General features: G+C 45.2%; 7 protein-coding genes, 1 long non-coding RNA gene, 1 other non-coding gene and 2 pseudogenes across 14 annotated transcripts in view; 3 read left to right on the top strand and 8 right to left on the bottom strand.

The window, feature by feature from the left end:
* Positions 1 to 378, bottom strand: part of LOC117850610 (sterol carrier protein 2) — a 3043-nt gene extending 2665 nt beyond the window's left edge. For all 5 annotated transcript variants that reach the window (XR_004639319.2, XR_004639321.2, XR_004639320.2 and 2 more), the window contains exon 1: positions 117 to 378. Coding sequence is in view for 1 of the 5 variants with exons in the window: in XM_034732470.2 (XP_034588361.1) it covers positions 117 to 242 (126 nt within the window). In the remaining 4 variants the exon portion in view is untranslated. The remainder of the gene's footprint in view (positions 1 to 116) is intronic.
* A 3898-nt stretch (positions 379 to 4276) lies between these two features.
* On the top strand, positions 4277 to 7513 carry LOC117850066 (uncharacterized protein At5g01610). Its single transcript, XM_034731846.2, has 3 exons — positions 4277 to 4579; positions 6051 to 6105; positions 7036 to 7513. The coding sequence occupies exons 1-3, from the start codon at positions 4493 to 4495 to the stop codon at positions 7404 to 7406; spliced, it is 513 nt and encodes a 170-aa protein (XP_034587737.1). The 5' UTR covers positions 4277 to 4492; the 3' UTR covers positions 7407 to 7513.
* Positions 7514 to 8773: 1260 nt separating this feature from the next.
* Positions 8774 to 9657, bottom strand: LOC117850065 (uncharacterized). Its single transcript, XM_034731845.2, has one exon. The coding sequence runs from the start codon at positions 9562 to 9564 to the stop codon at positions 8977 to 8979; it is 588 nt and encodes a 195-aa protein (XP_034587736.1). The 5' UTR covers positions 9565 to 9657; the 3' UTR covers positions 8774 to 8976.
* A 6944-nt stretch (positions 9658 to 16601) lies between these two features.
* On the bottom strand, positions 16602 to 17777 carry LOC117850819 (probable carboxylesterase 18). Its single transcript, XM_034732696.2, has one exon. The coding sequence runs from the start codon at positions 17739 to 17741 to the stop codon at positions 16704 to 16706; it is 1038 nt and encodes a 345-aa protein (XP_034588587.1). The 5' UTR covers positions 17742 to 17777; the 3' UTR covers positions 16602 to 16703.
* Positions 17778 to 18353: 576 nt separating this feature from the next.
* On the bottom strand, positions 18354 to 21824 carry LOC117850820 (uncharacterized). 2 transcript variants are annotated; one of them, XR_004639368.2, is made up of 5 exons: positions 21520 to 21824; positions 20192 to 21428; positions 19842 to 20003; positions 19541 to 19742; positions 18354 to 18567 (listed from the first exon to the last, which is right to left on the bottom strand). It is a non-coding gene; the product is annotated as an uncharacterized lncRNA (long non-coding RNA). The 2 variants fall into 2 exon arrangements; XR_004639367.2 differs by having other exon boundaries at positions 20192 to 21109; positions 21520 to 21820.
* Positions 21825 to 61640: 39816 nt separating this feature from the next.
* Positions 61641 to 68891, top strand: LOC140222203 (uncharacterized; annotated as a pseudogene).
* Positions 68892 to 69811: 920 nt separating this feature from the next.
* LOC117849609 (cytosolic endo-beta-N-acetylglucosaminidase 1) lies at positions 69812 to 75341 on the bottom strand. Its single transcript, XM_034731221.2, has 11 exons — positions 74551 to 75341; positions 74308 to 74445; positions 73991 to 74100; positions 73783 to 73894; positions 73605 to 73712; positions 73227 to 73339; positions 73075 to 73156; positions 72451 to 72531; positions 71833 to 71882; positions 71220 to 71355; positions 69812 to 70929 (listed from the first exon to the last, which is right to left on the bottom strand). Exons 1-11 carry the CDS (start codon positions 75019 to 75021, stop codon positions 70189 to 70191), a joined length of 2142 nt encoding a protein of 713 aa, XP_034587112.1. The 5' UTR covers positions 75022 to 75341; the 3' UTR covers positions 69812 to 70188.
* Positions 75342 to 85104: 9763 nt separating this feature from the next.
* On the bottom strand, positions 85105 to 86330 carry LOC117850489 (uncharacterized). The gene is made up of 2 exons (XM_034732314.2): positions 85944 to 86330; positions 85105 to 85856 (listed from the first exon to the last, which is right to left on the bottom strand). Exons 1-2 carry the CDS (start codon positions 86328 to 86330, stop codon positions 85404 to 85406), a joined length of 840 nt encoding a protein of 279 aa, XP_034588205.2. The 3' UTR covers positions 85105 to 85403.
* A 7250-nt stretch (positions 86331 to 93580) lies between these two features.
* TRNAK-CUU (transfer RNA lysine (anticodon CUU)) lies at positions 93581 to 93653 on the bottom strand. The gene has a single exon. It is a non-coding gene; the product is annotated as a tRNA-Lys (tRNA).
* Positions 93654 to 101792: 8139 nt separating this feature from the next.
* On the top strand, positions 101793 to 102885 carry LOC117849168 (uncharacterized; annotated as a pseudogene).
* Positions 102886 to 107779: 4894 nt separating this feature from the next.
* LOC117847686 (uncharacterized) lies at positions 107780 to 109152 on the bottom strand. The gene has a single exon (XM_034728934.2). The coding sequence runs from the start codon at positions 109010 to 109012 to the stop codon at positions 108089 to 108091; it is 924 nt and encodes a 307-aa protein (XP_034584825.1). The 5' UTR covers positions 109013 to 109152; the 3' UTR covers positions 107780 to 108088.
* Between the last annotated feature and the right edge of the window lie 35027 nt (positions 109153 to 144179).

Raw genomic sequence — 144179 nt, 5'->3', positions numbered from 1 at the left:
GGAATCAGGAAGCCCGTCGACCTAGCTGGGCTTTCACGTAATCTTGGCAAGTAAAAGAGGAGAGATTCACGGGAGATTTGAGATGGGGAGGGGGAGGGGGAGGAGGGTTGGCTGACCTTGGGAGCGATGTTGAGCTGGTAGACAAGGCCGACCTTCTTGATGAGCTCCTTGCCGGCGTCGGTGGCCATGTGGAGGCGCCTCTGCTCCAGGAGCTGCGCGGACTTGAGGCTGCTGCTGTCCATCTCAGCGGGCGTCGCCGGAAGGGGCGCCGGCCGCCGGGCGAAGGACCAGGACGGGCTGGCGGCGGCGGGCGGGCGTTAGAGCGGACGGGCGTGCGGCGGCGGCGGGCTGGCGTCCAAGCGGCTGGGCGGGGGTGCGGCGGCGGCGGGCGGGCGGGCGTGCGAGCGACGGCGGCGGGCGGGCGTGCGCGCGGCTGGTCGGGCGAGCGGGCGGCCTGGCGGGCGGCGGCGGTTTGAAGCGGCAGGAGGAGGTTGACGGGAGGAGGAGAGTGGATCTGAAAAAAAAAGAAAAATGGAGGGGAGGACCCGATGGCGTAAAAAAAAAATCTTAGTTTCTCCTTTTTTAGAGTAGAGATTTTGGTTGTTAGCATATGATCTCTTACACGTGTTTACTATGTACTGAAGCTTCTGTGATCTAGCCTAGCCTATTTATACAAAGTGGCACGACTAAACTTTAGCACAGGATTGTTTGGATAGATGCTAAATTTTAGCACCTTAGAGAAAAAATGTCAACTTTACCCACATTTACTGCTCTTAAGTACCCATGCAGTGCCTCCCCTTTTGCTGGTTTTTGGCACCACTTGTGCCCTGGTTGCTGGCGCGAAGCAGATGTCATAGCATGATTTGCTAGTCTTTTTTTTCCTCTCGTTTGGCCAGCTCTATTTGAAACAAGTGAATGAGAAATACATCGTCAATGGCATTGCAACTCAACCATTACAAATCACCTTGTCTATTATACAAAGCATTAGCTATTTCATCACGAAAATCATTTATATTTTTGTCTTCGTCCCATGCTTGAGTATTTCACACATGTCCTTCAGAGGTTGATGCTTCGGCCATAGGAATAAAATTTTCATCACGATCGCACATATGAAAGGCCCTTATCGGCAATATCATTCTCTCTAATGAAATTGTGAAGTGCCATACATGTTACTATTATTTTGCTTTGCTTGTGCATTGGAAAACTTGGAATACCCAATAAAATCCTCCATTTCATCTTCAAAACTCCAAACAACCTCTCAATATCATTTCTAAGGGACGAATGTGCGTAATTAAATATCTCTTTCATACCTTTTGGAAGTGGGCCACTACGGAACTCAGGAAGATGGTATTTCGTACCCTTGTATGGTGCAAGTACCCCGGACAGTTAGGATACCCTGAGTCTACTAGATAAAACTTGCCTACAAATGAAGGGAATATTGTGAGGTAAATGAAGTTGACAACATATTGGTACATGCTTACATAATTTTGTAGCTAAAGTAATTTACCTGGAGGAGGGTGTGGATACTTGTGACCATATTTTTTTATGGCATCATTCAACACTCGCATATCGTGTACTGATCCAGGCCATCCACTAACTACAAAAGTGAACCTCATGTCGAAGTCACGAATAGCCAGCACATTTTGTGTAGGATATCCAAATCTGCCCGTATGCTGGACCAACTTATCATTTGAGACCACAACTGGTACATGAGTCCCATCTAAAGCTCCTATACAATTGTTGAAGTATGGAGCATACCGCCACCACAAAGTTGCAAATGTGTCACCGGGGCCACGGGAATGCTCTCTGGCTTCATGTCGAAGTAGAACATGCCGATGCCGCACAGGAATTGGAGCAAGACAATCAATGTCTCAGCCTCTAGGAAGCGTCGCCTGAGTCGCCGTGGAGCCTGGGCTACCTAATTTGGTCAACGGCACTAAGAAGATAGCACCGGCGATGAGCAAATAAGATGGGAAAAAGTGAGTTGGAGAGATACAAATAAGATGGGAAAAGTGAGTGGGAGAGAGAGGGCATGGTAGAAAGGGCGAGAGGTGAACTCTGTGACGTGCTTCTACCTGCGCTAGCCAAACATAATTTTACTCAAACGTTTTTTAGGCCAACATAATCCAAACATGTTCTTTTTTGTAAAACTCCCGGTAACTGACTAACCGTCCTAAAACTGGTTTTCCTAAAAATCCGATAAAAACTCGTTTTTACTAAAATGGGTTTATATTTTATAGATCCAAACAACCACATAAGGTTTTTCATGATTCCGTTGAAGAAGTAGTTTGTGATGGATATTTCCCAGTAAAGAGTGTTGATCTTCCACAGCGCATCTTCCCATTAAGATTTGGTTCACTGATAGGAGTGGCTGAGGACTTCGGCTGAGGGGAGAGTTGGAGACGTGCATTATGTATTGGCGCTTTTCGTGTAAATGGAAAATGGGATGAATACAAAACGGATCCCGTAAAAATATGGACGCCGTATCTTTTTATCCTATTTTCCATTTTTATGAAAACATAAATTTTTTCATCTAAATCTCCACTCATTCCATTTTTATGAAAACATAAATTTTTTCATCTAAATCTCCACTCATGCCGTTATATTCTTCCTCTTTCTATCTTAGTGCCTCATGCCTCACCTCTATTTTCACTACCACAAAATTGAGAAACCCAATCCGAGCCCTATGTGCAAGATCCCATCTAGTCCATCTTATTAGCCTCACTCGTGAAAGTGAGGGATGCAATGGCCTTTGTTGTTGCTCATACATAATGATAACATCCACGTCTAACACTTGTGATTTAGGATTGATGAGAGGATGATCATCGCGTACATGGAGGAAAAATAACTATTGTGGTTATTGCTTAGTTTACGGTTTTAGAAATTTCATACAATGCTATCCATTTTTTAAATAAAATTATTATGGTTGTGGGGTTGATTTTTAATATTTTTAGGTAAAATGTCACTGTCACGAAGTTCCGTTATAGTAATCGTAGGAATGAAGCGACTTTTTTTGTTTTTTAACCCTTTTTGCGAAAGATTCTCACAAATAGGCCCCTGGCGGAACTAATTCCAAAAATGGACCCTTAGCTTGGCGCCATCCACGCTGGCGCCAAGCTACAACGTCTCGGCGCCAGCCATCCTGGCGCCAAGGTCTTTGCACAGCTGCTGACGCGGATGCCGACGTGGCGGGGGCTTGGCGCCAGCCATGATGGCGCCAAGCCTTGGCGTCATGGATCTTGGCGCCAAGCTTGGCGCCATAGATCTTGGCGCCGAGCTATCTACGCCGTACCTCCTCGCGTTTCGAACTAAAGAAGTATAATTATTCCGAGGAGTGTGCAACAAACTAAGCTGTGGTTCAACTGGTTAGGGTTCAACACTGGGGTTTGAACTTAGGTCTCCAAGCTAAGGAACCCACCTCCTAACCAGTTGAACCACAGCTTAGTTTGTTGCACACTCCTCGGAATAATTATACTTCTTTAGTTCGAAACGCGAAGAGGTACGGCGTAGATAGCTCGGCGCCAAGATCTACGGCGCCAAGCTTGGCGCCAAGATCCATGGCGCCAAGGCTTGGCGCCATCATGGCTGGCGCCAAGCCCCCGCCACGTCGGCATCCGCGTCAGCAGCTGCGCAAAGACCTTGGCGCCAGGATGGCTGGCGCCGAGACGTTGTAGCTTGACGCCAGCGTGGATGGCGCCAAGCTAAGGGTCTATTTTTGGAATTGGTTCCGCTAGGGACCTATTTGTGAGAATCTTTCAGAAAAGGGCTAAAAAATAAAAAAGTCGGTAGGAATGAAACCGATAAGTCTAATTTTTTTGAACCACCGATAAGTCTACTTAACATCGTGAAGTTGTCGATAAAAACTGAGGCAGTGATACATCGGTTATCGGTATTACCATCTGTATGAGTTTTTCTTTTTTTAGAAAATCCTTGGCTATTTCTTTTACGTAAAAAAACACCGCGGCTAGGTCTTATCGAAATGAGCCATTCAGCGGATGCGACGTCACTTTCGCCCCGCCGATGGAAAGCCGTTCGCACAGGAAAAAAAAACTTTTTGGCACGCCGTCAGCAGTCAGCTTCGCGAGGAAAAGAGGGGGGAAGCAATCACCACCCCCCAATAGAAGCTGGACCCGGTCCACGCACCACCCATGCGCTCGTGAGCCCCATCACGTGGTCCCTCCGGTCCGCCTGGCCCTCGCGATCCGCCGCGGTGCGTACGCCGAGCGCACGCACGGGAGGGCGGGAGAGACGAGGGGGGAGCGTGCGTGCGTGACCCCGCCGCAAACGAGAGAGTCCACGCTCCGAAGAAGCAACAGCAGATATCCCCGACGACGGCGAGCACACCAAACTAACCGCATCCTCGTCAGTGTCAGTTCCTTCCATCCCGTTCTCCAATCTCCTCCCCGATTCGATTCCAGTGACGCGTCCGCTCGAACCGGATCGAGTCGGGGGGTTTGGATTTGGGGGCGAAGGGTAGGGAGGAGGAGAGGGCATGGACCAGGTGCTCAACAAGGTGGGGAGCTACTGGTTCAGCAAGAGGGCCAGCAAGGAGATCGACTCCATCGGCAGCGACATCAGCGTGAGTCATCTTGCCTGCCCGCCTCCCTTCCCCCCGCGGTGCGCGCCTCTTAGCACTAGCGGCTCGGTTTCTCTTCGCCTGCATTGCGTAGTTCCGACCTCGAGGAACGGGGATTCTGGATCTGGGGCGGTGGTAGTTGGCGATTTCTCGTTCTTCGCTCAATAACCCGCGGTGCGACGGGTGCGGATGGTAGACTTTGGGTTATTGTTAGAAGGGGAACTGCGGAACGAAGTTAATTTTGGAATGTCGTTGCCTCGTTGGGTTTAGCTCTGAGTACACCTGGGTCAGTCCCGATCAGATTCATTCTTCCTTTTTTAAGAGCGCGAATTTCGGCATTGATCATGGCATGGGTTATTTAGTTTCGGTCGATGCAGGTCGATTTGCTTGCCGTTTTCAGGGAAAACAAATTTGGGTGCACTGCGTTAAATCTCTTCACATGTAAAATAATGGTTGGTCCTCCAATCCTGGCATGTTCTACCCACTGGAGCTGTTCCTAATAAAGCCATTGTGGCCCCATTGTTGCAATGAGGTAATTTCCTAGGCATGGTAGGAGCTGGCTGGCCACTGGTGTCTTTGATGGAAAATTTTCATCATTGGCTGGGCCATTTGCTGAATTACGCCATGATGCAATGTGGTCGCTGCATCATATCTGCAGCACCAAAATCATCTTATTTTCTCTGTTTTTTTTATTGTTTTGAAATTGTTGTGGTGAGGAGCTCCATTAGTGAGTGGAGAAGCCAGAGTAATGAGATTCAGGTCATTGTGATGATAAATACAAATGGGAGGAAGATTGCTCTTTCTCTGGCTGTTTAGGAACTTGAGTTGGTCATCATGTGTCAGAGTGATGGCTGCAGATTCGTTCTACAGATTCCTTAGCAAAGCTTCGATTCTCTAGCTATCTGATTTGCTTGTATAGTTTTATGTTGTACTCCCTCCGTTCCAAATTGTAGGTCGTTTTGACATTTCTAGATACATAATTTTTGCTATGTATTTAGACATAGAGTATATCTTAATGCATAGCAAAAGCTATGAACCTAGAGAAGCCAAAACGACCTACAATTTGGAACGGAGGGAGTATTTTACACCTGGCTTGCGAGTTGTCCATAGTCTGAGTTGCTTATGATTTCTCTCCTGTCGGTTAAGCATAATTTGTAACATGGCTCATGTGAATCTGCCTGTAGCACGCATTACTTTGATGACTGAAGAATTGTGGAAGAGATCGCCTATTACGAAAATTCTTATTTGATCATATCTATTTGACATGTCATGGCTTCACGTGCTGCACAACCATTCATACTTTTTAGTACTGTAAATTTTTTTGGCTTAATGTAGTTTGATATTATGCATCTTATATTAATATAAGTATACTATGTAAATAATTTTTGTTATCTGTGTTCCAAATTCTGATTGTTTGATAGTTCTATTATCTAGTCCTGAGTTCTCACATTGAAATGTTTACCATAAAACCCAGTCTATCTCAAGCAGCATTGGAGGGTCAGCCAAATGGATGGTGAACAAAATCAAAGGTATTCCATATTCTTGTGTTCATTCTTTATGTTCTAACAGCAAAAGTGATTTTTAGCAGTTAGTAAATAGATGTACCACTGATTTGGTATATTGTATAGTGTGCTATTGTTACATGTCAACATTATGTTAGAGTTCAGTTTCAGTGTTTTTGCAGTATATGATTCTGATCAAGTTTATCAATGAATGGAGGTCGATCTTGTTTTATTATAGAATGAAGGAGCAAAATTTACACTTTCCTTCTCAATAAATAGACATAGCTTCTCAGATCTGTGTTGTTTCATGAAAAATTCAGAAAAAAAAGACAAAGTGATAGTTTACTTTGAAAGTTAAGACCATCATTCCCTTATTACAAAAAAGAGATTCATAAACTGCAAAGGAGGAATCTGATCTTTGAATATCTGATAATTCTGGAAGCCATGTGTAGCAATAGTCACTTATAATAGTATAAGGCAGTAAGGAACAATAAAGAAAACCTAAATAAATTCTGAGACTAATGTACCACGTCTCAGAGTGAAGAAATGATAAGCACTTTCTTAATTCCTGGAGGTGTTGATCTGGGAGGTGGTAGCTTTTGTTAAATGTGGGCTTGTTCTACGGCAAAAAAGTACACTTATATTCTTGTACACGTTTTTAGGTGGTATTTAGCTATGATAACCTGAATGGAGCTTAGTTGCATCGATTAAGAAACAATGAAGCAGTATCATGATAACATATTATTCTCAAACTATGTGATGAATGCATATTGGCAACCATTATCTGCATTTTTTTTCTTGCTTGAGTGGTCATTGCACCTATTCAATTTATGGCGAATCTTTTGTTTGCTCAAGTGCCATTAGCGCAAATGTTTAATGCGAAGTCACTCATGCATCCGAGGCCTTGAGGTGAAATTTTATCATATCTACTGATCTGAGTGAAAAATGTTGTCTCAGGGAAGATGCAGAAAGCACTGCCCGACCTCCTCAAGGAATATGACATGCCAGCAGGCCTCTTCCCACGTGATGCAACTAACTATGAGTTCAATGAGGAGACAAAGAAGCTGACAGTGTACATCCCGTCAGCTTGCGATGTCGGGTACAAGGATTCATCAGTCCTGCGGTTCTTCACCTGTGTGACTGGCTACCTCGAGAAGGGTAAGTTTTCCGACATTGAGGGCTTGAAGACCAAAGTGCTCGTCTGGACCAAGGTGACCGCCATCAAGACCGAGGGCCCAAAGGTCCATTTCACCGCCGGCGTGAAGAAGACACGGAGCCGCGACGCCTATGAGGTTGTCAGGGATGGTATCACCATAGATAAATTCTAGAGGATGCTTGCATGAGAAATGTAATGTAATTAAATTTATTCAGAAAATGATTCTCCCCCTATGTTGGTACACCAAAAATCTAAAATTTGATGTGGTACTGCCTGTTCTGTCATTGTCTACAGATGGATGTCTCGTGTCATGATGTTTCTGATAAAAAAATGTGGAGCATAAGTTCACACCGCTGATTCGTCATTGTGAGTGGTGTTGTAACATTGCATTGAGCTGCACTCTTTGTTCTGTCAATGATCCCGTTTTCTTTCTTCGCTTGAAGGAACAAAAAATGCAACAAACTGTGCTCTCGTTTGCCTATTCATGCATCTCACAACCCTGCATTTTGGGCAACTCTCTGACTCCTAGCTAGCTACCGTTGTTGCGGCTAAATTCTTAAATCAAGCAATTCATCAGTACTAAAAAAATATTTTATTTGGCAATTGATACTTTGGGTCAGACACATCAACTGAGCTATAATGATAATTTTTGGGGACAAGAATAACAAAATTACAGAGTGATCACATTCAGGTGCCGTTTGGTTCAGCGAGCGTTATCCGATCACAGAGCAAGCCGATTGCGTTACTTTGTGTTTGTTTAGATCGAACTGTAAACGGATGCCGTGTAATCAGATCCCGAGCAAGTCAAAAGCGTTAACGCTCTGCCTTGAGGACTTGAGGTGAAACGGATCCCGCTCGCATCGCCGTTTCCATTTGCCAACCCCATCGCGATTTTCTTCTCGTCGCTTCCATCGAGCCGCGGCAGCACACCCATGAACTCGCTGGGAGCTTTCCTCCCACTTCCGGCACGCCGTACAGGAGGACCGCGACAGCCGCGCGCGGGACCTGATTCTTCACCACCGAGGCCGGCACGGCGGAGCCCTCCCGGGGACGGCGAGCTCGTGCTCCTCATCGGCGGCAGCGAGGGCACGCGAGAGCTGGGGCGGCGGTTTGACCCTGATGCCGCGCCGCGCGCTGCTCAGCCGGCGCGAGCAGGTACGCTGGGCTGCATTCCCTCCCTCCGGCCGCCGCCGCTGCCGCGGACGCATAGGCGCAGCTTGTTGTTTATTTCTGCGATCACCGCGAGGAGCACGAGGTCACAGTGGTGTCCGGTGGAGGAGTGGGGCCGTCCAGGGACGGCGAGGTGACGGTGAGCGGCGGCGGCTAGAAGCTGGAGGAAGTGAATCGTTATCGTTACATCAGGCGACCAAACAAAGTCTGAGAACGCTTACTCTGTAACAGGTAGTGGGGGGTAATGAATATCGTTACCGTTACCATGCCATTAGCCGAACCAAACGCCACCTCAGTTCTATCACAAAGCATGAACTGAAAAATACCTTAATCCCGTATGTTAAACTGAACTAATGTTGCTCTAAAGGAGATAAAAAAACATGGAAAGGATTAAAGGACCGATGAGAAATTATCCTCCAATCGCTTTCATGCTTTGTATTGTGATCTTATTGCTGAATTGCCTTCGATGCCATTACATGAAGATGAAGAGAAGCAACTGAATTCGAGGCCAATCGCACTAACCCTAAGCAACACCGGTTAAAAAGACGCATCTTGGAGCTCCAGCAGAGGCTCTACTGCAGCAGCGTCGTCGTCGGCTGCGAGACAGGGGCCAACGGCAGCTTGTCGGCGCGGCGCCGCACGTTGTCCCTGAGCCGGCGGAGCGCCCTGGCGAACTCCCGCAGCTCCTCCGCCCCGAGCGCCTCCACATCCGCCTCCCACCAGAACCGTCCCGCGGCGGCCCGGAGCACCTTCTTCCCGATGTAGCTCATCCGCGCCGCCTCCTCGGCCACGCGCGCCGTGGCCGCCTCCTTCCGCCGTGCCGTCGCCTCCACCACCTCGCGGTCGCCGCCGCCGATGGCATCGCCGGTGAAGCCGATGCCGAGGCTGTCCTCGTCCTTGTCGCCGGCGGGGAGCGGGGCGCAAAGGCGGAGGACGTGGTCTACGGAGGGGCTACCGAACGCAAACGGCTTGCCGGCCTGGGAGAAGACGATAGCGGCCACGCGCGCGCCGCAGAGGAGGGAGAGCTCCGAGGCCTTCTTGAGGAGCCCCGACTTGCGCTTGGAGAAGGTCACCATGCGGCGGGCGGGGTCCTCAATGTAGGCGATCTCGATGCGCCTCCGCCCCTGGCTCGTCCTCCCGGTCCCGCGCGGCGCCACCATCGCCGCCGCGCTTTGCTTTCTTGGTTAGTACGATGTAGGATTGCCGTTGGGCGAGGGAGGCGTGTATTTGTAGATGGAAAGATCCCAACAATGGAGGCTCGGGGTGGGGAGGAAGGAGCGTGGTAACTTCTTGAGGCGGTGCGGTGGAACCCGAACGCCGGGCGAACAGGCAACGATTTCAATCTGACGCGCCACTGCTGGGACCTTTCGTCCACTGTACCAAATGACCCCGTACTAATGATCACATTTTAGTACCAAGTTTAATGGATAGTACCTCAGAAGTCCCCCATGATCCTCTTTAGTACCGGTTAGAGGTTTCATCCGGTACTAATAGGTGACCTTTAGTACTAGGTGGAGCTCCCACCCAGTACTAAAGAGCTCCTATCCGCCACCTTATCCATCCCCCCGCTACCCGGCCGCTTCTTATCCATCCGCCTCCCCCTTCCCCTCTCTCTCTCAGCACCCCCTCCTCTCCTCCTCTGCATCCCCTCCCCTCCCCCTTCCGCTCGCCCCTCACCGGCAGTGAGGAGCAGCGGCGGGGCGAGGTGAGGCGGCGGTGGCGGTAGGATGGGAGCGATGGCGGGAGGGCGGGGGCCGCCAGGGGCTGGGGGTGGGGGCTGTAGGATGGAGGGAGCGGCGGCGGGGGCCGGGGTGCGAGGGCCGGCGGCGGGATTTCAATTTTTCTATTTTTTAATACCCTTTTAGTATTGGTTATTTCAACCGGTACTAAAGACCCCTAATATCGAACTAGTAATACTGGTTACGCAACCGGTATTAAAGGGCCCAATCGATACTGATAAGACTTTCCCCAGTAGTGCGCCGTCACGAAGCCCCGAAGGAAGGAGCTATGGTTGGAATTGGATGCCGGAAGGGAGTTAAGGCTTCATCTTCTTGCTTGCCAATGAAAAAGGAAACAAATCCACGGTACTATCACCTTTCCGAAAATAAGCAAGAACAAATCAGTGCAGAAGTAGCCGTTGTGCTCTCCTGCTGCATCATGACTTATGATGCCTTAGGGTGCGTTTGGTTCCAAGGATGAAGTGGGACGGGACGGGACGATCCCACTTCGTCCCGCGTTTGGTTGGAGGACAGGTGGGACGGGGACATCCCTAGAAGAGAATATTCTCTCTATATGCGGGATACCCCCGTCCCTCCAAAACGAGCGGACGGGGGCGTCCCACTTCGTCTTCGTCAACGCTGTTTCTTCGCGGGCGCGGTCGGAGCTCCCGCGGAGAGGGCGGGCGCGGCAAGATGCGGCCGCGGCCAGAGCTCCCGCGGATGGGGCCGCGGTCGGAGATCCGGTGGGCGAAGGCGGGTGCGGCCGGAGCTCCCGCGGCCAGAGCTCCCGCGGCCGGAGCTCCCACGGGCGGAGGCGGGCGCGGCTGGGGCTCCCGCAGGCGGAGGCGGGCGCGGCCGGGGCGGACGCGGGTGTGGCCGGGGCGGATGCCGGCGGAGGCGGACGCGGCCGAGGCAGACGCGGGCGAAGGCGGGCGCGGCCGGGGCGGATATGGCCGGAGGCGGGCGCGCCTGGGAGGATCAGGAGGTGGCGGGGTGGAGCAGGGGTGGCGTGGGCGTGCCAGGGGCGGCGGCGGGGTGGATCGGGGGGCGGCGGGGTGGATCAGGGGGCGAACGCAGGTGTGACCCAGGGGCAGCGGAGGCGAGCAGGGGCGACGCCGCGGGTGGAGCAGGGAGGCCAGCGTGGCGCAGGGAGGAGGAAGAAAACGTCGTTAGTATGACGAGTGGGGCCCACAAACGGTGTCTAACGGAAGGAGAAAACGATGCTCATCCCATCTGTTGCAATCTCTCCAACCAAATAAAAAATTAGAACGAACCCATCCTATTCAACCAAACATGAAATGGGATCATCCCATCCCAAAAAACTGGGATAGGACCATCCCGTCCTACATTATCTCCCATCCAAACGCACCCTTACAGAAGCAGAGCGCCTGAAGGGACTTAGGATCCATTGTATGATTCTAAATGGTTGATTTTTTTTTAATTTTAACCCTTTTTTAATATAATTTTAAAAATAACCCCTCCCAACAAATATTTCCATCCGATGACTTTTGGTCTTACCAATCCGCATAGCGCGACAAGATCACGTTGTCGCGTCACATGCATTGGCGCAACAAGGCATTTGGCTACTAAATATGAACTGGCTATTTTTCCAACACTTGCGAGCTACCCTAAGAGGAATAGAGGGATAATACTTTGAAATTATAGATTTCAAAATATGTAGCACTTAGCCTTGGGGTGTTAATAAAATGAAATCTTTACACCTTATACAATATGCATGCTGAGTTTCGTGACATTTGGAGCTTAAATACTATTTTATTAAGATGACCCAAAATAACAGTAGCCCTCACATGGATATAGGGATAATACATAGCCTACTTTGAAACTATAGATTTCGAAATATATAACTCTTAGCCTTATGTATGTTCCTAAAATGGATTATTTACACCTTACGCAATGCGCACACAAAGTTTTGTAACATTAGAAGTTCAAATACTATTTTATTTAGATGATTCAAAGTAGGTAAATTGAAATTGGTGTCCTTTGTCAAACTAGGCACGATGGCGCGACAAAATTACGTTGTCGCGCCACATGCATTGGCGTGACAGGGACATTCCACATCATCGGCTCCTGCCAGCGTGGTGGCCTTGTCGCGCCAATGCATATAGGGCGACAACGTGATCCTGTCACGCCACACGGATTGGCGCGACCAAAAGGATCACTGGATGGAAATATTTATCAGGAGGGATTATTTTTAAAATTATATTGAAAAAGGGTTAAAATTAAAAAAATTCTAAATAGTTTGATTTTTGGATGGCAACCATATTTGCCACAAAATTGAAGATATCATGATGGTAGCTTTTCTCCAATCAATTTCATTTCACAAGTTGTTGGACTAAAACAAGGGAGGAGGAAAGGAACTAAAACAAGGGAGGAGGAAAGGAAAAGGTGCACGTGAAAGTATACGATCTTTCTAATCTGATGCTCATATTCATTCCAGGCTTCCATTGCAAGCTAAAACGCTTGGAGTATAGAGGTTAACACCTTATACATAGAGCATGACAGCCATGGTCAAGCTTAAATATTTAAGAGAAACAACCCCTTAAACAAAACACGAAAACCTAGAACACCAATATGTTGATGCCAAAGGATTGGCTTATGATACTTGGTATTTATGAGAAGCCCTCACATGACAACTTAGGTTGTCGTGCACTTGAAGCACCTGCTGTTGGTCTCGCACCTGAACAGCTTGCTCCCAGTGCTGCAGAAATTTACAAATTCAAAATTGCATCAGCTTCGTTGAAGGTATCGATTTGTCCCCACATGAGCTGTGCCGTTACGTAAGGGTGGGGCAGGGGTTTGGGGGTTTTCTCGACCTGCGTGAGAAAATCTTCTTCTTAAAAAAATACCCGAGATCTGTGTTACCTCTGCAGATCGAGTTTTTTTTATAATGAAAAGGAAAAGATACCGTCAGTTAAGTGTGATATTTGTGAGAAATCTAACCACGTTACAGAGAGATGTTGGAAAAATAAGAATTGACATAAGTGCAAGAGGAAATGCCATAGAAAAAGATGTTGCAAAATGAATTATGAGAACAAAGCTAATTTCAGAAGAAAAGGATATTAACTCGGAAGAATATATTTACTTTTGTCAAACTGTTCAGAATGAAAAAGGTAATAATATTTGGGTGATTGGTAGCGGTTGCTTGCACAAACCATATGGCATGTGACCTAAAAATATTTTGAAGTTTGGATTCATCATATCAAGTTAAGATACACATGGAAATTGGTATTATAGCTTACTATCTATCTATACTACATCTATACTATAATCTATACTATAAGATCCAAAACAATTGAAAATATTTCCCACCTGCATATCACCTCCCGTACCTTATTGTTTTGACTGTGTTGCTGCTGAATCAGAGAACGAGATGCACTGGCAGAGCTACTCATTGGCCAAGGTGGGCCACGGCCCCCCTGCCCAACGACAGTTTGGGAAGAGCCAAGCATACCAGCCTTCTCGTTGTCCATTGACTCATAAACATGCAACAACAATTTCAGCCATTTAGCAGTTCATCTAGAAAGAAACAGAGGTCCTGCGTGATCTGATCATGCCCTTCCAGCAAGCAAAGCAAGACCTTGGCCCACTCAATCGCTCGGTGATAACGAGTCCTTTACTTCCGCACCTCCCAAGCGCTCCCCAACCACTGCAACTGCAAGCTGCCTGCTTGTTGCTCTTTGTCGATAAGTAAGGTTGTTCATTTGCTTCTTTATGTCTTTCTCTTGTTTCTAAACCACGAGAGCTTTGCTGGCACTAAGACTAAGCGGACTGTAGCAATCGGCCCTTTCTTACATTGATTCCTAGCTCCACCACTGATGAGATGCATCTATCACAACCGGCTCATATTGAGCTAGTTGCGATGTGTAGGGAGCAAGCCCCACATCTTTCTGCTCTCCATCCCATCTCTAGTTATTTCTTGCAATGAAGACCACACGATCGGAGCGATTGGAGATAAGGGCGGGTGTCGGTCAGTGTGGTTTTTTTTACCACAGTGGATGGCTAGCGTGTGCTGGCAGCGTGACGGCATGCTGCGATAGTTCGATGCGTGTGCTGGAGTAGGGCGAGCTAGGTGTAGTGGAGTTTTGTGACGTCGAGTGTAAGGCGGCTGAGCAGTTGGGGGGGGGGGTGCCCTGACGCTGGTTCATGGTGAAAAGGATGACGACAGGAAGGAATTACCTTGGTGGAGACATATAATTACTGCAGTGGCACGTCGTGGCAAGGGGAGGGGCGAGCTGGGGAAGGGGTATGTGGGGTCGTGAGGTAAGCTGATGTGGGCTGTAGCGTAGGAGAGGACGGGGAAGGAAAATGAGTAGGTTATATTGGGCTGAAAGAAAGAAAATGGAAGAGAGAAGGGTTGGCGGGTTGGGCTTGATGGGAGGATTGGGCTGTGTTTGTTTAGAGGTTAGGGTAGGTTTTATGTTTATTTTGCAAGAGTTTTGACTTTTAAGGGACTTAAGTTTGAATAGAGAGAGGTGCTTTGAGAAACCTAGGGTTCAATAGAGTGGGAGCAAACAATGCAACACACAAACTTATGTTTATGCAGGTTTGAAAGTAAGAAATATTTTTGGATCATTATAGTTAATAAAATAAACAAATAATTGAGTTTGTAGTAAAAATTAAAAGGCTAAATTTTTAGTGACTTTAAAATACTTTAAAAAGTGGGATGTTACAGTCTGGTGCTGGGTGTTTATGTTGATGATACGGTGATCACTGTGGCTGTAGCAGCTCTGGTATTCAGAAGTTCAAGAAGGAGATGACGACTGAGTTGTTCAAGATGAGCGTGATCTGGTTTTGCTGCACTATTATCTTGGTATTGAAGTAAAGCAGCAGACTGATGGCATATCTCTCAGTCAGAGCAACTATGCTGCGAAAACTTTAGAGAAGGCAGGGATGGCGATTGCAGTACATGCGAGATACCCATGGAACCTCGGCCACAAACTCAGTAAGGAGAGCACCTGTCCACCTGTTGTGGATGGAACAACTTACAGAAGTTTGGTTGGTACCCTCAGGTACTTAATCAATACACGGCCTGATCTCTCTTTTTCAATAGGGTATTGAGTAGGTTCATGGAAGAGCCACATGATGAAGATCATCTTGCAGCAGTGAAAGATATTCCAAGGTACATTGATGGGACATGTGGCTGGGGTCTGTTCTTTGCTAGGAAGAAGAATGAGCAGCCAAAATTGATGGGTTTCAAGTGATAGTGATCTGGCTGGAGAAGTTGATAGCCGAAAGTGGTGGCTTCTTCCTGGGTAATAGTCCGGTGAGCTGGTAGTCGGCAAAACATAAGTGGTGGCTTTGTCTAGCTGTGAAACTGAGTATATAGCTGCTGCAACTATTGCCTCTTATGCTGTTTTTGGATGGCACTGATGCTTACTGAGGTCTTGGATTCAAAGGTACCAGGCACGTGCTAAGGGTGGACAACAAGTCAGCCATCTCCTTGATTAAAAATCTTGTGCATCACGACCAATGCAAACACACTGATACACGCTTTCATGATTTCATCTAATCTGGGAGTATGCCAATAATGCAACAATGCCCAAATTTAACTGAAGCTCATGGGAACATATGAGCGGTTAGGAGACATTCCCACAAAATATTTGTGCGGAGTCAAGTTTCAGGAGCTTTGTAAGAAGATTGGTCTACTTCAGGTAGAGTAGAGTTTACAAGATTTAGGAATAATGTTGAATAATTATTCTTGTGCTCGAGTTAGTTGTTTGCTCAACCAATTGTCGATGTAGGGCGCATGGCCAGGGATAGCTAATCGTGGTTGGGCTCTGACGTACTCATGCTCCTAATGTTTGGGATGGAAGGCATCATGAAGGGAGAGTGGCGCACGCATCTTGGCCCAGGGAGGCCGGAGTTTCAGTTTGTAATCCGTTGCTTAATCAAAGAATGAGTCCAGAACACGCTACTAGTTGCAGCACAAAAAACAAGACCGCGACCCTCTGTTTCTTCACTGCGTTTGTTTTCTTGAGCTCGCCGGCAAGGCGGCGACATGGACAAACGTCGTTACTCCAGCGAACTCTGAAATGCAGGCGAGGTAGTTGAAGCTCCGAGAGTTGGGATGATGGCGAGCTCCGATGATGTTTCTCGGTGGTTGGGATGCAACTCCAGATGTGCAACGGAGGTCCATCTGGTATTCGATCTAGACTTCTAGTGGCTGGTGAGGCGCAGGAACCAGGAGCAACCCATAACCCCTCTAAGCTCGGCAACAAGTTAAAGGAACCCATGGCCAGAAAGCAGAAGCATCGTCGGATATGATTTTGCCATGGACTGAATAAGCTCCCAAATTCAGTAGAAACGTGTTTATCAATCGATCAGCCTATACTATGACACGATGATTTTATTAATTTTTAATTTAAGCAACGGATATCTTTATTCGACGAGGAAGCTGGTAGTATTATACATAGCGTGATGTCTTTATTCGACGAGTGCACAGTGCACGGAAGCTCTGGTAGCTAGTATTATATATAGTGCGTGACATTGCATAGATTTGACGCGGATTATATTCCACGTAATCTCCAATTCTCCATGCATGCTCGAAACGGCCAGATCATCTAAACAGGACGCTTGCATCTATGTTCGTTCACGAAGAGCTTCATGTCATCCATGAACTTGCCGGAATCGGCGAGCTCCGGGAACGCGTAGAAGCCATGGAAGGCGTCCGGGTACTCGACCACCCTCACCATCTTCCCCTTCCGGCGCAGCGTGTCCACGTACCTCGCGTGCCAGTCCTTGAGCAGGTCGAACCCGCCGACTGCCACCATCGCCGGAGGGAACGTCCCGGCCAGCTCAACACCCTCGCCGCAGACGCGCGCCGCCGGGTGGTCCCGGGTGGCGCCCTCGGGCAAGAACTCCCTCCAGTAGTGATCCGCCCGCGCCATCGACAATGTGCGGCAGGCTTTGTCGAACGCCAACTCGGCTACCGTCCGCTCCTCCCCGCCGAAGAACGGCTGTATCAGGATCGCGCCGGCCAGGCGGAGGCGCAGGGGAGGAGACGCCGCCGCCGACATGGACGCCCAACGCTGGGCCACGTGGTGAACCATGTTGCCGCCGGAGCTGTCGCCGGCGAGGAAGCAGCTGGAGAGGTCAACGGGGACCGGTACCAGGTCGGCTGGCAGGTCGGTGCCGTCGAGGTAGCGAAGCGCGGCGACTCCGTCGTCGTAGGCCGCCGGGAAACGATGCTGTGGGGCGAGGCGGTAGTTCACGGACACGACGACGGCCCCGACCTCGCGGCAGAGCCGGCGGCAGAACGAGTCGTAGGTGCGGGACGCCGCCGACAGGAGCGTGAAGCCGCCGCCGTGGAAGAACACGACGACGGGGTACGGGATGTCGGCGGCGGCGACGGCCGAGGGGGAGAAGGAGAACACGCGCGCCCAGATGCCAAGGGAGGCGTCGATGCCGACGTCGGCGGATCGGACGAACTCCGAGGGGTCCGGACGGGGCGTGGCGCGCTTCTTCCGGTCGCCGAGGGAGAAGAGGGAGCGCCGGATGCTGCCGTCCACGCGGTGAACGAGTGCAAAAGCGGTCGTCTGGATGCGCACCGTCCACGGCAGGGACGGCGGCTTCCGGCGGGCGCTGTCTGAGCCGGCCATTTCTTTCTTTATTTGCTTGAAAGTGTGGTGACACTCCAGTCCCTTGCGGTATATATACTGCGTTGCGGTAGTACCTTCTAATCCTTGTGTGCTTACACTCTACGTCGTCCCTGTGCTCGAACAATTTCTTTCCACGTCTCTGTGCTCAACCTGTGCGTGATGAATCATTGCGTGTTTGATGAGAAGATGATCCGTCAAGGTCCGGAGGCTGCGGGGTATCGGTCTGCTCGTGCCGTTGGATCCAAGATCTGTGGATAGAATTAAAGAGAGAGAGCAGAGAGAGTCCATCCGACTGACACTCAAGTCAGAAACAACGCGGCATCATCTGTCCTGGGCTCCTGGCGCAGCGCAGCCAACTCACTGGTTCGCGCGGCGCGCGGACGGATGCCGCCCGGCATGTGAATTGTGATGCAGATGGAGGACGTGGTAATCCAGCTGAATGTTCTCACGTACATTAGCATTTTTTTAGTACATGAACAAGCTGGTTCTGTATTGTTCCTCTTTTGCATGAAACATAAGTCTATCACTTTCTGCACTTACCAAAACATATATCACATTTTGGTTATTTGATTTGCATTACTGAATGATATACTAGAATATTTGAAAGTGCTATAACGAAAACCAGATACTTGTTAAAGCATGTCCTGAATACAAGTCATACTACCCAGTCATAACTCATAACATTCTATTCTACTACATAAACAACTTTAATTAGACAAGACACAAACATCATGGTAGCAAGCTACCCCGTTTTTATCAAACGGTTAAGGAGATAGTAGATCACTCAGTAGCCCAGCAGGTCCTCTTACAGGAAGATTTAAGGTACCTATGTAAAACAAAAGGGCACATATAATCAATTTGAAATAAGAGTGAGAGTAGTCCTCACGAAATGGCAAAATGTTAAGCGAGCTCAAAATATGGATAACTGCTATAGCCATTAATGAAAAAATAACTTCACTTGAACCCAACATGTAACTTGATATACATATTGTTAACTAAGACAATATTACTAAACAAAATGAGCCATGCTTTGCTTATTTTATTTTAATTGGCAGGATCTGAGGCAGTGCAAGGAGCAGTGGAGTTTACAGTCCGACATCTATTAACATGGTGTTCTAAGGGGGGATGTATGAATGTTTAGGATATGTTTTCTATGCGGTATCTGAGTTCAAAATCAGAACATGCAACTTACATAAGGGAAAACCTAGCTTCTTTGAATAACCAAATCTTCAAATGCATGATTCCGTGAACAAAATATGGATCAATGCTAAATCAATCAAAATGAGCTGGATATAGAATGGCAGCTGCCAATATAGATGTTAGCATTCACTTAGAGGGGAACAAAAATCAGTACAGTTCCACTAAAAATGGTAGCAGAGTAATAAGATACTGCTGCAGAAGATGCAAAAAGTAAAGAGGAAGTAACGTAGCCAACACAATAGTGAGTAATCTGTTTGTGTAAATTAGATAATCATTGCTCACTTTACAACTGCAGCAACTAACAGCACCAAACGCATAATGTTAACACCTAAACAACTCAATGCTTCTAAAAAAGTATCATGTGATGCGTCAGATTCTTCATACTTGTAGTTTAGTTGAAACTTGTGGATAGTGCTTTCTAGTATGGCTCGTTTATATTTCTATACAACACACAAACCAGCAAGTGCACACATGCAAATTTCTAACAATTACATCTCTCTAACTGCCTAGGCATTTTCTTCACATGGTTTAATAATTTCTACATATTTTGGCAAATTGCAGACATAGATGGAATATGTGTGTGTTCTTAGTTAACTCACATCAAGGTCCAGAAACCATATCAGTCTGTTGAATATTAACATGCTCGAGTGGTATGCCATAAGTACTCAATATTTCCAAAGTTTCCTGAACCCGCCCATCAACTTCTTCACATTTGAGGTCAACTATCTTAAGATGACTGCATATAAATGAGTGTTCTGATCGTTTGTAACTACTTTCAGTTCCCACTCGATCTTTTGGCACCTAAAGGGGAGAAAATTGTTTACAAAGATCAGTCAAGTGCCAACAATGGATGGTGCTAACACTATATAGCTACTCAAATATATAAAAGAAATACAATACCTTAGGAAGCTGGAGAACCAGCTTCTCCATAATTGGTGAGTGTTGGAGGAAGCAAGTTAACACATTACGGTCAGCAGCAACACCAGGACACCATGCACTAAGGAACAAAGTCTTTAACTTGCAAAATGTAGGGCACAACTTTAAATCCCTGTTGACAATAAACTGGGCAGAGTGCAAAAGATCAAGATCATATATGAGATTTAATAAATATTAGCAGTAAATGTTAAGTGAACCATGCAGAAGATCATCTTTTATTTGTTTGATTGCATGGAAGGAAGAACAAAACACATTGCAGCTTGCATTAAGCGAATGGTAATCATCACAAACTGAACCAGTACAAGCAAACGTACCACTGTTGAATCAACGGAGAGCTCCAACTCTGTAACTTGAGATAAACCTTTCAAAAGCAAGCACTCACCACGCCGATCATTAGCACCATGGTCAAAATCATAGCATCACAAACATGTATGATCACCACAATCCCCATAGGTACTCTTAGAACATTTGTTCTCACAGTCTTTAACTCTGACAATCACCAAAACTAACAATGGCATGTTTTCGAGCAGCGGAGTCCTATGGGTACACTCACTTAAGACCAGCGAAATAAGACCTGGCATATAAATCCTAGCACGAAAGGAACGTGTCACAAAGTAACAGCTTGTAATGCTGAGATGTTTCAAGAATGGGGATGGCACATTCCCATTAATATCACATTCTTTCATCTTGAGGTTGACCAGCGTAGGACAGCCTGAGAAATCGAGAGTGCTCCTTTTCAAAGTCACCTTTGAAGATCCAATATTTTGAGGTGCTGGGAGATGATAGGCACATTTGGTAGCTCCAGAGGCAGGTCCCAATTTTCAACATAGATGCCAAGGCTGGTGTGCAATGAGATTACACGAGCTTGGCACAGCAAAGCGATCTGGAACCCCGTATTCACATCCACATCATAGGTGGGCAAGAATGGCTTGAAACTGAAGTCACACTCATTGAGATTGAATGAGTCCAGGCGGGTACCAGGGTGTTGTAATAGGAGCAGATTGTCAACGTACTAAATAAACCATCTGGGATTGTCACAATCCTTGACACCAGTGACGCACAGGGCAGGGGCAGATTTCCAGAGGTCAAGCCAGCACCGGGCGAGCAGCGACGTAAACCACCTCATGCATGGGAAGGAAGGACATCACATGGTGGAGGAGTTCGTCAGGGAGGGCGCTGATGCGGTCGGCCCCACTTGCCATGGACACCTTCTTGGCCTCCCATAGCACTGCCTGGATGGAGATTAACAGTTGAGTTAAGCTGACTTAGAAAAGGTTAAACTCAAGGTTCACATAGCAGAAATACTGTTCATGTTTCATGTTTGACAGATCTCTATTAGTTTGGAGAAATTGTAACACAATAAAGCGAAACCACAATTTGAGTCATGTTCTTCATTGCTTCAAAGCATTTCGTGGCGTCACTATCTTTAACTTGTACAGAAAAGTCATACTTAACTACTCAAGAAATGTAAATCATTCAAGCATTGCTTCCCTGTGCTATTTCTTAGCCTATCCATATTCCATTCCCTCGATGCCTCCAAGCCGATTTATTCTGTACTTTATTTGCAAAAGTGTACGATAGACAATTCATCCAGTGAGAAAACTGCTGCTCGGAGATGATCGGATGGAATAGCGATATTTACCTGTGGCCTGCTGCCTGCAGGCTGCTGCGGAACTGGCGAGCCACGTGCTTGCAGTCGCCGCCGCCTTGCCCGATGCTGCGCCAACGCCTACCTTGCTCGGGACAACCAGAGGCCGGAAGACCGGAGCCCGCGGGCCGCCTCTCCCTTCCGGCGAGCCGCAGCTGCGCCTGAGGTCAAGAGGCAACGCCCACGACCCTCTCGGTCTCGGGCGCGCGGTTGCTTTCCTCGCGACGGCAGTGTGGAGGCGTGGTCGGCAGCGACGAACGGCGGCGCCGCTTGGGATGTTGGTTGGGAGATACGACCGTTAGGGTTGAGCGGGTTGGATTGGGCTAGATTCATGGGCCAGGTTACTGCGCTGAGAGAGCTACATACAATAACAATTTGGCCCACCAACAAAGCGACGGCGCGGTTTCCCCCAGCTGGATGGAATCAACCGTACATCAGAAATAGCTCTACTGGTTCACCTGAACAATAACGTAAGTCGTCAACTGAATTATCACTTGACCTGTTCAACTACCACTAGAGAAATCTTAACGGTTATGCAACCGGTACTAGCAAATCCGGTACTAGAGGGGTCCTTTAACACCAGTTGTAATAACTGGTACTATATGGTATTAAAAAATTAAAAAAAACAAATCCCCTGCTGGCCCCGCCCTCCCTCCGCCCGCCGGCAGCCCCCTCCACCTCCTCCTCCTCCCCCTCCTCCGCCCACCACCGGCCCCGCTGGCCCCAGCCTCCCTATGCCCGCTGCCGGCCCCCTCTACCTCCTCCGCCTCGTCTGCTCGCCGCCGGCCCCTTCCACCTCCTCCGCCTTCACCCTGCCTCCGCCTCCTCCACCGCCGCTAGCCCCATCCACCTCCACCTCCTCTGCCTCTGCCAGCCCCTCCCCCGCCTCCTCCGCCCCCTCCGCCCTTGTCGTCGGCCTCCGCGCCCGCTCCGGCCGCCCACCCGCCGTCGCTCCGCCGGCCGCTCCCTGCCGCCCTGATGGCCGCCGCCACCTCACCTCGCCCCACCACTGCTCCTCACCGCCGGTGAGGGCCGCACGGAGGGGGGAGGGGAGGGGAAGCAAAGGGCGGCGCTGCGTCGCGTTGCTGCGAGAGAGGAGATAAAGTGTGGGGAGGAGAGGGGAGGGGAGCAGATGGGAGAGAGAGAGATAGAGAATGGGCGGACGGGAGCAGTAGGATAAGAATTATTGCTGAGAGAGAGGGAGAAAGGGGGGAGGGGCCGACGGTTGGAGCTTTAGTACCGGGTGGTAGCACCATTCGGTATTAAAGGTAACCCTTTAGTACCGGGTGGAGCCCCCACCCGGTACTAAAGAGCCTTCGGGGATCTCAAATTTGGACCCGGAACTAATGCTAACATTAGTACTGGTCCAAATGTGACCGGTACTGAGGTCGTGGACGAGAGGTTATTTTTCTAGTAGTGTACATTTGGCACTAACTTTTGAATGAGAAATAGTTGGCTAATGCAAGACAGACCACAATTGAAATTTTCTTTTAGCATATATAGTAGTAGGCAACAGTGGAGTAACGGTGGAAAGAGTTCACTGTATGCAAAAGTTTTTGCTTGTCAAATATCAGAATGGAATGACATGTTGTAATGGCAGGTGAAAATGCGGAAAATGCAACACAGCATACATACTGCATTACTTCTCCACTATTCAGAGTTTCAGGGACTTGCACGATGTCTTCATCAGTTCATCCTGATATGCACTAATTAATGCTTTGCAATATGAAGCGGTGGAAGTGTGGATGATGTAGAGCATGATATATGACACAAACAATTAAATCACACAGTTCGTGGATGATATAGAGCATGGTATAGGAAATCGGTTCACCTGGCGTCAAAAGAATATATGTATTAAGCCTACTGCATGCCATTGAGAAGGAATAAAACGTTACAGGTTCGTGGATGTCAGAGTCCGTTTGCCAGTTCGCACGATCAGTTGTAGATGTAATCTTCAGCGATCTAAAAGAAAAGATGTAATCTTCAGCAGGGATTATGTTCACCTAGGCACCTTGATAAACAACAATGAAGACATCGCAAATTAGCTTTACATGATACTTCCCTCCATCCTAAAAATAATCTCAAATTTATCCAGAAATAATATAAGGGCACTTACAATGCCTGTCGGTGGGTCGTCTTTTGGTTCCACGGTGGCCAAAAAAAGATGACAAAAAAAGATGACGTGGACATCAGTTAATGAAGGGAGAAGAGAGCGCCGTCGCCTCGCGAAGGGACGACGGGAGCTCGTGCTCCAAAGCCTTATTGCCCGCTCCAGCAGCGTTGCACGCCCACACGACGGCGGAGCTCGATCCCGTACGGCGCCAGAGACTTGGCGCGGGGCATGGGAACATGGTGGCCAAATTCCTTCCCTCCGCACCAATTTCCCCCGTAAAACTACTTCCCCTTCGGCTCCCCAATCCGTTCCCAACCCTCGAAGAAATCGAAGATGAGTCGAGGTCAGGTAGATGCGGCGGCGACCCGTGATTTACTAGAGGCGGAGGCGGCGCAGGAGCGGAAGGCCGCCACGGTGTGGGAGTGGAAGGGGGCGGCGTCGGCAAAGCATCAGAAGGGGGTGGTGTCGGCACCAGTGCAGAAGGAGAATGGCGTGGCGGCGGCACTACGGAAGGGGAAAGGGGGTGGTGGCGACTGTCGTGGTGGAGCAGCAAGGCACGACAGCAGCAGAAGGTATTGACTCCTTTCAATCCCCATCGTCCTTCAGCGACCCCAACCTCACCGGCACCCCAACGTCCACCGGCTGTTTTCCATCGGCTGCAGCTTTCTGGAACCAAGGAATTGGTGGTAGTCCGATTGCTCATCCATGGATGCGTCCTCAAGCTTTGGATCAATCAACATGGTAATAAATCAATCTCAATTTTTATGAGCCTGCTCTCAATTTTTATGAGTTTGCTCTGAATCAGTGATTGCAGTCAAATTAGGTCTAAATAGTTTGCTCTGAATCAGTGATTGCAGTCAAATTAGATCTAAAATTGTTATGGAGCTTTCTATAGAAAAGTAGTGATCTAAAATTCTATGGAAAATAGGTAGGATGTGATTTGATAACTGCTTGTGATTTTTCCTGAGCAGTAGCATACATCTTGGTTCCGTAGTTCTTTTAGGAGTACCAAGGATGCATAGTCCTGTTAACATGGCATCACTCTCCTGCTTTAGGTGTTTAGGTTATCTTAGCTATTGTCTTGGACATGAGTTAGAGCACTGTAATTCACATACATTGTTCATGTCCTTCATGCTTTACTTTGACAGGTTCCTTTGCTTTACCTTGATAGGTTCAGTAGTTAGAAAATGTCAGTAGTGTAACTTGAGATCCTGGTACTGGGATAAGGCTGCTTGTTTAGTTCCACATTTTCTTTGGTGGATCTTGAAAGCACCGAATGTAGAAATATTTCAACTTGGAACATGCTTGTGGATAACTGCTTGTGATGAGGAAGTACTGAAAGCACTGAATGTAGAAATATTTCAACTTGGAACATGCTTTTACTGAATATTCTTTGAGCTGATGCTTTTACTGAATGCTTCAACTTGGGACAAGCTTCAACTCTATTGACATACATGATGTACAAATGTTAATGTGTCAAAATGACGTGTTCAGTAATTTAATCCTTTATCCAATTGTACTGTTTTCTGCAGGGATAATGATTCAACACTACCTGGTGGCATCACAAACTTTATCAAGAATCATCCTCAGATGTCTCAAAATTGTCACTTAGTTGGGGGACCTTCTCATTTTGTCCCATTCAAACCGCCACGACCTTTGGACACTTCGCCATCATAAGAAGAAACAACAACCCCTTATTCATCACTAATTAATGATAAGTGTATTAATGTCGACAGTGGGGATGATGTTGTTAGGACCGAGAAGCGAATCCTGTGGACATAAGAAGAAGATGTTAGGCTGGTGAGTTGCTTAATTCAGGTACTTTGTTTTTCAGTTACATTGTAATTCAATTACAACAATATAATATCATTGTAATTCAATTACAACAATATAATACTTTCTATACTATTATAGATGAGCTCTTGGTTGCTTAATTTGATGGACTCATCCCAAGGAGCTGATAGGAAGAATGAGCAGTATTGAGTTGATGTTATTGATACGTACAACCAAACTACTCCCGGCAATAGGAAAAGAAATCTTAAGCAAGCTAAGGACAGGTGGCACAAAATTAATAGATGGACAGACCTTTTCCACAATGCTTAGTTGAAGGCTCAAAGAGTTTTCACTAGTGGATACAATGATCAAATGTGGATTGATAAGGCACATCACTTTTATATGGTAGACAATGAACTTGGGCCTTTTGTTTTAATGGATATGTGGTATGCTATAAAAAACGAGGCAAAGTGGGTAACATACAACGATGGGCTAAATGCACGTAAAAGAAAGGGTTCAGATAAGGAAGTGGCAGGTAAAGATTTAGATGTTGTAGATGCTGAGGAGAATGTAAATTGCCCTAGGCCAATTGGGCAAAAACAAGCTAAATAGGCTGCCAAGGAAAATAAGATCAAGTCCAAGCTTTGTGACAATGATATTGAGAAGCTCCATACACTGGGAAGAATCCAATCTGAAGATCATGCAAACCGGCTTAAGGTATTGGAAGTACAGCAAAAGTTATCATCTGATAAGCTTGAATCAGCAAAGCTTGCTTATCTTACAGCAAAGGAGCAAAAGGAGGCAGCAAAAGACCAAAAGGAGGCAAAAAGGTATGAAGCTGAAGCTATGATGTTTGAGACCAATAACCGTCTTCTCTCGCAAGATGTGGGACTAATGTCAGAAGAAGAAAAGGCTGACCATGCAGCAACAATGAAATCTTTGAAGAAGAAATTATTTGCTGAATTTAAATAAAGTATGCTTTAATATTACTTAAACAAACTACTTAATTTCTGAAACATGGCATGTTAAATTCAGAGAACCTTATTTTGAAGCAGTTGCATCACGAGATCTTCGTATATGGCATGCATTTTTTGGTACTGTTGGCGCTTATAATAATATCAATGTGCTGAATAAGTCACCGCTATTCATTGAGGCGATAAAAGGAGAAGCCCCTAGAGTACAATATATTGTAAATGGAACGCAATATGACACAGGATACTATCTTGCTAATGGGATATATCTAGAGTGGGCTGCCTGTAGGGATATGAGGTAGGCTACACTAGCACAAATCAAAATTTCTACCGCGTATAACCAGGAAGAACTGCCGTATAAGGATCACGGGATTACCACTCGACGCACTACTGGTGCGGAAGATGTAGATATGCGTCGATGCAGTGAAGACGATCACGTAGTCGTACGTAGTCGATCAACGTAGTCGTACGTAGTCGATCACGTCATGTCCAGCAGCTCCTCCACGTGCAGCAAGATCGCCTCCGGTGCCGCGGCTCGTCGTCGGCTCGTCGTGGCTCGTCGGCGGCTCGTCGATGGCTCGTCCAAGTGCTGCAGGCGCAACACCTCCAAGGTATCCACACGTGCAGGGAGGAAGCGTCGCAAGCCGGACTGCTAGATCCGCGAGTTGCAACAGGCGAGGGCGTGGGAGGCGCGGCAGGTGTGTTTCGCCAAAAGGTGTGAACCCTAGGGCGCCCCCACCCCTCTATTTATAGAGGTTCCTGATGGGCCTCTGGATCCGAGGCCCATTAGTACTTCTAAACCTAATCCAACTCGGATCAGATCCGAATTGGGCTTCCAGCCCCTTAAGTGTGTGACCCTATGGGTTCGGATACGTATAGACATGGCCCGAGTACTCCTACTCGGCCCAATAGTCGGTAGCAGCCTCTAGCAAGACGTGCCAACTCCTATACGCACACGAAGATCATATCAGACGAACCATCACAACATAATATACATGCTATTCCCTTTGCCTCACGATATTTGGTCTAGCTTCAAGCCGACCGCTCTTTCTCGATCCTGTGATTCGGAATCTCTTTGTAGGTTAACTCTTAACCGTACGTAGCATGGCCATGCATTTTCGGATCCGATCACTCGAGGGGCCCAGAGATATCACTCTCAATCAGAGAGGGGCAAATCCCATCTTGATTGACCATGTCTCATAGCATGCTTCTTGACAAACCCGAAAGCTACCTTTATAACTACCCTGTTACGGCGTAGCGTTTGATAGCCCCTAAGTAGATCGATCCACATCTAGAATACATGCGACAATCTCAGGTCTAAGGACAAAGCGTATATGTTGTTTAAAGAGAGAACTACTTCTCGTGTTGGGTCAGTCCTAGCACATGTCTCCACATGTGTCCACATTATTAGTTCAACATCTCCATGTCCATGACTTGTGAAACATAGTCATCAACTAATACATGTGCTAGTCTAATATTCATGTGTGTCCTCACATGAACTCCGACTAGGGACAACTTTAGAACAACCATACAAGTAAAGAGTTTCACATACAATGCACATAATTGCAAATCAATTCAAGTAGCCTTCAATGGGTATTCAATGAACACAACATACAAATCATGGATACAAATGGAATATGATCATCTCTATGATTGCCTCTAGGGCATACCTCCAACAGTCTCCCACTTGCACTAAAGTCAATCTAGAAGGTACCTAATACCCATAGCTCTTACATGCGCATCATGCTTAGCCTGCGGGAGTGGTTTTGTCAACGGATCAGAAATGTTCAGATCCGTGTGTATTTTGCATATCTTGATCTCACCCCGGTTAACGAAGTCTCAAATGAGATGAAATCGCCGCATTACGTGTTTGTTCTTCTGGTGGTTCCTTGGCTCCTTTGCTTGCGCAATTGCCCCATTGTTATCACAGTAGAGATTCAATGGGCTGGACGCATTCGGGAACACACCAAGCTCAATGAGGAAATTCCTTATCCAAACGCCTTCCTTCGCGGCTTCCGAAGCCGCGATGTACTCGGCTTCTGTCGTAGAATCGGCCACCGTCTCCTGCTTGGAACTCTTCCAACTAACAGCACCACCATTCAGCGTGAACACAAATCCTGATTGTGAATTTGAATCATCTCTGTCGGTTTGGAAACTAGCATCGGTGTAACCTGTTACAACGAGCTCCTCCTCACCTCCATAGACGAGGAACATATCTTTAGTCCTTCTCAAGTACTTAAGAATGTTTTTCACCGCTGTCCAGTGACTCTCACCTGGATCAGATTGGTGTCTGCTTGTCATACTTAGCGCATATGAAACATCTGGGCGAGTACTTATCATTGCATACATGATAGATCCAATAGCCGAGGCATATGGCACTCTACTCATGCGATCCCGCTCATCAGCAGTCGAAGGACACTGAGTCTTGCTGAGATGCATGCCATGTGACATAGGCAAGAACCCTTTTCTTTGCCTCTTCCATGCTGAACCGCTTCAACACTTTATCAATGTAAGTATCTTGGCTTAAACCTATAAGCCTTCTCGATCTATCTCTATAGATCTTAATGCCCAGAATATATGCCGCTTCCCCTAAGTCCTTCATCGAAAAACTATTTTTCAGTGAAGTCTTTACGGACTCAAGCATAGGAATGTTATTTCCAATCAGTAATATGTCATCCACATATAAGATTAGAAATACTACAGAGCTCCCACTAACCTTCTTGTAAACACAAGACTCTTCTTCGTTCTTGGTGAAGTCAAACCCTTTGACCACTTCATCAAAACGAATGTTCCAACTCCTAGATGCTTGCTTCAATCCATAAATGGATCTCTGAAGCTTGCATACCTTTCCAGCATTTTTCGGATCGACAAAACCCTCGGGCTATATCATATACACGTCCTCAGTTAGGTTTCCATTCAGGAAAGCTGTCTTGACATCCATCTGCCATATCTCATAATCGAAATATGCAGCTATAGCTAGAATAATCCGAATGGACTTAAGCATCACTACGGGTGAGAAGGTCTCGTCGTAGTCAACTCCTTGAACTTGTCGAAAACCTTTTGCGACAAGTCGTGCTTTATAGATGTGAACATTTCCATCCATGTCCTTTTTCTTCTTATAGATCCACTTGCACTCTATGGCTTTAACACCATCAGGCGGGTCAACCAAGTTCCAAACTTGATTGTCTCCCATGGACTCTATTTCGGATTGCATGGCATTCTGCCATTTTTCGGAGTCTGGGTCCATCATTGCTTCTGCATATGTCGCAGGCTCATCATTGTCCAACAATAATATTTCCCGCATTTCGCGGAGCCTTGCCGACCTTCGTGGTTGTGGCGGTGCTTCTCTTGCCATGGGTATCTCAACTTGTTCTGCTACGTTAGCATCACTCATTGATTCTTGCCCGATCGGCTCATCTTGAACTTCTTCAAGATGCACTGTCTTTCCACTCTTTTCTCCTTTGAGAAACTCTTTCTCTAGGAAAACCCCGTTCCGAGCGACAAACACTTTGCCTTCTGATCGGTTGTAGAAATAATATCCCAAAGTTTTCCTTTGGATATCCCACGAAAATGCACTTATCCGACTTGGGTGTGATCTTGTCCGACTGAAGTCGCTTGACAAACACTTCACATCCCCAAATCTTTAGAAAAGACAAACTAGGAACCTTTCCAGTCCATATCTCATATGGTGTCTTAACTACGGATTTAGATGGTACCCTATTAAGTGTCATAGCTGCTGTTTCTAGAGCGTATCCCCAAAATGACAACGGTAGGTCCGACTAGCTCATCATTGATCGAACCATGTCTAACAAAGTTCGATTACGTCGCTCGGACACACCGTTTCTCTGAGGTGTTCCAGGCGGCGTAAGTTGTGGAACAATTCCGCAACTCTTTAGATGATTGCTAAACTCGTGGCTCAAATACTCGCCTCCACGATCAGATCGTAAGGCCTTAATTTTCTTGCCACGCTGATTTTCAACTTCATTCTGAAATTCCTTGAACTTTTCAAAGGTTTCAGACTTGTGCCTCATCAAGTAGACATAGCCATATCTACTAAAATCATCAGTGAAAGTTATGAAGTATTGGAATCTTCCTCTAGCCGTCGTGCTCATTGGTCCGCATACATCACTATGTACGAGTTCCAACAAGTCTACTGCTCTCTCAGAAAATCCTGTGAAAGGCGTCTTGGTCATCTTGCCTAGCAAGCAAGCCTCACATGTCTCGTATGATTCAAAATCAAACGAAGTTAGAAGTCCATCAGAATGGAGCTTCTTCATGCGCTTTTCACTTATATGACCCAAACGACAATGCCACAAGTAGGTAGGACTCAAATCATTAGGCAGAGGCCTTTTAGCACTTACATTACAGACAGGTGAACCATCAAAATTTAAAATAAATAATCCATTCACAATGGGTGCAAAAGCCATAAACATATTATTCTTAGAGATCACACAACCATTGTTTTCACTCGCAAATGAATAACCATCCTTCATCAAGCATGAAGGAGATAAAATGTTTCGACTTAAACTAGGAACAAAATAACAATTATTCAACTCCATAATAAATCCTGACGGGAGGTGGAGTTGCATCGTTCCGACGGTCAAAGCAGCAACTCTTGCATTATTGCCCACGCGGAAATCAACTTCTCCTCTTTCCACGCTTCTACTTCTTATCATTCCCTGCATCGAATTGCAAATATGAGCAACCGATCCGGTATCAAATACCCAAGAATTAATAATTGTATCAGCGAGAAATATGTTGTCTATAACATTAACAACAAGCGTACCTGAGGTAGAAGTACTCTTACTTCCGCCATTCTTCAAGGAAGCTAGGTACTGCTTGCAGTTTCTCTTCCAGTGACCAAGTTCATGACAGTAAAAGCACTCTTTGTCTGGAGCAGGTCCAGGTCCAGCTTTAACCTTGGGCGGTGGGTTTGGCTTGGACGTTCCAGCCTTGCCCTTCTTCTTCCAAGAATTGCCTTTCTTCTTAAAGCTGGGCTTGTTCTGTATCGCCATCACATGACTGGTACTAGCACTTTTCTTGATGTCAGCCTCTGCTGTCTTGAGCATACCACACAGTTCATTCAAACCCTTCTCCGTCCCATGCATATGGTAGTTCGAGATGAAGTTCCCATAGCTAGGCGGAAGAGATGAAAGAATGAAATCAGTGGCCAACTCTTGGCCCAGTGGGAAGCCTAGCTTCTCCAACCGTTGAGTGTAACCAACCATCTTGATTACGTGTGGTCCTACTGCTGCGCCTTCTGCTAGCTTGCTCTCAACAAAGGCTTTAGACACATTGAACCTTTCAGTCCTGGCCTGTGTTTGGAACATGTCTCTAAGCGCCACGATCATATCGTGCGCCTCATGGTTTGTTTCGAACTGCATCTGCAGCTCGGGTTCCATGCAAGCAAGCATAAGGCAGCTTACTTCGAGGTTAGCATCACATGCTTTCTTGTAAGCATTCTTAGCAGCAGAGGGTGCATCATCAGCAGGTTGTTCTGGTAGTGGGTTGTCTAGAACATCTTCCTTTTTCTAAGCCCTGAGAACAATTCTCAGGTTACGGATCCAATCCGAGTAGTTTGTTCCATTCAACTTGTCCTTCTCAAGGACCGAACGTAAAGCAAACGATGTGGTGGTGTTGCTAGGTGCCATTTAATCTACAATAAAAGTAATGCAAAATACACTAAGACAAACGTATCCATGATAGAGCAAATTACATTAAACTATTTTAACAGAATCTACTCCCACTAAAATCAATATCCCTCTATTGAAACTTAGTGATTCAGGATCCACAACTAACAAGTCCACTAGTGAGCTTTAGCATCACCGCTAGCAAACGAGGTAGATCGGTAAGCAACTTTTGCTAATCATATCACATATGACTCCTGTTGTTGGGTGACATCTCGATGTCTCGGCGCCCAACCTTTATGCCCCAAGGTCCTTAACCATTAAGATAACCTTGTTAAGCAAACCAACCCTTATGCGTGTAAGTGTCCGACACAAACCCGTCTAGTCAAGGAAAACTAGTGGCACCCTAATTTCATAGACCCACCACTAATTGTACAAGACATGGGACGGTGCAAGTTTTAGTTGGGAGGGCATACTAACTTAAACTTTGTGAGGGGTCGTTCTACTTCTAACATCACAGCATGCAGAAAGTAAAACATAAACAGAATAGCATTCACACAGCTTGTGACACAGTATGGCCCGTTTTCATATGGTGATCTCCATCTCCATAGAACCTGTTCACCATGGTGATCTCCATCTCCATGTTCCATGTGCGCCATCCTCCTGGTGATGAGTCCTCCAAGAACTAGAGCATGCTATTACGCCTAATAGCTAGTAAAGAATCTAGTAATGAAGATTACATAGTTGCTTGGATCATCACAGATTGGTACGCAGACCATTAAATACAATAAAGTGACAACACATATGGCTCCTGCCGTGTTGCCATACGCGCGACACGCAGGTCATGAATGAGTTACACACATGCATCACATACACAAGGGGGCCATACTGATCACAAGATACATACATACATCCTGCAAAACAGAGTTAGGCGTCCTAACGTTCCAAACTTCGGAGGCCCGAAACTCCATCTTCCAAGCCGAATTTGGGAAATCTAATTTCGCCGAAAATGGCGAAGTGGTTGAATTTCATGTGTAACTTTTTCTGTAGATCAATTTTCATATAAAATTCGCCCCATTCCGAGATCGTACCGAAAAGTTACGGCTGATTTACCGAAGCATACGCATACGGCAAAAATCCCGACCCCGGCAATAGATCCCATCTACTATTGCACATCTAATGCGCCTGGCGTATGACCCTGGATTTCGATTTGACCAATCATATTGATCTTCCCTCACTGCAACTGGATTTACGTGTATCACTTAACTCCGATGGCGGAAACCGACCGGTAGGAGTATGTCGTTACACTACCATTGCAGCAAGGGCACGAAAACAGGACATAGATCAAACGGAAAACTCGCATATCTCCATATGCACACATCCCGAATCCAAAACTAAGCAGCTACGGCTCTTGATACCACTGTAGGGATACGAGGTAGGCTACACTAGCGCAAATCAAAATTTCTACCGCGTATAACCAGGAAGAACTGCCGTATAAGGATCACGGGATTACCACTCGACGCACTACTGGTGCGGAAGATGTAGATATGCGTCGATGCAGTGAAGACGATCACGTAGTTGTACGTAGTCGATCAACGTAGTCGTACGTAGTCGATCACGTCACGTCCAGCAGCTCCTCCACGTGCAGCAAGATCGCCTCCGGTGCCGCGGCTCGTCGTCGGCTCGTCGTGGCTCGTCGGCGGCTCGTCGATGGCTCGTCCAAGTGCTGCAGGCGCAACACCTCCAAGGTATCCACACGTGCAGGGAGGAAGCATCGCAAGCCGGACTGCTAGATCCGCGAGTTGCAACAGGCGAGGGCGTGGGAGGCGCGGCAGGTGTGTTTCGCCAAAAGGTGTGAACCCTAGGGCGCCCCCACCCCTCTATTTATAGAGGTTCCTGACGGGCCTCTGGATCCGAGGCCCATTAGTACTTCTAAACCTAATCCAACTCGGATCAGATCCGAATTGGGCTTCCAGCCCCTTAAGTGTGTGACCCTATGGGTTCGGATACGTATAGACATGGCCCGAGTACTCCTACTCGGCCCAATAGTCGGTAGCGGCCTCTAGCAAGACGTGCCAACTCCTATACGCACACGAAGATCATATCAGACGAACCATCACAACATAATATACATGCTATTCCCTTTGCCTCACGATATTTGATCTAGCTTCAAGCCGACCGCTCTTTCTCGATCCTGTGATTTGGAATCCCTTTGTAGGTTAACTCTTAACCGTACGTAGCATGGCCATGCATTTTCGGATCCGATCACTCGAGGGGCCCAGAGATATCACTCTCAATCAGAGAGGGGCAAATCCCATCTTGATTGACCATGTCTCATAGCATGCTTCTTGACAAACCCGAAAGCTACCTTTATAACTACCCTGTTACGGCGTAGCGTTTGATAGCCCCTAAGTAGGTCGATCCACATCTAGAATACATGCGATAATCTCAGGTCTAAGGACAAAGCGTATATGTTGTTTAAAGAGATAACTACTTCTCGTGTTGGGTCAGTCCTAGCACATGTCTCCACATGTGTCCACATTATTAGTTCAACATCTCCATGTCCATGACTTGTGAAACATAGTCCTCAACTAATACATGTGCTAGTCTAATATTCATGTGTGTCCTCACATGAACTCCGACTAGGGACAACTTTAGAATAATCATACAAGTAAAGAGTTTCACATACAATTCACATAATTGCAAATCAATTCAAGTAGCCTTCAATGGGTATTCAATGAACACAACATACAAATCATGGATACAAATGGAATATGATCATCTCTATGATTGCCTCTAGGGCATACCTCCAACACTGCCTTCGTGAAGACAATATCAAACCTCAAACGAAGAAGCACAAATTATATGCACAACATCAATAAGGGGCAAGGAAGGATGTCGAGTGCGCATTTGGTGTCTTGCAATCTCGTTTTGATATTGTTAAACGTCTGGCACGGTTATGGAAATGAGGTGATGTTGTTAACATCATGCAAGCTTGTGTTATCCTCCCTAATATGATAGTCGAAGATGAGAATGAGTTGGTCAAAATTCTATTAGATTTGAATGACAATACGAGTGCAACAATTGTGCTACCACCGGAAGTGAGGACCAGTGATGATCCTAACCCATGCTTCGTAGAGGTACTTCTGAGAAACAATGTTATCCGTGCTTGCTCTACACATAAGCAGCTCAAAAATGATTTGGTTGAGCATATTTGGCAGTGTTATAGCCGCAAGGAAAACTAGACCTACATGAGTAATCTATTGAGTCTTTATAATATAATCATATTATATATTCCAAATATCAATTATTGTAAATATATGTTATATTTATGCTTTTATGTCAAATTCATGTGTTCTATTTAAATTCACCCTACATTGTTTTATACAAGCACAAATGGCTACGCACATCAAATTTACACTTGATCACCATGATTTATGTGCCATGAATGGATTAAATACTTCGCAAATAACCTGATAGATAGATCTATGTACAAGTTGTCTATTTCACTGTCTATATGTGATATGGTACAATCTTGCAGACAACAGCCATCTAAACTGTTGAACGTGCCCCAACATATTCAAAAAACTATGATCCCCATGACGGAAGGTGTAGTCTTTGTGGACTAAGATGTGGTCCCATGATGGAAATAGTAGTCTTTGTGGACTAGATGTGGCGTGCCTTTTATGTTTTAGCCCAAAAGTTAAACAACAATCACAGAGTAGGTCTATATATTTAACAACCTATAGAAACACTCGAGCATTCACATGAGATACATTGAGTGTAATGAATAATATAATTCTAGAAAATAATTTTTTTTGCGAGTTTCAAAAAAAGAATGTAATTATCGTAGCAACACACAATCATTCTGCTAGTCATTAGCTCCCCTTATTTTCTTTTATCTCCTTGTTGACGTAGAAACGCACCGCGCTAAATACTTGCACTCAAACATGCAGTGTGCAGAGGGGCTCCTTGCAGCTCACAGACCGGTTTGATGGCTGGTTAGACCAGTTTCGCCGATGAGCCCAGCGAAGAACCAATGAATGCTCGCCCTGGAGGGACCGTTACGGCAAGCACACCTTTGGTTGTTCTAGGGTTAACAGGCCACCTAAAACATCCTTAGCCGCTGTAGAGACAAAGGAAGAACAACAAGATGAGGTTGGAAAAGCTAGGGCAAAGAGAAAAAAGGAAAAAAAAGGGCAAAAATAGTAGATTGATATGTTTTGATCGATTGGATTCCTCTCAATTGGCCGGGGCCTTTTGTTTTTATAGAAAGGGGAGGTCTTGCCCCATCAGGTGTCAAAACTTTTATAAATCTCATGTCAAAATACAACTCCTAAGTTGGACTACACATAACAAACCGGTCTGACCACCCTGTCAAACCGGTCAGACCGGTTTGTCTCCGATGCAGAACTTCCCGATGTCATAACTCTCTCATCCAAACTCCGAATCGGACGTTCTATGTATGCATTTTGATCTGCTCGATGAGAGATACACAATGGTAAAGTCCAATGTGCATTTTGAGGACTTTGGTCAAACCGGTCTGATCGGTTTAGTGACCAGTCTGCCCAGATCCTGCCAATTTTGGTCGTCAATACATGCCCCCTCTGTTTTTTTTCTAAGGTTATGTGCTAAAAAATACTCTCCTGGAACAAAATTACCTAAGGACGATGATGAACAAAACATCAGCTATATATATCTTTTTTCTAAGGGTGAAGGGTAAAACATCATATCCGCCATAATACTTGATTTGCTCAAGTTGACACTGCACTTACCTGCTTTGGCCTCCACTCCTTCATGATCCATGTTGGCTTAGCTGGATTCTCTTCGGTTGGTTGCCCCATCAACTCTCACTTGCACATTTGCTGCAATCTTCACTTTTGGCAGTGAGATAAACATGAGGAACACCACCTCGGCTGTACATGCTTAGGATCTCATTTTTGTCGCTCTCACATTGTCTAACATCTGCACATGCATTACTTTTGACCAGATTACTATTACAAGTGATCGGTCCTGATGATGCACCATAATTCAAATATAAAATAGGATATTGAATAAGATATGACTGCATGTGCAGACTACTATAATCACAAGGTGAATAATAACAAGGATAATACCAAGACCATGGTATAACTGGTCCAACAAAAGAATATTGTGCAGTAGCAAAATTACCCTTTTATTGGTGCATACCTTGTTGTCTTTCATATCTTGGCGGTGATTTTGCATCTCTAGTATTATTTGGCCGACTCATTCGCTTCTGAGCAGCGACTTTCTTCTTATACTTGGCCAAGAGTCCCTCAAAGCTTGGCCTTGCTTTATTCTTGGATTTGGAGGTATCTCCAAGCTCACTAGAGACACCGGTCAGACCAGTCTGGGAACCGATCAGACCAGTTTGCATACGACTAGACTTCTTGTTTTTATCTTGCCCCCCGAGCGTTGAAGCTTTTGATGCAACTTGAGAGATCTTCAATGGCAATTTCTTATCAGGCATCTCCTCTCCAATGATTGCATTCTTCCCTTTAGCTTTTTTTGGCTTGATCTGGCCGAATGAGCACTTTGGGATTTGTTAACTCAAGTGTGTACAAGAAAGGGATTTTAATCAATCTGCATTGCATGAATAGTCAATCATCCTTCATTGATGGCTGATTGTATTTGTCTAAGGAAAACATTGCAATCATTAGTAGCATGAGAAAACGAATTATGCCACTTGCAATAAGCATGCCGCTTTAAATCATCAACCAGAGGTATAGTATGAGAAAACTTAATCTTTCAAGCCTTTACTAGTTCATCAAATATTCTATCACATTTAGACACATCAAAAGTGAATTTTACCTCATCTTGCCGATTTTTATGGATCAGCTTGAGAGAAACACAAGTGCTAGGTGTATCTTTGGATGACCATACAAATTCAATAGCATAAACATCTTTACTCTCATCGTCCGAGGAATCGTAATTTAGCATATTCATATTAGGATGATTAGATTTGAGCCGAATATCTTTACTGGCTTTCTTGAGCTAAAGCTCTTTGCATTACTTGGTTAATATTAGCAAATTCATGACCTTCTAACCTTTCTTTAATGTGGGATCGCAATCTATTAAAAGCTAATTCAACAAGATCCCTCTTGGACATGACAAGACTATGACACCAGTTTTTAGTGTCTCAAAACCTTCTAATATAATCAGTAGCAGATTCATCATGCTTTTGCCTAAGCGATGTTAAATGACTCAATCTTAACTCATTATCTCCACTATAAAAGTGATCATGAAATTTTTACTCTAATTGCTCCCAAGTATGCATAGAATTAACAGGTAATGAAGCAAACCATGAAAAAGCAATTCCAGTCAAAGAAAAAGAAAATAAATGCACTTTTATTTCATCTATGGAACTAGCTTCTCCCAATTGAGTAAGATATTGGCTATTGTGCTCCCAAGTAGTTTTGCTATTATCCCCACTAAACTTTCACAAAATTAGGACAATGCCAACTAGAAGGATAGGAACCTGAATCAAAACTCAAGGGATATGGTTTTTTGATATGTAGGAGCTCAATGTTTCACATCTATTCCATAATCCTCCTTCATTTGTTTAGCTAATAAGTTGGCATGAAAATTATCAAGCACTTCTTGAATAGTAGTTGGCCTGAATGGTTGTGATGTAGGAGCATTCGATTGCAACACATTCTGTTGTATAAGTGGATTTGGAATATTATGTCGCAAACAACTATTAAATTGTGCATTAGGCATGGAACCATATGGAATACATGCTCCAAAAGGTGCTACAGACGGAATGCTATGAGCTACTGTAGTATATGGAGCTACAAAACCAGCAACATATCAAAAGATCAGCTAGAGCCAACCTGAACGAGAGGTATAGTAGCTATAGACTTCGGAGATGATAAATATAGAACCATGACACCTGGACCGATCTGACTGGTTAGACCATTCGGTCTGACCGTTCTGTTCTGGACAAGCTGGTGTGGAGGTATTTGTCCCACAAAATAGTTTAACGGCATTGCCATACTGAGGCTCCACTACATGTGCTGCCGATATACTACAAGATAGTGCTTGAAGTAGTACAAAATCAGAAACAGATGCAACATCATTACCCCTTCAATTTGTTTATCATTGATAAAGCTGCTAATTTCAGTGATGATAATCTTGGCCACCACCTAGGGAAACACTGGTATCACGAAGCTTACCTCATCGTCGTTGTCCACTTTATGCCGCCACCTTCTCCTCCGTGATGACTGATGACCCTATGCAAACCTTTGTCTTCTATATGGTGCTACCTTGGGTTCAGAATTTCGACAAATTTTGTCATTCACAATTTTCGTGTGTGTTTTTCTAGTGAACTAAAAACTTAGAATTCGTTGAAAAGTTTCGTTGAATCTAAATTTTGTAGGGTCATATGGATCCTGTTAACTAATATCTCACCATATCATCACCTAGCGCAATGGTCGCATATCTCTCTTGCATTACCCAAGCAGCCATCGGAAAAAAAAGGAAATGAAAACACTGCGTTTAAGCTTTCAACCAAGGCTGATTCCTTTCCATAGATGTTTTAATAGTAGTTTTAGGTATTTAAATTTCGAACAAATATCATGGACTTCGATGATTTCAACGGCGACAGAAAAACTTGCAAAACGAAGTCAAGAACCTTGGATGCAACTCTCACTATAACGGGTTAGCGCATCGGTTGCAGGGAGGGGTTCAATTACAAAACTACAAAATACAAAAATTGCACTTTAGAGACCATGTTACATACTATATTGATCTGTAAAAGGGGAAAAATATGGATCTGTTGAAGAGAAGGAGAGCGTGTTGAGAATGAATCTCTATAGGATGAAAGCACATTATTAATCTAATGAATTGATATACCGGCCTCTTGCTATATTAGGGTTGCTATTAAGCTTCGATCTAAAGTGTAAACCCATCAGCAAGCACCCTGCACTCCATGACACCTAACGGGTGACAGTCCCAACAAAAAAAGACACCACGTTGCCGCCGACGAGATGAGCTGCGACGGCACCGTTGATTGCAACGATGGCGGCAGCGAAGCGTACGATGATGAAGAAACCGTCGACTACACCTCCAGCGAGGAGTACTACATCAATGACGACTGAGACGGTGACAAAACCGATGGGGTACAGACGTCGATGACTGTGACAAGAAGAGGAAGGATCACATCGTTCTCACAGAGGACGAAGTGCGCCGCCGGCAGGAAAAGATGACGGCCAAGGTCGCCGAGCTCCTGTCGTTCCCGCTGGGCTCCGCCGCCGCCGTGCTGCGCCACTTAAAGTGGAATGAAGGGAGCGTCGAGGAGCTACTGTGCTTCAGTTTTATTTCGGTCGTTCTTTATACTCGTAGTTTGGACCATCTTTTCTTAGGGTAAATTGGTTGGGTTACACTCAAACATTGCAATTTGGCTTTATAACTTATTAGAACTTCTTTAGTAGACTATATTAGTCATGACCGTGTTTTTTATGTGTCCATTTGAGATACCAAGAGGTAGGTTGCAGTTTATTGGTACCTTTTGAATGAAGTAGCATCTTGTCATATTCATTCTTGTTTAATTTTGAATTAAGTAGTGTACAAGTTGTATGTTAAAGTGACTCATAGGGTGGTATTTACAATTTTGACATTGTCAAAAACTTATAGAAATTCTTAGTCTCGACAAGTCATGGAACTAGCAGGGATGGATATGGAGGATTCCTCTTCATAATCCACCTTCAGGCTACTAGTTGGGCCGTTTGTATTACTTGCCGTTTTCAGCATCTCTGATAGATTTAGCTTAATTGGGACCATTGTTAGTTGGGCTCAATTGGTTTTTGTTTACTCTAGAATATCGTAGTTTGTTTTTATTATTATTAGTGAGTGCCGCTACTTTTACTCTTTTTTTTATCATTATCGTTATTTTTACGGTTAGTGATTCTTGTGAGGTACAAAGCGATATATACCACAAAATTTGGTAATTCAGCTCCCTAATTGTAGTTTGGTCACATTGTCATATAGTCGCATGGTTGGTTGTAGGTTTTTGAAACAAGATCTAGAAGTCATAGTAGTTTGATGAAAATAAGGCAATAGTTGTAGGTTTTAAATTTTGTGCATTTGTTATTGACTGGCATCATTTGTAAACAGTTTTTGTAATTTTAGGGACAAATGCTTGATGGGATCGAAATATTGGTTCAAGATGATTTTATTTACACTTAGCAACCTGATCGACAATTTCTTAAGAAGAAGCTTCACCACAAAAATCTCCCACAAGAATCTTTTGGACCATCTTTAGTTAGGGCAATTTGGTTTGCTTACACCCAAAGGTTACAATAGCTTTATATTGTTATGGAACTTTTTTAGAAGACCCTAATAGTCTGCTTTTAGTTCCTTCGTCTGAATCCCTCTCCAGTCTCCAAGACTTTAGTGTGATTTTAGTTCTACATCTCGTTACTTGTCATTTTCGACACCTCCAATAGATAGCTTAGTTTGGACCATCTTAGTTTAGGTGACTTGATTTGGGTTACTCTTAAAGGTCGCAGTTTGGTTCACTGTATTAGTATAAGCACCGCTATTTTTACTCTCCTTTTGTCATTATTATTATCATTATTTTTATGGTTTCGATTCTTGTGAGGTACCAAGCTAATATAGCTAGTACAAAATTTGGTAACTCCCTAATTATAATTTGGTAACGTTGTCATATGGTCACAATGTTGTAGCTTTTTTTGCATATGTCATAATAGTTGAGGATTGTTGAAAGAAGACCTGGAAGTCATAAAAGTTTGATCAATATGAGATAATAGTTTCAGGTTTTAAAAAATTGCTCATTTATTATTGAGTGGCATCATTTGTAAACTGTTTTCATAAAGTATTAGGATAGATAAATGCATGACGGGCTTGAAACATATATTTTTTTTTGTGTGTAACTGATAGGTTTGCACTTCCAAGTCTATTTTCACTGCCGGGTTGTATTACAAACTGCCGATGAAAACCACTTATCAACACCGGTTTGTAGTCAGAACCTCCAGTCATATATAATACGCCTATCTACTCATGAACCGGCGAAAAAAACATTAACCCGTTGATGATAACACTTTATCTAGTACTGCATGTCGGTTGTGTGGGAGGGGTACAAAACTATAAACTACAAAATACGTTAACTTTCCTCTGTAAAAGGAAAAAAAAATCTGAATCTATTAAGAGAAGGAGAGCGTGAAGAATCCGCTACAGGAGGAATGTACATTTACATTATTAATCTGATGAGTTTGTTATAAGTAAAGAGTCCCCATAACTAAGAAACAGATATACCGGCTCCTTAGGGTTGTTATTAAGCTTGTAAACAATCGCTAAGCACACCCGCTACCGAGATACCAACAACGCGACACGGCATGACGCTCAATGGCGATGATGTCATCGGTCGTCACAACAAGAGACACCGAGTTACCTCCGGCTGTATTATCTTTAGTAGTCTATATTAGTAACGGTTGTGTTTTTTATGTGTCCGTTTGAGATACCAGGTGGTAGGTAGGTATAAATATATTTTGGCAATTCCAATTCCCTAGTTGCGGTTTAGTGGTATATTTTGAATGAAGTAGCTTCTTGTCATATGCATTCTTGTTTAATTTTGAATTAAGTAGTGTACTAGTTGTAGATTCAAGTGACTCATAGGGTGATATTTAAATTTTGACATTGTCGAAAACTCATGTAAATTATTAGTTTTGACAAGTCATTGAACTCTTCAAAATCCACCTTCAGGAATCAGGACTAGTGTGCTTTCAGTTCTACTCTCATTACTAGCCGTTTTCAACATATCTGTTAGGGTCAACTGGTTTTTGGTTACCCTGGAAGATTGTAATTTGCTTTTGTTATTACGCTATTTTTACTCTCTTTTTTTATCATATCATTATTTTTACGGTTGGTGGTTCTTGTGAGGTACCAAGCGATAGGTTAGGTTATAGGTTTTTGAAACCAGATCTAGAAGTCATTGATAAAATTATGAGACAATAGTTGTAGGTTTTAAATTTTGTGCATTAGTCTTTGTAGGTTTTAAATGAAACAAGATCTACCATATCTTGCATATTTTTAACTAATGATAAGTGCAAATTATCTATTGCAGTATTAAGATCATCATGGTAACAAAAGGGGATGACGATGACTTCCTTGACTTGAATCACCATGTATCCGCGATCCATCTTATAATGTGCAAGCAATTCTTGCAAGTCTTTTTCTTCACGCTCCTTTCGCCCAAACTCTTCTTTCTCTTTCGCCTTCTGATTTTCTGCAAAATATTGGCTAACATCTTCCGGAAGACTTTCAAGAGTTGGCATGATGATGTTCTTGGGGTGATATTGTTGATACCGGTTTTTGACTAGGGTCAACCGAAGAAGATAAGGTTCTGATAGCTGATGGAGGATAAAGAAAGAACCCATTAACAATTCCGTGTTGACCAAGATTAGCCGTGGGTGATCAGGATTCTAGAAGCTGCTGGTCTGGAGGAATCTAATCCGAAGCAAAATCGACTCTACCAAATAAGGGAAAGCGTGGAAATTTATCTTTAGTAGTTTTAGAATACTTGTAATAGTCATGTCATAATCGACTATGATTTTAGCTTGCTCCAGGGAATAAATATAAGCCCATGAGCTTTGTAACGAATAATCATCAATCAATCCATACAACCTTTCGGCACCATGCTGCCAAAATCCTAGGAGTAGGAGTAGAGTAGATTCGACGAGTTCCTTCCCGTGCGCACGACTGCATCGGTTTCGATCTCAAGCGAGCTTGTAAGTACTGTCACTCGGTCATCACGTGCTCTATCAGAACTTTCTAAGTTAAGTCTTATATTCTGATATTCGTGTGTGTGGCTAGTTATCAAGTTAATTTAGATTGCAAGTATAACTTTATAGGCTTTATCCAATATTCTGCTTATCTTCGATGTTGCTCACAATTATCGAGTTGTTTGGTTTAATTAAGTGCATCGTATCGATCTCTTAGTTTTACCAAGCGCTCACAGTTATCGAATGGCTTAGATCTGGTTAGGTTGTCTTCATCGGTTCCTTGACCTTATTTAAGCGTTCACTAGTTATCTGATCATATCGGCTGGTTAGATCTTGCATGGTTTTATTTACATATGCTAGGTCCAATAGATCTTTACCCCTACCTCTTGTATTGCTAGCCGTTGGATCCTTAGCGTCAGAAGACTACTGTTGAGAGCCAATACATCGGCTGGGTATCATCCATATCTCACAGAAGCATGATGATGCATTGAGCCGATAGGTATGCGTATGAGGCCTTGCTGCCACAAGCTTGTCTGTTAAGTTAGTGGGTCAAAGTTTAATGTCCTTTCATTTGTGTTATCTTGTCTAAGTTCAATACACTTATCATGATATTAATTAGATTTGTTAGCTTAATCAGCTTGTAAGTGGTAGGCAAGAGGTCCTTGTTGTTGTATTCTAATCTTTTAGATTAATATATTGATATCAATACCCTCTCATTTGTATTACCTTATCTAAGTTCAATACACTTATTAAGATAATGACTAGATTTGTTAGTTTATCTGACGTGCGCATGGTGAGCAAGGGCTCCTTTTATTGTTGTTGTTTTGTATTGTCTCTATCTTAGCCCATCGGCTCATACAGTCGATGGCACATGCCATTAATACTTTCATTTATTTAAACCACATCATTACACCGAAAATCTATCTGTCATGGTGTTTATTCCAAGAACGCCTATCCATGAATTCGAAAAGCTTCGCCACCGATCGGCTCAGGAATTTAATGTTTATCTTGTCAATTTTTAGGTCAAATTGACCGGCACGCCTTGCACCTTCGTGAGCCGATTTGGAGCCTGCACTGGAGTATCTCCCAGGTCCTCTATGTTGTTCAACACAGAAGCCTGAAGTCCAGATTTTGCGTCAACACACTCTTGCATGCCCGGTGGGACCAACAATCAACGAACTTCATTAGTGCTCGTCGTTGCCTCAACTTTGACTAGATGGCCGGCGAGCCTACTGACGACCAAGCTGATCCTAAAGGCCCCAAGGAGTTTACAGCAGCAGAGATTACCTTGGATAAGCTTGACGATGAACAAAGGAAAAAGGTTGATGATGCTAGAGACAAATTCATAGCAGCTCGTTCAGAATCGTTTAGCCTAAACTACAACAGGGCTCACAAGAAGCATCCTTTGCCAGTGCCAATGCTGCCAGGACAAGTGCCACCGCTGAAAGATAAAAATCAGGTGGAAGGGGAAGATGATATTGAGCTCCAGTTTAAGATCAACTCTATGGTCAACAATGCTCTAATCAGTCCGACTGGCGTATTGTCAAATGAGATATAGAAGACGATCCAGCAGGTTGCGGATCATTATGTTAGCAAGTATTCCTGGAAAATGTATACATCTAACACATTTTGCTACGGAGGTGGTGCACCAGGTTCATCTTCTGGACAACGGTGGGGTAGCCAACGGTCGGTCCAACTGTTGGCCAGCTGATTAATCAACAAAAGACAGGGCCGATTTCTATCCAGACTGCGAATCAACACTCAACACCACCAAGACAGCCAGATTTCACATCTGATGGAACCAGAGTGTTTGATGTTCAAGAATCTCATGCCATGGATGCACTACAAGAAATGTGTTGATCTATGATGAAAATTTTATGACACATTTATTTTCATCATAGATTTATGATGTTTCTGACTGAAAACGTCATAAAATTTTATATCGGAGCAAATTTAGTGACAAAGTTACAGAACGTCATAAAATGTGCCACTGTAGCAAAAAAAATGTCACTCATTGTTAAATGGTGGTTTTGTGATGATATACGGTTCGCGAAAACATCATAAACCAACCAGGATCCCACATGTAAGTTTAAGCTGATAAATAGGACGGTAAAATAAAAAGGAAAACGTGCTCCTCCCGTAGGTCGAACATGTTATCGATCGAATGGAAGACTTTACCGCAACCAAATCCCACATGTAAGTTTTAGGTGAGTTGCTGGCAGAAGTTTTGGTAAGTTATGTTAGTTTGAGATGAAAAAAGGAAAGGAAAATAAAAAGGAATAATGTCGATAGCAAGGATTGAACCTTTGACCTCTTGAAAGTGCTGAGACAGCACTACCACTGAGACATGAACTATGTATGTTTTTCGAAAGGACACATTTTATATATTTTGGTTTTAATAAGTGTGGTCCACAAGCCAGTTGCAGGCCCAAGCATGGGGTATATTTCTCATTTTCGTACACTACTGCAAGAGATTCGCCAACACCACGCTCCTATTGGCTATCGCAAAGACTAGAGCTCGCATTGATGCACATATCTGCAACCGCCCGTGGTGGGAATTGCGAATCCTAGCGGGCTAGCAGCGAAGGGAGGATGAGGAGGAGCTCCAGTCAGGTTAGTCCCCTATTTTGTGCTGCTACTTTCTTCTATCATCCTAGGAAAGGGGATTTTTGGATTTGGGGATCTGGGTTGAAGATACTAGATTCCAATTTTATCGTACCCTTAGATTTGCATTCTGATTGGTGTTAGAAGTTGATAGACTCTAGTATATAAAGAGATTCTCCATCCTGATTTTAAGAGTTTATGCTAGAGAATCAAAGAGAATCACTTTCAGCCACAAAATCACTTCTCTCAGAGAATCAACTCCCATAGGTGCATAGCAAAAATCATGTATCTAGAAAATTCAAAATGATCGACAATTTGAAACGGAGGGAGTAGTTTATAATTTGATAGGTTCATGTATTTTATTAGCTTCCACAAGTGCTTGGAGTCACTGATAGCTACAGATCGTCGTCGCCTAAAAACAAGTGCAAGCACAAGTTGCCTTTCTATGTGAGGTATAATTGGACATTTGACAACCCTGGGCGTCGGTATTCATGCTGCTGCAAGGTAAACGATAACTTGTTTCAATTCTAATAAACGTTGCTTCTACTTTTGATGTTAGTGTTGTAAATGGTGAATTGTATGAACGTAATTGGTGTCTGCATAATGAAGGGATGAAATGCATGTCATTTAGGTGGGTTGATCCTGAATGGGATGCTAGGACTAAAGGTAATCTGGTGAAGCTGATGAAGAGGAAGGAAAAAGCTAAAGAGGAAACAAGGTCATGGGAAGAAGCATGGAGACTTGCTAAGATGGAGGCCAATGACAAAATCTATGAGATTCACATGATGAAGCGAGGATACTTTGGGGATACAACCAATGAGCTGATGAACACGGCGAAGAGAAATAGACACGATGTAGTGATGTCTCACCTAAAAATTAGAAATAATAACATGAATCTGAAAGTTGAAAACGATGCAAAAATGTGGAAGGAAGAATGTGCAAAGGCTAACAAGGAGATTGAAGCGACTGCCGCTGAGCTGCAGAAGGTGAAGGGACACCTGGATCAAGCCACCAATATGGTGAAGAAGGTCAAGCAATCACTGCTGCAAGCCTCGTATAGAAGGTCATTCAGGGATGATGGCGAGGCATAATGTGATGTTTGGTGTTATTTCTAGGTAGATGGTTGAGAGGTGGGATCATGCTTGTATTTTGATAGCTGATGATGCTATCTGGCAAATTATGATAGCTATTAATGATGATTATTAAATTTGTAATGATGAATGGCTATGACATGCCATCTTATGAAACCTGTTGCTGCTGTGATGTTTGTTGTTATTGCTGAGGTAGATGATTGAGAGGTGGGATCGTGCTTTGATTTTGGTAGTTGATGGTACTATCTGGCAAATTATGATAAGTAAGAACAATGATTATGAACTTTGGAGTGATGAATGGCTATGACATGCCATCTGATTATGCTGCTTTGGTTTAATCAACATTCAATTTGATTCTAGCATATTTACCATTCAGAATTCAGATACGCTGCATAATTGAGTAACACTAATAATATATATTGGTACTATATATACAAATGCGTGGTTTGAAAATACAACAGGTGGCACAACTATTACAAAATGGAAGATCACTTGCTCTACTCATAGCTAGGCAACAACCATATTCCTCGTGACAAAATCTAGTTACCAGGAACCTGCGTAATGTGGATCGCAAGATCATTGTTGACTCCAACCACATTTCTTAGTCCCTGCTGGTAGAGCCAGTATTGTGACTCTTCATCATACCCATCAGTTCCTAGGAAGTAAATGTGATTTTTCTTCAGGTTAGGCAAGCCAAAAATGACATGCTCTTGTACAACAATGCACTTGCTATGTCCAAACAGGATGATCTTATTATGGAACTCTAGAGTTGTCTCCCATGGAATAGGCTACCAAATGTCACCAACGAATGATAACTGAGTAAATTACACCACCTCAACATCTCTCTCATTGATGTCCCAGCTCCAGAAGCTGTGCATCCTCTTCTCCCGAACAATAAAGAACAATTGGTCTTGACCTTGGAGTAGAGAAGAGTTGCTCATGCCAGGAACCCATGATAACCGGAGTCCAACAGCTTGAGGAGGTGCTGGAAGATGAAGCCCCAAGTAGATCCGCATGTGTTCAGGAGAACTGCACCAGAAATCTTTCGAGGGAATGACAGTCCAGTCGGATTGGCTTCCCAAATGCCAGATGCATACGGGCAATGACCCTAGCGCTGGAGTAGATTTCAGGGGCCACAAATTGGTTAACACTACAAATGACTCTGCACTAGCAGGTGTTTCTAAACCCAAAATACAAGCATTGAGAGAACCCATACGGCACTATGCTGGAAGTCGAGGAAGGATAATGTGCTCCTGATGAGACAAATGATTCAATAGGAACACGATGCTCTCATCTCTATCATCTACGGTAGCAAGGCGTCCAGATCCTCCGCAACCAATCAGCCTATGCCTTTTCCCAGCTAATGCTAGAAATGAAAGCTCAAAAAGCCGGTAATCCGCGATGAATGCGAATGTCACTACTCCAGATTCACTAATATGTTCGGATTTCAGAATGTAAGGGTCAAACAGGCATGCCTCGCCTGAACGAGCGTAGTTCCAACTCTTATAGACTACTTTGAACTTGATGAAATCTTTTGCATTACTGATCTTATTGGTGATGCTCACAAGAAGATCTGGCATAAGATTTGCCCAGGATTGACCCATGTTTGAGGAGAGATTGACTAGACAGTCAAAGAGGAAGGTAGAGGGAGAACAATGGAGGACTCGTAATAGATAGAGAAGGGGGAAGTTATGGATGAGGCAGAGATTGCAGTTCCAAGATAGAGTAATGATGAGGGAGTGGAACTAGTTGGCGAATTTTTGGTGTATTGATGTTTTGCAGAAGGGACCTTCCTGTGTATGAATACTAACAACTGCATCTGTCTATTTGTGTTCATCGGATCATCTTGTATGACTACTATTTAACAGACCGGACCTTCCTATGTTTGTATCACTTGTTTAAATGCTATGGCTTGTATATATTTGAAATAAAATTATGTGTTTAAATTCGTGGAATGAAATTATGTATTTGTATCACTAATGAACCCACACCTCTAAAGAAACCGTGATATGACAAGGGAAGTATTGGAAATAGTGCGATGATGTGGCACTCATGGAGAGATTGGAGGACCGCTTTATGATTTTACATTACTTTGCAGGGGCCAGTTGTCAATAAGGGCAGCGTCAAATTATATTATTATGCCGTTCTCTTCCCTTGTCGAGTAAGCTTCTTCTTCATTCTTGCAACCACAAAAAAACCCCAGTCTGGTAGCATGCCTCTTCCTCTCCCCATGGCGCCATCATCTCCAAGAGTGATGGCGTATGTCACATCCTCTGATGAAGAGGAGAAAGCTCCAAGGCTGACGGATCTAGAGCCGAGCAATTGTTTGAGCGATGGTGGACACATCCTCTAATGATTCGGAGTTGGTGGAACAAATCAAAATCTCCAATCAGGTGCCTCTCCAACGTCGCACCATCCGCAAGTTAGCTAGAGGAGGCCGTGGTCAGGGGTGCGGAAGCACCACCACTCGCTGGAGCACCACCATCCCATGCGTGGAGCCCGAGGAGGTAGGAAGGGACAGCCACCATCCTTGTCATTTGGTGGCAGTCGATCTCTACCATCCTCATCGAGCGGCGGCCATGGACCTCTGTCATGGTCCTCGACCAGCGGTCATGGAGCGGCGCCATCATCCGCAGGTGCCGGCAATGGAGGAACGGCCTCATCTGCGGGCGACGGCCAAGGAGGTCCACGATCTTCCACGAGCGGTGGCAATGGAGGGACGGCCTCGTCGTCGGGCAGCTGCATCAAGGCCCCGGACACACCATCGACCAAAAAGTGGCGCCTCGATTAGTGGTACTAGTAGAAGTAGTAGTAGTAGCACTAGTAGTAGTAGTAGTAGTAGTAGTAGTAGTAGTAGAAGAAGAAGAAGAAGAAGAAGAAGAAGAATTAGTGGTGGAAGAGGAAGAATTAGTAGTGGTAGTAGAAGAAGAAGAATTAGTAGTAGTAGTAGAAGAAGAATTAGTGGTAGTAGTCATAGTGGTAACAATCTATTGTCATCTTGGATCTAGATCCCTTTGCAATGCAGTTTTCTTTGGCTAGTAAGATGGGTTTAATTAAGTAGCATTATAATTGGTAACAATTTCATCCAGTCTGTTCAAAAACTAAATAACGGACTTTTCCCTTTGTTGAACCTAGTAGAACTGTTTTGAGATCAAGAAGGCTTATTTCTTGCACTTTCATCAGGTCAGCTCAAAAATAGAGCAACGGACCTTCCCCCTTTCTCACAAAAGTTTTTTTTCCCTTGTGGATGCTTTACACAACTATTGTGAGACCAAGAAGGCCTATTGCTTTCGCTATCACCCGGTCTGTTAACAATCAAGGCAATGGACTTTCCCCATTCCTCACTAAAGCTTTCAAACTTGTTAGAAGAAGATATCTTAGGCCACGTCAATGTACCAATCACAAATGCAACAATGTGTCTTAGAACATCGATAAACATGACCGTTCTTATTAGAAATGACACAAATGCAAACATATGCATAGACCCACTGTCGGTACAATGCCACACTCTAACAACTACATATTTCATATTCCGTTAAGCTTCCTTAGATATGCAACATAGTTTAAGTCTCCAATCCTAAAGCCTAGAACTTCATCAACATAAACTAGAGCATGAATTAGTGTACTCTCTATTGCTTCACATTGAGGGTCGCATGCACTTCCATAAATCTCGAACAACAGATAGGTAAACTCATATGCCCTGTAGAAAGTGAGATGAGCCTAGAGCTTGAAATCTCTGGTGTGTATTGGATTTCCATCGGTGTAACTATAATTCAACACATCCAAAGCTTGAGCCAGAATCGCATTAAAGTTCTTTGTCGCAATGGTTTGACCAAAGATATCCTAAAAGAAACCTGATGAAAGTTAAAAATTGTAACATAACTCATAAAAGAATGATTAAATATGTTCCATACCATGTCATGTAAATTGAGCTGACAAAGCCTCTCAGTTGTCATAGTCACATTGCTTTCTCCCTCCTCGAGCGCCTTTATTCGAAAATATGAGAAGTTTTGCACAAAGTACCCATGATCCTTAAGCTATTGTAGACAGGCCACCACGGTGGACTTTTCAAAAATGCTCCTAATTGGTGCTTCTTTACCCCATGCGGCAATTGATACCATTGGGATGCCCTATCCTTGTTGCATCGAGTTAGCTTGTCCTCCTCGAACATGTACTTGAAAGGAGATCTTTAATCTCATAAAATTCCTTGCACCAACAACCTCGAATTGCACTAAAGGAGAAGTACCACCTAGAGCTTCGACAACATCTTTGAGCCATCTAATAGGTTCAATATGCTACATTGTATATAAGTATATTTAGGAATTATTCATGTGTAGTACAAAAAAAACAATTACAAGAGGGAAAGAATATTACTATGTTGGGCATCAATCCTTGGCTTCGATTGCTCAATTGCTGGTAGGCAAGTCAATGACGCGATTAGGGAAGTAAATTACTAGAGGATGAGCTAACGGTGCCTCCTTGAGAATATAACGTCCACGGCCACCTCCATCATGGCCAAAAGAACATCCACTTGCCATAGTTAGCGATGTAGAGGCCTGGTGGCGGAGGCACGACTGGCGGTGCAGTAGAGGCCGAAGAGGAGGGACCCGGCGCCAGAGCACATGAGGGAAGAGGCCGTGGTCGGCACCGTACAAGCCCGGCGGCAGGAGCCCGCGGGGGAGGGGAGGTGTCACAGCGGTGGAGCCCACGGGGGAGGGGAGGGGGCGTGGCGCTGGATCTGGTCTATTCAAATGCCTAACAATGGACTTTCCCCCTTGTCCAACCTTACACAACTATTGTGAGACCAAGAAGACCTATTTCTACGGCTTTCATCAGGTCAGTTCAAAAACGTAGCAACGGACTTTCCCCCTTCCTTAGTAAAGATATCTTGGGCCATGTCAACGTACCAATCACAAATGCAACTATGTGTGTTAGAACATAGATAAACATGACTGTTTTTATTACCAGCACCACATTCATAGACCACAACATACATAGGCATAGATCCACTGATGGTACAAGCACAAAAACACACTCTAAAGGAATGAAGGATACATAGGCATACATCCACTGTCGGTACAATGACACACTCTAACGAATGAAGCATGACAAACATAGGCATACAAGTGGTGCACCGACATACTACTACCATCATAGCAACCCCGCGGCAGCCCGAAATTCAACAAAATGGCCATCTTGGCGCAGATACTCTTCTAGAGCACGATGCCTCACCCTAGTATCCCACAACCACACTGGTGAAATTGCAATGGTATGCACATAGAACAAGAGGTCATGAATGGTCCTTTGCCTATGACCCATGTGGCAAAAATGGCAAACCCACATACCATGGAGATGAACACGGTTGAACTCGGACTGCTAAAGAAAAGCCAACTCAGACCATTTTAGCTCATGTGATTCATCTAGTTTGATGATGATTGGCCGCGGAGGTGTCATTTCAACGGGCAGCAGCAGAGGTGGTGGCCTGGGCCGTGAGTGAAAAGGTCATGCCATGAGGTTCAACTGATTGAGTCGAAGGTGCCATGCGGATAGGGTGCTGCTAAGGTGTTGTTGCCAGTGGCTGAAGCAAAGGTGCCATCATGTGGACAGGGTGCTGCTGAGGTGCCGTTGCCAGCGGCAGAACCGAAGGTGCCATCAGAATCGGCTGCTACTGAGGTGCCATGGGGGCAGGCTGCTCCCACTTCTTCGACTCCTCCAAGTTCTGTGCTCCATCTCTTCCATGTTTGGCCATTCTCCACTACATACACAAAAGAGAAGAACAAAGGCACCATAAGCTTACAATACTGGCCATATCAATACCATGCATATAGTAAATGAGATAGACAAGAAAATGACATCGCGTACCTCCAATCGAACAATGCAAGATTGTGAATCGATGATTCAAGGCATTGCCTTGCAAGAACGTTGTGCACCTGCCTATTTATTGAGCACTACGGCGGGCATGTGAGCTCAGTGTGGCAGGCCAAAGTTGCAATGAAAAATGTGAGATGCTCAGAATATATTCAAGACTAAGCTTGCCATGAATCTAGGTAGGAATCTTGTGTTCTACACATTGGTTACATGTGTGCACGACGGGTGTCATGGGATAAGCCCGACGTGTGCATGTGTACATTTGCTGGATTGTCTGGCATACAACTCAAGACATTCCTGCAAAACAACTCATGCGAGATTATGAGTGATAGGTTCCCTTTTGAAGGTGAATTTAATGTAAGAAAGATATTGCCACCGTTCATTTGTGACGGTTATAAGCATCAACTACAGCTGGAGAAAGAGAATAATTGTTGGCATGCTGCACAAATCGATAAGGTTAGATAGTCCTTACATTGTCAGACGCATGGAGTAGGATGTCATGACTAGTCCAACTCATGTGTGGTGCATGGCTGAAAAGGTCTGCAAAGGGCATGGATTCACTCGAGATGATTCTCGCATTCCAACGGATCCTAAAAAATGTGAACTGGCCGATGCGACAAGGCCTAGGCGGAATATGGCAGAACAAATGCCACCAAAGGGTGGGAATCAAGACTGGTAATGGGCGTTCATGATCGCCACTGTTGAAACAACGTGCATTTGCAGTTTCGGAACAACATGCATTTGTAGTTTCAGGAATCAAGACTGTCCGCACTGTAGGGTTCACGAATGGCCGTTCGGAATGAGACACTCCCACCTATAAGAGGCAGTGTATCCATGAGTTGATCATTGTTATTTGCAGCACTCATGGCATTACACACTACCATGTTCCCTGCGTCGCAAGTCGACTTCTCAGTCTCAAGCATGGAAGCAAAAGCAGAAGGAACTTTTGGGCAGTACAAGGAATCCAGTACATTCATGATTGGTGGCCATCAATGGAGGATATGTTGCTACCCTACAATTCATGATCCGTGGTACCCACCAGCAGGACCAGAACGAATTTCTGTCATCCTCATTTTGATAAACAACACACAAAAGGTAGGTGTCTCGTTGGTATGAATACACATGCTCACATATACACTCGCATGGTCAACCCTGTGAATGCTTGCATATAGGTATGAGTCTTGTTCCGCGTGGTTTCTGGAGACGCAATTGATTATGATGATACCTTTCGAGTTCAAGATTTAAAGAAACTTGAATTCAGGTATGGGAAGCTAAAACAAGGCTTTAACTGCCTCGTGGGGCATCATGAGATTGAGCGTGTGTGGGACTATTCCGGTTGCGTAAACATATCCTGCACTGTTATGGAACTGGAGGATGACTGCATTGAAGTTCTACCTTGTGGTGGAACCACCAAAATTAACATGGCTAAAGCACACTTAAGTTTCTTAACACGCGATCATGTACTTTAAACAAGTCAACTTGGCCGTATGTCGGATTTCATCCGATAAACCACTTAACTCAGGATCGAGAAAAGCAAGACTCGCACGAAGGCAAGTGGTTACAGAGATTACAACAGTCCATCTCAATTAAACAAGTGCATCGAATTATTACAACATCAAGTTCGAAATTCATACAAGGTTTGCAGATGTTTCAAATAACATAAGTAATTAAGCGGACGTTACACATCGTCGCATGATATCATGAAGAAGCCGACCATGGCATGAATGACCAAGAGGAAGTTGGGTAGTCCAAGTGCCACTTGCAGCGAGCTCAGGGGTATCAACATCACCTGAAAAGATGTGCCACAACAAGGCTGAGCGACTACGCTCAACAAGACTTAACCGACCAGTGGTACTAATCCACCAACACCTAGACATGCAAGTTTTTTTGCTCTAGGGTTTGTTTTTGCCAACAGCGACTAGTGTAGGTCCTTACATTCAATGTCTTAGCCACAAGTTCTACTATTGTTTTACCATTCTAAGTTAGCAACAATACTAAACCAAGCATAGTATCCAAGCAATTAATACAAGTAACAATATTAGATCATCATCTTTCATTCTTACTCAGTGTAGCATAGCGATCAAGTAGTCCCAAACTGTGATAGGCAGATGAATCAATTCGAATTTCTTAACCATGCATGGCAACCTAATCCCACGACATCCACGCACCACAAGTGGTCACTTCATTTGTCAGCCGTCCCCATCAATTCCCAGACCCGTGTCGGGCCCACTTCCCTCGGTACAAGGCTCCATAGACCCGGCCTCTGCCGTTCTATAACCGCACTTGTCACCACACATGGCTGCAAGGGAACTCCGTTCTATAGATAGTGGAACGATCCGCTCACGTTTCGGTTCAATCAGGTACTAGGCTTCCCCATCCCATACTAGGTATGAGATTAGTACTTTCAAACACTTGAGCACGAACACTATCACATCTCGACCTTAGTCCAGTTTCATGTAGACAGACGGGGCAATCCATCGACCACCAAAAATAGTTCACAGAGCCCTGCCCCATCCAGCATCCTCATAGTTGTAACAAAAGGGAGCAATCAACTCCTATAACTCGCGAGTGACAGGCAATCACTCAACTTTTATCGAGTCCTATTAAGCATTGCAACTACTCGGCTTATCATACTAGTGTTCAGATCAAAGGGTACTCATGTATCTATGGTTTCAATCAATTCCTAGAAACGTAAATGTGCAACCAAGTAATCAATCATATTGCATGTATTTAAAAATAGGAATTCATGCTTTGAGGCTTGCCTTCAGACTGGGAGTTAGCGAACTGGTCCTCGGCTTGCTCCGGTATGGGCTCGACTCCGACTTGATGCGGATCAGCTATGGCTCCTTCTTTTGGCGTCGGGTGAAGTTCGTACGTTCCGTCAGCAAGGTTCAGCTCTACACGAAATGCAAATGCATCAAGTTCAAACTTCCATGCTTTCTCATACAAGTGTAAATTACATTATGACCACATTCACCTAAACAAGGTTCTAAACCTTTATCTGCATAAGGTAAGGTGTGTTGTGGTATAAAACCTAGGGTTGATTTGATGGTGATTGTGTACATATATACAACTAAACTTTATTAAACTTTAGATCGGAAAGTTATCCTATTTCTGAATGTTTTTTTGTACCTCTTCCGAAAAAAGACCATTACCTTTACTTAAGGTTTCTTTCTTCCATTTAGTTAGGTATGACATTGTTAATTTAACATTACATTAGACATAACATCATTAGGTTACTGTAAAAATTTGGGGTGCATTGGATTAGTCCAAAAATAATTAAAATTATTTCATCATCCCAAGGTGACAGGTACTTAATCATTTTTAACTCGAGTTACTCAGAGAGTTTGTTTCTGAAATTTTGATAGAGTGTTACAAAGAAGCAACATAGCCTTTGGTGAATTTTTCAGAATTTTTAATGAAGGGCATCTATAAACCATAACTTCTTATTATATATCTTCCTATAGAAAGGTAGATGGGTTCCAAGAACCTTCAGACAGGGTTTTCAAATTTTGCTTGTGAACTAGGCTTCACCACTGATTTATTCAAGGTGATTTCACATTTTTCTCACCTCTGGATGAATTATTATGCAAAAAGACAAAAAGAAACCTTAGATTTCAATTATAAAACTAAAACAGAGACTTAAACATATAAGCTAGGCTCCACATTATTTTTATTAGCTTCCATTCTTTGAAACAAACACTTCAGAGTTGGATTCATCATTTTAGCATTTTTCTACACTAAGATTTAAATAGCTTAAACAAGGATTAAAACATGTAACATTAATTCTAGTAGAGACATGTCCAAAAGTATTTTTATCAGAAACTATACTTTATACTGAGTCTAGCAAAATTAATTTGACATTTTCCTGATTTTTGTACAATTTATGGCGTATTTTCAAAGTTTGGATTATTTTCTACTGAAAACAAAAGAAAAACCGTGGTAAACTTGCAATCTAGCCCTTATGTCTATAGGTTAAATGCGCAGGGGTCCTTTATTTTAGTGCTAAGGCCCCTGGAAGAAGGAAAAAGACACAACTGTATCCTTGGCAGGGCACACGGCGGCGGTCCGGCCAAATTTCCGCGATGTGCCGGCCAATCCCGGGCAAGAAGTTGTGGGGAAGGCGCGGGAGCTCACCGGGAGTCGATTGGCGGTAGTTGGGGGTGCGGAGGAGGCTCGGTGGGGGCGGAACGGCATAAGGATGGGGAGTTTCGGGCAGCGGCAAAGTCCGGCGGCGTGCCAGCGTCGTCGGCGCTTAGGGACCCCAACAAGCAGCTTGGGAAGCTTCGCGTGGGCATGGCGAAGCTAGCGGTGGTGGCGGCGAGGAGCGGGAAGCTACAGAGGTGGGGGATCCATGGAGAGGTGACTCAACGGCGTGGGGTCGAGGCAGAGCAAGGGTGCGGCAAGCTTGCGGGCAGAGAGAAGAGCGCGGGCGGGACCGACGAGCCATATATATAGGCGAGGCGAAGCTCCAGGGCCTGTGGATGGGACCGGTGAGAGGAGCTGGGTGTGCTACTATGGCCATTAATGGAAGCGACGCCATTAGCGCAGAGGAGGGAGGGGTGGCGAGGCATGCAGGCGCGGGCGAATTGAGCATGCGTAGCAATAATGACTTTGCCGCGACGCGTCACTGGCGAGGTGGGGAGGAGCTATCGCAGCTGGGGCGGCAGTTGGTGGAGGCAGAGGTGTCGAGCAGGGCATTTGTGGGGGCACGCGCTCGGGGTAAGGCAACGGGCAGGGCGTGCCCTCGGGTGAGGCGGAGCTGCCGGGAGCAGGGGGAACCGCGGCGCTTCACTAGTGGCGGGACGCACGAGGCGTTGTCCTACCGCAGCCAGAGACTGGGTGGAGGCAACGCGGCAAGCGACGGGCAGAGCGCGACGCACGCGCGCTCTGGACGCGAGGGATCGGCGGGATCCAGCAATGGGACGGTCTTCGAGTGCGAGTTACTCCAGATTTTTGATCTGCGCGATATTAACTCTCTTTACAAAAGTTGTAGTCCTCAAATCCAAGTTCAACTTTTGTAATTGAACCGAGTTCTCATTCGCAGCAGATATGAAGATACAAAGCTTCAAAGTTTGAGGGAACGCCTGATTTCCAGACTTGGAGTAATTTCAGCAGTTGGGCTGTTTTCAAGATTTTTGGACATCGTTTTCAACATAGTCGGCCGGGTGATTCAAGCAAAACGAACCGATGTGGTGGCACTATCTTTTGTGATGGAGGCATTACTCTATGGCAGCGGAGTGGAGTCAAAGTCAGATACTTTTTCAATTAAAGACACTAAACCTACTGATTTCTCACTGTTGACCAAATACGCATGCAAAGGATCACTACTAGAGGAGGCTGATTTATGGGACACCCCTGTCAACGCCTAGCTCGTGTTACTCTCAATCACTGACATGTACTGTGTCGAACGGTTGAAGCTGCACTGTGCATCAAATATGTGGGACATGGCATTTGACAAAACTGTGACCACATTTCTACGATGGGCATTTGAGACTAACTGCACCCAATTGTAGGAGAAGTGCATGTATCTCATAGCGCTAATCTCACTAGACGGAATTCTCACAGAGGATTTTATATTCGTGTGTTAGCACCATCCCAAAGTTATCAAGAGGATCCGCATGCTTGCTTTAAAGAACTTCAAGTAGAGATTAGGAGGCCGCCGCCAGGGTCCGCTGTAGTTTTAATGTATTATTTAAGTGTATTTTATCATATAAGAAGTTGAAAAGGTACAATAATTTGTTGTGCTGAAGTACATTTGGAATGCAATTGTCGGATCATCCTGCAGACATGAATCTACAAAGGAGGATAATCTGTGAAGTGCTCATCAATGCCATGATGCCACAGACTATCCTAGACTCCCTTCTTGAACTGCTCGTCTACGTAAGGTCACTGATGCTTGGGTCTGAATCCCAAGCGGTCCAATGTGCTAGTGACCCAGGTCTCGTAGCAGTTCCCAAAGAGTTTCATCTCCCGCTACCTAGCACAAAGGTGGGATCTGAAATTTTGAATTCCCCACTCCTCCTCCGGGTCCTCTCCCATTATATTTAAATAAAAGAAGGGAGCTGTTGGCGCTAGAAATCGACCGATGGCCTTCAGCGTCGGACACACGACCCGGGAGAATCTGCTTAGCTCCTGTTCGGGTGATCGCCCTGGTGCGGTTCGCACGGCGTGCCAGTCAATTTGACCTGTTGATTGATAAGGAAAGAAACGTGTTAAATTCCAGGGGTTTCGATCGGCTAAAGTTCCGATCTGTCTCGAAAAGCGTATTAGCAAATCGGCCGATTTGCTATAAAGATGACCGGCTATGATACAGCCGATAATCACGTAGCGATTGCGAAGAAAACTACTAGAGTAAACTAGACAAAGCTACGGGTGCAACACTTGAAATAGATCTAATCGGCTATACGATAATGATAAATAAAAATAATAGTGATAAAGCCGACAGTTCAAATCTCAAGCTGGATAACTGGTGATAAAACTAAAATAATAGATAAAACCTATAGTTCTAGTTAATATCGATAACTTGTGAATAAATCTAAACGAAATGACAGCGATGCGCCCGAAGTTAAAGCTTAGATATTACTCGATAAACGGAACTTACAGAATCGGCTGGATATCGTGTCGATGCAGCCCTGTCAATCCGTACGAACTTGTGAAAGAAAAAGATGTATTGGCGAAGTCACCGACTTGAAAGTAAAGTACGATGAAAAAGTAGATTGTTTTGTATTGATTGATGTGTTATTTTACAAATCTCTAAAGATGGCTATTTATGGCCTGTTACAACTGATTTCCTAACCGACTAGGATCTATCTCTAATTTTAAACGAAAACGAATATTTGCAAGCACAACTCGTATCGGAGTTGCTTATCATTCTCTCACGGGCCAAACTTTCTCTATATGCTTTCTTTGACTCACTTTAAGCCCATATTGGCCCAATCGCTCCAGCCTTCCAATCGGCTGATCTCTACCAACTCCGTCTGCCAAAACACTGTAGCGCCAATCGGCCGATTCCCAACTGTAGCACCAATCGGCCGATTCCCAATCGTAACCTTTTAATCCGCCGCATCGGCCAATCCTTTCCTTCCTTGACGCCGATCCCATACGAGTCAAAATCTGGCGTCAACAGGAGCCAAGCCTCCCACATCCTGTCTGGTAATTCCAAAATCAGTCCCCTCTCCTCTTCCTACTGAATAACCCTAGTAGATCTACGACGGCGGCAGCAAGCGTGACCTTGGCAGTGCCGTCAAGATGGACTAGTGAGGGGCTACCTCGGCTACGAGCGGTGGGCTTCCTCAGCGACGAGCTTGAAGCTGCGAGATGGTTCAAGGCCGTCGCTCTGTCGGCTTCCCCGAGGCTGCCACCGGCGGTTGCCATGCTTGAGTACATGCAAAGAAGACCGAGGAAGCGGCGTATGCCCGGGGTGCTCCATCAAGGCGGCATTCGGCACCTCCTTTTTTTCATGTTCGTCAGGTCAGCGATCTCCTCCCCGTATTACTAAATTCAATTATTAGATTGCTTCCCTATACTCTTTGACTTTCAATATTGTAGTTGCATGCTTTGGTGAATGTGGATCTACTGTACCCTATTGTGAGAGTTGGTGACAAATTACTGCTCCACCAGTCCCCTTTATCTTTCACCTTTTCCAATAATTATGTTTGTGCTAAATAAAATTATTTATGTGGTTTGTAGAACTTAATAGATGAAATTATTAGATTTATTCCCTATGCTCTTTGACTTTCACTATTGTAGTTAGATTGGGGAATATGGATCAGTTGTACCCTATTGGTAGAGTTGGTGAAAAATTACTGCTCCAGCAGATCCCCTTTATCTTTCACCTTTTCCAATAATTATTTTTGTGGCAAGTCAAATTATTTATGTGCTTTGTATAACTTAATAGATGAAATTGCTTCAATTTGCGAATGATCTCAACTTTTGCCACATGTTCTTGTGCTTGTTTATTTGTTCGCTCTTAATTTATACCTAAATATATGCATCAACTGAAGTTTGACTGTATCCTGTTTTAGCCGGCCAGAGGGTCAACATCTGTAATTGCTCCTTTTCAGTCCAGCTGCAGGGTAACAAACTAAACACATGATGATTATTGAAGTTCCTTTTTTCCTTAGTTTAAATCAATTACAAAATCACAATCTGACTTCGGATCCACTGTTGCTAGCTGGAAGCCCTCAAATCAATGGTGCTTCCTGCAAAACAAGAACGTGATGTGGCAGCGGAGTACTCAAGAAGCTCTACCAAGTCCTTATGCGACAGTATTGATGAGGAAAAGGCTGACGCCGACAAACAGGATGGGGTTCAACTTCGACAACGGTTTGTTGCTCACCAGCACGAGTTAGCTACCTTGAAGAAGAAGATAAAAGAATCAGAATCAACTCTCAAATTGTAGTCAACCGAGATTGAGAAATTGAAGAAGGTAACACAAGATAGTGAAGCACTCCTTCATCAACTGCTAAGAGCAACTCCAAGAGTTCCCCAAAAAATTCTCCCCCAAAATGAGGTATTGGGGGCTATGCTAAAAAATTTCCTCCCCAAAAACATATCAAGCCATAGTAGAATGCTAAAAATTAGTCCCCCAATATTTCAAATCAGGCCACATCATCATATTAGGCCACCAGGCTTTTTATTTCTCGCTGTCACACGCCGCCAGACCCTTTTTATTTCTGACGATCATAGGCCACCAGACCCAGGCCATCATCACGATCGCACGCAGCCAGGCCCAAGCCATTGTCACACTCATGCCATACCTCAGGCCATCGTCACGACTCACGATCACGCCGCCAGATGCTAGGTGCGCATGGCGTTCTCTAAATGCTGGCAGCCCTGTGCAGGGTGTCTGTCCAGTCCCGGTCACGCCGCTCGGGAAAGCCCTTGCGCACTGCGCTGTGCAACGCCGGCAGCCCTGCATCTGGTGCTAGCCATCCAAGATTCGCTATGAGTCGACGAAGCTTTTTGTTGCATCTGGTGCTGGATTTGTCGTTAGATGATGACGATGATAATTTCGTCATCTTTGTTACTCATGTGGCCGTGAATGCGGAGGAGTCCGATGATGAAACAAAACATCGTGGTTCTATCATAGGTCATCGAGTACTTCGGCGAGGCAGACAGGCAGCACATCAAAGGTTGTATCAAGATTATTTTTCAGATGATCCTACATACGGACATGTTATTTCAGACAACGGTATGTAAACAATAGATTTATTTTGACCATTTTTTTTTCAAAAAATCATATTAGACATGTGTCTGGTTACTCTTGACATGCAGGTTTCGAATGAGGCGTACACTGTTTGTACGCATATGGAATACCGTAGAGCAACATGATGAATATTTCATGCAGAAAAGAAACGATGCCGGTGTACTTGGTCTTTCTAGTCTGCAAAAGATTATTGCAGCATTTCGGATGTTAACTTATGGAGTAGCAGCTGATGCTATAGATGATTATGTCCGTATTGGTAAGAGTACTGCTATTGAGAGTCTGAGAAGGTTTGTCAATGCTGTTGTTGAGGTTTTTAGAGATGAGTACTTGAGATCCCCTAATGAAGATGAGATTACTTGCCATTGGAGAGAGTAGAGGTTTTCCTGGTATGCTTGGGTCGATTGATTGTATGCATTGGAGGTAGAAAAATTGTCCTTCGGCATGGCAAGGTATGTATACCGGGCATGTGCATGAGCCTACAATTATACTTGAAGCTGTTGCGGATAAAGATCTTTGGATTTGGCATGCTTTTTTTCGGATGCCTGGTTCCCACAACGACTTCAATGTTTTGCACCGGTCTTCTTTATTCGCACGGGTAGCTGAAGGTCAAGCTCCAAAGGTGAATTATACCATTAATAACAATGAATATGCAATGGGTTATTATCTTGCTGATGGCATATATCCCTCGTGGGCCACAATTGTGAAGAGCATACCTGATTCACAAGGTAACAAGAAGAAATATTTTGCAACTGCCCAAGAAGCTTGTAGGAAGCACGTGGAACGAGCGTTTGGGGTTCTACAGTCTCATTTCACTATCGTTAGGGGGCTAGCTCAATTTTGGGATGAAGACACCCTCGGACAAATCATGAGGGCTTGTGTCATTATGCACAACATGATAGTTGAGGATGAGCGGGATGAGGAAGATAATTTAAATTATGATGGGGTGGGAGAAAAGGTGAAGATTTCTCATGATGAAACACCTGAACTTGAGGAGTTTATTAAAAATTACAAGAATATAAGGGATAAAAATATTCACAATCAACAACTTGAGGAGTTTATTAAAAAATACAAGAATATAAGGGAAAAAGATATTCACAATCAGCTTCAAGATGACCTCATCAAGCACATATGGTAACATCATCTAAACCTCTACAAATGATTACCTATAGTTTATAGTAATTGTTATTGTTAATAATTTTTGCTACTTTATAAATTTATTTCTAATTGCAAGCAGTAGTATTCATCATTTAGAAATCATGGCAGACTAAGGTAGATGTTCATCAGCATGGTATATGCTCCATTTCTAAATTGTTGTAGTGTTCAATATCAAACACGACCTTTTTCTACTTTTTTCTGAAAGATGAACAACCTGAACAGTAACCTGAATAACCAAGTGACAGTACTTGTGTTTGTGGGTTGTTTTAGAGTTTAGTACAAACAATAACTGAGGAATAAAGACAACTGATTGTAGAGCCATTCGATAGAACAGTAGCCTAAATCAACATAACACAATCTGAACGAAGCATAGCCGCAAGCAAAGGACATGTAGTATTCCTGCAGAATGCACCTGTAGTATTTCTTTTGATCATGATAGTCGGCTCATGATCTCAGCCCGCAAGGACATCTAGTATTTCTTTTGATCATCTGACATGGCAGTTAGGTCCATGGTCATAATCCTCTCTTCATCCCTTCTTTTCTGCAACTGGACCTCCTGGCTCCTCAATTCAAGAAGTAGTTTTTCATTTGCAACTGGATCCTGTTCAAGAGCAACTTGATCTTGTTCAAGAGCAAAAGCTTTGTTGAACCTCTCCTCTTTTTTAGCTCTTTCTCCACATCAGCTTCTTTCTTCTGCGCCCACATATTTTCTAAGGTTGCTGTCACACTTTTTTTCTTCTCTTGCAGCAATGCTACTTTTGCCTTCTTCTTACCAATTGACCTTGTCAATGCATTATCTTCTAGATCTTGAACCTCACCTTGTCCTATTTCACTTGGTGAACTTGCATTCAGGTCAGCAGTTGAGCTTGTCTTCTGCTTCTTGTTAGATGTTTTACTAGCAGCCAATTCATCAATTTTAGAAAGCTATTTTGGTTGTGTTCTCAGTTTATTCCAGCAATGTATGAACTGGAATGCTTTCTGATGTTTGTCTTCAGACTTGTACAAAGTACATGCCTCTGCAACCTACATGCACCAACATACAAGGGATATTCATATACGATATATGAAAATAAAATAGTCGAAACAAATCGTGGTATTACATAGTGAGTAAGTACCTTATCTTTCATTGTACTACCACTCTGACGCCTTAACTCAATCCGTGCTAGACATCCACAAAACTTGTTCACACATTTTTGTATGGTCTCCCACCGGTGCATGAGAGAATTTATGGTACGCTTTGATGTGCACGTCTTGTGTTCATGGAAGTAATCATAGATACGAGACCAATACTTACTAGCTTTTTTATCTTTGTCTATGACCGGATCCAAGCTTACATTCAGCCACGCCGAAACCAAAACCTCATCTTCGTGGTCACTAAAATTCTTTGATCTCTTATAGTTTGGCCTCGCAGAGGGGGCTGCTGGACCAACTTCAATTGCCTGTGATTGTTGGTCAGTATATGTGTAGCTATAATAATTAGAATCCCCTAGATTGGTTTCATCCATCATCATGTTGGAAAAATATCCATTTTCTGCAAGCATTTCATCAATGGTAAGTTTTTTGTCAAAGCGCAATGAACAAATAATAAGAACCACAGATCACAATTCTCTCGGTTTAAGAATAACTTTTCAGGTAATAAGAACCAAACTAATGTCTTCTTCTGTTCAGCTATACAAAATGAAAGGGACTGAACAAACTTCGAGCATCTGTGTCACATCCTTAACACCTACACATCCTTAAACAACAGGACAGCAAAGATAAAACAGAAACAAAACCATCAACAAACAGAAAGACTATGTGTCTATGGCCATCGAGTCTTTTTTTTTTGAGACCCTATGGCTATTGAGTCGATGCAGAACTCGAAGTTCCTCTTGTCTATGGAGAAGAAAGGAACAAAATTCATAAACGATTCAGCTAGGTTTGTCAGGTGAAGCTGCTGGAGCCGGCAGCATTACAACCAGAGGATCAAACAGACATTCAAAGCTTAGCTGAGAAGAAAATTTGATTTTTGTTTCAGTAAAGAATGAAGCAACTACAATAAGCTTTGCCCTTCTGATTCATGAATATTCAGCAGATCAGACGATCCTATTTCTATTTCAGTTAAAAGTAAGCAACTACAATCAGTAAGCAACTACTATAAAAGTAAGCAACTACAATAAAACCGTAAGTTGAATTAATCACATGAACCTTCCCAATTATCACATCATTCTAACATTCCCAAATGAGTAGCTTATGATTCATACCATTCCCAAATGAGTTGTCGTTAGCCGCTTGTTCGAAGGCAGCAGATGGGTCACTGGATACAGAATTGAAATCGTCACCGGCAAGGGCTGCCATCGGAGGACCACCGGGCAGGTTGAGGTTGTCGACACTACACCTCTGCAAATTTGTGCCGCTGCCGGTCCATTGAGGCATGTGGTCGCCGTTGGGCCATTGAGGGTGCTGGCCATCGACGACCACCACGCGCCATTGAAGCATCCCTCCGCCGCACCTTACTTAGCCCTACCGAACAGGAGCGGTTGGCCATGGTGCCTGCATCCGCACATGCAACAAAAGGAATTTAAATCTGCATTGCCATATATTTATTGAGCAGTAATTTGAAGTTTCCCTTCTTAAAGTTTCCCTATTAAGTATTAACAAGCTGAAATTGGCAACAGTTGTATACATCATTTAGAAATCATTTATAAGATGTTGGAAGAGTTCATATGACCACAAATATTCTTGGCAGACTAAGATAGATGTTCATCAGCATGGCAGTCCTATGGGTCGCACTAATATCAGCTACAAAATGAAAGAGACTGAACAAACTTCGAGCCCATTAACATGGCAATCGCAAATCAATGCAAGCATTTCACAGCCACCATTACAATATCAGCTCCGCAAAGAGAGTAATCAACAAGCTGATTAGTTTCTGAATCACATTGCAAAGACACATGGCAGCACCATATATTTAGCGGTGCCCAGTTATTTTCATTCTGTAGGACTAACATACATGAATAATACAGTGCTGGCCACTTGTTTTTTACTAAAACACACTCCTTGTGTTAGACATCATGCACGCAATAAAAATAAACGAGGAGCAAATAAACAGTGAATGGAATGAATCTCCATTGCTAATGAAATGTATTTATTCTACAGTAAGCGGGAGATATCGATTTTCAGCCAATAACTGCAAGTGAACAAAAGTCTCAAATTGAAGAAATTCAAGGCAAGCATTTGGGTTACTTTTTTATCAGCTCATGAATGGGTCATACGATTTGGCAAGATATAAGCAAACAATGGCCAAATTATGTGCAAATGCAGTAACTACAATGAGTAGAGCTCATACCAATCCAATCCTCGGGTTCTTGGCGAGATGTTGAAGATCTTCTGGCCGCCGCGGGCTTCCTGCTCAGCCCAGCTCGACAGGGTGCTGCCGCCCTTCACCCCTCGCCGCCTCCGGAGTGGGGAGGGCCGCCGCCAGGAGAGGAGGGGCGTGCCGCCGGGAGAGGAGGGGCGCGCTGGAGTGGGGAGGGCCGCCGCCACCGCCTGCTCATCCAGCCTGACAGGGCGCCGCCGCTGAGAGAGGAGGGCCACCGCCAGAGTGGGGATGGCCACCGCCGGGAAAAAATGGGCGCGCTGCCGGGAGAGGAGGGGCGCGCTAGAGTAGGAAAGGCCGCCGCCGCCGCCGGGAGTGGAGGGGCGTGCCGCTGGGAGAGGAGGGGCGCACCGGGAGAGGAGCGTGGCCGCCGCCGCCTGGAAGGCTGGAACACACGCTGGGAGAGGAGCGCGGCAAAAAAGAAAAAGAGCGCGAGAAGGGGGCGCGGGAACGGATTGGGGGAAGATCTCGGTCGCAAAAATATGCGGGAGGAGGGCATGTTTTTTGGCGTCGCTAATTTTTTGGGGGAGTTTTGGGTGGACCGTTAGAGTTTGTTTCTTCTCTTTTTTTCCTTAAAAAAAGTTTTAGGGGTAAGATTAGCAGTTTCTTAGAGTTGCTCGAGTTTTGTGATTTGCTCCGTTGGTGGCGAGCCGACGCCGTTGTCCCTTACGGCAGTCGTTACCTGTGCTGGGTGGATTACTGAAGGGGTGTGATTTTCTGCGACGTCAACCAGGACAGCCCTGACCTCCAGTACCTTCCCTTGCCGGTGGATCGCACCCCCTTCGGTTACCCTGATCCCTGCCGCATAGGATGGCCTCAGGCGTCCCGGGCCGTGTGCATCACCAAGAGTGGAACAATGAAGTTCGTCGACATTGCCCTCAGCGACGGCATGCTTTCTGGCGTGAGCGAGCCTGGTTCTGATTTCATCATCACCATCTCGACGCTGATGCGCCGCGGCTACGACGATGAACTGGGGTGGGAGAAGGATGCCGCTGCCAGAATTGGAGCTGCTCAACTCTGGGACATGGAGGGTTACGGCGATCAGCTTCCGTGTGTTGCGCCTCAGTTCCCTCTGCTGAGTATGGATGACCCCCAACATCATCTATTTTGTGTTGTGGGAGGGGCACACGTTTGGTGCTGGTGCAAAGGCATGGGTGGTCGCCCTTGACATGAGCAGCAGCAGGGTTGTATAGTATAAAGATATCAAAGCCACCCCTTCTGATGAGGATGCTGAAATGAGCCCCTCGCAGCATCTTCTGCAACTTGCCTTTCTTTCCTATTGCCTTTCTTTCCTACCGAGTTCTCCAGGCATCTGAGGAAAGCTTCCCCAAGGTAATTTGTAATTTGCATGATAAAAGAGGAGGATAATCACTGAAGTGGTTTATGCTTGTCAAGGCCTAAACAATGCATGTTTAAATAAAGTCATATGAAGTTTTAGAAGAGTGCTTGTTTAACAGAGTTGTCATTTGATGGCTTTAACCAATTTGTCATTTAATAACTCAGCAATCGACTGCCAGTTTCTGCAGTTGAAATCTCCAGGCGAATCCTTGGGCCTGAGCTCTCGTTGAATCAGTAGCAGAGAAAACCAATGCAAAAACATATTTATTGCCTAGTCTCCTTGAGGTTCAACCTATAGCCTGAATTGCTAGAACGTACTATAAGCTGTATCCTACTATGATCTTGCCAGCAACTAATGCCACCGCCACAATGGTAGACGGCATAACTGGGGTGTATGCCGGCTCTTTAGGATATGTGAACTGTGATATTTTGCTGCTGGCACTGTTCTACGGGCCTTCATGCTTTCAGTTGGTAGTTTCTCTAAGCTCTAAGTGAGTAGATTGCTAGTCGGTGTAAAACTTCGGAGCTTCAGCTTGCAGTTATACCTTGGAGTGGATATAATTCGTCAGGTCTTTAGTTTTTTCTGCTCACCAATGACCAAACACCCTAGTTAAAATGCAGCGCATGGAGGTAAAGTCCTCATACGATACGTGCCACTTTACTCATAAGTTCGGTTTCTTTTGGGCTTGAAATTGGTTGGATAGGATAACTGTTGAAACTTGTTTGCTGAACCCATGACTCCGTTGCAGAAATTTATTCACATATACTCATGTCATGGCATGGCACATTTGCATTACCAAAGAATCCTAACATAGCATGCTGCTACCTTTCAGCTGCAGCACAAAAACAGAGCAAACAGCGAAAACGAGCAGACATGCCCGAGGAGACTAAGCGACGAGACTCTCTGGTTCCGGTCTAGCGCATACGATTCTCAGCCTCGCCCGGTGGAAGGCGCGATAGCGGCGGCGGAAGGCCGGGTCGGAGATGAGGCGGCGCCAGAGCTTGCAAACGAACGAGGCGCGGACGAGGCACGCCGGCTCTCCGGGCTTGACGCGGAGGAGGATCACTCCGACGAGGTCGTCCACCAGCTCCGGCAGCGCCCTGCCGCCGCTGCGACCGAAGGAACCGCCACCGGCCTCGCTGACGTGGCCGGCCGTCGGCTCCGGCGGCGCCATGCCGCGCCTTGGAGACCGTTGCCGACAGAGGGGGCTGCGGAGGGGTTCAGGAGCAGGGGCGCAAGCGAACGCAATTGCTGAATTGAACCGGCATTAGCTGTGGTGTATAAATAATATAATCAATAAAGTATACACGAGGGCAAGACGCAGGTGTTTTCTTGCTACGAAGATATTCACGTGTGGTTTCCTTGAACCTCCTCTCTCAGTCTCAGACGGCCGCACACGGCTGCAGACCGGGAATCGCTGACCAAACTGAACGGAAATGGCCTGATCAACCAGTCACTTCTGAATTTTGAAACCAAGTGAAAAGCTTAGCTCTAGTCACTGGCTAGGATGCCCCACCTGCACTATGTGACCAAGCCAAAGTTTCTATTTCCTTTGCTGGTGATAGGACAGGCATAACTACAGTGCTCAATGCACGGGCATTCCCTTACAAGGATGTTTTGGTGGACCAGCAAAAGTTTCATCCTTCTCTAGAAATCTTCGGTCAGATATATCGGCGAGAAGAGAGACCCCAAGCAATTTTGCAGAACAGATGAGCAGACATGCTGAAGAAATAGGACCACAGCAGTTTGTACTGAAAGAAAAACAGAACACCGCACCAAATTAAAAGAATGTTACAGCTCGGAATGAACTGGAACTAAAAGGAACTTTGGGCATTTCTCAAGTTCTTGCCAGCTTCCATCGTGTGCACACGCTTGAATAATGAATTTAAGATCAGTGACTTCGCTGGGAACCTCTAGGCCCGAGACATAGAAGGCGTCAACACTAGCAACTCCAAGATAGCTTCTGGAAGCCTTGATGTTTGGATCTGCCGTTGACTTCTCAACGTAGATGTTGTACTGCCTGAATGATGGTTGATCAAGGGTATTCAACTTCCAGCTGAGTTTCAGACTCACACGTTTTGTTGTGTCAGAACTGTTGGACCATGAGATGTGCTCGCCTTCAGTTACCCATGATCCTGCTGGAGGGAACTCTGTGTTTGCATCAGTCTTTTGAATACTTATGTGACCAAGTGACACGTGATACGGTGATGATCCATTTGCATTTGCTTCCGAGATCATATCCTCCTCTGTTTCTGGACTCATTTCGCCAGCTATTTTCAATGTGCAAACAACGTTGATTCCAGTTAATTTGTAGCCGGAACTGGACTGAAGAGTTGCTTCGTAGAGGACCCAACCTTGGTTATCTGGAGCATGTGGCTCCACCTCATCAGCTTTAACATACGAGCCATACTTGTGATTTTGTTTCTTTGTGATGAATGATGCTATGTCCTCTGCAACAAGAATTGAAGTACTCTGCTTGTTTGAAGACAAGTTCAGGGACAATCCTAACGCAGAGCCTGCATCGGCTCTTACCTGAATCCAACACCAGAAAGAAATGCAGCATCATGAGGACAGAAAGAACAAGGGAAACAACACCATGGTAAAGGGAGCACATGTAGTGCCATTGTAAACATGTATCTCAAGCATTCAGGGACAATGGCAATATAGGTACATGGTAACAACAGGCAAGTTCATTTGATTTAAGAAGCCAACAGTTCATTGAATTATATCCCTTATAATCACTTTTATATTTCGATGGAATTAGATGTCGGCCAGAAGATGGTTAAGATAACATCAATAAATGTTAATACAATTTTTCTCACCGAATAAAATAGATGAATAGATCCATCTTCCATTCCAAGTCCTCCATTAAAAAGCTGCTCTGAGAAAATAATGTTCTGCCGGAGGCTTCCTTTGACTGTCAAGCAATTCCCTCCACTGTATGGTTCATCCTTGAAACTATGAAGCAAGCAGTAAAAATTCATTTAGAATTTAGTAAACAATACAAGAAAATAGGATTAAATGTTCAAGGAAAATAAACATTGAATGCGCTGATGAAATCGACAGGCACTCCAATTGTTTGGTAAATTGGATGATAGTGTATAGACAGTATGATTGGATGATAACAGTAAGTAGCTTGACCTGAATTTGTGGCAGCACCAAGTTTAAATAATCTATTCCAACACTTGTTTAGGCTCATATATCTCTCTTGTTCAGTAATTTGTGGTCTTAATGTGAGGTGATGTTTCATTTACACAATGAAACCTGTAGGAAGCTACCAAATGTAATTGAAAGTAGATGACTAATCCAATATCAGTAGCCAAATTAATTTAAATCAGATACCTCCCTTTTCATCCTAGAATAAGAAATGCAAATTACATGCAATAATTCAATAACCATTAAATAAAACTGCATCTAGAGTAAAAGAAATCTTACTTTATAAAGGCTTGCAGTTGAGCTTGATCTCCGGTGTACTTAAGCATAGGCTGGAAAAAGAAGGGACATCATCACAGGGAAGTTCAGGATGGCTTGATGAATGCCAGCTTACATGAATAAGAAGCAAATTTTAGAAGTAGAACAGAAAATGACATTGTCCAAATTTAGCATTACCATCAGGAAGATATCAATTTAGCATTAACCATGAACATATCAACCATACAGACAATTGCAAGCACACAAGACATGCAAAAGGTATTCTCTTTCCCTCCAGTCACAAATACTTGACGCTTTGACCAAAGCCTGGTAAAACTTTTGAAAATTTGACCATCAATAGTTTTCAAAATATTTAGTTTGGAAACATAAAGCTATATGTGTAGATTTGTCTTGAAAAGTGCTGTCATAATCTCATACTTATTAGATATTATAACTATATTCCAATAAGGAAAACTAGTGGTCAAAGTTAAAACTCGAAACCATAAAAAGTCAACAGTGTCAAGCATTTAGGACTGGACGGTTGTACTTTCTAGAACCAGAGGTATGATGTCAGGTTGAATACAAAAGGTATATGCAAGCCATGATTCAACAGAAAGAGTTGAGTTGTTGACAACATGCTACCTGAAAACTTTGGGAAGAAATATTGTTCCATGGATCACTGGAGACTTGGTGCCCTTTAATAGACACCTGATAGCCATGACCCTAAAGGATACCATAAGCTTATAAGGCATTGATATTACGACAAAGAAAGAAAAATAGAAGAGAGACATGATGTGCAGATAAGGCATACAGCTATCAACTCAGATATTGACTAGCTGTGATCAGTGTTAGGCATCAGATAGGACATTTCAAATAATTACATTTGGTCCCTGGAAACATAATTTGAAAATCCTCGCATGTTGTGAGCAGAGTCTAAATAGTCATATAACAGTAACAGTACAAAACTTGCGGATTGTCAGACTCTAAAATGCACTAATAAACTTACAGAAATGTCAAATACATGTTACCCAGTTGAGTATGGCCACCTGAGTACTACTAGTAGAATATAACAAGTCTCGAAACAGCTAGTCCTTATCAATAGTTACAATGAGCATCAGCATTCATGATTCAGGGATTTGCAAACAATGCTACACCATGTATCATTTTAAAGGTGCAGCATTATCATTACTTAAGATTCCTGGTACATAAATCTATTGATGCCCCCACTTGCAATGAAAGAATAATTCAGATAATTAGCACCAATACCTGATCAAAATATGTGTAAAACGGCAACTGTTTTGGATACCTCCGAAGAACTCCCCATGATTTTTCAACAAGGCCCCACCAACTGAACTATTTGTAGGTAAGTACTTTGCACAGTATATAAGAAGAGCAGAAGGAGGTCAACAACACATTACCGATTTTGTGCACTCTCAAAGTCTGGGGGTTGTTTAGTTTCATATACCCATCCAGGAGCAAATATGGCAGTTGAGACATCAACTTTCTTAAGTAGATCAAGGGCAACATTTGTCTAGCAAAAATGTAAAATCAGAAGTAAAGCATAAATTTGGAGGTGAGGAAGTTGAATACAATGCACTCAATAAGCATGTTTTTGAGTAAATATGACGAAATAAAGTGATCAAGTAAAAACTTTTGAGAACATATGCATGAATTTAGACAACAATTGGTTTCTGCGAGAAAATTATAAGCTGCACTCAAGTTGTCACTATTTAGTTAATGCTGCAAGTATTTCTTATTAGTAACAATGGAGAATAGAACTAGATTGTTACACATACAGTCCATTGACCACCACCGAAAGTATTTCGTCCAAAAACATCAATACCCATGTAGACATCATATTTCCTGTCTCCAGCAACTGCAGCTGAATCTTCCGGGTCTTTTTTCTGCAAATGTCGTGTCAATATCATCAGGCCATCAGTCGGCTCACAGGTGTAAAAATAACGAGAGGGTTACCTTCCAAGTATAGTTGGCAAACAACCCGTCACATAAATCAAAGAATGGCTTGTTATACTTGTTGAGCTTATTCTGCCAGTCGAGGTCACCTTTAACAGTGATTGCATCATACCTGTCGACAAAGAAAAAATCATGAAGAAAAACATCAAACAAGCCTTACAACTGGTTACAATCATGTTTATGCAACAAAAGAAGATATCAACTCCACCATATGACCAAAGATCCAGGAACGGCAGCATGCATCGTCTTGGTTAGATGATTGACGAACTCTTTCAGGTTATCGATGAACTGAACGTCAAGTTTAACCTCAATGTTTATCTGAATGAAAAAACATTATCAGCATAAGGCACATACCCCACAGTGACATAATGAAACTGAAGAGTCTTGGAATCCAGTACTCCTATTAGTCACAAAATGATCCACTTTCCTCCCTTCTCTACGTACCCCCAACTTTATCCACAGAATCATGTCCTTGGAAATGACCTTATAGAGTGTAACATCATAAGATACCATAAGAGGGATTACCAGCCAGCCATCGAAGCCCAAGGCAGCAGCCAGCTCCGTAAGCCTCTCGGCATACATCTGGGCAGAAGCCTCCGTGGCAAGCATCTCCTTGCAAACTTCCGCACCTTTATCCCACTCCGTGATGAACGTTCCCAACACCTTAGCACGCAAACGGCAAAGCAGACCTCAGAAACCAAGGCAACCGGAGAAGCAAGAAGGGGAGAACTACTGAACTAGAACTAGAGAGAGGCAACGGAAGTAAACCTTGACGCCGTGTAGGTGGGCGGCGTTGGTCCAGCAGGGCGGCGGGAGGGTGACGAGGTAGTGCGAGAAGTAGACGAAGACGTCGATGAGGTGCCAGTGCCAGAGCGCGTAGGCGTCCGGGTTGCCCCCGCCCTGCGCCGCCGCGTCGTCGCGGTAGCCGCCCTCCATGTCGTGGCACACCAGGACGCGCCGGCGTGCAGGGAGCGGATCCCCGGACCCAGGGACGGAGGCCATGTTGAAGGGGAGGTGGAAGTTGGCGGCGGCGGAGAGGTAGGCGCGCGACGCGAGCGCGGCGAGGTCCGTGATTGGGTAGGACATGGGCGGCGCCGGCGCGGAGGCGTCGAAGGGCGGCTCCCACGCGCGGCGCTCGTCGCCCGCGGTGGCGTCGGCATCTGGCGCTGCGGCGGAGGGGTACATGGCTCGGAGGCTGCGGGCGAGGCGGCGGAGGCGGCGGCGCGGGGAGAAGGGCATGCGCCGGCGTTGACAGGCCGCTGACCGGGCGAAGGCCTGTTCCGCTCCGCGACCGGTCAGTTCGGCTGTTGTGGACTGGTGTGTGTGTGTGACCGTGCCTTGATCCTCCGTGGGGGGCTGGGTAGTTGACTTTCGCTGACTGTTGGGCCGCAGTTTGGGCCTCTCAATTCTCTATGTGGAATGGCTGGCCCATAAACTCGCACCCTTTTTTTCATGCCCAACTTTTTCACCTAATTCATGCCAGTATATATTTTTGGACAGACTCCCTTTTTTGAAAAATTAATAAAAAGATGGTCCAGAGACCCAAGCAGAGACCAGATGGAAGGGAAGGGCCAAAGAAAGAAGTCTAGTAGGTAGACAACAGAGTCGATGAGGGCGAGGCGGATATATACACAGGGGAAGCAAGTCATTTGCGTTTCGAGTGAAGAAGGGAGGATCGGTGTCCCGTACCGTACGCCATTTTTGCTTGCGGCATCAGTAGCCTGCACGACACCGTCACCAGCGTGAGTGTGACTGTGTGAGTGACGGTGATGACTCTGCATTGTGTTTATAGAAGTTTTGATTTATCTGGGTCAATCTAAAACTCATCCAAATAGGCTGTACACACTCGATTCTGAGTGTTGAAGCAGAGCAAAAAATGACTCACCCAAATAAACTAATCAAGGTTCCAAATTAAAAAAAAAAAAAGCGGAGCAAAAAATGACCTAGAGAAGTAATCTAGAACTACCCATGAACTAGCCACTTTTACAAAGAGTCGCGTACGCCATACACGGTCTAGTGTCCTAGATGCCTTGTACAAATTAAAGGTTGTAAGCAATAGGGCTAGCTATCACGTGTCTTCCAAGGAAAAGAGCTAGAAATGTTTGGTCTTGAAGTAAGTAACCAATTGCAATTAATTTATAGCACAACAGCCAAGTCGGAGTTGTGTATAGTATGGGCCTGTTTGGTAGAGCTCCAGCTCTGAAAAAATAGCTCCAAATCCATAGATCCAGCTAGCTCCACCATAGAGCTGCTCCACCGTGGATCTAATATCTCAAAAAGCGTTTGGTACAGCTCCATTCTTGTCTTTATCTCACTGGCAATTTGGGCCCATTCATCAGAATAAAAAAATATCTCCTTCCTGGCGCTGTTGCACGCATGGTTGAGGTGCTGGCGGGCACGGCCTCACCGGCGGCCTCGCGCGCGCTAGCGGGCTGGCGGGCGCGGCCACGCCGGCGGCCAGGCGACCGAGTGCGGGGCAGGGCTTCGGCGGGCGGGGCAGTGCTCTGACGGGCGGAGCGGGGCGGCGGGTGGGCGCGGCCTCACCGGTGGCCGGGTGTGGGGCGGGGCTCCGGCGGGCGGGACGGCGCTCCGGCAGGCGGCATGCTGGCAGGCGCGGCCCCACCGGTGGCCAGGCGGGCGGGTGCGGGATGGGGCGCCGGCGGGCGGGACGACGCTCGAGCGGGCGGGGCGCGCAGGCCGCCGGCGAAGCGAGACCGCGCTCCGGCGGGCGGGGTGGTGCTCCGACGGGTACGGGGCGGCGGTCCAGCGGGCGGGGCGCGGCGGGGCGCGGCGGGGCTGCGGCGAGCGGGGCGCGGCCATGACAGCGCGAGAGGAAGCTGTGAAGAAATAGAACGAACCGGTCATTTTCCACTAATGAGTGGCAGTGGTGGGTAATTTCCTCCAACTCCACCAAATTTGATTTCGTGGAGCACCCCCTGAGGTGCTCCACCAAATCCATGGATCTGGGGGTAGATCCACCGTTTTCGTGGAGCAGATTCGTGGTGGAGTTGCTAGATCTAAAACCGTTTGGCTTAAAAATCTAGAGCAGAGCTGTTTTTGAGAATCTGGAGCTACGTGGAGCTCTACCAAACAGGCCCTATATATACCACACCCTCCCAATCAAGTCACTTCCTTTTGGAACCATAGCTCTTTGTAAAAACGGGCGCTGTTCTTTGTGGATCATACAATCAACAAGAATGGGATGGATTTTATTGGGCTATCCTTCCTTGTTTTGCCTGTTGCCACGGCCCATAATATAGAACTTTGGCCCACTGACCTAGAATCGATCGGCGGTGTTCAATTTGAACCGGAACCTGCTTGGATGACGATTTTTTTAACCAAAACACGAGATTACTGTAACATCGTCCCGCTTTTTAGAGCATTTAAAAATATAAACTTTTAAAATTTTCCTTTAATTATAATATAATCTCTTCCCCAAAATATTCAAAACTCTTTTTACAAATTAAACCCTGCATTAAATCAACATGAGCATGAGTGTCGCATTTGATTGTTTCTAGGAAATCCTATCTTAAATTCTCAACCTTCAACAAATCTTAGAAATAATTTCTCCCCGTTCCTCCTCTTCGAAAAATTCTTAAATAAATATTCAAACCTAATTTGAATATTAATCTCTTTCAAAACCTCTGAGAAATCTCGCCAAACCTACTCCAAACCAAACCTTATTTCAAACTCCAAATTCAAATCCAAAAGCCCTTTCAAATAAATAGGAAACCCCTCAATTCGCAAAACAGGCCGCCAACCTTGTCTCGGCCCATCTTTCCTTCCTAGCCCGGTCCACATGCCCAGCATGCTGCCCACCTACCAGCCCATATGCATGGCCTAGCGGGCCGCCTCCCTCCCATGTGCACGCACGACCCACATGCGCCAGTCCAGCTCAGCTCGCACGCCTTTCCCATTCCTCCTTTCACACGCAGCGCCGCCGCCACCGGTGGACAAGGCCCCCAGCGCCACCGCCACGGCGCCTACTGCACCGCCACGCCAGGCAACCACACTGCCACGCACGGATGCGCCTCCCTTTCCCTCCTCCTCTTATCTTCTCCTGCCCGAAGCCTACGCCACGTCCTCCAGCACTGCCGCACCCCATGGCGCTGGGCCATCCCCCTCGCTGCTGCTCCTGTCCCTCACAAAAACCACCCAGCCACAAAACCACCTCACCTGCTACCCATACTGCCATCACCGTCCATCCTTCCCAAACCGGCCGGCCAGCATCCCTCCCCTCGCCCGCCGTCGTCCCGCAAAACCACCTCGGCCTCATACCGCTGCCCCTCCTCTCCCATCCTCTCCCATCCCGTCCTGCAAAAACTACCGCCACCATCGCCCTGCCACCGCGCAAAGCACCACCACGTGGGGCCACGCCGCTCCACCCACTGCGTTAGAGCATCCCCTATTCTCTCTCTTCCCTCTCCTCTATATGCCAGGGCGTTGTACCTGGCCCCAGGCATTGCTGCACCTATGCCGGCCACCACGCGGCACGCTGCACACGCGGACGCCCTCCCCTGCTAAACTTCATCACCAAGGCAGCCCATCAATCTCCCTTTTCCTTCTCCCTCATCCACTGTTCCCAGCAGCGCATATCCACTGCCACCCGCCATTAATGGTGTGGCAGATCCCCCTCATCCTTCCTTCACTGCCAAGGCAGCCGGCCCACCCTTATCCTCCTCCTCGGTGATGTGACTGCCTCTCAAGAGCTCCCCGACGCCTATAAATAGCACCCGGAGCTCTCCCGTTAGTACACACCTCCCCTATTCCCCCAGGCTCCTTGCTCCTTCATGAGTGAGATCCTTTCCTTCTCCTCCCTGACACCATGAGTGAGCTCCTTATTCTAAAGGTGCACAAGCTGCGCGCGGCCGGAAGTGCCGGATCAGCATGCTCCGGCGAGCCTCCGCAGCGGCGCTCATGGCAAGCGCGATAGCGCCGCATGGCTCCGGCACCAGGCTGGTACGCCATCTCCCTCCATCATCCCTCCCCTTCTCTTAAACCTGACAGGCAGCCCAACCACCAATGTCGTCAGTCCCCGCCGTCCCCTCCTCCACTCACTCCCCCGTGCGCCCGGCGCACGTGGACCACACACCCACCCATGCTTCCACAACCCCCGGTCCACAGCACAGTACCCACGGACCCCGCCACCTTGTGTCAGCACCCCTAGAACTGCTACATGCACCCCGCTAGTGTACACCAATTTCTACTTAAAGCCCTTAGCCACTTCCAAAAATTCTTCAAAAATCACCAAAAGTCCCAAATAATATTGTAAGCCTACCCATGTCTTTCTTCTCTATATTTCACCTCATATGAGCCCATTTTGCTAAGATCTTAGAGCTCAACCTTATTAGGAAAGATGTCGTGCCACCTCCACCCGCCGTAAGGCTGAAGGCCTTGGGTCAAAACCGAGTGCGGCATGCGACGTCTAGCAACCCTACCCGTGCCTTTAACGGTACCTAGCCAGCTGTTCCTCAGAGCCCTATCATCGCCACTAACCCCTATCACTGCCACACATCTGCTTGATCTTGCCTGGCCCTACCTACCACCGTGTGACTATCCCCTAGCACCGAGCCAGGTCGAAGCGGTGTCCGACGAGCAAGCTCTCAAGTTCTACTCTTTAGGATCATTCAAAAAATTCCCAAGTGACCCCAACCCTTTAAGGATCTGTCCAAGCCTCTAGTCCATTCCACCACCCAGCTGTTATGCTACCCAAACAAAACTTAGATATTGACCAGGCATAGCTGTTATGCTGTTCACCCAAAACCTCGAGTCTCATCCAAACATAGCTGTTATGTTGCTCGACTGAAACCTTAAGTATCAACCCCATCTAGTCGTTATGCCACCCAACCCAAATCCTAATTATCGTCCAAACCTAGCCGTTGTGCTACCCTACCAAAACCCTATAAACCTTTGGGAAATTAACCATTAAGTTTCTAGGATTCTTCCTAGAAATTCAGCCATGTGACCCATTAGTTATTTAGAAATATGCTTCTAAATAATTAATGGATTATCCATCAATTGTCCGGGAATTCACCTTTAATTATCAAGTAATTCCCAGAATACTCATCCTTTTCCTTCTTTTCATTTCTTAGGAATTGATTGATGTATTGTTTTACTGATTGTTATTTTATACGTATTTGCTAGCTGGTAGATGACCAGGCTCTACCCGAAGCCAAGGATCCAGAAGGACTCAGAGCCAAGAACCCTGGTCACCCTAGGAGACATTAACGATTTTCGATGAAGGCAAGTCCTGACTCCTAGCGCATACTTTATCCCATTGAGTGTGAGAGTAATAACATGACCAACTTAATATGATTGCATTAATTTCTAAATTATTTCTTTAGGATACGCGCTGGCTAGATTTTTCCCTTTTTCTATTGAAATGCCACAAGCCAATTCGCCCTAGGAAAACTACTCTCCCCACCAACCCACCCTATAAGTAGATACGCTAGGCAAGTTGAGTCACGCCCCGTAAATGGGGATAAAAAATGGTTGGATCCTCTACAAGGAGGATCTAACACCCCACCATAAATATTTATGTTTTTTTATGAAAAGACTTAGGAAGGGTTTTTCCTTTGGAAATGCGCAAGTTAATAACAAGATGGTGTATTTTGGGCCTACGGGTAAAAGGACAGCACCTATGGGGGACATATTGCCCTGATACTTATCTTGGTAATGTAAGGACTGGTTCATTGGTAGTCTTTCTTGTGACACGTACTGCCATACGTGCCAAAAAGGTATAGCCTTCGAGAGTGCATGTTTATGTGAGGTCTTAATTCGAACCCCGCTAGCTGAACCTATTCATCCATCCCAAGGAGACAAGGGGGGAAATGGATATGCTAGAGCAGAACCTTTTCAGAGTCCCAGATTCGGTCAGTACGGGTTGACTGTTTAGAGGGTCGGAGACCCTGAGGGCATGAGGCCCTATTTTATATATTTGTGCACATTTCCCAGGATTGGATCCGCGAAGTGGATGGTTAGTGGCCCCTGTTTAGACCCCAGTATATCAGTGGATGGACCCAGGGAATGCTGTTTAGAGATAGACGTGGGTGGGCATGGGTCTCATAGGTCAATACTGCCTAGGTACAAGGTATGGCCTGACCGAACGTATGGATGTGTACACCTCTGCGTAGAGTTTTGATCTATCGATAGCCGAGGCTCTCGGTTATGAGCCCACTTTGTTAAAGCTCCCATGATTAGTCTTTAGGTTGGAATTAGTGTTTTGAAACTGTCAGATGAAGGTCGTGGCCCGGATTCCAGAATTAAAACCTAGGGACTGATAGGGGAGGTAGTTTCCCCCTCTAGGACCACAACTTTCAATCTTATAATATAATAGTAACTTTCTTAGAGAGTCTTTACAAAAGTCACCTTTTAAATTCACCTTGCATGTGTGAGATGCTTTAGGCATAGGTTTTGCCCCTCAACCATACTCCTTGACCACCTTCCATAATGCATATAATATACTAGTTGAGGTTGGGATTTGCTGAGTACCAACTATAAGTGTACTCAACCTTACTTTCATCATATAGGTCTCCATGTGTTGTAGACCATCTTTCTAGTGGATGGGCACCTACGCTTCAATTCGCTGCGCTAAGGTGAAAACATTTTCTTTTATTAAATTATACACATTTTATTGCTTAAAATACTGAATTGTGATGGTAACCGCCTACTGATCCAGGGACTAATACAGGTGACCAGCGGGACTCCCGAAGGGAGGTACCAGCAACTACAGCCCTGGGAGGTCATAGGCACGAAAAAGAAAGAAAAAGGAAATAAAATAGCTATACTCACCCGGTTGGATTGGGACATCAATGCGGATAACCACTCAACTCAAAAATGCCAAGTCCGACCGGTTGGATTGGGACATCAACACGGTCGCACCACTCCACTCAAACAGCGGTAGCAGAGCACACATCACTCGATGCGCAACAAGGCACCCCTCGACAGTCTCACACTCATGTAGTTGCCAAACCAGCAGGCGTGACTGCGCGTCGATAGGGAACCGAAAGAAGCAGACCGCACCGCACTGAGAAGGCCACCACCATGTGAGACCCTTCGACAGAGTGAAACCATCAGATCCGGACCTCTCGTAGGCTGCCTCGCAGTCGCCACCACGAAAACACAACACACGGGGGCTCGCCACATTCGTCGTTGGACTCCACCTCGCTCTCGTCGCCTTGAAGATACACCGTGCGCGGGGACCTCGCCACGTCCACCATAGTACTTCATGTCATAGATCTGTTTCTTTAGTTGCCGCCAGAATGTTAAGCAATGTTGCCCCGCTTCCCAACGTCTCCATCAAACAGCCAAACCGCCACTGTAGGTCGACTTCGCTTCATTGCTCAACCCGCGCACATAGCATCCGCCGCCATGCTAGCAAGCCAAAGAAGTTGCTTGTACCATCTTCCGATGATGCACCACACCAGAGTAGCCTAGCAAAGCTTCAAAGCTGAGCAACCCACCGCAGTCCGCTGCAAGCCTAGTCGTCTCATGATGTCATTGCTGCAAGCATCGTCCACTGACGCAATCCCACGCCGCACTGACAGCTGCCAAGCAATGCCAGCCGCCACGGTCCACTTCAAGCAGCCAACCTGACAAACATGCGGCAACCCCTAGCCACCACCACAACAACATCCCTCCACGTGAGCTCGACAACCCCTATCAAGCTTGACATCCTGCGCCACGCCATCTTGCCATGCCACAAGCCCGACGCGGTGGAACTGCCTCCATCGGCCACAACCTCCCATGACCATCGCCGTCACCAGTATTGCCAGAAGCTGACTTGGGTCCCTATAAACGATGCCTCCAAGAAGGGCACGACACCAATGGTACCGCCATCGCTTGTCCAGAACTGAACAGGGTTTGCACCCAGAGAACCCCGTGCAGCAGGAATAGAGCTCCAACATGACGAACCCAACGGGTAGAACGACGCCAAACGTCGTCGTAGCCATCGCTAGCAGCAAGAATGTCGGTAAGGGCTTTCGCTTGGAGCATCACTTCCCTAGCCGTTGCACGCCCTCAGCCCAGCAGTACCAAGACCACAGCCATGGAAAAACCCACCCGGGGCCGTGTCGCCGCTGTGCCTTCTCACGCGCGCGCCGCACTGCTACGCCTCCTTGCTTCGCACCGTCGTGCCTCCTCATCTGCTGCCACTGCATGCCCGCACCCCGTGCTTGCCACCCAGATGCGCCACCGACCTCAGATCTCGCTGCAGGCTCCGCCCCCACGTGCGGCATGCATGGTGTAGCTGCCGTCGAGACCTCATGCAGTCTCAGCATCGCGCCACCGTGCCCTCGCCGTCAGGTCATCTCGCCACTATGCCCTCGCCGCTGGGTCATCGTGCCACTGTGCTCTCGCCGCCGGGTCGTCACTCCTCTGTCGGGACGGTGCGCCGCCTCACCTCTGAGGCATGGCCATTCCTCGCGCTGCGCCAGGCCCCTGCTGCGCTGCCTCCGTGCACCTTGCCAAGCCCCTGCAGCGCAGCCACCTCACGCGTGCATCTGGGTCGCCGCCGCATGTAGTGTTGCCCCACATAGGGCTACTGCTCGCCCTCCACTGGACCGTCACCGCGCTGCCACCTCGCAGCCACGCGTCCCTCTTGCACAGCACCGACCGCCATTGCGCGACCTCCTCACGCCAATCTACGCCACATCGCGGTCGTTCCTGAGCCGCTGCCACATCGCGGCCGTCCCTGAGCCGCCGCTGCTGTAGTAGAGGTGAGCCGCGCCGCTCACGGCCCAAGCTTCCCCTAGCCGCATTGCTCGCCCCGGCGCGCACCATCTCCACACGGTCGGAGCCCCCTCCTCGCCCTCGCAGCTGCCGCTCGAGCAGGAGGAGGGGCCACCCACCCCAGCCGCTGTCGTAGCCGCCGCTTGGCCCAGCCGGCAGATCCTGCCTCCCCATGTGCGGAACCGGTCGCCTCCCATGTGGATTTGGCCGCCGGCCGTGCCCACCTCGCCGAAGCCCACCATGCTGGCCATCTCCGGGGAGGAAGAGCGAGAGAGAGAGGGGAAAAGGTAGGAAGAGGGTAGGATGGCCTCGCCGCTGCCCTCCTCACTGCGTGCTGGGTTTTCAGTAGGCAACTCCGGCGGCGACAGAGGCAGGGAGCAAGGCCGGCGGGGGCTGAGATGGGCGGAGGGGCCGGGGAGCCGCCCGTGTCACCCAGCTTAGGGGAACGTGCGGGTGTAGCTGGTCAAATATCTGCTCTTGGATGACGAACTTCACTGCGTGCTAAAACAATTTGTCACAGTTATATTTATTTGCAAAACTGATCTTCTTGCATGTAGAGCTCAATGTAAACTTAGTATTGGGATTAACAACTTCAAGAACATAAATGAAAAAGCAGATAATCCACTCTCCAATTAAAAAATATATATGTAATAAAGAGGAACTAATTCAGTTTGGTCACCTGGCCTGCCTGTAGTTTCGATCCAATGATTAGTGTGACGCCTGTCGGTGGTAGCTAGCTCTCACACGATCTGCATGTGTTGTTCTTATCCTGTCGAACCAGATTCCAGGTTAGGTTTGGTTTTGATCCAAAATAATGGTTAGGTTTGATTGATCCAAAACCTTCAATTCATTTACAGATCGAGTAAAAAGAAAATCTTTCCATGACGAGAATAATGGGCATTTGTATATGGTTTAGTGTTGTCGCGTGAGAGACACCGTCCCATTCGGATTTAGGAGATTCGGGGACAGTTGTTTGTCTGAGAAGGAAGCTGGACTTGCTGGTCGATCTCTCTTCCATGTTTTGACTAATTTAATCACCCCATGCGTGCATGTGATCCCTTGGTCGCATGCACATGCATGCTAACTGCTGTGCCCTACTACATACATAAGTGTAACGTAATTTGACTGTTACTCACTCCATCCCAAATTACTATTTATTCTGGCTTTTCTAAATACATCATTTTTACTATTTGTATCTAGATATAGTATATATATAGATGCATATCAAAATGTGTATGTAGAAAAGCTAAAATGAATAGTTATTTGGGCCGGAGGGAGTATTATTACTCATTTAGAATTAATACGTGTATCTATCGGTAAACTAGAGTAAACGTTATTCTCTCTCTCTCCATCTCCATTTCAGAAACTATATGATATCTAGCTATATAATATGCACTTATGTGGTAAAAAGAGAGTGGATCGGAGCGAACTGATGAGAGACTAGTAATTTGCTTGTCAATGTCTTATTTTTTTTTGTACTTGATATTCCCTCCGGTCACAAGTACTTCGACATTTTTAACGGCCGGACTCTTCTGTATCACGTATGTAACTATAACGACAAATTAAATGCATGCTCTCGTAGCTTCTATGAACTGAGAAATAGACATGCTGTCACGCGCCAACAATGCATGATGTGATGATGCATTGGTAGCATCAATGATGATCTACAGCTGATTCTCCGATTGATCACGAACACAGCACAAGAACATGAAACAAATTAGAGAGAAATCAGGATTAAAATGTCGAAGAGAGGAGGAGGAAACAAGAAGTCACAGATTAACTACCTACTAGCTAATAATTAACCTAAGCTAGCCCTACAAGAAAATTAAGCGAACCACGCACTGAAGCAACGGGCTGCGTGCACATGCAAAGTTGACTTATAAGTGTGTTGGCTACGTCCACAGGGATTCCCGCTTGAGGGGCTCCCCCATGGCGCCCACCGACGCGGCGCCGCCGTAGCCGATCAGGTGCGGCGGGATGGCTCCGGCGCCGGCGCCGGCGTTCTGCATCAGGAACGCATCCACGTCCTCGGGGGCCACCATCGACGCCTGGTGCTGCTGCATCGCCGCCATCGTCACGTGGTGGTCGCCGGCGCCGCCGGCAGCGACCAGCGACGACGGGGGTACCACGTCGACGTCATCGGGGCCGCCGCCGTCGCGGCGCTGCTGCATCTGGATGCAGAGGATCTCGGCCTGCGCGACGGCGAGCTGCATCTGCAGCTGCGACACCTGGTTCTGCAGGAAGGAGATGGCCCCCACGCAGCCGTACACCGGGTCCCGCATCCGCGCGTTCGCCTCGTACACCAGGCTGCTCACCGCGTCGCCGCGCTGCTGCACGGGGAGCTCCTGATCCATGGCACATGCATTCCATGGCGATCGTCGTCAGCCGCTAAGCATTCACACTCGCAAGGTAACAGTAATGATAATGTGTACCTGGAGCATCTTGGAGACGTTGCTGGCGCCGAAGACCTTGTGGACGATGGCGAACTTGTGGGGGTCGTCGGCGGGGAAGAAGGGCGCGAAGATGCAGTCCTTGGTGCACCGCCGCCGCAGCAGCTTGCACGACGCGCACGGCGACCCGCCGCCCATGTAGGTATATCTACTACTAGCAATGCCTATAGCCGGCGGCGACGACGATGACCGGATCAGGAAATGGAAGAAGGCTGCACTGGATATAGTGTGGCTACAACTCTTTGATGATGAGCTTTTGAGCTCGATGAGTTTAGCAGCAAGGCCGGAGCGAGTAGCAAGGAGATCGAGAGCAAAGCAATGGCGACAGGGGCGAGAGTGTGAACGAGCGATATTTATAAGCAGCGACATGGCCACACGGCAGCTGGTAAAAAACAAAGAGTAGGTAGGGAGATTAGTCGACGACGACGACGCATGTGTCCTAGTAGCAGTAGCCACTGTTCAGACAGACAGGGGTAATTACTCGCTGTATGTTGGTTAGCCTCTCAAGAGATGCCCTGCTCTTGGCCATGCATGCATGTGTGGAGGTTAAACAATAAGCAGATTGAATCTGGGAAGATTATTAGGGTAAAAAGCTAGGTTAACTTTTTCAAAAGCCAAGCTAGCTAGACGATGGCGCATGATTTGTCAGCCGTGTATGTACGTACGTACTGACCGCTGCACGACAAGGGATTAATTAAGGCGGCGACACAGGTGACATGGTTCCATTGGGCAGAGAAGCATCAAAGTCGCCGTTGTTCAGACAGACACACCACAGGAATCTCACTTGCAAGCTCGATCAAACAGCCATTTAATTCGTGTCAGATTGGTTTGCATACGGGCATGTGATGCCATGGCTGGATTGACGACTGGTGCTGCGTGGCACAAGATATCGAATACTTACGTGCATAGAGGCACGCTGCTGATGAGAGATCAAAAGGAATCGACGAAAAGTGTCTCCATTCAAGCAAGTGCACGGGTTGGTATGTAATTTTTTTTAATAAAGGAAATAATTTCCGGCCTAAGACAGCATATAGATGGTCAAACGGACGGTCCGGGCACAGTTTAGCCCGAATCGTTTAGGCCTGGCACGGTACAGCCCGGGTAATAACCGTGCCCGCCCATGGGCTGAAGTAGCGGCTCAGGCCCGGCACCAAGGGCTCTTAGCCGTGCCGGGCTGAGCCGGTGGCCCGTTGGGCCTGTGAAGGCACATTGTGCCCATGCTAGCTCGGCTCAGCTATAAAAAAATCATTCACCAAATTATATTTTCAAAGGCAAAAATTTAGAGGTATTGTACATACAAACACATATACATATTTATTCAGAGGCACTGTACATACAAACACATATGCAAAGTACAACTAAACATGCCTCCATCATGCCCTAACAAGCTGGCCGTTAATAAGGCCAGGCCGGGCTGGCCCACGGGCTGACACAGCGGCCCAGGCCCGGCACTAAGGACAGGCCGGGCTAGCACGGGCACAGCTAAAATTGTGCCGGGCCGAGCTGGTACCGGGCCAAATTTTCGGGCAGTGGGCCGGCCCACGGGCCTGGTGCCTTATGGCCATTTATAACCGCACACCGCCAAGTTCTTACATCATTCTCAGCCTAGTAGTTGAAAACAAAAAATAGGAAAACGAGTACACATAGAGCATGAAAAATTCAAAAGTAAAGTATATTATTACTTCTCCACCCATTCTTGGCGAATATATCCAAAGCGACGATCTCTAGTGCTTTGCTTGCTGAACATATGATCTCTCTTGTGTCCTCATGCTACAACAGGGATCAAAATCGCAGCCAAATATGCTCCTCGAAAAATGACCTGCATACACGAATTGAAAAGTCTTTTTTCAAACACTAAATCATTACTTGTACACAAAATAACCCACATAAGAGCTGCCACCCCCACAAAGATTAAAGTTTTATCTTTTTTTTTTTGCAATGCCTATTAACTAATTTCCAAGCATATGTCTTATTGATCTAGGTGGGGTTAACCGAGTAGCTATCTGAATAACTCTTCGAATGTCTTTAGCATGTTAGCAATTAAAAAAGAGATATTTGATTGTTTCATTACAATCACAAAAACAACACTATTAACTCCTAACCCAGTTAGTTAAATTATCTTTTGTTAAAATGACATCTTGCTGAAGGTACCAAAGGAAAATATTTATCTTTAGAGAGCTTTCATTTGAATTTATTCTTCAACAGCACACCTTGGTTTATCAAATACGGGTTGGTCTATAAATGTAAATTAAAAAATATATATGGATTAAGATTACTCGTCTTACAACGTGCACTACAAGGGAATGGACCTTTCGTCCACTCCCTTAGTACTGGTTATATTTCGATCTGACCGGATCAAAATTTAGGATCCCCAGAGGCCCTTTAGTACCGGGTGGGGGCTCCACCCGGTACTAAAGGCTTTAGTACTAGGTGGGAGGTCCACCCGGTACTAATCTCTCGTGCCCCCCCCCCCTCGCGCGCCCTGCTCGTGCCTTATCCGCTACCGCTAGCTCCTCTCTACCTTAGACACTTCTCCTCTCTACCTCCCCTCTCCTCTTCCTCTCCTTCCTCACACTTCCTCTCCTCGATCTGCCTCCCCTCCTCTCCCACCTCCGCTCGCCTCTCACCGGCGGTGAGGAGCGGCGGCGAGGCGAGGTGAGGTGGTGGTGGGGTGGAGCGGTGGGGCGCGGTGAGGTGGCGGCGGGGTGGAGGCGGATGCGGGGCTGGGTGGAGGTGGTGGCAGCGGGCGGAGGCGGGGGCGGCAGGCGGAGGCGGATGCGGGGTGGGGCCGGGCAGATGCGGGGGCGGCGGGTGGAGGTGAGGTCCGGCGGGCTTAGGCAGGGGTGGAGGGGTGAGCGGGGGGGGGGGGGTCTCGGGCCGGGGGGTGCGGGCGGGGATTTGGTTTTTTTAATTTTTTAATACATTTAGTACCGGTTATTTCAACCAGTACTAAAGGATCCCATCTAATATCGGATTGTCAGTACCGGTTGCACAATCGGTACTAGAGGGAGTTCCGACCGGTACTAATGTCCATTTCCTAGTAGTGGTGCGTGCACACTGAGAAGAGACGATCGAGCTACCCAGATGCGATCGTGGACTTGAAGCAAAGAATCAATCGAGCTGTGTGGAGTTTACTCCTCCCGTCGCGTTAATCCATGCAAAGAGGCGAGCTAGGGGTCCCGTTGTCCGTTGTATCGTCGTCGCTGGGCGTAGAAACACTGGTGCTGTGCCTCATTGCGTGCCTCAGTTTGCTGCTGTGGCAAGGATCCTCCACAATTCCCGTCTACCGAGGCCATGTTTTTCCTGATCTTCTGTGTGCCTCAAATCTACAATTCTACATGCCCATCCCCTCTCGATTACCTGAAACAGATCCATTTGGGGTTCTCCTTTGGCTGTTGAGTTTTAATAGTAGAATATATTTCAAGTTGTATGCAGAGTTGGAGTAATATAATTATTGAACTTAACTTTGTGAAAAATAGGTAAAAGTAAATAGTATACTCGACAAGAAGGAAAGTGGGTTTTAGTTATATAACGCCATGTAATTACTTTAGACAGAAGTACACTGGTTCTCAGTTTGCAAGAAAGAGCATCAACCAGTACAACTGATCTCAGAACCGCATTAATGCGTCAAATAATTTTTGCAGAGATTGCAAGTTGAAGCAACACCTGCAACTAGATTCGTTTGCTCAACTAGTTTACAGAGCCCATCATGTGCACTGCACGAGATGAAGCATCGATGCATAGAAAATCAGATCGACTTGGGACCTAACCAGAGCAAATATATGTTGTCGACACATTACCATGTAGCTGTATGTAGTATATATACACTGCACTAGCTTTGTCTCTGGCGCCATTAATTACAATTTGGAAGGGTCTAACGCACCAAGGTCAGATCTCAGTTTGTTGGATTGAGTTGATTAAGACTAAGCTTAGGGAGTAGAGCAGACACATAGACCATGTCCATCCATTTCATGTCTTGGTGAGTATACATGCTTTCTGAATTGATGGCGTTTTCTTTGTTCAGCTTAGTTAACTCCTACTCCTAGGTAATCTTTGTAACAGCAAGAGTTCCATGATTTCATCACATTCATAGCACAAGAAAGTTGCACATGCATAGTTCAAAAAGAAAGTTGGTCATGAACATATGGTTTATTAAGTTTCAGCTAGTGTGCCACTGTTTAACTCTTGCTTATAATGCCATGCATGCATTAAGGTGAAATTTTAAAAGTAACCCTTTGCATGGGAGTAGTAACAAAAATTGCTTTCCATGGTGTGCTGCTCACGTCGCCATGCATGCAATTTGACCAAGGCCTGACACGATTCCTTGGCGCCATTTCTTTACGCAAACTTCGAGCAGATAGTGAGAGGAAGAGTCCAAACACAATAATTACCGAGCTTTGCATGGACGAGAGGATCGGAGCAAGCTAAGGGTGGTGGTGGTGGTGTGTTCTTGTTCTTGTTGGAAAACGGACGGTGCCGATCGAGAACCCCTAGCTGTAGTAGCAAACCTAACCCTAGAAATCGAACAGGGCGATCGAGATATGTAGATCGAGGAAGAAGGCTCGACGTGAATGTTTGTTTGGGAGACATTCACGTGGGCACTACGTCTCCTCATCTCTTCCCCCGATTAATATTTTGCATTTTAATCCGTGGCAAAATTCCGAATAATAATATAGTCATAGGACACGTAGGTCCACCTTGAGTGGACTATATAGATGCGTGCAAGATTTGTTTAAGTTCTAGCTAGTTGTCCAACAGTAGAAATGTTATGGCGTCCGTTAGCTAGTTCTTCTTCTTCTGTTCCAAATGTGTGTTATCAATATTTACTCTCCTTTTTCCTCATCAACATTATGATTGAAGGTATATGCTCAATATTTGTTGCAAATTATATATGCTAACCAGCGCGTTTTGAATTCCATTTTACATTTTTTTTGTTCGCATGACTGCGAGAAATAATTCATAAGACATGGACAAAAGAAAATGTGAATCAAGACTAACATGCAATGCTTGCAACAAAGTTCATGAAAATTTTGTAAATTTGGTACCTGCTGCTGATAGGTTACGATCATGATTGTGGCTCTTTTGATTCTGGTTTGCATTTAGGGGTGTGATTCTTTGCAGAACTAGTACACTTAAGTTGACTGAACTGATATTATTAACTTTGACATGACCTCTCCATTGACAAAGTTAAATGTCGGACAAGAGAACTGAAGTACTATATATTCCTATATTATGAAAGCTTTTAATTTGTGTGACCCGTATTGATACACATAGTCTTGTTTTTATTTTAAAAAACATATATAGTCTTGGTTATTTAGTTTCTTGGTCATCATTTTGAATTTCCAACAGGCGGCTACAATGTAATGCTGGACATATTTTTGGTTTCATAAAAATATATAGTATTGAAAACAGGGGACCTAATACCTGTTTTAAGCACGTTAAAAGTTAAAAGATCATGTATATAATTGTGTCTAAAGCATACGCCTGAATCTGGTTACTTAACACTAAGCCTTTAGCTAGCCTTTGTAATTTTGTGTAACATTATGGAAAGCCAATGCAAGGACCTTTATTTGTGTTTCAACCATTCTGAGTATTACTCGAGTACACAATATAATGCATTTAAACCATTTATTACATTTGTGAGCTTTCATCGTCAAGTGATTTCAACCGTTGGGCCTTAAATTGCACTCGATTTAAATGGATATAAATGTAGCCGTGTTTCTCTCTCAATCAATTTTATTTTATTTTCACCCGTATAAAATTAAGTTTCTATCACTTGTTCGCAAAGATTCAGTTTAGGGGTTGATTGGCTAGGACCAGTAGTGGTACTGATCAACATATGCTGAACCCTAAAAATATTGGCAGCATATGTAGGAGTAAACTATTGTTTGGACAGAATGCAAGCTAGCGAAGCTGTCCCACATAGGGTTTCGATGAACAACTCATCCATCGAAGAAGAACAGACAGAATCAAATGGTCGGAGCCTCTTAATTGCGCCCTGACACGCCGGACCCCAAGCACTGCCATGGATTCCGTAGAAAACAAAACATGTTTTTCTATGCGTTAAGTTGCTAGGTCGCTAGATGTACACATACAGAGTCCCCAGCACGAACTCGCCTCGCTGGTTCTGCGCAATTGCAAGCGCTGCTCAGGGCACAACGAAGAGAGAGAAGTTAAAAGAGACAAAGCACACCGAATCGAATAGAACAGACATCTTTCACTCGTTGACTGCATCCTCCAATGCTGAGTTTAATGAGATGCTCAAACCTTGAGATTCCCTCTCTGACTGTACCTATAAACCGTAACGACCAGAGATTTTCAATGCCTCAAGTTTAGTGTGAACAGTATGCATTTGCAATGCATCCCCAACTTATTAATGGGTGACAAATTATATTATCTCCATCTGTTTTTAATATCCGTATTAGTATTTTGAAAGTCTCTAGAGGTATATTATGATCATCTCGTAGAATATACGATCAACTGCTACAGATTCAATGTCATATCAACAAATCTTTAAAATATGAATATATTTATATGAATTTTTATGTATACATTTTGACTAATTGTTGGTCAAAATTTATGAAGTCTGACTTTGTGAAATTTTAATACTTCTAGCAACATATAACATTTACCCCAAAATATAAGATAAGAAAAACGAGCGCATGTAGTCTAAGATTAGCAAGGGGGTACTCATGCATGGACAAATACAGGAAATAAACATTGTGAAGTTAGAAATGAAACTACCTTAAGAGATGTAGCACCAAAATTGGAATCGATTTTCCGATTTGAAGGAATATTGGGGGAATTTTTACAAAACTCCAAGAATGGAGCAGCCCACAACAACGACCACCGGGCCTAATTCGTATAAAAACTTGGCCTAGTTCCTCTAAAGGAACTTGGCCCAGCTTCATCCAGGCCATAGTCGTGCCCATTTATTACGCTGCGGGTCACTGGGCCAGCAGCACCACTCCAAATGCTCAGTGTCTTTTTTTCTCTATATATTTTACGACAAGTAAACCATGGCACATCTGGCTCATGAAAAAAAGGTTCTAGCATGCTCCGCTATCTGGCTTCGCCCTATTTTAAATACAATATATGGCATTTAGAAATTACTATACCAAAAATGGAATAGAAATGGTACAAAATATTTGTTATGGTCCTTTTTTTCTTGATAAGGTTTGTTATGGTCCTTGTTCCTCTGCTGCCAAATCACAAAGCAAGTGTGTTTGATAGGTTCAGGTACAATTTGAGGAAGATTAGATGGACTAGGATTTTAGCAGCAACTAGAGGCAGGTAGCAGGAGGGGCACATGGAGTCTGCTCTAGTGCTCTTGCCCTTTCAGGCTTCCACAGCCCCGGCTCATGACAAGCATAGCATCCAAAACATGATCAGCGTGTACCACCCCCCACCCACCCACACACACACACCCACAATGACATAAAAAACAAAAATATCAGCACATACGGGGAAGTGAGGCAAATTTAGATTTTAGCAGTGTCATACTCCAGGAGTACTTGTGGTAGTACGTAGAAATGTATCTGCAGTAAAAACTAAAGGCAAACAAATATTAAAAAAATGTATTCTGCAGTAAGAACTAAAAGCATAAAAAAAATAAACGTCGCCCACCGTGGGGCTCGAACCCACGACCACAAGGTTAAGAGCCTTGCGCTCTACCAACTGAGCTAGACGGGCTTCGGATGGTGGCAGTTTACAAAAGTTCTAAATATCTGATTTGTTTGTAGTGTTCTTGTTTGAGAAAGTGCTGTTGTTCCTATGTAGCCTTCTCTCAACCTAAAGCAAAGCATATTTATTGGAATGGTAGATCTGCGTCTATTTCAACAGTAAGAAATGTATTTCACAAGGAGTACTAATTCTCTGGGGACTTTCCTTGGAATTGTATTCTTAATTAGATGCCACAATTATTGGGGTATACTGAAGTTAAGTTCATCATGTGTTTGATTTCATAATTTGAATAAACAAAGATGTAAGCTTACAGAAGTTGCTCCTCAATTTTCCAGGCTTCTGTCTTCTTTTTTTTTGTGTAGATTGCATTGGAGGATTTTCATACAACTTTGCTGTCTAATACTCTAATGCCTTCATGTACCGATCTTGTCCGGAGTTAAAATTTCATACAGCCAGAAACCTACGATGTAGGAACCACAGAACATGTATCATTTGCATTACTTTCGCATCAACTAGCAACAAAATATAACAGGCTTCTGATCTCTTATACGGTGCAGTCATGTTGACTTCAGAGCGACTTTGGGCTGAATTTGTGCAAAATGGCCTCTTCCGTCGAGAATCGACTGGAGCAATTGGCCTGGACATGCTCCTACAGAACAGATCAGACGTGCCATCGTTGTCGTGGGGTCATATCGTCTGGGAGAGCTTTCCTGCTGTCACCAAAAATTATCCCAGGTGCCCATTCGTTTGTTGTCTTGTACCATGCACCTGACGGCACCTGCATCAAGGAGAGCCTGCACTTTTCGTGTGGTCTCTCGCTTCTGCGCGCGTGAACCATCGCGTTTTACACCAAGCTGACTGCTCCAGCTCAGGTAAAGGGCCACGTCATCAAATATTCGGTACCACCAGATCGATAGCCAACCAATATAATGGTTCAATATAAATTTTGTAATGGTAGAGTACTGCGTCAACTTCTCTATAAACATCGATCTAAAGATTTACCTTTAAATAATTTGGTGCACGATACAAAACCATGACTTTTCTCCGGTTCGGTGTACTACATTGTTAGTCTACCTTTTTTTTTTTGCGAAACACATGTTAACAACTTGGCCAAATTCCAAAATTAGACTCTCCCAATTTAGAGACTTAAGAGAAGAGAAGAAAAAGATGGAAAATTCAAGCATCTCCTAAAGAGATGCCGCAATCTTAAAAGAAAACTATCAAGATATGTAGATGCGATCAAATATATGGAGAGGTTACATGGCATTGTGTAATAGATAATGTGTCAACTTCTATATAAACATCGATATAAGATTTATCTTTAAATAATTTGGTGCACAATACAAAACCATGACTTTTCTCGGATTCAGTGTAGTACATTCTCAGTCTGGAAGTTGGTCGATTACCAAAATTAGACTCTCCTAATTTAGAGACGTAAGAGAAGAAGAAAAAGATAAGAAAATTCAACCACCTCCTAGAAAGATATGCATCAATCTTAAAAGAAATTTGTCTAAGATGTCTAGGTGGGATCCAAATATATGAATAGGTTACCATTCGTGATCGGCAAAAGGAGCACATAGCTCTTTGAGAACGTGCCATTTTGGGATTCTTAATATTTCTTTAGTCGATACAAATCAGATCGCACGAATATCGATTCTTGTTGCAATGACACTATGACTTCAGTTTGCTTAATTCTTAACAAATTATTATTTGCACTTTTTGGGCCGAGAACTATTAGATGATGAAATGTTACAAGTACCTTACTGTCGATGGGTATGTTGCCTGCCACCGAAAGAATAATGATCATAATTCATAAATATGAGTACTAACTGAGTTGAAAACTCAAATTCGGGTGAACATGTTCCACCATAAGAAATCTAGCCAGCCAAACTATGCTTATTATACCTACACAATAAGTTTTCTTCACATATTTCCTAAAAAAATAGTTATTATACTTGTAAATTATTTTTGTACTTTATGTCCATAGTGACTGGATGGCTTTATTCTAGTCCAGTAAAGTAAAGAAGATGTTACAAGTGATCCAAGATCCGGGTGGATTTGTTAACTTTGGGCGATGGTGTTTAAAGTGACAATTATCTAAGTTAAGCTAAACAAAGTGGTGGACGTGTCATTTTCTACCAGATTACCACGACGTAACCCGCTATCTAGAAAAAATCTATAAACCACCCCCAGATTCTTTAGCTTTATTAATGCTTCGTCTCGTTGACGTTTAATCCCATATTAAGACGTCGTCACGTTGACGTGGCTTGTGGGAGATGTTGGTGACTAATGTTTTTGGTAATGGTAATGTTGGTGGCTAGGCCAGACGATTATAGTTTTTTAAAGTCCTAATAAAATTATAGTTTATTTAAGTCCTAATTGATCTGAATATGCTAATTTTACAATCACACAAGCTACCAGGGGCGGATCCAGGGCCCGGGCTGCCCGGGCTGCAGCCCGGGGCGAGACCATGGAGTCCCTTTAACCTATATGCTGTTTAGCCTAACAAAATGAGGCTTAGGAGACAAAATTAGACTATTTTAGGTGTGATTCAACAGCTCAGCCCGGGGCGCAGCCCCGTTCTGGATCCGCCCCTGCAAGCTACCTCTTCTTAGCTTTTTACAGGCATGTTCATTGTGCCTTTTAAAAATCTTTAGTTGATTCAAATAAGTCAACTTTCATAACAATCTACAAGCTACAAGTCGACTTTTCACAATCTAAGCGGATACAGATTAACTGGGCCTGAGAGCAAGTGCTAGGATGATGAATGCTTGATTAGGGAGTTCAAAGCAGAGGACCCTGCAAGAGATGAGTAGAAATTTAGAAAGAGTCGTCGTCAAGATATATCATTTACTCTTTGATAAGCCCTCATCATACGGGTGTTAGCATGCTGTCTGTGTCTGAGTTTATTTTGAGAGTGGTTACTGTTTCTTCTGAAGTTTGAAGTGTAACATTTTGCATAGGTTTTTTTTCTCTGAAGTTCAGTGTTTGTTCATGCTGCTGTGACACTTCCATATTTGAAATTATTCCCATCTCCTATGTAGTTAAATTATTCTGGGCAGATAATTTCACCATGGAAACATAATTCTGGTTGTCTTTGCATAATACTTTAGCCATTCGATGTGAGAGTTCTTTCTCCGAAGTTCAGTGTTTGGTTCTTTGCTAATGCAATGCTAAAACTTTTAGCTCTGATGCATGGAAGTATATGTTTAGCAATATGTGATTATGTTTGCTTTCATAAGAGGCATCTTGTTCATGTTGGAACCTCATGATATAATAAATCTGTAAACAGGCTGCTACTTCTGGCCTACAAGTACGTGCCAACAAGTAATTTGTACCTGATGTCACTTTAAATACAAGTAATTTGTTATGGATATGGATATGTATGGCATAGAAAAAAAATGCACTTCGGGCCTCCATTCCCTGACATTCAGGCACCATTGCCTTGCACGTTATTTAGTGAAATTGCTTGAACAAATGTCTCCATTTAGTGAGATTGTGTTGACGGTTAAAATTGGCAGGTCTGGATGATAAGGTCTCTGAACCGATCTCCTCACCGGTCAGACCGGTTGAACCAAAATTTTCAAAATACAAATTGAACTTTATCATTGTGTAGCTCTCGTCGAGTAGATAAAAATGCATATGTAGAATGTCCGATTTGGAGTTCGGATGAGAGAGTTATAATCTCGGGAAGATCTGCACCCAAAAAACCGGCCAAACCGGTTTGCCAAGGCGGTCAGACCGGTTTGGTCTGTGTAGTCCGAGTTAGGAGTTGTATTTTGACATGAAATTTGCTAGGTTTCGACTTCTAATAGGGCAAGACCTCCCCACCCTATAAAGGGTCACGACCGATTAAGGGTATCCATCGATCAAAACCAATCTATCTTTTATTGTTTTACCTTTCTTCCTTGTTACATACTTTTCCAACCCGCATGTGCTGTTCTTCTCTTGTCTTCATGGCATAAGGAGGCGGCCTAGCTGTCTTGCCAAGCTTAGGGCAACCCAAGGTGCGCCTGTTCCAATGGGATTCCTCCCGAACAGGCGCTCGTTGGATCCTCACGGGCTTCCTGATGAGACCGGTCTGACTGGTTGATCTGATCGGCCCGCGCAAAGGAGCTGCAAGGAGCTCCTACATATTGGTCCGATTTTAGCAACAACAGATTGCTTGGATAAAGGTCCATGCAAAGCATGGAAAGGTACACTCCGCTTGCCTCCTCATTATGCTACTTTGAGATCTTCCAAAACCGCAAAAATCGGACACCTATTTTTTAATTTCCGCACTGCTTCTAATAAGTGCTTTTTACTCAACTGTGAGTGCATTGTGTGATACATATATCAAATAGCCAAATTGTTACTGACTACTGTTATTTATTTTTATCATGTTTTTATGTAGAATCCTTGAGGTTGATCAACCGGGATTAAAAGGGTGACCTTTAGTCCCGGTTATTCTTACCACTCGGGATGAAAAGGTTCCCCACGGGTAGCTGATTTTTTCACCCGGGATTAAAGGGTCCTCACGGGTGGCTGATTTTTGAACTGGACAAAAGATGACTTTTAGTTCCGGTTGCAAATACCAACCAGGAGTAAAGCTCCGCACACCACCTTTTGTACCGGGCCTACTTTAAACCGGGATTAAAAGGGGCGTATCGAAAGTCAGTTCTCTACTTCCTGTAGGATGAGATAATAATACCCTGATAATTGTTATAGATAATAGTATTGCTTGGTCCTCGTGGTTGGGAAGCAGTCAGAGGTTGAGGTTGTTCTAAATGAGAAGAAAATCTGTGCAACCGTAATTGTATTGCTTGACTCATAATATACTGATTGTTTATGTTTGACCTCATCCACGGGCATGTACGATCTCATTGTGTTTTAAACCTTCCTATGCATCTCTCCTTGTTGTTTTATTATTAGTTTCGACCTCTTATGGTTTCTGATATTAAAGAATTTATAAATGGTATGCTTGATTTATTATCATCATTTGCATTCTATTAATTGCTTGACCATGAAATCATGGCATTGCGCTTGTAAACTATTGCACCAAGAAAAATATATATATGGGAGGCCTGAGCTTTAATTAAATTATTTTCGAACACGTGCGTGCCGTGCACTTCACTGGTGTTAAAAAACGATATTTACAAGAGAGTTGTTTTATTGATTGGGGAGCGGAACCACGAAAGATCAAGGTGGCTGACAGTAGGACCTTCTGAGTCTGTGTGGGACCCAGTTTTCAAGCAGGTCTATTGGGCCGAGCCCATATGTGTATTAGCCCAGCCGCCAGTTTTTAATCCATCATTGGCATTAGCTGACTTTTACACTACTAGTAGTACCAGGCTCAGACTCAGAAACGAAGCTGATCGAGGGGAGGCGCCCGGCCAAGTGCTCTGGTATCAAGTCTGCTGCTTGCGGCTTCCCGAAAGCGCGTGCGAAGATGTCGGCACGCACCACACACACGTGCAGGGGAGGAAGGATACTGTAGCTAGCTAGCTAGCTTTGCCCTCAAAAGAGCAACGCAAAGATACTGTAGCTTTAAGGATACAGAGACTCTCTGGTTCGTTGCTGCGGATCGGATGCTCCGAGGAGACGGACAAAGATGTGTCCCCCCGCGTTTGTTGCTTGCCTCTACGATCACCATCGTGCGCGGCCCGGAATCGCTTGGCTAGGGGGTCTATATATCCATCGTGTAGATACTACTACTGGTGTCTTTTGTGACAGTGTTTCAAAAAGCACTACAGGCCGGCGTGACTAAGCATTTGTTGTTTCTGCAAGTGGCTTGTGGTTACATACAGTGGTGGCTATACGTTATATGTACAGAGAAAATGTGGCATGCTACGATAAATGATTTCACATTTTTCATAACCATAGTTGTTCGCCTTTCTCACATATCTAATTTGTCTTGCTTTCATATGTAAATCAGGTACTAGACCTCTTGAAACCAATGGCCTGAAGCAATTATCTTTACAATGGTGATGCTAAATTGGGCACTCGGTAAGAGAATGGAGGGGAGGTTGACATAGCATCACCTTATCTTAACCACATATGTTCAATTCAATCGAGCGTCAATGTTGTAAACGACGCAAGCCTAAAAGCGATATATACTGAAATAATTCGTTCAAGCAATTTTAAGGCCGACACTTATAGGGTTCCTTTGGAACGCAAATCCCCTTTGGGATCCTAGCGATTTCCCGGAGCCGAAAGCTCTCGTGGAGAATCAGCTACGAGCCAAATTGATCGGTTCTTTGGAAACCCTCGCGAAGGGGCTCGCCCACCCGACCCATGCATTTTCCCCGGGGCGGACCTCTCCCACCTGGAGACATTAGGCGCGTCCTCCCCGTGCCTTCGCGAGCGACGCGCTGCCTCCACCTCCCTGCGGCTCTCCGTCACCGCTCCTCGTCGCCTCTCCGTCGCCTCCCCGTCGTCGCCGTCACCTCCCCATCCTCCCCGTTGCCATCCGCTCCCTCTACCTCCGCCACCCGCTCCCGCTGCCTCCGCCGCACAGGTGAAGCTCTTCTTCTCTTTGCTCTCTCCCTCTCTTCTACACTCGTCTTCGATCTGCTCCTCGTGGATCACTCACTTTCTCCTCTAATATTTGCAGGAACCGTCTGGATCTAGGTTCGTGACTCATGCTAAGGTATAAAATCGAGTTCTTGCTATGGGATTTTGATTTGTGCTTATTTTTCGTGCTTCGTTTGGTCCTTTGCATGTTGCTTTTATGCAAAAAACTCAACAATCTTTTACTGCACTGTTCAATTGGTACTGCTTGGAGTTGAATAGACTTATCTTGGTTTACTCACTGATGTGTAGATAGTAGATATGCTTAAATTGGTTACTCCTATTTTGAACAGCTAATTCACAATGCAGATGATACTACGGTTTCTTGCTTAGTCAATAATTTTGGACTGTACTGTTCAATTGGTAGTGCTAGGTGTTGAATGGACTTAATTTGGTTTACTGATGTGTAGATATGCTTCGATGATGAGTTGTATTTGAATAACCGATTGATGATTGGGATCAATTCCAATGTTCTGATGAAAGCTAATGGATTCTTGATTGGGATTTTAGGGGTTCAAGTGGCATTTTGCTAGCTTAGTTTAATTTCTTCACCATCATTGGTGATGCATGTAGAATGGAGAAAAAATAGAGACATGATTGGTGTAGTTTAGAGCTGACTGTTCCCTTTTTTCTTTATGAAGAAGGGAGTTGCTACTGTTTTTTTAGGCATACAGCAATTGGAGCTGCTATATACTGATTTTTGAGGCATAGAGCTATTGGCGGTTAATCTTTGCCTTGCTGTTGAATTTAATAGAAGTGCATTCCTATTTTCGATCTAAATAATGTTGATTCAAATAGGTGAAAATAATGAAGTGTTCTCTATTATCAAATTTGCATTTTCTGATCATATTATGAAGTTAAAATATATTTATGTTCTCCGTCAAAAGTCATTATGGCATCATATTTGTGATACAATTCTATTGAGAGAAATGTTTTAGAATTCTTTGGGTTTGTTTAGTCTAACATGCACTTGCTTCACAAGCCTGATGCCTGAAATACAAACACAGTTTCACTTCTGTCCAATAGACAAATTATAGGGATCATTGTATGTCTATTTTTTTAGAACAGGGTCCATGGTTTCTATTAGAAACTTTTTGTTGAGTTTTAAACGTTAGCAAATTGTTCCTTGAAGACTGGCCTATAAAAAATGGTTGAGTTGTTTGGTACAAGGAAAATAAAATTAAAAAAACCTAGTTGGACTCGTCCTTATAATTAACTCACTGTACATATTAAGTCAAAACTATTCAAATCCTTATTTCCTTGGATGGGATCATTGTAAACAAAAATGCTTGATCACTTTGATCCTCATGGTTTGCAAATTATTTATGTTAGGTAATGGTAGAATACTCTGGTTCCATTTATCTGAGTTCAGTTGAGATTCCTTACTCATGTGCTGTCTGATTTTTTTTCCTTAAGGTTGCTATAATTTTTCAAATCTGCTATAATTTATCGTACCTTCTATGATAGCTGTCTGATTTTTTGATCCTATGAATTACATATGGTTGAACGCCTTATGCATTTGAGTAACTTCTTTTTTTTAGACCATATGCATTTGAGTAACATAATTTACTTACCTTACCATATACATACATATAGATAATGGAATCTTGGGAGGATGAAGTTAGGAGATTCATGCTAGAGGAGGAAGAGGATGAAGAGCTATTCCTAGCTATGGTCCCCGCTCTTCAGCAGTGTCTATATGAGGAGAAAAGGCCGGAGCACACCTCAACTCTGCCTGATGCTGAAAAGGTCATACAAATCTTGGAAGGCCACGAGAATTGGTGCAAAGTGGAGTTCAGGATGGAGCCTGAGATATTTAGAGTTATAGCAAATTATCTTAGAGTGGAGAATTCATTACGTGACACCCGTGGTGTTAGAGTTGAGGAGCAATTGGGAATGTTTATGTTCATGCTCTCTCATAATGCAAGCACCGATAGGCTAAAAAAGGAATTCCAACATAGTGGTGAGACAATTCATAGAAAAATAACAGAGTTCTTTGATATAATTACAACACTAACTCATAGATTTTTGAATCTCCCAAATGTGAACCATACACATGTGAAGATTGTATCAGACCCTTGCTTTATGCCTTTCTTCCAGAACTGTATTGGGGCTATTGATGGCACTCATGTTCCTATCACCATTGCACAAGAAAGAGCCGCTCCCTACAGAAATAGGAAAGGAACCTTGTCACAGAACGTGATGTGTGCATGCGACTTTGATTTAAATTTCACTTTCATCTCATGTGGTTGGGAAGGGTTTTCATGTGCATGTGGGGAAGTTCTACCTTGTAGATGGTGGATACGCAAATACTTCATCATTCATTGCTCCATACCGAGGAGTTAGGTATCACCTTAGTGAGTTTAGGAGACATAGAAATCAGTATGCAAATTACAAAGAATTGTCCAACCATCGGCATGCGCAGCTACGCAATCATATTGAAAGGGCCTTTGGTGTGCTAAAAAAGCGGTTTCCAATCTTGAAAGTTGGGACATTTCATCCAATAGAGAATCAAATTAAAATTCCAGCAACAGCTGTAGTATTTCATAATCTCATTAGAGGGCTAAATGGGGATGAAGGGTGGCTGGATCACCAACCAAATAATATCAACCCATCTGATTATGTTGAGTTGCCAGATGGGGTTAACAACTACCCAAATGAATTGCAATCAAATGATGGAAGCACCCTATGAGATCAAATTGCTCTTCAGATGTGGGCTGCCCGTTATAATTAGGTGAAGCATAAATATTTTCATGATAGCCTTGTTATCTTTTTTGCTTCATTGCTTATTTCTGTATTGTTTTCATGACAACCTTTATCTAATCTTATTTATTTCTTGCAGCCATGTCAACGGAAAGGGCTACATGAGCTACACGTATGAGAAAGGACTTGTGGATATTCTGAAAGAGCTTGTCAACATCCCAATGTTTAAGGGATAAAATGGGTGGACAACTGAAGGTTGGAGGAATATCACAAATAAATTCAACGATATGTTTCCAACGACACATTTCACGAAGCAGTAAGTGCAAGAAAAGAAGAAAGAGCTAAAAGAAAACTATAAGATAATAAAAGAAGCGAGGAAAAGTGGTGTTGGCTGGAACGACACTTTGGGTATGATCATTGCAGAACCAAAAAGTTGGGAAAAGTTGATTAAGGTTCTATCTCTTAAATGGAGAATCAACTTTATATAACAGCCCTTTATATAACAGCTAACCTTTATACAAACCATCTAATCATATATTTTTGTTGTACTTCAATAGGATAACCACAAAGTTGCCAAGTTCCGCAAGAAGCTATTTTCTTTATATAACAACTTAGAATTATTGTATGAAGGTAATGATTTTATCTTGCTGTTCATTGCCTCTGTTCTTGTTTTAGTGTTGTGGTGTGGATGGTGCTTTAGAGAGTCACTTCATTTTATTCTTACAAATAATATCGAGTCAAAACTGATTTTGTTTTTTCCAAATAATATCCTGTAAGATCATGTTGCTTATGTAATGCACAATTGTTTTCTAAATTTAATTATAACCTGCTGATGCTAACTTGGTGATGCTAACCTGGTGAAGTTGCTATCCTATAAGATCATGTTCCTAGTTTGAACACTCGCTATTGTAGATGCTAAGATGTTGATATTGTTACCTTGATTTTTTGTTTAATAGGAATTGTTGCTACAGGGGATTTAAATTTTACATCAATTGAGCCACCACCACAAAGAACTGAGTTGCAAGTTGAACCCGCTCCCCAAAGTAGTGAGCTGCGAGCTGAACCCACTCCCCAAACAAGTATCTCAGATCAAAGCAATCATAGCATGGCTTCTATTGATAGAAATCCACTCAGTTTTGGTCTTGGTGGTGTAGAAAGCACAGAAGTTCAATTTGCTCTAGCTAGTTGTAATTCAGAGGACCAAGATGTTACCGGTGGAAAGAAACGCAAACAAAGTCAGATGGCAGCAAAACTTGGGGATTACATTGACTTTAGAAAGGATCAGATTGAAAAAACTCTAGAAAAGTTAGAAGAGACGTGAAGAAGACTACTCAATCGAGAAATGTATTGACATTGTGGATGCCATGGAAGGGCTGTCGGATGAATAAAAAGCTGATGCAAATAAAGTTTTCCAAAGTGAAAGGAACAGAAAAATATTGGTGGGCACCAAAAACCTAAGTGTCCAGCTGATTTGGTTGAAGAAAAAGATTGCTCGGGTAGGTTCCCTTTCTTAGTATAAAACCTCATCTCCCAGCACACATTCATCCAAGTCAGTATGCATTCATTCAGGGAAACAACAAGCTAGATGAGTAACTTGGCTGTATTTGCATCCATTCCTCTCCATTACATGTCTAATATCACTGATGTTACATATTTTTTGCTGCAGCTGTCTGCCTCAAGTGCTGCCTCAAGTGCAGCTTGTACCCACTTCACATGATGAATACAACTTTTGTTTCAATTGGACTTTTCAATATTGGCTACTGTTCCTTTTTGTCAATCAATGAGGGTTGAGGAGCATGGAGAGACAGGATGTTGAATAGTAGTTCATTGGTGTATTTTACTAGCTAAATATCTTATACTAAGTTACATATTGTACTTGCTTTGTGAGTTGTGATATTGCACTCATGGCAATTTGGTGGTTGATACAAGTTATATATTGTACTTGCTTTGTGACTTGTGATGTTGCACTCATGGCTTATTTTCTATGACTTATTTTGGATTTATTCATGATTTTTTGAGATGCTAGATTAGCATATGTATTGTTCTGTATCGTCTGAAGCTTGCATAAGTCCCCCAAGGCAACAAAATGGCTCCGTTCGGACAGTGCAATGTCTTTCAATCAAAGAGGACACTAGGCTGCACTGTCCTGCCATGTGCTGCCAAATAGCAACGGGGAAGGAGGGGGCAGCGCTGTCCTGCCATGGAAGGGATTGAGAAATAAAAAAAATCCCCGAAGGGTCATCTCATCCTGGGGCTAATTATCCATGCGCTACCAAATTAAGCCATAGGCATATGCCATGAAAGTTCATGTACCTCGAAATCTCGAAATGCAAGCCTGCAAGAGTATATATGTCGTCTGCATACCCCATTATCCCCGATCCACGATTAGCTGGAGCTGAGGATCCGCTGGAGCTCGCCGCGGCGTGGGGCCGCCATGTGACGTCAGTTCAAAAGCAAGGGACACAGGAGCGGAGTGGGAGGTGGGCAGACGAATAAAAGAGAGCCGCAGCGCGGGGCCGACCGACAAAACACCCAGAACCAAAGACGTACTAGAGAGAGAGACGCCATGTTGGATTCAAGCCTTGAAGAGTACAGTACTATACTATAGCTCTCTCTCCCTCTCATTTGCTCTCCTTTCTCTCTCTCCCCCGTCGACGAGCAACTGAGCAAGCTAGCAAACATAATGAATCATCACGTGTACGGATTCTGTGGGTGTCTTTTGAGATGTCAACAGCACTGTTCATCACTGACTGGCCCTGCATGCAGTACAAGGAGAATTTACAATTTTTCAAACTGCTGCGCGTTGCTCAAGGAGCATGTACTCGTACTAGATTTCATTCTGACTGACTGTCGGCAAATATCCTCCCATCTCCCCCACCGAAAGAGAAAAAAAAAATTACTAAGATCCCTCCCATCTTCAGGTACTTTAATTGCAGTACTGTTAGAATATAATGTACTCTCTAACCTTCTAGCTAGATTGATACGTACATGGTTTTTGTCCAAACATGTTAATTCAGTTTCTGCAGTCGTTTTGTCCCTCCAAAAGCTCAAGTTAATTGAACTTAATTGTATTATTAGTAGCTTAATTAGAGGGACAGATCAACGTCTATAGGTGACTGAACCTGATGAGGGATAGTGTGTGCATGCGTGCGGTATGTGTGTGATGAGTAAGATTCATGCAGACAATCTACAAGAGAATGAGGTCAACAAAGAAAGAAAAAAATAATGATTTTTACATGTGAGATGTATTCATGATTAAGAACTTCCAAGTGCAAGTAGTAGTTCCATTTTTTTAACAGAAGCTTATAAATGTTTAAATCATCTTGGAGAGGACAATTATACATTCTTACAGAATGAACAAACTAAATAAATAAAGACTGCACACATTTGATGTGCATTACTGATCGAAACACATGCATGCATCCACATCTTAATCTGGATAGTCTCATTGAAAAAACTGTATACCCACGACTAATCCTCACACAAAAATTATTGTGGAGTAAGGACACATCGATCTATGGTGTATAGTACTAATACATGTTTCCAAAGACTAACACTAAAAATCTACCTTCAATTAATTTTTTAATCACTTATATGTATGAATTGATGCGATCTATAATTTAAATGCAACCTGTATATATGTTTTTTAAGATTCTAAATCATTTGGTGTGGGAACATCGACGTCTGAGATAATTTGAAGGATACCAATATTTTAGGGGAGTAACACCTCAAGTAACAAAATAGTTACTTAAGTCTAGAAGAGATGATCAGTGCTACAAATTTTTATTGTACCCTTTTTTGCGAAGAATAAAAACGATCAGTAAATATTTTTTTTTTCTCAATGAACCTATGCATATATACGATTCCACCACCATGACTTTAAAAAATATTTATAAATAGAAATATTTCTCATTAAAGTTACAAAAGAGACCATTTGAATGCACAATATCACATACTTTTAATTGCAAGGAGTATATCTTATGTAAACAGCCATCTAATTTAATCAGGTAGCTACATAAAATTCTCCACGAAGACAATTGCTTGTGTTCTATGTAGGAAACATTAATAGAGAATCAGCCTCGCTCTATATAATAAGAAAAATATCAAAATAAAGCCTCTGTGTATCGAAAAAAAACGCTTGACGCACCGTACCGTTGGCGAGTCATTATGACGGAAACTCCAAATACAGGTGGAAAATTGATGAAGACAACATGACATATCATCATGCTGGCAACCAGAACAAAAAAGATGACGATGAGCTCACCCGGAAACAAAAATACAACGGAACCGAAAGAAAAGGACGAGAGAGAGACGGCATTGCACTTGGAAAAGAAGTAAGATGACTAGAGAAGCAATTATATGGATTCGAGAAGCTTATGTTATGTATGCACATTTAATTCAGATATATCGTATCGATACCGACATGTGATGTGCAACTTTTGGTGTATGCTTACATCTTTTTTCTTTGCACATACACACACGGCAATGGGCAAAATTTTTAAACAAATAATTAAAGTATGTACGCTAGTAGGATGCTGATCATTCCCTGTGAAGTCAACACAAAAACTCTTAATATTTTCCTTTTGCAAGCGGGACATCACAACTAATGTTGTATAAAACTCTATAATACCGAAGGTTCAACAACTACTGTTCAAATATTATGTGTGTGTGGACCCTTTGTTCTGCGCTCCAACGATAGTGCCATCTGAGACGACTGAAATGTGAATATGAATGGGGCCTAGAAAATGGAGGGAAAACTAAGACAATATAATAATGGATAAGAGTCACCACAGGCTGCACTAACACAATCATGCTAGTTTTTAAGCAGGAACACATCAGACTAGAAGTTCAAATCAATGTGACCCCATGGCACTCAAATCAGCAAACAGTAAAAGCTTGAGCATGTATCCTGAATATATATGGAGAAAGATATCATATCTGAGATAGAGCAGAGAAATTTATCTTCCTCTCCTTCCTGCAAATTAAATTTTCTTGAAGTTAACTGATATGTTCTCTTATATATGTACTCCTCCTAGCATGATCCTACAAAGTCCCTTAGACCTCTCTTATACCAACAAACAATAACAATAATAGAAAATAAGCAACTAAAAATTTAAGATTGATGAGGAGGTGGGATTAGAATTGGGATCGATCGAGTTGATGGAATCAAAAGGGTAGATGATCTACAATTATCACGAACTTGGCGCTGATCCTTCGGCTTCCTTTCTTGTCGTCGTCGTCGTCGCTGCAGCAGCACTGGTACTACTTGCACTAGCACTGGATGAAGCACCTGTAGGAGGAGGAGGAGGAGGAGGAGCCGAGGATGCCGGCGTGGCCTGTTGTGGCTCACCGGACGGCGACGGCTCGTCGTCCTCCTCCTCGGCGGCGCCTCCCGACGTCCCCGCGCCCTCTGCGGTCACAACGGGGGGCGGCGCGACGGGAGGTGCGGCGGCCGCGCTCCCGCGCTTGCGCTTCTTCTTCTCGTAGGGGATGCCGCGCGCCTTGGCCTGCGCCTCCCGCACCTCGCGGAGGTAGATGCGCACGGCGCGGGCGGCGAAGGGGTTGGACTCGGGGCGGCCGCCGGACTCCTCGTAGGCGGCGCGGAGGCGGCCGATGAGCGCGTCGAGGCTTCCCCAGGCCTGGCGCAGCGGGCACGCGCAGGGCGCCGGCGGGTTGGGCTGGCCGAAGTAGGCGCAGCCCTCGGCGTGGACCTTGGTCTTGCCGAACTGGTCCAGGTAGCGGAGGAACTCGATGACGTGCGCGCCGCTGCAGCGCGCCAGCGTCAGCGGCGGCTTGTGGTTGCGCAGGTACTGCAGGAACGTGTTCCAGTCGCGCCGCTTCTGCGACTCGTACCGGCTCAGTCCCGCCGGGGGTGGCGCCGGCGGTTGCTGAGCCAGCGGCAGCGGCTGCGGCGGCTGGGCCTGCGCTGGCGGCGCTTCCTGCTGAGCCGCCGCCGCTGCCGGCTGTTGCCTCCGCGATCCTTCCTGCTGCGGCGCTTCCTGCTCTGACTGCCGGCTCGACGACGCGGCGGCGGAGGACGACGTCGTCGTCGACGGCCCGGCCTCCGCCGGCGCGCTCGTCCCTCCGCCGCCTGGCGCGTCGGGGCCAGGCTCCATGGCCAGCAGCTCTTTGCTCCCTGGCTCTGCCTGCCTGCTGGCTAGTGTAGGTGGGAGCGGGGGAGAGAGAAGGAGGGTAGCTAGGCAGAGAGAGAATCAAGGATGGGAGGGAGGTAGAAGAAAGGGAGAAAGAAGCGGCTGGTTGGGAGTGTGGCATCCTTTGCGGCTTTTGTCGCTGGTTGGGTTAATAGCGTCTCCACTACACGCTGTCGACTGCTTAATCGTAATCATTTCTCCTTTTTTTTCCATTTATATATGTTTTTTCTTTTATTATGGCTGTAGTATACGTGCTATTCCTATGTTTCAATTCCTTGGATTTCTAATGTCTTTGTTCGATACATATATCTATATATAATATATATACCCATATATAATATCTATATAATATATGCCTTTCTTGACAGAAATTTCTTCTCAACGTCTTTTTGTCACATTAGTGTGTACAGGATTTTGGATCCATCGCTCGTGCTGTGCAAGAGTGATTTCATTCTGCTCCATATGCATGCACTTTGCTCGTTTTTTTTCGTTGTAGCCTTTAGTTTGAACGGGATTTTGGACGCATCACCGGGGCTGTGGAAGAGTGATGTGGCAAGGCCGGGTCAGGTCACAGGTGGGACATCGTGGAATATCTTGTCAGCTTCTGAAAATAGTATACTTGCCAACAGCTGGCTGATTTGATTTATGACATCATCATTCAACAATGTTTGTAATGGTGTAGATGCAGTCGGTTTATTTCCGTCGTGAAATTCATTTTAGCGGTGACACAAAGCAAACAAATTCATTGTTTTCCGAGTGACATTGCAACAACATGTGTGCATAAATTCGTAGGTCCAAACACAATGAACTGTTCCCAAACATAAAAAAAAGACATGCAAAAATAACTGTTTCGAGTATTGGGGTCACGGCAAATGCTTACCTTCTTCCCGAGGCGCACTGCAAGGTACTCCATCCATCCTGAAATATAAGGTATCTAGAGATTTTAGAACATATTAACAGTAGTAAAAGACGCATGTACTCCTGAGTCAACACGCGGAGTTGTGTTGTCTGCTCTTTTAATGGTAGTTGCATATAACAAGAAACTTATTTTAATAATAATCCACCCTACCCGTATCTTGTCAATTCCGAAAAGAATTAAATGAGCAATCATCTAAATGTACCTATGATGTCTTTTATTTTTGGATAAATTTTGAACGCTTGGATGCCTTGTATTGCAGGACAGAGGAAGTATAACTAAATCGCCTACATGTAATTTTTTGAGGGTTTTGGGCGTTATATATATGACCCAAGGGGAAATAAATCTTTGTTAATATATTCTTGAAAAATTGATTATTCCGTGGCCTTGCTTCTCGAAAAATTACATTCCAAAAATGTCCACGTATGAGAAAAGATATATGTCACATTGCTTCTACGAGAATTCCATTTGTATCAGTATAAGCAAAGTGTGGAAGGAAGGAATCATTTTGTTGCCTAAGACAAGGGAGCTAGAAATTAATATGAACGTGGTCAATATCACTGCAATGTCCATATGTTTAGACGTTCTAATAATAGAAATGCCTAAAAAGAAGAACTATTTGTAAATATATTTGATCTCTGGCACCAAAACATATTTGTAAAAAGAAGAACTATTTGTAAATATATTACTTTAAATGAGATACAGTAAGGGGCTGAATTATTAGTATTTTGTGCTGCAATATAGGAGGTGACGTTCGTTTATTGTATAGGGTGGTTAGCTGCTAGGTGCTAGCTAATTGGGTTAAATTAGGAGACCAAGTTCGCTTTTCTTTCTGCCCAAAATGCAAAAGGGAGCAAAAGATTCGTGTGAAGAAGACCTCTGATGGAACACTCTTTTGCTAGACGACGACACGTTGCACGAGATAGACCCCTCTATCAGTACAATTCCTCCTTATTTGTCTAATTAAGCTCACTTTTTTGCAGATTCAAGAAGACACTATCAAAAAGCTTTAACAAATTACTACATTTAGAGGTTGGCCACTTCGCCAATTAACCTCTTTTCACGTTATTGCTGGCATATTGTTATAGAGAAAAACTATAATAAATAATAGTAGATATTTTCTGACTTCCGAAAAAACAACGGCAATTTCATACAACATATTTCATATCACTGACAAAAAATAATTATGATAGATATAGTATTATTTCTTGAAAAACATATTATTGAGTTATTCTATTTTTTTGGAGGGTGTTATCAAACTATTCATAACAACTCAAATGTTGCCATTGGAATAATTTCGTCATCCAAAGTTTGCCATTATTGTGTAAATGGAAGGTGGGGCCCACCTCAGTCATTGACTGTGGAAATTTCGGATTCAAGACATTTTCAATAACATGAGGATAATTTTTCCACTCATGTTTGTACACAAATTCAATTTTTCTCTATGACTGCATTTTTTTAGAAATATAATTAGTAAACATATCGTGTAGTTTACTCATGTTCACTTGTAAACAAATTTCAGTATAACCGGACAATTCCCTGAACTAATTGGATACTTCCATGATAACCACAATTGTACCATCTTTCTTTATAAAAAAACTAAGAATATTTCATTTTCAAAACTAGAGGAATCACAATATATAATAGTCTTTCTTTTGCTCTCCTGTTTGATCCTGCTAACATTATTGGTCATAGACAACAGGAAAAAAATAACTCAACTTAGATTATCCCCACTCTACAAGTATTGTACCCAAGCTATTGTAAGCTACTTGTATAGCTTTCACCACACGAAACAGATTCATATTAAAAAAATCACGAGTGGTTGAGGGCCAAAGCATAAAAAAACAAAGTCAGTTATAGTTTGGTGCATGCACTGTACGCACACTGATGGAGCAACAGATGGGACAAACCCTAATCATGATCGCACACACTAAGCATAGATTAGAATTCAAAGGACACAAGGGATTAATTGAAAATGTAGTGCTTGACAATCAGGGGCACTACTCATACTCTTTTCTTTTGCTTTGTTTTTGCTAGTAGGGCACCATACTCTCAGATCGACTATCGATCTTACTGTCATCACGAGCAATATACGTTCAAAAAGATAATGCGCGTTTAATTTGTTATTCTCTCTTGGAGGGGCCAGCATGAATGATTAATCCACCACTAATTAAAGATTTGCTTGCTTAAAGGTAGTCTAATGATAGCTACGTCGTACGGATCCATGCATCACCTGATTTATTTTTTTTGGGTGCAGTTAAACAAATAGAAAGTGCCCTCACAAGAGTAGTATTTGGAGCAGAGATGTTCAAGGCTGCGAGAGAGACCAACATGCTGTCAGTTTGTTTCTCTTTTTGGGTGCTCTTTGTATAGATCATGGTCAGTTTTGCCTACTTTTAATTTCCTCTTACATCGTAAAGCGACAAGAAACGGTAGCCTCTTTGTAAATGTTTTTTGTGGATTAATTGGTGAATAAAATTCATGCGATGAAAATAATTGTTGGTAACCTGTCATGAGTCTAACTAGTTGGTGCAAAAAAACTTAGTATATATAGACCATCAGTATGCACCCCATATATGTGATTTTTTTTGTTTCCTCACAAAGATAGGTTGCAAGGTTAAAAAGAATCCAATGCAATTCCACATCAGCAATGGGCCCTAACTCGGCCCGGCCGTCGGGCCCACTAGAGGCCTTAATTTTTCTGTTCGTTAGTAGTAACTGCTAGCAAGTTTCCATAAGGGGAAGAAAACAGATTCTAGTTTTTTATATCAAGAAAAGTTTTTTGTAGTTTGGAGGCAGCAATGGCTATATCATCGAGGCTGATCCCTACACTCTGGTAAACTTTTGGGAGAAAATGAATTATCGAACTTAAATTTTACCAATACTGGTTCAAACCAAGAAGCATAAATGGAATTTTATGCATTGGAGGCGCGCACACACATATGGCTCTCGTCTATCCTCCCATCCCCGTGTCCCTCACCAGGCCCTCTGGATTACTGATCATGGTCATCTGAAGCCGGTGATGTACGCGCAAAGGTCCCCTACCTGACGCGCCAACTGTCGTTGTCAAGATTAGCGGATCAAGACTACGACTAGTAAATTTTTTTTATGCGCGTAAGGCTTCGGATGGTGGCGTGAGAGGGCACGGGGTTAGACTGGTTCGGGCAAGGAAAGCCCTACGTCCAGTATGAGGAGTTGCTCGTGTTACTCACGCGTGGTCTGTAGTAGGGGTTACAAACGGGCGAGAGAGGGAGCTGGTCCCAAGTCTCTTGGGTGTGCACTGATGCTCGTTGGGTGAGTGTGTGGGTTCTGTTGGCTTGAGAGTCCTCCCCATCTTGGGACCCCTGGTTCTCCTTTTATAGCGCAAGGAGGGCTCAGGGTTACAGGTGAGCCGGGTGTGTTGAGAAGTAAAAGAGATAAGCTAAGTAAAGTAAAATACAAGGAGAAGGATCAAGTCCCGGGATCGCCGTCTCCTGCACCGGCCTTCGGCTCCTGTCAGCGCGGCCACCGGAGGAGGGCGGCTGTTGTTGGATCCTGTCGTTGATCCTCCGAGTGACCGTTGCCGCCGAGCATGATGATGATGTCCGGCCGCCATAACCGTGCATGTTGGGGGAGACGGCTGACCCCTGTAGCCCTACTTACCACCCGTGGAACACGGACGTCGTGTCCTTGTCGCCGGATAGGCCGAGCACGAGAACGGGCGGCGCTCCCTCCTGTGCCGGGCGGCGCATGCAATGAGTGCCCTGTGGCGAATCAGGGGGAGCCACGACCACTGTAGCCTGTGCGGTCGTGGCTACAATGTTCCGCCCGGGTACTTGTGGCGGGTCACATCGAGGGACGCGGGCGCCTTTCTGCGCGCCAGAGCCGCGACGCATTTACGGCAAGATCAGTGGGGGGCCATGAGATCCGCGCCCTCGTCTGCCTGTCTGCGCCCGAAGCAGACCCTTGTCTTGTGGGCTCGGAAGAGTCCGACCCCCTACGTCCGGGGTTGGGCGAGGCGGAGCATTGCGGTGAGGGGTTGGGTGCACCCGACCCTGGGACCGTGGGTCGAGCGAGGCGGAGTTTTGCTATCGAGGGGTCGGGAGTGTCCGACCCTGGGGCCCTTGGTCGGGCGAGATGGAGTAGGACGCTCCTTGCCCACGTCGGGTTGGCGGTAATCGTCATCACCGTAGGTGGGTCTGGGCCTTCATGATTATTGTTTTAAGGGGCATTAGGGGTCATTAATATTTGCCCCCAACACTTGGCGAAAAACTTTCATGTGATGCATCTCTCGGGTTGGATGTTTCGTTTGTCAATTTATTCTAGGAATGTTAGCCTTATAGTTTATCGCCTCAAAACAGTTTCTGCTCTTCCTTCTCGATTTTCTTCTCTCTTTGAAATAATGGAGGTCCCAATTGGATGTGGGATTATTCTCTTTGGTGTGAGGAAAAAGCTACTAAATGGTCTTTTGTTTTGTACAAATCAAAGAAAAAATCTTATGCCGAAGCAGTTCAACATCAGCCCAAGTTGGTTTTCAGGCGCATCCAGTATCCGTATGATTACAATCTCCGTTTCCAGAATCAGCCTAGAAGCTATCCTACGAGAGATGTGTTCACAAGGCTTAAAAATCCGCATGATCATTTCTCTGAGAATTTTGCTGCCCATGGCTCTTATCGATCTCGTCAGTTGCATAAACCTGCTCGTGTTCTTCACTGGCGTTTGAAGCAGGCGTGTGATCCTAGGAAATCAGATCACACTGAAGAGCCTACCGTGGCTTTGTCGGTGCGACCTGATTCAAACTTTAAATCTCAGAAGCATTCTCCAACCTAGATTCGTTGCACTCGGTGCTTTGGTTATGGTCACCAAGCCAAATCTTGTTGGGCTCACAAGCAAGGAAAGCAGGTATTCTGGATACGGAAATTTCCAGATTCCCTTCCGGATTTTCAGGCCCATCTAGAGAATATATCTCCCAGCCATACTTCCCCTGCACGCGATGCTTCATCTCCAAGGCAGACTCCACTTGCCGCCACAAGCACAGAAAACCCCCTTCCCGAAACCCCCACTGGTCCTCGGTTCCCGTGCTCTATGGCTAACTTCCCTGTTGATCCTCACCCCTTTGTTCCAGAGGTCTTTGCTCTGATGCAGTGCAAGGTGGTGTGGGAGCTGGTCTGCCCATGAAGCTTCCTTGCCGTCTTCCTTGACAAGACCAACGAAGACCTCGCCATCGCCATCACGGTGCCTCTGGTGGCCAAGGAAGACTTCATCCCCTTCACGTGTTAGCTCCGTCACTTCCTCTTGGATCGCCATGTTCGCACTCCGGAGATACAACAATGCCCCATGGGTGAGGCCTTTGTTCGCTTTGACTCACCGATGCAAAGGGAAGGATTTCTTAATGGGGAACCCTTTAGTTTTGGGGATTATCAACTTAGATTCAGCCGTCATGATGAAGGCATGAATTTCAGAGATTTGGATTTAGATTGTGTTGTTTGGCTGATGTTGCTCTGTTTCCCCCTGATGCCAAGCGGTTGATCAATCTAGTAGCCAAGAGTCTCGCTAGTTTTGCTCAACTCCTGCATGTCCACAGTTCTAGTAGTTTGTCTCGTTTGGTTATCAAGGCCCTAATTAACAAGGATAATGACGTGCTTAAGAGTGTTTCGATTGCTGTTGGATCGCCACCTCGGGTGAAAACTTAGACTATTCTGATCTTTATGCTTAGTGCCTCAAACATTGTTTTGGGTGGAGATGAGGATCCCTTACCTGAAGATGGTCGTCCAATTCATCCTTTGCCTCAACTTGCTTGTACTTGGATGGGGCCTAATGTTATGCCTGGTGGTGCTGGATCTACTACTGATGAGGTTTCAAGCAATGGAGGCTCTGGGGATCAGGCTATGGGTGAAGGTTTCTATCAGGAACCACTGGTGCATGATGAGGTGCTTGGAAATCAAGAGGATCATGAGTTTGGAGAGGTGGTCCCCTTGGTGCAATCTCCTTTGTCTAGAGCTGCTACTGATTTTGCTGCTTGAGGAGGTGTTAAGTCATCCTTCTGTGTGCCTAGGCCTTCCACTGTTATCAACCAAGTGCTCTCCTCTTTTTCACCTCCACTCCCCTTTCCCAATTCATACAATCTTTTCTCTTTATCTCAATTTATTGTGGATTTGGACATCAAAGTTCCGAGATACATCTCTGATGAACCAACTATTTGGTTTTTGGCAAAGGTAGCAGTGGGCCTAGATGAACAAGCTACTGTTGCTGGAGAGGATGTTACAGCTATGGAAGAAGATGATGCTGAAGTAAAGATCATCTCAAAGAAAGAGGCCATCACCAAGACTCCCTGCAAGCGTAGGGCTAAGAAGATGAAGACTCCCCTGGACGACAAGTTCCTGTGTAGAAGCAAGCGCTTGAACCAAGACCTTGGAGGATTCCGCACTTAGGCAGTTGAGGTGGAGGAGACAAAAGCTTTGGCGATCATTCCAGTGGAACCTATTAATGTTGACCATGCGATGTATGTTGGAAGTGCTGCCTCTCATGTCTTGCCTGCCCCATTCCTGACTGTGGAGAACGTGCAGGCGATGGCCACTGGGTTTCTCAAGATGCAGGCTGGGTCTGTGTCTGTTGCGGCTCTTTTAGATTCTTTAGATGATGAATATACAAGCCTGTCATTGGTTGATTGCTAGTTGTGTGCTTGCGTGCCACTATCTCTTTTGTGTCGATCTCTCTAGGCTTGTGAGCCACATTTATCTTTCCGTTCCGAGTCAATTGAATCTGGATAGTTGGTCAATCTGCTGCCAGCTAGTGTCTGCCGTTTGGTGTGTTTTGAGACATCTTTATGGTCATGCAATTCTCAGTTTGTACTATGGCTGCCTATGTTTTGCTAATCTTTGCTCCCATGGTGGTGTTATTTTTAGTTGGATTTATATGACCACTTCCAGTTTTGTTGCTTGGTTAAGCCAGCACTGTCTTTGTGCCGTCGGAAAGCTTTTTAATGAGTAACACAAGAGACTGTAATTTTTTTGGTTTGGAATGCGAGAGGGATCAACTCTCATGAGAAATGGGACTGCATTAGAGACAAAATATGGGAAAGTATTGCTACAATTGTGTGCCTCCAAGAAACCAAGAGAAGTGAATGTAATATTGACTACATTAGAAAATTTTGCCCAAGAAATCTCTCCAATTTTCAGGTGTCTCCATATGATGGATCCTTAGGAGGGCTAGTGATTATCTAGAATGGCTCTTTATTTGGTGGTGTTCTGATTTGTGCAAATTCTTACTCAATCATAGTTAAAATGACATCTCTGCAATCCAATAAGTCCTTTCATTTGACAAATACATATGGGTCGGCTACCTCAACTAAAAAAGCAGCTTTTATCAACTAGCTTTACAATTTTGATATATTAGGGTTTGATGACTGGATCATTGTAGGGGATTTTAATTTAATTAGATCAACAGACAACAGAAGCAGACCTGGTGGCTCACAGCCAGACATGCTAGCGTTCAATGATCTTATCCAGAACCTTGATCTAACTGACATTCCCTTCATTGGAAGGGAATTTACCTAGAGTACTATGCAAGATAATGCCCTGCTAGAGAAACTGGATTGGGTGTTCACCTCAGCAACATGGGCTCTATCTTTTCCTGACACTAAGGTATATCCTCTGTCCAGGCCAATTTCTGACCATGTCCCCTATGTCATCAAGGTGAACTCTTTCATCCCAAAAGCTACCATCTTCAGATTTGAGAATTTTTAGGCAGAATTTAGTGAGTTCATGGTAGTTGTGTATCATCATTGGAACTCCAACCCTTTCTTTGCAAATCCTGCAAAGACCATCTCAGGAAAGTTCAAATAGTTAAGGAAAGTACTGAAAGCATGGAGTCAGACACTGTCAAATTTAAATAGACTAATCAACAATAGTAATTGGGTTCTAGCGCTACTGGATGGATAGGAAGACCAAAGACCCTTGTGTACAGTTGAGAAGAATTTTAGGAAAATCACAAAGCAATACTTGTTGCATCTTCTGAAGGCTAAAAGAATATATTGGAAGCAAAGGGCTACTATCAGATGGGTTAAGTTTGGGGATGAAAACACACGTGTCTTTCAAGAAATTGTTACTTCAACCTTCATAACCAATCATGTCTCTTAGCTATTTCTAGATGATGGAACTTGTGTTACTGATCATGACGTAAAGGCAGGGATCATTTGGAATTCCTTCAAGGATAGGCTTAGCATCTCAGAATTTGTTGAAATATATTTGGACCTAACATCTTTGCTGCAAAGTATTCAACTACCAATCCTTGATGAATCTTTTAGTAAAGAAGAAATTGATAATGCAGTAAAGGATAAACCTTTTGATCTTGTCCTGGAATTGATGGATTTAATGGGTTTTTTATGAAGAAGTGCTGGAATATTATTGCTGAGGTTCTTTACCGGTTATGTCAATGCTTCTATGATGGTACAGTGGATTTAACTCCAATAAATAGCTCTTTCATAACACTGATAGCCAAGATTGACTCTCCTAGAACTGTAAATGATTTCAGACCAATTTCTCTGCTGATTATTCTTTGAAGCTCCTCACCAAGCTCATTGTCGGTGTTTAGACCCGGCAACCTACCGAGGGGGGTGCCCGAGGTAGTGTAAATGCAGACACACAATTTAGACAGGTTCAGGCCACTGAATAGCATAATACCCTATATCCAATGTGTTGGTTGGATTGAATTGCTTTGGAGGGGGTTCCTGCCTTGCCTTATATTGCCGAGTGCAGGGTTACAGGTCGGTTGTTTACAAGAATACTAGTCGGATTCAACTACAGGCCCGCTTACACCTGGAAGCTCTCTAGGATATCAAGAATTCCCTCACAGACCAACACAAGTCTTTTCTGCGCACTTTGTCCTCACTCGTGCGCACCCGGGAAGAACTTCCCGGTCGGTCACCCATCCCGAAATTGCTCTGGGCCAAGCACGCTTAACCCCGGAGTTCTTTGAGGATGAGCTTCCGGAAAAGAAGTTGCAACTTGTTGGTATGAGTATTCTATCAATCCTATTAAGCCTTGGGCCAGGATGTCACATACTCACCCCCTTAGAAGACCGACGCCCTCGTCGGTTAACCCCAAGCTAGGAACATCCCCTGTTGGCCACGTCCGTGTGTCCAGTGCCAGCGCATGTGCCATGCCGTGTGACCACTCTGGGCCCACACCAGCCATGCACACCATGCCTGCGCAACTGCGACCGCACGCGCCCGTGAAACCGCGAGAGTCGGCTCTAATACCAGCTGTTGCGGATCCACCTCGGATTAGCCTAATTAAGGCACAGTTAAGTCACCTAACACGCGACACTCGGCCTTAATCATGCTAACTCGAGATGCCGTCGGATTTCATTCGATTTAACCACTTTAACAGGACTGAGTTAGCAAACTCACACGAAGGTGAGCGGTTCCAGAGAATACAACAAGTCCACTGAGTTAAACAAATTGACCATTTAGTGCAACAACAAAATAGCATCAGAGTTTTACAAGGTTCAAGGGAAAAACAACAGAAGGTAAAATAAGCGGAAGCTAAACGTAGGGGTCGGACGTCCTTGGTGAGGCCAGCCAAGACATCAGTGATCCCTGTCCTCGCCGTCCGAGGAGAGATCCCACTCGACCGTCCAACCCGGAGGGAGTTGGGGCGGCCAAGTGCCAACAGGAGCAGACTCAGGGGCTGCAACTTCACCTGAAAAAGAAAGCCACAATAAGGCTGAGCTACTAAGCTCAACAAGACTTAACCGACCGGGAGTAAAAGTACTCCACCACTTCTAGACATGCAAGGCTCTTTGGCTGAGGGGTTTGTTTGCCAAAAGCACTAAGTAGATCCTTATTTTCAAAGTTTTAGCTCAGATTCTAAGTTCATTAACCGGTCTAAGTTGGCAACTTACTCTAAGCAAACATAGATCCAACAAAAGGGTATATAACATCATCAAGACCATGTCATCATCAGATTCTTTTCTTACTCAGTGTAGCATAGCGATCAAGCAGTCTCAAACTATGAGAGGCAGACGAATCGATTCGAGTTCTTTAACCATGCATGGTGAACCTAACCTCACGACATCCGCGCACCGCCGAGGGTCGCTTCCTGTGTCGGCCTTCCCCATCAATTCCCTAACCCGTGTCGGGCCCATTTCCTTTGGTGCAAGGTTCCACAGACCCGGCCTCTGCCGTTCTGTGACCACACTTGCCACCACGTGCGGTCGCAGGGGAACTCCGTTCCAAGGACAATGGGGCGACCGCTCACGTCTAGGTTCAATCCGGTACTAGGCTTCCTCATCCCATACTGAGTATGAGGTTAGTACTTTTAAACACTTGATCACGAACACCACCACTGTCAGGCCTTAACACATTTCATAGACAGACGGGGCGATCAGCCGACCACCAAAAGTTAACCAGAACCCTGCCCCGTCCATCGTCCTTATAGTTGTGACAGGAAGAGAACAACCAACTCCTACAACTCGCGAGTGACAGGAAATCACTCGACTTTTACCGCTTCCTATTTAAGCATAGCAACTACTCGGTTCAACAGCTAGTGTTCAGATCAAGGGACTATACCATGCATCTACAGTTGCAAACAACTCCTATACGTAAATGCACAAACATGATGAAGAAGGCATGCGCAAGTTTGGGAAACTGGGGTTCATGCTCCAGGGCTTGCCTTCAAGCGAGGAGGAAGGGAATGGGTCTTCTGCTGGGGCAGCTTCGACTTCTGGAAGCGGGAGCTCGGCTACAACTCCGTCTTCTGGCACCGGGTATAGCTCGTAGACGCCGTCGGCGAGATGCAACTCTACACAAATGCAAATGCAGGGGGTTAGCACTTAGACTGTTATTTCAACAGCAACACTTGCAAGTTAAAGCGCGGACACTGGTAGCAAAGCTACAGAAAAGGTGGGGAAGTGTACTTGAGTTGGTGGAGAGTAAGATAAAAGGGTCGGATGGGAAGAAACTTATGATCTAACCTTTAGATTAGAGGAATAGTTGTGTTGGGGGTCCTCAAACTTAACGCAAAGAAGTCCCCAAATTTACACATATACCCTCAGGTCAAGGAAAAAGATACAGCTGAGCCCTCGGGCGAGGCGGAAGAGGGTCGGCGAATCAGACAGGGTCGGGCGAGGCGGAAAAGGGGTTGGGCGGACAGACAGGGTCGGGCGAGGCGGAAAAGGGGTCGGGCGGACAGATAGGGTCGGGCGAGGCGGAAAAGGGTCGGCAGCTTACCTTCGGTTTACAGGTGAAGCTTGGGGTTGGGAAGGAGCAGACTTGGGCGGAAGGATGGAAGCACTAAGACTTGGGCAACGGCGATGCTCGGCGGTGCTCCAGCGGCGGCGGTGCTTCTTGTGGACAACAAGCAAGCTCTAGCATAGCGCGGAGGAGCAAGCGGCTGGGTGGATTGGGAAAGGCGGGTGTTGAGCGGAGAGAAGAGTTCCTCAGGAACTTAGGTGGCAGCGCTCGAGCACGAAGCAGAGGAACGGCGGTAAGGCAGTGATGGCGAAGGGGACTCCGGTGGGACTCTGGCATTCCCTTTTATAGCTGCGTGGGAAGAGAGAGAGAGAGAGAGAGAGAGAGAGAGAGAGAGAGAGAGAGAGAGAGAGAGAGAGAGAGAGCTGGGGCAGCACGAAGACCGGGAAGAAGCGGTGGAGTGCGCTGCCATGGCGGTGATTGAGCAGCGGAGCGGCGGAACAGGACTTCGGGGATGGCGAAGCAGCGGTCTGTTGGGGCGCAGATCTGGTAAGGCGGAAAAGGAGCTATCGCGGCCGGGGTCGGGGTTGGCGGAGGAGGCATCATCGCGTAGCGCATCTGGGGCGGCGCGACTGTGGAGAGGCGGCGGAAAAGCCAGGAGGCATCGGGCCTTGCAGCCGGGGGTCCGGCGAGGTGATGATTGGCGTGAGCTGCGAGGCTCTGCAGAAAGGGTTGCAGAGGGGCTTCCGCTGCGATTGGGGAAGAGGGTGCGGGAATCCATCCGGTCGCGGCCGGCGACGGGGTGGAGCGGCGGGGGTCAGAGGAGTTGAGCCACGCGGCAGAGAAGCTCTGAAGCGGGCATGCTACTCGAGTGCGTCTGCACCAGGAGATCGGGGAAAAGATTTGTGGGTCCACCGGTCAGTCTCGATTGGTCCTCTGCTCAGATTGAAGGGAGACACTGTTGGGGAGACTTCGAAGGATCCGGCGGTATGGGTTGGGGGTCGGCAGGGGTCGGAGCTGGGAACCGGCGGAGAGGAGTCGGGTTCTCAGGGGTCGGGACCGGGGCTGGAGGTTGAGCACTTAAACTCGGGGAAGCTGAGTCAGCGGGATCAGGGACTTGGATTAGATTAACTCGAAAGATTTAGGGTCGGTTGTCACACATAGTCTCCATTTCAGATACGTCTTGATGTCCAGCACTGTATTTTAAGACTGTCCAAACCTTCTAGTGGGTCCATAGATGTATGTACGGAGGAAATCATCTATTCTGTTTTACCTTTGCCATCTGCTCTTTCAACTTCCAGACTGTAGCCCTAGCACTGCTGCCGCCCAATCCTTGAGTGCTAGCGCCACTGTCCCCACCACTCAGCCCCCGAGCGCATGCGACAAAAAAAGCTCATGACAACAAGGATGGAGAGGAAAATTGCTGCTATCAAGCCTGTTGTGGAGGACAAGAAGAAGAAGGCTGACAAGAAGAAAGAGCCGCAACTGCCAGCGCCCAAGTACAGGAAGATGGACCAGACTGCACCTCCAACTCCTGCTTGTGTTTGGAAGCGATCATCTCTAAAGGATGAGGAGATCAAGACTCTGGTGGCTACCAACCTGCTCCAAGACTGAGATTTCATCAACTAGAGACCCGCCTATGGCAACCCATGGCCACTAGAGGAGTACTCGGAAGAAACGGTAATCTTTGCTCACTTTATCGAGTGTGGTCTTGCTTTGCCAACATCTGATTTCTTCCGCGGTTTGTTGGATTATTACAAGTTGGAGCTAGTGCATCTGAACCCCAACGGCGTTATGCACATCGCTATCTTTGTGCATCTCTGCGAGGCATTCTTGGGGATCCGGTCCCACTTCCAACTTTTTCGGAAATTTTTCCGAGTGAAGCAACAACCGAAGATGGAGTGCACCCAAGTAGTCGAAGGGCCGAAATTCAGATGCGGGAGAAACTCAAGAGCCTCTATCTAGATTATGAGTTGATAGATTCACATGCTTGGGTGTACTAATTTATCTGTTTGTGCAGGAAGATACATTTGTACTGCTCTACTCCTCCTCCTCCCGGGTCAGAAGACATTTGCGAAGCTACTCCTCGCGTTTGTACAATGGAGAGCGTGGAAAGTGATGATGAGGAGGAGGAAGAGGTACTTGAGGCCTCCAACAGCTCGAGTTCCAATGCTGCAGAGGATTTTGAAATCAAGGCTCGACCATCTGATAAGGCTGGGTCATCCTTTGGATCGAGGAAGCGTGCAATTGAAGATGATCTTGAAGCTGTACTTCCTCCGTCACCAAGGAAGAAGCAGTCCATCGCATTGAAGTAGGCTGTAAGGAAGTCTGTCACCGCAGAAGATGTACCTCTCGCGGTAGTAACTTATGAGGAAGGACAAGATCCTGAAGATCGAGTTCTCCTAGTAGGTAGTTCCAATACCACCATGTCTACTCCGATGGCATTGGTGGTTTGCAGGTACTTGAAGAGGTGACTGAGGTGGAGAAGGCGGCAGCTGAGGCCGCTCAATATAAGTTGCTGGTCATTGAGGAGGTAATTGAAATCGAAGATGATCCAAAACCTCCCATCAATGAGGCGGACCCTGCAGGCGCAAGAAGTACTCAAAGAATAGAGGCGATGACGAAGGCTGGCGATGATCATGCTGTGACCCTACAAACTGCACCAAAGAAGCCGTCTCTGACCATCAAGGCACTGCACTTGATAGGGGAACCTTCTCTGAAATTGAGGAGATCTACAAGGTATGTCTTGCTACTCCTTTGAGTACTAATTGTAACTTGTGATCAACTTTTTTTATATCTCTGAAAACTTGCCTTATGTAGGAAATCTTCTGATGTGGAAGTTGGAGGGCCAACCTTGAAGCTCATGACCGATGGCAGTGGCCACTCAGTCCAAGATGTGTCCTCGGCTCAAGCAAGTTAGAGGCCAGAAGGACATCCTGCACCGATAAGCTATCCAGGTGTTGTATCTCTCGTAGCAGTGTTGATGCAGGATGTTATATCATCATTGACTGATGGTGTAGTGCCAGTCCCCGAGTAACCAGTGTCCAAGGCCATAGTGGCAACTACCTCTGGCACCATGGCTACTCTCGTAGCCCCCGAGCCAGAGGTAGAAACTGAAGTAGCGGAAGTGCTGGAAGTCGTGGCTACCAATGCATCTTCTGAGATGGGTCCATCGACAAGACTTGCCATTGTTCCACTTAGTGCTGCAGATTCTGAAGTGCACAGGGACCCACTAGTAGCTAGGGAAATCAGTCTTGAAGGCATCCAGTTGATCGATGATCAACTGCTGGACGTAGATATGGAAGCCGGAGTGATGGAGATGCACCGCTGTATCGGTGCTTATGCAGAGGTAAGCTTTGTCCTGCTTCTTCCATAACTTGTAAATAGTAATTAGTACACTGGCCTAATATGAGTACCTACTCTGTGGTGTAGGATGTCATAAAACACTCTTGCTAGAAGTCGCAGATGCTTCAAGGCTATGGGGACTCAATACTCTGTGCTGAGGCTCTTGCACAGGAGCTTGCCAAGGAGAGGGAGTACTCCTCCAGACTTCTGATGAAGTATGACGGACAAGGTGCGGAATATCGGAACCACATCCAGCAGCTGGATGAGGAAAAAGACCGTCTCAAGGGGTGTAACAAGTCTTTGAACTAGCAAATGAAAGGTAATTGCTCTTCTTCCTTGGATTTCGAGTACTGATATTACTTGTAATACTGATCCTCTTGTGGATTATTTGTGCAGCACTTGAGAAGTCAAAAGATGATCTCTAGGGACAAGTCACTGACTGAAAAAACTCTTACTACCAAGTGACAGACCCACATGATAAGCTGATAGCATTATATGAGAACCTTGATCATCACCTAAAAAAAGAGAAATAGATGCGCGAAGATGGTGTGGTTGACTGGGTCAATGCCATGAAGATCATTCAGGAGCGCGAGGCTGAGATGGAAGCTGCAAGACTTGCTCTGAAGGAAATATCCGAAGCACCCAGTCGATAGCGGACATGGTGGAGTCCCTATTTGAGGGTGTAGAGCCCCACCCTCTGTCCGAAATACTCAAGGATGTGCCAGTGAAGTTCACCGACTACATTCAGAAGATGGCAAAGTCTGTCTCCAAGCAACTGTTGAGCTTCGTCAAGTCCTTCTACCCTCAAGCTGATCCAACGCATGTGGTGGAGGGTATAGCAGAAGACTATTCACACGAACTCTTCCAGCAGTACTTGCAAGAGATGGACCCCGTTGCAGAAGAAGTAGCACATCATCTAGTCCTTGAGTAGTCTTGTATCCAAAGCAAACATTAGTTATTGTACTATAAAACATGGTATGATTGCTTGGAAATGTAAATAATTCAAAGTCTTATTGCAATTGCTGCTGCTTTTGACTTGTGTTTTTTAAGTGCCTCTTACGATCTACCCTGATAATTGCTCGTACGGTAGATGTAAGTGTCTGCGCACAAGGCTTCTTTGATGAGCCTCTCCAGATACACGATGTAGAGTACCTAGGATACGACTCCTTTATGCAGAGTACAAGTACTCAAGGTATCTAGGTAGTTAGACCTCTCGGGCAAGTGGTCTCTCTGGGTTGTATTGATGTTGTGCTCCTAAAAACCCTAGAACTGCAAACGTGTTATTACAAGCCGCGACTAGATAGACTTGTCTAGTAGAAATTATCTCAAGTAGTTTAGTTAATCCCTGAAGTACTGATGGCTTCTTTTTCTGCAAGCCGCTAAGGGACAGATTTGTCCAGTGAGTTGAGTAAACTCTTTAAAATTTTTGCAGACTTGTTATTACAAGCCATATGTGGGTGATTTTACCCAAGGAGCTGAATAGCTTGCTGTAGTTGTGCAGACTTATTATTACAAGCTGCAATTTGGGTGATTTTGCCCAGGGAGCTGAATAGCTCAGCGAACTTGCTTCTGCAAGCTATAATTTGGCAGCAATAGGTAGTCGAATTATGACAAGAAATATGACTGCTTTATTTGAATTGTAATTCTACAACTAGGGCCAATGGCTGATGTACATGAATATGTAAACTAGGGATAAAATTGACAAAGTTGCTTGATGTTCCACGAGTTGTTGACGTCCTCACCAGAGAGATGTTGGAGCCTGTACGACCCAGGTCTAGTGACCTTGGAGATGATGAACGGTCCCTCCCACGGTGAGTTTAGCTTGTGCAGCTCCTTGGTGTCTTGGATATGCTTGAGGACCATATCGCCTATATTGAACGAGTGTTCTTTGATGTTGTGATCATGATAGCGGTGGATTCCTTCAAGGTACCTTGCAAACTGGACAAGTGCTGCACAACGAATTTCTTCGAGGCTATCTAAATCTAGACATCTTGTTTCTTCTGCTACACCCTCCTCGTACTGCTCGATTGTTGGAGATTTTCACATGATGTCGGTAGGGATGGATTCGTAGTCCAGAAAGTAGGGCGATTGCCCTGTAGGCTTGCATGGCTAGGCACGGAGCCCCAAGAGGACATTGGGTAGTTCTTTGAGCCACTTGCCCCCTTTTGTGTTTCCAATATCATGCAACCTTTTCTTGAGAGCCTCCAATACCATCCCATTGGCGCGCTCAACCTGGCCATTGGCCCATGGATGAGCGACAGAGACATACTAGACATTGATCCCACTATTCTCGCAGTATTCCCAGAACTCGTGATTGTTGAAATTGGAGCCCAGGTCTATGATAATACGATTGGGGAAGCTGTAGCGGTGGAGAAATTCATCGATGAAGTTGAGTACCCGGTCTGCCTTGGGATAGGTTACTAGCTTCACCTCGATCCATTTGGTAAAATTGTTGATTGCCACCAGTACTCGGTTGAACTCTCTAGGCACTATAGGTAGTGGGCCAATCATGTCGAGCCCCCAGCATGCGAAGGTGTAAGAGGGTGGTATGGTGATCAACTTGTAGGCAGGGACGTGCTGTTGTTTAGCAAAGAATTGGCATCCGTGGCAGCGGCAGACTAGTTCCTCGACGTCAATGAGAGCTATAGGCCAATAGAACCATGGTCTGAAAGCTTTACCCAAAATCGTTTGTGAGGATGCGTGGTTGCCGCAAATGCCTTTGTGAATTTCCTCCAGTATGGCCTTGCCATCTTGCCATGAGATGCACTTCATGAGTACTCCTGATGATGCGCCTCTTCTGTAAAGCTTGTCTCCAACTAGAACATAATTCTTGCTACGTCAAGAGACTTGCTCTGCTTTTGTCTTGTCTGGAGGTAACCTGTTCTCTTTGATGTAGTCGATGAAGGGTTCTCTCCAGTCTACATTGATCATCATGACCTCCTGATCTGGTGTGGTAGGACCTCGATTGGTGGTTGTTGATGGTACTAGCTCCGTTTTGGATGGCTTGTGCAGCTCATGGATGAAGACCCCTGCTGAAACTTGAGCTCGAGTAGATCCAAGCTTGGATAGGACGTTCGCAGCAACGTTGTTGTCATGAACTACATGGTGAAACTCCAGACTAGAGAATTTTTTTCTAGCTTGTGTACTTCTAGGCAATACGCATCCATATTCTCCTTGTGGCGATCCCACTCATCGTTGAATTGATTGATTACCACCAGTGAGTCACCGTAGACTAGTAATCACTTGATTCCTAGTGAGACTGTCAATCAGAACCCGTGTAGTAGCGCTTCATATTCAGCTTCGTTGTTGGATACTTCCCAGAAGATTTGCAAGACGTATTTGAGCTATTCGCCTTTGAGAGGTATTAAGAGTACTCTTGCACCGGTGCCCTCGAGCTGTTCGCCTTTGAGAGATATTAAGAGTACTGCTGCACCGGTGCCCTCGAGCTTGAGTGATCCGTCGAAATACATGACCCAATGCTCTGGACGCTCTGCTGGTGTTGGTAGTTGATTCTCCCACCACTCTACCATGAAATCGACTAGGGCCTCGGATTAGATTGCAGTCCTCCACTTGAATTCTAGGGACAATGCTCCGAGTTCTACCGCCCATTTAGATATTCTTCCTATTGCATCCTGATTGTGGAGAATATTCCCCTGGAGGAAGTCTGTGATGACAAAGATGTTGTGCTCGTGGAAGTAGTGTCGTAGCTTCCGTGAGGTGAGTAGTATTGCGTATAGTAATTTCTAGACTGGTGGGTATCTGGCCTTGGAATCTAACAACATCTCGCCGATGAAGTAAACAGGCCTCTATACTTTGTATACATGGCCTAGTTCTGGTCTTTCAACCATGATCGCCGTGCTGACGACGTTGGTAGTCGCAGCAATGTAAAACAACAAGTTTTCATTGGTGTTTGGTGCCGTGAGGACCGGTGGCTATGATAGGAAGTCCTTGAATTGTTGCAGGGCTTGATCTACCTCCTCGGACCATTGAAATTTGTCTTGCTGCTTGAGTAGTTTGAAGAAGGGTAGGCTCCATTCTCCAAGTCTTGAAATGAATTTTTTGAGGGCCGCCATGCATCCAGTTAGCTTCTGGATGACCTTGATGCAGGATGAGGCATGCATGTTGGTGATGGCAGAGATCTTCTTGGGGTTAACTTCAATTCCTCAGTGACTAATGATGAACCCGAGAAGTTTCCCGGAGGGTACGCCGAAAACGCATTTTGTCTGGTTGAGCTTCCACTGGAACTCTCGCAGACTTGTGAAAGTTTCTTCTAGATCCACAATCAGGTCATCGGGATTTCTGGTCTTTACGACCGCGTCATCCACGTACGCCTGTATGTTGCGGTGTAGCTACTTTTTGAAGCGCTCCTGGATTGCTCGTTGATAAGTAGTGCCTGCGTTCTTCAACCCAAAAGACATAGTTGTATAGCAGAAAGCTCCGTATGGGGTGATGAACACGGCCTTGATCTGGTCCTCTTCCTTGAGAGCTATCTAGTGATACCCTGAGTAGCAATCAAGAAAACAGAGTAGGGTGAATCCAACTGTGGAGTTGATGACTTGATCAATCCTAGGGAGCCCAAAGGGATCCTTTGGACAGTGCTTGTTGAGGTCTGTGTAGTCTACACACATCCTCCACTTGTTGTTGTTTTTCTTTCACACTAGGATGGGATTGACAAGCCACTTTGGATGATATACTTCTTTTATGAAGTCTGCCACAAGTAGTTTGGCCAGCTCCTTGATGGCTTCCCTTCTATCTTGGGTGAATCGTCGTAGGCGTTGCCTTTTAGGTGTAGCTTTTGGATTCACATTGAGTGAGTTCTCAATAAACTCCCTAGGCACCCCTAACATGACCGCTGATTTCCACATGAAGATGTCTCGGTTGGCCCAAAGGAAGCTGACGAGCGCGCTTTCCTATTTAGGATCCAGCCCTATGCCAATCAAGGCTATCTTGGAGCTATCACCAGTCTCAAGGTTAATGGCTTTGATGTCCACCTCACTTGCTAGCTTGACCTTGGTTTCCCCTGACTTCTTTTCTGGGATCTCGAGTTTTGACAGGAACAGCTTCTTAGATGCAGCAAAAACTTGCATCATCGAGTTTGGTACTTGGGTAGTTGCTACTAGCTCAACGGGTTCTGTGTCGCAGTCATATGACCTTTTCAAGTCTCCACGTAGGGAGAGTACTCCCTTGGGCCTTGACATCTTGAGTACTAAGTACACGTAGTGTGGGATTGCCATGAATTTGGCCAATGCTGGTCTTATGAGGATGGTGTCGTACGATGTTTCAAAGTCTACTACCTCAAACCGGATGTATTCTGTCTGGTAGTATTCTTTGGTCCCTAAGGTAACTGGCAAAACCACCTGTCCAAGGGGTACAACCGCGTTGCCTGGGACGATCCCATAGAATGGAGAGTTCATTGGGGGTGAGCATATCAGTGATGTCGAGGCCCATCTTCTTCAGTATCTTGGCGAATAGCACGTTGAGACGGCTACCGCCATTGATGAGTACTTTAGTGAGTCTGGAGCCAGCGACAACTGGGTCCAGGACGAGGGGATATCATTCTATGTCTGAGAAACTAGACCATTGGTCCTTCCCGGAGAAGGTAATTGGCACCTCGGACCATTTGAGGAATGTTGATGTCACTGGTTCAATGGATATTATCTCTCGAAGGACGAGTTTGTAGGACTGCTTAGTAGCAGTACCCGGTGTTCCACCGAAGATGACGTTGATGGTGTTGGATGAGTTTTGAAACTTGCCATTGTCACCATCATCTTCGTCTTCCTTAGCCTTGCCCTTGTCTTTGGTGCTAGATGGTTCTGGCAAGTCTTTCATGACTCTGCGTAGACTAAAATAATCTATCGCAGAGTGCTTGTAGTATGGGTGCCATGAGCACTGTCTTTTTAGGAGCTCGTTGAACGACGGCCTATCTTGGTTCCTGCCGCCACCTTTCTTTGAAGACTGTGACATTGCCATGACAGTATTGTCTAGCTTTCGCTTCTGGTTGTGACCTCCCAAGTAGTTATTTCGGTTGTCATTGTTAGGACGATCATTGCGGTTCTTGTTGTTGCATTGGCCATTGTTCTGATTATTGTTGTTCTGGCCCTTGTTGCGATTAAACTCGAATCTTTTGATCTTCCTGTCTTCTTCATCTGTCCATATCTTTTGATCTTCCTGTCTTCTTCATCTGTCCATGCCTATACCATCATCTTAAGAGACTGACATCAACGAGGTGTCTTCTACCGAAGTCTTGGAACATCCTGCGGTCGTGGAGGCTATTCTGGAAGCAATCTATAACATCGCACTCTGTGATGTCTACGATTGTGGCCTTCTTGTCAAAGAAGCGATGTAAGTAGCTCTGCAGGGTCTTGCCTTGTTGTTTAACTTGAGACAAGTCGATCCTGTTGCCAGAACGCTGCATTGCCCCTATGTAGTTGTTGGTGAATGTCACCTTGAGGTCCTTCCACGAGTCGACGGAGTTTTTATCCAATGATTCGAGCCATGTGAGTGGCGCTGCTTCCATGCAGATGGGGAAGTAGATGACCTTTGTGTCGTCGTTCCCACCTGCTGCTTGTATTGATAGCGAGTAGCTCCGCAACCATTGGATTGAGTCCTGCTTGCTATCATACTTGGTGATACCCGGAGGTTTGAATTTTGTGGGTAGAATTATCCTCCTCACGCATCTAGAGAAGGTGGGGAATCTGTCAGAATCATCCCCTGGGTGTTTGACTTCTTGCTCACACTAGCGGCGCCATCCGTCAATGATGATACGAGCGTCGCAGCCGGCGTTGATCTTGGTGCGAAGGTCTTCTATTGGGCATTCAGGTTCTAGGTTATCCCCACGGTGGCCATGCCTCCCGAGGGCCCCGCCTGACTACCCTTTGCTCCAGCTTGGCTTGGTCTGGCACTCCGAGTTGGCTTGGTCTGGATGGAGGGCCTCTATGGCTACTGCCATGTTGACTACGCTGGGATAGGGAGTGTTGGACTGATTGTATCGGGTTCTCCTGATCGAGTTATTCGTATGCATGTTCTGGTAGTTCAGCCAACTGTCTGGTGTACTTGTTCTGCGGCATGGCGTGGGTGATGAGATCAATGGAGGCAATGGTGGCAAGGGGAGTATGATGGTGACGCGTTGAACTGCTTCAAAGGTGTTATCCAGGTTCATGATTGGAAGCTGTCGGATTTATAAGCACGGCAGTCCACAAGGAGGTTATCCAAGTGGTTGATTTGGTGGTGAGGGCAGTTGTGAAACCAAGAACTTAAAGCTAATTATGAGAACACAAGGTACACTAAGGTTCAGACACAACGAGGTATGAAGAACGCTTATACTTTCATTCCGTAAAAAAGTGAACGTAAAATTTACAACGGGGTAGGGCTCCCCTTTTATAGTATCTCGGAGGGCACTTTTCATTCGACATTTACCCCTACCCAACCACTACATTCCTAGAATATGCTTTACACGAAAGTCTTTTGGAGATCACACTTCTCACGCCTCCCGACATCTTCGGGAATCACACTCTCACATACTTCCATGAATTTCGCCATGACTGTTTCAACGCTTCCATGCTTCTTGACCTCGTATCTGAGGTCATGACCTTGTGTCTGAAGCTAGCCTAGCTTTGGGGGCCCGGATCGCCTTAGCTTCACATTTGGGAAACGCGCAACCTCGTGCTTTGCTCCCTGGTCTAAAATTGTGATCCTGCACAAGATAGCGGACTCAGTACTCATGGTTAGCTTCGAGTCCTCGAGGTCAGACTTAGTAAAAAAGATCAGCGAATGTCTCCTGGCTTCAGGTCAAAATTTAGGATTGCGAGGCTAAGGTTGCTTCTGAGCATTATGTTTACCATCTGAGTTTAAGGGGTCTTTACCCGAGGTTAAATATCCCAATGGGTTGATGATCCCGAGGGTGACAATTTGTTTGGGCGATCCCCAATAGTAGCCCCTCGTTGGCGAGGCTCGACACCGACAACCGAACCCGCGTCCTAAGGATCTTCTCCCAAAAAATGTCACCCTCAAGCGTCGGTTCAAAACGAGCCAACGGTTACCCTTTAGGTGTGATGTGTCGGCTTCCTATTGGGTGTCCGTTCATATCCAGCTCACGGTTACAGGAGCTGTTTCGCGCTCCTTTAGCATGCCTATAAAAAGACGGTGTAGGTCACTTTCACTTTCACCTTCACGGTTGAAACTCCTGCTCCCCTGCTTCTTGCTCGCTACTTCCGTGCTTTGAGGATCGTGCTTTGCATGCTGTTGTTCTTGGCCTCGAGGATCTCGAAGGTAACGAAGTTACTTACACCCTCTCTCATTTTTTTATTGCGGATCTTTCTTGTTTTCATTTTCTAAGATGATGCTATGATGTCCTTGTAGCTGGCTCGTATTATTCAGATTGAGAGGCCCATGACTTTAGAGGAATTCTATGAACAAGCTGGGCTTCGCAATGAAGCTAGGTAATCTGAACAAGCTGAACAAGCTTCAGAGAATTAGAACATAGATAAGGCCGTCGCAAAAGTCGCAAGGCTAACCTTTGGTGACAAGGGGACCTCGAGAAGCTGTGACTCTCAAACTAGCTCCGAGGCTGATGAGGGAATTGTGGGCAACGAGGCTGAGGGGGACAGTGGCGAGGATCTCACAGGCGTCGACGCTGACGTGACTGAGCTGATGGCTGCAAGGATGTGTTCATCCCTACCATGTGGTTCGAGAAGTCCTCCATTTCCACGACCATGATAAGATTTTATGTCGACAAGGGCTACTTTCCCGAAGGTGCTGCCAGGGCGCCTAGCGATGAGGAGGTGCCAGAGCCTATGGATGGCGAAGCTATCGTGTTCAAAGACTTCTTCACTACCGGCTTGAGATTTCCCTACGACAAGTTGCTACCCTTGATCCTGGACCGATACCGGGCGAAGCTACACCACCTCACACCAAACGCCTTTGTTGCCCTATCCAAGTTCTACTCGGTGCAACGTATGTTCGGTGGCCACATTGATGTGGATGGATTTGCAAGGCTGTTCAAGCTCCATATTTATAGGGAAAGGGTTACCTTTGAAGGTGAAGAAGGTACCTTTGAAAATCAGTTTGGGTGCTGCAACTTCGCTACGCGGAGGAAAAATGAGAGACAAGGGATCAATAGGATCGAGCTCTCCCATGCGTAGAAGAATAGATGGGAGGATGACTGGCTTAACTACTGGTTCTACATCAAGATTGATGCATCCGATGCATCTGATAGCAGCCATCCCCTTTATCCTTTTTATGCGCCCCTGGGACCGATGGATATTGCCACAACCCCTCCGTTTACAAGGTCCAAGATGGTTAGGGAGTGTGAGGGTGCCTTCCTTTTGGCCTCGAAGTCGATCGCTGGGTGGGACCTTGTTGAAGAATTCTTGGTGGCCAATATTTGGCCCCTTTTTGATGGATGGAGCCCGCAGGAACTTGTATCTAAGGATGTTTCATGGAGCAAGGACCCACTCCTTTACCCTCATTTCAGAGTGGAATTACCCATGATAGTTATCCCTGGCCTTTTTGCTGAAGAAGTGGAAAGGCATACTATTGATGTCATTGGCCCGATTTCAGAGACTGAAGAAAAGTCAGCCAAGAAGATCGTTGCTTATGAGCTTCGGGTGAACTAAGTGTTCAATGAGCTTGGGATTGAAGTGGTGACTCGCCCCAAAGCCCATAAAGCCTCGAAGAGATCGTGAGAGGCTGGTGGCAGTGGCAGAGGAAAGAGAAGGAAAACCAAGAGCACCTCTTCCAGAGATGTGACTTTGAAAAAAGAAGTTGGCAGCCTAGCGTGGTGCTCGAGGTTGTGAAGTGAAGTTAAAAACCTCCAGCCTTGAAGCTTAGAAAAAGAAGGAAAAACTAGGGCAAAGCTCTTTGAGCGAGGTTGTGAAATCGTTTACTCGACCGGTCTCCAAAGTCGTGCCTAGTGCGACAAAGTTTGAGCTTGAGGCCGCCGGCGCTTTGGCCGATATGAAGTTAAAGAAGTCCGCGAAGAAGTCTCGCATTGCCAAAGTTGTTGAGGATGAAGAAGATGTCGAAATAGATGTGGGCTTGCCGATTATTCCTTATGCTGCCCCTAAGGCCAGCATTCCTCCGATGGAGGTTGGGATCGAGGTTGCTATACTCGTTCAATGCCTCGAGGTCAAGTCTTCTAAAGAGAAGATCGTGGACGCTATTTCCAAATAGCATGAGATGTCTACTTCGAAGATGGCCAAGCTAGGTAAACATGTCCTCATGCGTTTGCCTAGGCTAAGATTCTTTGATTGTGGTAATGCATCATTGAAGTTTTTGATGGATTTGGAAAAAACCATCGGTGCTCCCGGAGAGCTATACAAGGAACCTCACCTAAAACTTAAAGTGAAACATTATGCTGCAGATTCTGAACTATCGCCATCCCTGATAAGTAATAATGAGGCTTTTGACATGAATTTTAGAGAGGAGGTTATTGCTGTTCACTTGTCGGGGTCAGGTGAGGACTATAATCCCTACAAGTTACCCTTGTTGTGGGGTGCTAAAGCTTAAGAGGGAATGCGTGTTGTAGAGAAAGCTGCTAAAGAGGTCATCAAAGTTTCTTTGGTGGTCGCCGGCGAAGCTAGCAGGGGAAATGAAAAAGAGAAAGGCGAGGCTAGCTCTGTTCACGATTTTGAGAAATTTAAGGTGCCAGCCGTGGTTGACGATGAGGACAAACCCTAAGAGTAAGCTTTCGGTGCTTAGGCTGACTTTGATTGCACTTGGATTATATTTTTTTTTTTTGCTAAGCTCTGACATGCCTTTCTTGTAATAGAGTATGAGGAGTCGATCAGATGCTTTGAGGAGGAGAACCTTAAATGGATGACCGCTACCCTCAGATATAAGGTATTTTGCTACTTGACTCTCCACTACTTTATTTTGTTGTTAGTATTCTTTAGGAGGCTTTTATATTAGTGTTTCGATTTGGCAGTCTGTCATCATTGGAAGAGTTGCTAAGGAAAAGGCCACAGCTAGACAAAAGAGCGTGTTAGCTGAGAGGGGGAAGGTAGTGCAGCTCGAGGCTAGAGTTGCTGAGCTTGTGGAGAAGGAAAAGCTTTTGTATGGCTTAAAAAGCGAGCTCACCGAGATTAATTGTGGTCTTAAAGAAGAACAACACTTTGTTGAAAAATACTTGTAATGAGCTCGTGGAGAGAAATGAGAAACTTAGCGAGCAAAATGAGAAACTGGAAAAAAGGTGTGATGACGACCTCAGAGTCTTGGAGAGGCTCCGGAGCGCCGCTGAAAGAGATGCGCAAACCATTGCAGAGCAAGAAAAGGCAATTCACATCCTTGGCAAGGATCTTAAAGAGCAGAAAGATTTTGTTGTGGAAGCAGAGCATGCTCTTAAAGCGAAATTCACCGATATCTATGAGGGGTACAAGGCTGCTCTTACACGGTTTGGCACAGAGCCCCTTCCATTTCCTGGTGATGAGAAGGTAACAAAAATATTCGATTGGATGAAAGTGGAGTTTGAGGGTTTGCCCGAGGTTATCATAGGCATCAGCGACTTTGCTGCATCCTTCTGCCTTGATAGCACACCAGCTCCTTGAGAAACATAGCTGCCCTCACTTCTTAGCGCTTGCAGATCGGAGCTATGACTTCCCTTCAGCTTTGGAGCTGGGCTCAGAGGAGAAATCAAGGAATGTGAGGGTCACAAAGTTGAATATCTTCAAGCGGATATGGGCTACCACTGGGTAGGAGTACACGTGGCAGTTTGCTTAGGAGTGGCTTGCAAAGGTGAATCGCCTTGGTGCGCCACCTTCTTTTTTGAGTTGCAGGCAGGCCTCCTAACATTGTTCTACTTGCGCTCATAGACCAGGGCGGAAGAGGGGAAACATGATGGTGAGGGCAAGAATGATGATGATGTAGAACAATGATTGCTGAAGTTGCATTTGATTTATCTCGTGGTTTAAGACACTTGCCATTTTGTTGTAAATGTTGGTTGCTTTTGTTGGCTAGAATGTAAATATTCAAAGCTCAGTCGGAAACGTACCCTCTTGAAGCTATTTAGCTTTTGTCGTTCGTAACTTGGTTTAATTGCTTTTGTGTTTGTGTGAATCCACTTGAAAGACAACAAAGTCGTAGCATAAAGAAATGATGAGTGTTTTGTTTCGTTAAAAATGTTACCCCCCCTTGGTTTCTTTGTGCGCTGGCTTTGTTTGTCTTTTGTCCCCGTTACCCAAACTTGGGAGTTAAGAGTTTTTCGAAAAACATCAACCCTGTTTTCTCTTTTTCTTTTGTTACGTTAGCCTTGCCCGAGGCTAGGTTCTCGTGAGGGGAGCGTGAAGACAAGTGCGCTTTGCAGTAAAAACATCAGCCTGCTTCTTTATCTATTTTTTTTTTGAATGAGGTTAAGTGCTTTGTGACAGCTCATAAGATAAGTCAACTAAAAACTTGTTTTTGAGTTTTGTTGACTTAGAAAAACAACGGTAGTTTAGTTGATATTGCAACCCTCAGATGCTTCAACCTTGAAATATTGCCAACTTGCGGAGATGAGGAAAGAAGGTAGTTTTTGAAAAGACGCTACCCCTTGCTCTGTTGTAGTAGTTTCGGCCGAGGGTAAAGCTTTCGCATGAAAGGACAAGATGAGTTTTTGCTTTTGAAAAATGTCACCCCCTGTCCTTTTACACGTAGGTGGTTTAGCCCGAGGATGGGTTACTCCAAGTGTTATATGCACTTGTTGCGGCCCTTCTATTCTCTGAGTTGCAAGCTCGAGGCTAATCACCGTGATACCTTAAGCGAGAAAATACGTTTCCACGCATATAGTGCACTTTTCAACGTTAGGCTATGTAGCTTGCTTGCTTTAAAGTATGTTGCACAAAAACGCAAATTTTCAACACATAGAAATGCGAGGTTGGGCAACTTGTTGTTGCATCTGAGATTTGCATAGAAACACAAGTTTTCCTTCGCGTGGAAATGCGAGGTTTAGGCAACTTGTTGTTGCATCTGAGACTTACGCAGAAACGCAAGTTTTCCTTCGCGCGGAAATGTGAGGTTTAGGCAACTTGTTGTTGCATTTGAGACTTGCACAGAAACGCAAGTTTTCCATCACGCGGAAACGCGAGGTTTAGGAAACTTGTTGTTGCATCTGAGACTTGCACAGAAATGCAAGTTTTATTAATGCGCGAAAACGCAAGGTTAGGCCACTTGTTGTTGTACCGAGACAAAGATCATGGGGGGAACTTCATTTCATTGAATGATGAAAATTTTACAAGGATCTGTCCCATTAAAAACCTTGCCTCTGGAAAGGAGCCCCCCTAGCAAGAAAAAGAGTACAGTCCAAACTCAGAAATGTAAATTGCTAAGAAGCAAAATCGTTACCCTCGACATTGTTTATAACTTCACAAGCCGAGGGTATCAATGAACAACATGCTAAGGATAATACTTACGTAAGCTATCAATATTCCAAGAATGTAGCAGCTCTGTGCCAAGCTGGTCCGCAAGATGGAAAGACCCTGGCTTGTTGCTTTGCATGACAATGTATGACCCTTCCCAAGCTTCCTGCAGCTTTCCAGGGCTTTCCCAATTTTTCTTCCTCTTGATGACAAGGTCTCCAACTTTAATTTCCTTATGCACCAACTTTTTGTTTCTTGATGGTACTTGTCAATGTTTTCTGCGGCTTGCAGTATTTCAAGCTCTATCATGTCCTTTTAAATTTTTACGTTGTCTTCATTGACTTTGGAGCACAATACTCTCAGGCTGTTGTTCTTGATTTCCTCTTGTGTAACAGCCTCGGAGCCGAAGAGCAGCCTAAATGGGGTGAAGCCCGTCGCTCGAGACTCGATGGTGTTGTGAGACCAGATTACTTTCGGGAGTTCATCGACCTACTTTCCTTTCTTTTGATCAAAGAGACATTTCTTGAATGCTAGGAAAATCAAACCATTTGCTCTTTCCACTACGCCATTTGACTAGGGGTGGTACACTAAGGTGAACTTTACTTTCGTGCGCTGGAACAAAATTCTTTGAAGTCGTAACAATCAAATTGCTTGTCGTTGTCCGCAGTTAGCTCCCTGGGTACCCCGAACCTGCAGACAATATTTTGCCAGAAGATTTTTTGAACTAAACCCGAGGTTATCGTTGCCAGGGGCTTGGCCTCAGTCCACCTTGTAAAGTAATCCACTGCTACTACATCAAACTTGCAATTGCCCTGTGCTGTTGGGAGAGGGCCTACTAGATCCATTCCCTATTTTTGCAAAGGTCAGATTGGTGAGATGAGTTGTATTGGCAACGATGGCGCATTTCCCTGGTTTGCTATTTTTTGACAGACTTCGCAGCTTCGCACGAGGCTTTGTGCATCGTGGATAGCTGTTGGCTAGTAGAACCCTTGCCTTAACGCTTTGCTCACCAATGCCCTCGATTCAATGTGTGACCCACAAAAGCCCTTGTGGAATTTGGCTAGCAGCTCTTTTCCACTTTCTGAGTCGATGCAGCGAAGCCAAGGAGTTGATATTCCTGCCTTGTACAACTCCCCATCAATGATTGAGTAGCCCCTAGCCTTTTGCTTTAGCCTGGCTAGTTCAACTTCGTCATGAGGCTCGAAGTACCCCCTCATATAGGCTATGATTTGAGCTCTCTAGTCAAAACTTTCGATTGCATTTATTGTCTTTGAGGCTGGCTCTTTTGTTGATGGGGTGTGAATGACCTCAAAGAACACATCCGGGGGCATAGGTTGATTCTATGCTGCTGCTTTTGCGAGCGCATTTGCCTCATCATTTTCTACCCTCGGGATATGCTGTACAGTGAAACCCCTGAAATGTGTTTCCATTCACTGCAGCAAGGTACTTCACTAGCTCTAGCTCTCTGGCCTCGCTACCCTTCTCTATGTGCTCTTTGATTACCTTAGAATCTGTCTTTGCTATGAACACCTGCTGACCTAGAGCCTTCATTTTCTTAGCCCCAAAGCAGTGCCTCGTACTCTGTGGTGTTATTTGTAGACCTCACATCGTTTGTGAAGTCTAGCCTCGTGGCATATATTATTTTAACTCTCGATGGTGAGGTTACAATGGTTGAGATTCCATCCCCCCTATCACACCAAGCACCATCACAATGTATGACCTTCGGAGTTTCAACCTCGTCTTAGCTGGCACATGGGGAAGTCCAATCAACGATGAAATCCGCTAGGACTTGTGATTTTATGTCACTTCTTCTCTCAAAGTCCACAACAAACTCTGATAATTCCGATGCCCATTTGGTGATCCTCCCTGAAGCTTCCCTATTTAGGAAGAGATCTTGGAGAGGTTGTCTTGTTACTGCCATGATTCTATGGCCCTCAAAATAATGGCGCAACTTGCGCACTGCCATGACCACGGCATACGCCATTTTTTCTAGCTCTGAATAAAATAGCTTTGACCCGGCAAGTGCCTCTGATGCAAAATAAACTGGGATCTATTTCAGCTTGCCATCAATTTCTTTTTCTTGAATCAGGGCAGTGCTGATGGCCATGTTCGAAGCTGAGACATAAAGCATTAGAGGTGATTTTGGTTCCGGAGGGCACAACTAGGTCATATTCCTCAGGTAATCTTTTAGCTGTTGAAAAGCTTCACTCTGTTTCTCGCCCCATTCAAACTTTTTGGAGCTTCTCAAGACCTGAAAGAACGGTAAGCTTCGCTCCGCGGCTTGCAGGATGAACCTATTAAGGGTAGCAACTCTTCCGGTCAGCCTCTGGACATCCTTCACCGAGGTTGGCTCCCTTATGTCAAGAAGCGCTTGGATTTTATCCGGGTTGGCTTGGATGCCCTTTGTGGTGACTAGACATCCCAACACCTTGCCTTGCTGAACTCCAAATACACACTTCTTAGGGTTGAGCTTCAGGTTCGCTGCTCTTAAGTTAGCAAAAGTCTCTGTGAGGTCAAGGATATGGTCTCTCCTCTTGTCACTTTTTATAATTATGTCATCCACATAGGCAAGAATGTTTCTACGAAGTTGTTTGGAAAGGACGATTGCAATCATTCTTGAGAAGGTTTGGCCCGCGTTCTTCAGCCCCTCCAGCATCCTTAAAAAGCAAAATGTCCTGAAGGGGGTTACAAATCCCGTTTTTCCCTCATCTTCTTTTTTATTCTGATTTGATGGTAGCCTGAGAATAAATCCAATAATGACATCATTTCACTGTTGGCGGTGTCATCTACTACCTTGTCCACCCTTTCGAATGGGTAATCATATTTTGGGCAAGCCTTGTTCAAGTTAGTGAAATCTATGCACATCCTCCACCTTCCTTTCTTCTTTTTGACTGGAACAGTATTGGCCAACTATTCTGGATAAATGTTGGGCCGTATCACGTTAGCTTCGAGGAGCCTTTCAACCTCGGCCTTCACTGCTTGGGCTTTCTCATCGGACATCTTCCTGAGCTTTTGCTTCTTTGGCTTCACATCGAGCTTGATATCAAGGCTATTCTCTATTATCTCCCTGCAACCCCTTGGAGATCACTCATGGACCAAGCGAAAACATCTTTATTCTTGTTCAAAAATTCGATTAACTCCTTCTCCTCTTGTGTCTTGAGGTTAGCCCCTATGGTGACGTGCCTGTCCATGTGTAGCCGTCCAAGAGGACTCTTTTGGTTTCACCATCCGCACTTATATTTATCTTTTCTTTGTCCCTCTTGGGCTCTACACATGGCTTCTTCTTTTCTTGCTCTTCAGCCTCGTTAGGGGTTGTGAGATGGTGGACATTCTTTTCTCCCGGGGTTACACCCTTTTCTATGTTCCTTGTGGTTTGTTGATCACCATAAATTGTGATGACTCCCTTCAAGGATGGGATTTTCATGCACAAAAATAGTTGCCTGATGGTTGCATCAAACTTGTTAATGAACCCCCACCCGAGGATGGCGAAGTAAGGGTAGTACATCTCAACCATGTCAAATGTGATGCGCTCTGTTCTTGCATTGTGAAGGTTCCCGAATGAAACTGGAAGTGCTATCTTTCCTAGAGCCTTGACCGGCCTTCCCCCGAAGCCAAGCAATAGGACATCTGTCGGCTCAAGCAGGTGCTGATCAATTTTCATCTCTCTGAATGTATTGGCAAAGATGATATCTGCAGAGCTGCCATTGTCCACCAAGACCTTCCCTATCTTCCAACCAGCAATGATAGCCTCAATTACCATCGCATCATTATGCAAGGCTGTCTTGAGCTTGAAGTCTTCTTTGTGAAAGAAATTGGCATGTGTGCCCATTTTGGCTTCACTAAGGGGCCATCAGGTATGATTGTATTTACTTGTCTAAAATAATCTCTTTTTTTCTTTTATTTTCAAACTCGAGGGAAGAACCACCAGCAATTGGCATTATCATGCCATAAGTTGGTATAGCATTGGAGCTACCCTTGCGAGGCTCAGACTATGAGGATCCTCCTGAGATTGGCATTATCATGCCATAGGTAGGTAAGGCTTTGGGATTGTTGTTTGGTGGGTTAGTCTCAGCTTTTGGAATTTCGTTGGGCAGATTTGGCGGTGGAAGTGGTTTTGCATGGCAAGGCTGTGAGGGTGTGAAGTTCGCATTCTGTGGGGTTGGTTGAATCTGAGGCTGGAACTGTGGTGAGTGTTGCCACATCATGGTGTGTTGGAAAGTTGCAAGGTTGGTTGAGTTTGGGTAGTATGGTGGATGTGGCTAGAAGGTGGTATGATGAATGGTCTTAGGTGCCTGGGCTGCTGCTTGGATTGTAGCTTGAGCTGCTTTCTTTTTTGCTGCTAATCTATCGTTGGTTTCTTTGATTATCAGGCAGAAATCCATTGCATGGTCAAGCTGTCTGCCACGGAACGTGCAATAGAATGGTCTTTGCTGTCTAGTTTGGTTGTTTGGCCTCGGAGGGCCATTGGCGTAGCCCCTTCCTCTTCCTGCATGGTCTCCTCTTTGGGCATTGCCAAAGCTGGGCTTATGTTGGTGATATTGGTTTTGGTTCTAGTTCTGGTTTTAGTTTTGGTGCGAGGGTTGATTGCCTTCAATCGCCATTACTTTATGTGTTGGGTGTGGATGGTGATGTTGCTAGTGGTTGTAGGGTGAGGTTTGCCAGTTTCTACCCTTCTCAGATTGCCTTTGGCGGTTTGTTTCCACCACCCTTCTTCTATGGTCCTCATCTGACCTTCAGTATTTTTCTAGCTCCACAAACAGGGCTTCTATCATTTTTGGCTTTTTTCTTGTTAGCTTCAAGGCCGTTGGACCTAGATTGAGTATTAAAATGCAGGCTGATATAGCGACACTATCCGCCACATCTGGTGTTTGTGATTTGAGCTGGACAAATCTCTTCACATAATTTGCTAGGGGCTCCTTGTCCCTTTGCACGCAGCTAAAAAGATCCCCTTCACCAGAGATGGCTTGATGAAAGCCTTGGAAGTTTTGAGTTAACTTGGTTTTTAGGTCAATGCAACTGTATACTAATTGTGGCGGGAGCAAAGAATACCAATTCAGCGCTGCGTCTTCATACATGATGATGAATGATTTTGCCAATACGACATCATCTCCCCCAACTGAGGCTATGGCCGCTTCATAGCTCATGAGGAACTGGCGGGGGTCTGTTTGGCCATTGAACTTGGGTAATGTGACCGCCTTGTAGGTTGCTGGCCATAGGGCTGCTTGTAGGCCAACAGACACCGGATAGTTCTAGTCAATAGTTGCGGACACGTTCATTGTTGCTGGAGAGTTGTGCCCATCGAGGTTAGGGTTTGGGTATATCAGGGGTGTATTGTTGATGTTGCAAGTTTGAGGTGGTGGCTGCTGTGACTGCTGCGCTGTGTTGCACAGGTACTCTAGCTCATTCAGTTCCTGTTGCAACTCCGCCAGCTTCCTTTTAGCCTCGTTGAGTCTTGCGAGCTTGTTGGCCGCCAGCCTTTGAGCTTGTAGTTCTTGAGTAAATCTCTCTTTTTCATTCTTCAGTGCCTCTAGAAATGTTGTTTCAGTGCCGAGGCTAGCTCCTCTTCAGTTTCACTAAGTGGTTCATCTTGCATGCTTATTTGCTGCGAGGTTTGGTTTGAGGTCCCCGGTTCAACTCTCCCTTTCTGCGACCTTATTCTTAGGTTTGACTGAGACAAGCTGCCTTTCTTGTCCAGCCTCATCTTTAGTGGTTCTCTTCTTCTTCTGGGGTGGCATCATGGGTTACTTAGTGGCTCAGAACATGGTGGGTGCCAATGTTGAGTCGCTAACCTCAGTAAGGTTCAGAGACAATGAGGTATGAGGAACACTTATACTTTCATTCCATAAAAAAGTGAATGTATAATTGACAACAGGGTAGGACTCCCCTTTTATAGTGTCTCAGAGGGCACTTTTCATTCCACATTTACCCCTACCCAACCACTACATTCCTAGAATATGCTTTACACGAATGTCTTTTGGAGATCACGCTTCTCACGCCTCCCGACAGCTCCGGGAATCACGCTCTCACCTAGTTCCGTGAATTCCGCCTTGACCGCTTCAATACTTCCACACTTCTTGACCTTGTGTTTGAAGTCATGACCTCACATCCGAAGCTAGCCTAGCTTCGGGGGCTTGGATCGCCCTAGCTTCACATCCAGGAAACGCACAACCTCGTGCTTTGTTCCCTGGTCCAAAATTGCGATCCTGCACAAGATAGCGGACAAGTTGGTACTCATGGTTAGCTTTGAGTTCTCGAGGTAAGACTTAGTCAGTCAAAAAGATCAGCGAATGTCTCCTGGCTTCAGGTCAAAGTTTAGGATTGCGAAGCTAAGGTTGCTTCTTAGCATTATGTTTTCCATCCGAGGTTAAGGGG

This window comes from Setaria viridis, chromosome 3 (genome assembly GCF_005286985.2).
Source record: "Setaria viridis chromosome 3, Setaria_viridis_v4.0, whole genome shotgun sequence".
NCBI classification, from domain to species: Eukaryota; Viridiplantae; Streptophyta; class Magnoliopsida; order Poales; family Poaceae; genus Setaria; species Setaria viridis.
Note: the sequence above shows the minus strand (reverse complement) of the source record. Positions and strands in the feature narration are given on the sequence as shown.

Coding starts and splice junctions, on each gene's coding strand:
- LOC117850489 (XM_034732314.2), bottom strand. CDS start 86,330: ATGTCGCTGCTTATAAATATCGCTCGTTCACACTCTCGCCCCTGTCGC. Junction 85,857..85,943: donor ACGTCTCCAAGATGCTCCAG/GTACACATTATC, acceptor GCCATGGATCAG/GAGCTCCCCGTGCAGCAGCG.
- LOC117850065 (XM_034731845.2), bottom strand. CDS start 9,564: ATGGTGGCGCCGCGCGGGACCGGGAGGACGAGCCAGGGGCGGAGGCGC.
- LOC117847686 (XM_034728934.2), bottom strand. CDS start 109,012: ATGGAGCCTGGCCCCGACGCGCCAGGCGGCGGAGGGACGAGCGCGCCG.
- LOC117849609 (XM_034731221.2), bottom strand. CDS start 75,021: ATGCCCTTCTCCCCGCGCCGCCGCCTCCGCCGCCTCGCCCGCAGCCTC. Junction 73,895..73,990: donor CCTGGATCTTTGGTCATATG/GTGGAGTTGATA, acceptor CTTTGTCGACAG/GTATGATGCAATCACTGTTA. Junction 72,532..73,074: donor TTTACACATATTTTGATCAG/GTATTGGTGCTA, acceptor GGTATCCTTTAG/GGTCATGGCTATCAGGTGTC.
- LOC117850066 (XM_034731846.2), top strand. CDS start 4,493: ATGGACCAGGTGCTCAACAAGGTGGGGAGCTACTGGTTCAGCAAGAGG. Junction 4,580..6,050: donor CCATCGGCAGCGACATCAGC/GTGAGTCATCTT, acceptor CATAAAACCCAG/TCTATCTCAAGCAGCATTGG. Junction 6,106..7,035: donor GATGGTGAACAAAATCAAAG/GTATTCCATATT, acceptor ATGTTGTCTCAG/GGAAGATGCAGAAAGCACTG.
- LOC117850819 (XM_034732696.2), bottom strand. CDS start 17,741: ATGGCCGGCTCAGACAGCGCCCGCCGGAAGCCGCCGTCCCTGCCGTGG.